The sequence below is a fragment of the Sturnira hondurensis genome, unplaced genomic scaffold (genome assembly GCF_014824575.4).
Source record: "Sturnira hondurensis isolate 20B ecotype Veracruz unplaced genomic scaffold, ASM1482457v3 Scaffold0013299, whole genome shotgun sequence".
In the NCBI taxonomy this organism is placed as follows: domain Eukaryota; kingdom Metazoa; phylum Chordata; class Mammalia; order Chiroptera; family Phyllostomidae; genus Sturnira; species Sturnira hondurensis.
In genome coordinates, this window is record NW_028085930.1 from 8,517,557 (window position 1) to 8,661,735 (window position 144,179).

Here is a 144,179-nt window from a genome sequence, read left to right on the forward strand (position 1 = left end):
GTTGTAGGGACCAGAAGTCCAAAATCAAGATGTTGGGCGGGCTGGTTTGTGAGTTTGTGTTTCAAAGGCTCTGAGAAAGAATCTGTTCCATGTGTCTCTCCTGGCCTCTGGTTGTCAGCAGTCTCGGGCATTCCTTTTCTGTGGATGCCGCCCTCTAGTCTCTTCCTCTGTCTTCATGTGCCCTGCTTTCTTTTGCTTGTGTCTGTTTTTAAATAGCCTTCTTGTAAGGCTATCAGTCATTGGGCTCATGACCTATTACAATTAAGTGTGACCTCATTTTAACTAATTACATCTCTAAAGGGTTATTACATAGGGTTATTTCCAATTAAGGTCACGTTCTGACGGTCCAGGTGAACATCAGTACTTTGGGGGGTGGGCGGGGCACTACTCAGCCGAGTACAAACTATCAACCAAGTATGAGGACAGAATAAAGGCATTTGGCGATGTGTAAGGACTCAAAAACGGTATCTGTAATGCACTGGTTCTTAGGAAAGTTACTGGAAGAAGGGCTTTTTCAAGTAAATAAGTAAACTTAGAAAGAGGAAGACATGGAACAAGGTCAAAAGAAATCCAACAAGGAAAGCAGAATGAAGAGTCTGCACAGAGGCCCTGGCCTGGTAGCTCCCTTGATCAGCATTCTTGTGATACACCAAATATATCAAGGTTGCCAGTTCGATTCCTGGTCAGGGCACACGAAGGAAGCAATTAATGAATGCATAAATAAGTGGGAAAACAAATCAATATTTCTCTGTCTCAAACATATACCCCATCTTTCTCTAAAATGAAAATTTTTTAAAAGTCTGCACAGAGCAGAAGAATAGGGGTAATCTGGGAATAGTCTACCAGGTGAAGGAAAGAAAAGGCTAAGTATTTGAGTATTTGAAAAAAATTGACAATTGTTCAATAGAGCTGAAATTCCAAAATAAAACAGAAGCTGAAAAAGAAAGATTTATAGTCCTTTCTTGGCTCAATAATAAACAATCTTTATATAGTCATAAAATAGCAACTCCCTTGACTTAACAAAAACTTAAGAGACTATATATCAAGGAGGTAAGAATGGATAATTATGTTAGCTAAATTGCTATACATTTATCATTCATTGTAGGAAGTCGATAGATAATGTCTAAAATTAATGACATAAAATTGAGTTATTAGCATATTATTTACAAATAGAGAAGTACAAACTAGAAGAAAAAAGTTTATATGCTAACCTCTGGGAAATGGGTCTAGGGAGGGGAAAAGAAGTGATGGTTATCTTTTATTATGAGCCTTTCAGTGGTATGTGATTTTTTTTTTAATTTGAGCCAGTAATACTTTTATAGCAGTTCAAATTTTAGAAGTGTGATACAATATGCATAAAAATCACCTAACAGGTATGTGAAAATGCATCTTCTGTGTTTACACCCAGAGATTTTTAACTTAGTAGGATTGGGGGCCTGGAACTCTGCATTTTACAAGGCCTTTAAATTCTGATGGGAGTGGTCCCCGGACCCTAGTGTGAGAAACACTCATCTGAGAAACAGTCTCAATAGTGCTGGTACATCACTTCCAACTTGTTTCTGGTAAAAACTAAGCAAATGTGGTCCTAGGTGAGGCATGCCCATTCCCTGTTAATGTTGGGGTAAAACTAAGCTGCATGTTAAATCCTACTTAATAGAAAATTATTCTAACTCAGAGTACTCTGTGAGAAAATGACAGACCTAGATGCTGAGGTCAGGGAATGTTTTCAGGCAGTTGGTACAAGTCTTCCAACCAGGCAGGTTGCAGACATTGGCAGAAGCCCCGAGGCCAGTCCGGCCCATATTTAGAGGAGGCTGACTCAGCCTGCTGGGTACTGGAAGGGGAATACAAAAAGGAACGCCTTCGATTCTAATACCCACCATGCACTCGGCCCATTGCTGTGGAAGAGCTGTGAGTGCAAAGGTATCGAAGGACACATCCCAGCCAGTGTCAAGAAGAATCTTACAAAGGTATCCAGTGGAAATGCTGAAGTGAGAGCTGTTGTGAAATTTGCTACTTAAACAGTGACAACAGTGTCCCAGTGACAGCAAATCCACTATCAAAGGCTTATAGAACCATGACTAGGCCTCTTGAAAGTTCCATACAACCCCATGGCTTGATTTACCTTGAGAATTACTATCAGCATCCCAAGTACAGTCATTAGGGATGGTCCCTCACTTTTATTGAGTAGCTGCCGCAAACCAGACACTGTGTAATGCACATTACACGGGCCAAGTCTCACCAAACTAGTTTCACAGCTGAGAAAAATGGAGTTTCCGGAACTTGAGCCACAAGCCCAGCATCACATAACCAGCAGTGGTAGAATGAGTCTTATTCTCTCCATGATTCCCAATTGCATCCTGGACCATCAAATGGCCTGCGGTATATCAGTTAACAGGATAAGGTCATTGCACTGAAGCTCTGGAGGGTGATCCACTTATCACTGCAAAGGTGTTCACTGGTCAGAAAACCCGCTGCTCTGGTCTGAGGACTCACACAGGTGCTGCAGAGGGAGGTGGACACAGCTATACAACATGCAAGACACGATGGGGGATCCTGCAAGAGTCACCAAACTAGGGACACAGCCCTCTGTCACAGCTATGAGTGAAAGCCACTGCAGGCTGGATATCCCAGGGACCAGGAATAGCAAGAGGGTTATGGGAAGGGAGTGGCTGATTTTAAGCAAAGGTCAGTTCTTAAGACAGAGTCACTGGTTGAAGAATTTCAGAAAAAAAGGTCCCGATATCAAAGAAATTGATAGCATATCCTTTATCAAAGATCTTATAAAATACTGAGATTACTTTTAGGGAAGATTATCTCAGTTCCCCCATTTTGATGGAGAGGAAGAAGATAATAAGAATTAAAATTATTTATCTTCCACATGCCAGGCATTGTGCTGAGTATTGGTATTTTATTTAATGACCTAGATACAAATTTTTATGCCCATTTTACTGATAGAAAACCAAGGCCAGATGTGTGGGAACTGGCTTAAAGCAGTGCAACTAGTTAGGGATAGAATTAGGACTAGAATTCAAGCACCTGATTACTAATTCTGGCTGATTTTCTCTGTGCCTTATAGCCAATTTCTCTTCCCATGGAATGCATGTGAAGAATATGGTCTTTGGAAGAACTGGACAAATCCAGGTCTAAATCCCTCTGTACCCGGGACTGTGTGACCTTCTCTGAGTTTTGGATCCCTCACTTATTGAATGGAGATATGATATCTTACTCTTCCTTTTGCTGCCAGACTAAATGAAATGATGTATATCTAGTACTCATCACAGCATCTGGTACACAGTAAGGACTCAACAAATGGTATTTCCTCCCTCTTCCTCCTACCTTAGGTGTGAAAATATTGTTTATTTGGTCTTTTCAGTATCTGCCTTTTAAATTTTTAAAGAATCCTCACCTGAGGATATGTTTATTGATTTTAGAGAGGGAGAGGGAAGGGGTGGGGGAGAGAGAGAGAAAGAAAGAGAGAGAAACGTCAGAAACATCTATCAGGTTCTGCCCATTGTGCCCCGACAGGGAATCAAACCCGCAACCTAGGTATGTGCCCTGACCAAGAAATGAACCTGCAACCTTTTGGTGCACAGCACATGCCACTCCAACCAATGGAGCCACCCAGCTAGGACAGTGTCTGCCCTTGTCGATAGTAATCACCAAATATAATGATCTTCCTAATGGATCCACTGTATGTTTGCACACAGTTGAGGACACACGAAATGAAGTATTTGAATGGAACAAGAATATAAGACTATGAAGATATAACTTGTATAAATTTAAGAAACACCAAAATGGCAGCTTCTCCTGTGTTTCTGATATAATTAGTGGTGTTTAGCTGATACTCAGCTGATGCACAGTAAAATCACCTGGAGCTTTAAAAATGTCCAGTGTCCAGGCTGCACCTCGTACCAATTCAATCAGCAATTCTGGGCATAGAGGGCCAGGCATCAGGAGTTTAGAGACTCCTCAGGTGCTCCCAAGAGCCGTCAAAAATGAGAACCACTGAGCTACACTGGACCAGTGATTCTCCAAGTATGCTCCCAGGACCAGCAGCATCGGCATCAACAGGAAACCTGTTAGAGATGCACATTCTCGGGCTTCACACCAGACCTGCTAGACTAGAAACTTGGGGGTTTGGGTCCCCTAGGAAGTTCTTGAGCACACACAGATCTGAGAACCACTCTTATAGGTATCCAGTCCTCTCCCTTATTCTGTCTGAAATAATCAACTATGTCCTGTTCATTTTACCTTTTGTTTAAAGATTTTATTTATTTATCTTTAGAAGGGAAGGGAAGGAGAGAAATATCAATGCATGGTTGCCTCTCGTGAGTCCCCTGCTGGGAACTGGCCTGCATCCCAGGCATGTGCCCTGACTGGGAATCAAACCACGATCGTGTGGTTCGCAGGCCCACGCTCAATCCACTGAGCTACACCAGCCAGGGCTCGTTTTACCTTTTTCATAGGACCTCTTTGTGTCCGCTCATCTCCAATCTGAGCACTACTATCCATGCTTGCCTAGGTAACGACACTGTTAGACTAGTTTCCCCAGCCCCGCTGCCCTGCAATTCACTTTTCCCTCAGCAGCCATAGTGAAATTTTAACCACATGGCCTTCTCATGGTACAAGGTCCTGTGTGGCTGACCTGTGCTAACCTCTCTTATCTCATCACTCCTAGACTCAATTTACAACACAAATCGTTCAGTTAACCCCCACTCATCATGAATGTAATGGGTTTATGGTACAAACAAAAGCTCATGTTAAGGACAAAGAACCTGGCAAGAAAACTACTTTGTGCTGGATTACTTACCCAATTTTTAGCCTGGTCAAATTGGATCCAATGATTTTCATTTAGATCAGAAGACCTCTTTTTGAAGACATCTTCTCTGGGACCTCAGTCTCAGGGAAGAAGACCCCTTCCGTATTCCCACATTGCTCTCTGCATGCCTTCACCTTCTCACAGCTACAGTAAATTGGAGTGATCTCTTTCTGAGTCAGTCTTCCCAGCTGGACCATGAGCTCAAGGCATATGCTACTTTTTTGTGTCTTTATATTCCCCCTGTCTGGCATAATACACGCTACATGGTAGATGCTCAATGTACAGTGCCAAGCTGAACTGAAAACCTGCAAAATGCATCTATTCGATTGCAGAGTTTCAAGCAAGTGAATCCTAGGCCAGCACTTCTGAAACCAACGTGTGCCCAGGAGTCACCTGGAGATAATTAAAATGTAGATTCTGATCCAATTGACCAGGGGGTGGGGGAGGGGAGGCGAGATTTCTGCATTTCTAACAGGCGCTCAGGTGATGCTGGTACTGCTAGTACCCGGTCCATCAGCGACACCTCAAGCAGCTGGGCTTGTTGCCTCCCAAAGCCAGGAAACACAGGGCACCTGCAGATCAATTTTATTTTACTAGAAAAGAACGTATTTTTGCTTTGCAAAAGTGCTAGCAACTGGATAAGAGATGGTTTATGCAGCTAACTAGACTGGTCTCATAAAGTCCATCATTCTGGAGTCTAATACAGTCTTTTGTAAGAGATTTGCAAACAGTTGTCTAATGAACCAGGTCTCCTCCGCCCAGCTGTTGTCCTCACTGCAGGAGGTGAAAATTTCCTCAGCAGCAGCATTTGTGTAGGGGACAACTTCCAGCTGTCACAGGGCTTTTTCTTTCTTTTTTTTTTCAAAGATTTTATTTATTTATATTTAGAGGGGAAGGGAAGGAGAGAGAGCGAGAAATATCAATGTATGGTTGACTCTTATGCATCCCCTGCTGGGAACTGGCCTGCAACCCAGGCATGTGCCCTGACTGGGAATCGAACCATGATCCTTTTGTTCATAGGCCTGTCATAGGGCTTTTTCTCAACACAGAATCCAAATTCACTTTTGGAGAGAAGAGAGGAAAGCCAATAGGATAGCAGCCAGGCTCAGCAAGATGGGGCTTACTCATTCATTCCTTTGTGCACAAAGGAAAATAGCTAATAAGCACCTATTAAGTTCCCAGCATACTATCGGTAAGAGGCACTGGGGTCGGCAAGGTGGATAATGAGAAACTGAAGAAGAATTTTAGTCAAAAGAAAATTCCAGAGTTCTGGGTTAGAGATTAAAAAAAGTTTCCAATTTTGTAAGTTCAACAGGGGCCGTTCAAATGTTCAACTGTGACTATTCAAATTCTCAACCCCTCTGCTCACACTCAGATTGAAGATGGGGGAATCTGATTTAAAACGTCAGATGACGTTTTCCAGAGAAACCGCGGGGTTCTTAGTCAACTATAATTCTGCACAGCTGTTCTGCAGTGCACTGTCCAAGTCCTGTGAGATGCCGGTGGCTCAGCTACGGGCCGTTTCTTCACAGAGCCCTGGGAACAATGAGCGCTTACTGCCTGTGCCCCGGCTCCCTTTGGGAGATGTGCAATTTTGCTTACAGATCCCTTCACAGTCATAGATTGGCTGTTGTGGAATGGTTGGAGATTATTTTTCAAGTGGCTGGGTTTTTTTTTTTTTTTTAAGGATGGGTTTTCAGCAACTCACCACACTTGCCCTGGCCTCAGCTTCCACTAAGCCCTCGATTTCCAATCCAGCCCCACTAGCCTTACAAGCCCATCACACACTCTGGGTCTCTCTACTCCCCTCAGTGCACAAATATACACACAGGTCTAGCTTGCTTTTGTTTCCTTGTCACTGCTCATGCCAGCTCCTCTCCTCTCCATCATACCGAAGCACATCTATCTTTCAAGGTGAGTTTGTGCATTAATTCATCAAATCTTTGGTGACTGCTCTGTAAGTGCCAGACACCATCTTGGGCACCAGGGATACAGTGATGAACAAATAGGGATGCTTATTTCAGTGCCTTTTGGGGACATAGATAAGCACATGTGCCAAATCATTCTAAGCCTGCCTAGTGAGGACCCAGAGGGAAAGATACAGTACTAGGAAACTATATAGAGGGGGGTGAGGATTACCTTGCCCAGTTTGGGGAAGTTTGGGGAAGAAGTTCCCAAGCAGATGAGAGCCAGCCTAAAAGAATGAATAAGAGGCAGAGAGGAGAAGAGGATTTTTGCAATGGGAAGAGATTAGGCTGGAAAGGTGAGCAAATATCAGATTTTGCAGTGTCTTGTAAGGCATGGAAGGAATAATCTCAAAGGAAGTGGCAGGAGAGTGTTAAGGATCTGTAAGGAAGGACCTGGCATGAGTCTCATTTATTCTTTGAAGTCTTCTCCAATTATTTAAACATGATGTGCTTCCCTGCCCTCCTCCTTTGATTTCCAAAGCAATTACTGGCTCTACTTAGCAGCCTTACTCTGAATTCCTGTGCAGTATTTTTATCATCCTATGCTCCATCCCTGCAGTTGGTTCTCAACTTTTTTACACCCACAGCAAACATTCAAGCATTGTATTTTGAGCTTGAATGTTCAAAATACGTAATACATTTATTTAAAAGTTCCCTATGTTTACAGTGTCATTATTTCTTCAGTGAAACAATGTCACTTAATATCACCCCCCCCTTACCTCTTATGCATGAAACTACTGTATGACCTCAAGTGACCACTGAGACAGAAAATTTACATTCAAAGTAAACGTACAGTCAGTGGTAACATACACTAATTTTATACACTGATCAAAATCATGTGTATAAAACTCTGACATACCAGAGTGGGGGACAAGTTTCCCTGGTGCCCGGGGTTCAAGAAGAACCATTGTTCTAGAATGTTACCTAATTCTAGAGACCTTGACTTAATGATAACTCAAGGGCAAGAATAGTTTATATAAGTATTTTTTAATTCCTCACAATTCTTAACACGGTTCTTGATGTAGCATTAGGATTTACTTGAATTTTACTTTCATTTTCATGACTTGGTTTATTTTTTTTATTTTTGTATTATTGTTGAGCTGCAGGTAAATGATGAAATATGTCAGCACCCAGAAATGTATTTAAAAATTAAATAAAAAATAAGAAACACCCATTTTTCATCACCCACATATGAAAGGCAACACTGTAGTGACACGTTTTACCCCTCCCCACTGACAGATGATCACGGGCATGAATTTGGTGTTTATCATCCCATTTATGCTTTTACTGCCATTGCGGGTATTCATAAACAATCCGTGGTATTGCTTCTCAGGGTTGAAAAATGTGTAAATGATGGCATGAAGTATCTTTCTGCAACTCTTTAAGTTCAAGGTTATTTTTGAGATTTGTCCATATTTATGGACGTAGCTCTCCTTCATCAATTTAACTGCTGTATCATCTTCCATTGTATAAATACACCCCATGTAGAACACTTAGGTTGGTTTCGAGTTTTCACTGAAACCCAGGATGCTGTGGTGAACGTGTTTGCCCTTGCTTCCCGTGCACACGTGAGACAGCCTCTGTAGGCGGAGGTCTCTGGGGGAATCGCCGGGCCGGGGGTGTGTGCGTTCTCAAGTTCACTAGATCTCGCTCAGTTCACAGTGGAACGGTTTACACTTCCATCCACAGAGTGCGAGTTCTTCTGGCTTTACAGTCTTGATAACCCATGTTACTTTCAAATTTAGAGATCTGATATATTCCTCTTGCATATATTAACACACACACGAACACCAGGATTCTTAGGGTAAAACTGAACTTTAATTTATTCATTGAACTTCCCAGAGAGCAATAAAATGGCCACTTTAAAATTTTTTACAGCCTAGAAATAATTGATTAGATTAGTTTTAAATTGTTCAAACAGCGAGAGTAATGTTAAGGAAAATTACATGGAAAAAGTACAAAACCCCTTATAGCATTACCTCATTAACACAGTCGCTTTTAAAATATGAAATATATATCCTCATTAACTTGGTCATTACTTGCTGCCTTAGCCAAATTGAATGATTTTTGAAATGAATTCACTAAAGATTTATTTATTTTACATTCATGTATTATTTTCCAAATATGTTTAATTCTGCAGTGGTGTTCCCATGGGTCTCAGTTAGCCTACAGTGAAATAAAAGTGAACAGAATAAACTCTGGTCTTATAGACCATTCATGCTTTTCCATAATGTTTCGTTTTGTTGCAGCAAAGTCAAGTACACACAAAGCATGCTAAAACGCAAAGCGAACTCTTTTGATTAGAGTGCAAAATAGCAGTTCACCAAATTAGCCTCATTTCACCTTTTGCTTTCTCACACATTCCATTCTTTTGCAAATGCCTAGGAAAGAGCAAGCATTGACTAAGGGGGTGGATTTCACAGGGCAACCAGTAAGAGAGGCAACGGTAGGGTCGTAGCAGAACCAAAGACATGGACGTGGGTTTCCAGTTCTGTGAATAAATATTAGATATTCCTATTCAATAGGAAATTCTAATTCTAACTGCTTTTTACTCAAGAGCCCAATGTGAGATATAGATGTGATGAAAATTATGACAAAAATCTTCTTTAGGCCGATATATCATCGGAATTGAGTCCTGAATGCTAGAGTTGTCAAAGGAAAGATTCAGTTAGCTATCTCTTCAAGGTCAGTTGTCTCAGTTCTCGAGAGAAATTAAATCATTCCTAGTTTCCCAATTCTGCTCACTGATGTCTCCACTCAAAAAAGTCTTTCCCGCAGATTTGAAACAGCGAATTTAGCATGTGGTTAGCCAGCTGTAAAAACTGAAAAAAATTCCTGCCACTTGCCCCTCCACACCTTCAATAGATAATTTATTTATACTTTCTGGTCAGAACCACAGGGAATCATACATGTCAATGGAGCTCTTCTTTTCTGCTACGATCACCTTGTGTCCTCACCATCTGCAACACATCAAAATACAATCACTCTTAATGTTGCTAGACTTGTTTAGAACATTATCTTTACAGCCTATCCCTTCATATGCTACATATGAAACAAACACACATGATTTTTGCCATTTTCAATAATCAAAATACAAGTCCAGTGCAGGGTGATGACATAATAGATATAAATGAGCAACACATAAATACAACTAGTATAGATATAATTCTTTCTGGAAGAACATTGGTACAATATGTTCATGATCTGAAATTCCATGCTTAGCACATTTAGTAACTGGTCTCACTGAAGTGAAGCTGGAAGAAATGTGCAGTGGACAAAGGCAGGGCTTTGCTCAGAATCCCTCTGATCTTTTATCAGCATTAACTTCTAGACAACATTCCTTCTGCTCTTGCCCCTCTCTCCTCCCTGCCACCCCCCACCCCCAAAGCCCCAACTCCCACTCTCCTGTGAGATTTTGCTTCTGACATCAACACCTACTGTTCTTCACAGGGCCGCTGTCCAGCCGCTGGAGCAGCTTGAATCACTGAACGTGAGTGCCTGGGAGGGTGCAGCCTGCCCGGTGACCAATCAGAGATCTATGAGTAAGAAAGCCCAACTTCCTTGCCTTGGGGCAGGATGATTCTTTGGCAAAACTCAGATGCCTGAGTGCTGAAAGGAGCAACCTAAAGCTGCCCTCTATGGCACGTTGCCCCAGATAACACCTGTCCGGCTTCCCATCCTTCCCTGTCTTTCTTCCTACATTCCCTTCCTGGTTTCCCATGAACGGCTCTTCCAATAAGTTATGGGCACACAAATCCTCACCTCAGGGTTGGTGGGTAGGGAACCTGGTCCAGGACAGAGCCTTAGAGATGCTCCTACCTATCTACTCCTCAAATACTTTTCCTTACATATCCACCTCAAAGAAAAAAAATACTCTTGCCTTGCGTATTTTAAAGTTAACATCTAAAGTTTTAAAAAAATATGTGTTGAAGTGGTTGAAAAGGATGTAGTTTGTGATATATTGTAAAAAGTGACATGTAAAAATAAAACTTCCACATTTCTCTTTTGATTTACCCAATGGAATCCAAATATCCTGGTGGTTTGAGATTGTCATTATCTATCTAAAGTCTGTGTAAACATGCTCACAGTTAAAAGCCAGACATTTTGTAGTTTTCTTTCTTTCCTTAAACATCTATTTCCACTGTACTTCCCTCATGGAATTTCACTGTAACTGTAATGTTTTTATATGCTTTAAAATTTTTTATTGTTTACCCAATTAATTCTAGAGTAAGGTAAAGCTTAACATCAATTCTATTAATAGATATTGTCACAGATTTAAGCACTGACAAATATTGTTTACTATGGATAGTTTTTGAAGAAATTTTATTATAGCAATATCAAATAATTCTTTGAATCCTTTTTGAGTAATGTGTGAAAAACTAGCCAGTAGCCTTTCAAAAAGTTTTATAAAAGATACTGTTACCCAGTAATTAGATGACATTTTCCCCTTTTGGAAAAATGTACCCCCAAATGCTTTACCATCCTTACCAAGTGGCTATTAATCATAGCACTCTTTCACTCACAGATATGGTGTTCAACTGGAGAAAATAAAATACGATTAGAAAAATTTAATCGTTGCTAAATTAAGCATACTTGACATGTGAATCATCACTATCTTTTTGGATCAAATAATATTTCTTATAGTCTGTGTTATATACTTTTTCTTCAGAATTTTGAAGCTGCAACTTAGCTTGTTTGCTTTCTGGGACGTGCCCCTCATATAGCCTAATTGGCAGAACTAGTCCTTACTGTAAAACTAATCAACACCTCTGCCTTGGAGTCTGATTTCATCTTCCTACTGAAATTAGCATGTTGCTGAGGGTCTCTGTGACGACTTATGATTCTATTCCAAGATAGGGAAGTGATTAAGGCTCTTGCTATGATTTCTGGGGGCCTCATGAAACAATGCTTGCTCTCCATCAGTATTTCTCCTATACGCTTTTTGCTTTGTTCCCACGGAATTCTCACTCAGGAGAGATGCATCCTTTGACAAGAGTTGAGAAATAGAAAATAGAACAGGCCAGATCACTACGTGAAATTCATCATCACTCCTATTATCCTTACTCTATAAATATATCTGAATTTATGACATTCAAACATGAATTCAAACACCCCATTTCTAGCAACAGACTTCTTCCTTAACAGAAACAAGGGACAGGAAAGACTTAAAGTCTTACCTGGCTTAAGGGAGGACTAAGATCCACTGTCTAATCCGACTCCTTGTTTGACAATCGGCCCCACCCCCACCCTGCACCTCCCTAGGAGGGATTTACACCTGAGGGAAGAACCATAAATGGATTCAGAGTCATTGAAACATGGGCCAGCATTTGTGTGAAGTGGGGTGGGGGGCATCTGGACAAGGGGATACAAGAAAGGAGACCCTCCATGATTCCTCAGACACAAACATCCTCAGGTAGATAGACTCCTTTAAGGTTCATTTTTAGAAATCCGTACACTGGAAAGTCTTTGTGTGACACCCCCCCACCCCCCCCATCTTCCCCGCAGTGTGCCTCAGTATGAATATCACCGGCTTTGCCCAAGCTCTCATTACACAAATAAGAAAGTTGAGGACCAGGGCAATCTGATGACTTTTGGACATCACAGGGTTAGTGACAGAACCAAAACCAGCATCTGGATTTCCTCATTCCCAGTCTGGCATTCTTTCCACCATGGCCATAGGTTCTAATATATCATTTGTCCTCATCACTGTCAGCATCAACATCTCCTCTTCCTCACCATCGTCATTTTAAATAATAGCTAACATGTATTAAACTATTATTCTATTCCAAGTGCTGTTGGAAGCACTTTACATTGGTTTACTGTTCACACTACCCTATGATGTAGACTCTGTTATTATCCCCATTTTACAGATGAGGAAATGGAAGCTCAAAGAAGCCAAGTGATGTGTCCAAGATCACATGATCAGTAACTGCAGAAATAGGATTCAAATCCATGCCCGACCCCTGGATTCACTCTTTCAACTACTGTTTCTCACAGTGGTTTCTGTACAACACTAACTCGGTAAGATGCTCCCAGTAGTACAAGAATCTGCACATTGTTTTGACCAGAGTCCCTGTCTCAGAATCACAATGCATATTAGCCTATCAAAGGAACTGAGATGTCCTGTAAAAAGGACATACACTTATTAGTGCTTTACTGGAAAATTGTATTTTCCCAAATACTTATCAAGATAACAACCCCCATTAAAGAAAACTAATTTAGCTCTCTTGGCCAGTAGTTCTAAAACTCTAGCCTGCATCAGAATCACCTGGAGGGCTGAAATCCCAGAGCTTCTGATTCTAACTCAGTAGGTCTTTGGTGGCATCCAGGAATCTGTATTTCTTTTATTTCTATTGAATATCTGTGGTTTTAATTAAGTTAGTGGAGCTAGAGAGAAAATCAGGACTAGTTTTTTTTATTTGATAGCCTAGTGAGAGTTGTCTTACATTTATACCATCTTTCCTTTAAAACACACATACAGAGAAAAGCCTTTCTGAGTGCCCGTAAGACTATCAGCTGATTTCTCAAAAGAAACCTTACAGGCAAGAAGGGGCTAGAAAGATGTATTCAAAATCACGAAAGACAAGGACCTACATTCAAGATTGCTCTATCCAGCAAAGCTCTCATTTAGAATGGAAGAGCAGATGAAGTGCTTCCCAGATAAGGTCAAGTTCAAGGAGTTCATCATCACCAAGCCCTTATTACATGAAATGTTAAAGGGACATATCTAAGAAATTGAAGATCAAAAACTATGAACAGTAAAATAACAACAAACTCACAACTATCAACAACTGAACCTAAGAAAAAAAGAAAACAATGAAAACATAAACTAAGCCAACATCTAAAACAAGAACAGAATCAGAGAAACGGACATTACATGGAGGGTTTTCAGGAAGGAAGGGGAGGGGAGGAATGCAGGGGAAGGTACAGGGAATAAGAAGCATAATTGGTAGGCATAAAATAGATTTATGAGATTAAGAGAGAGATTAAGAATGGTACAGGAAACAGAGAATTCAAAGAATTTACACGTACAATCCATGGACATGAACTAAGCAGGGATAATGCTGGAGGGTTGGGGGGGCACAACAGAGGGTGATAAAGGGGTGAAATTTCAGAAAACTGTAATCAAATAATCAATAAAACATACTTTAGAAAAATCTGAAAGACATGCCAAGAAAAAAAGATATGAGACAAAGGAAGGTGGGTGTTATAACCTGTAAGATTTTTAGAAAAGTTAAAATATCCATCACAAAACACTTGAGCCTCTAAATTTATACAGTTACTGACACTGTGATAGATTGACTCACTGTATCATATAGAAATAAAAGCAGATTCATTCCTAAAAACTGTATGGTGAGTTGGGCACCAGATAGATTAAAGATCTAAATGGGAAAAGTAAAACCATAAAGTCAATGCAAAATGAGAGGGTTCTTTTTAAGCAAACCCAAAAACATACCACAAAACTTTTTCTTTATTGATCTGACTACACCAAAATTAAAGATTTCTGCTCAATAAATTGTACCACACATTTCTTTCCAAAGTAAATGGGCAGACGACAACACCCAGTTAAAAAAGAAAAACCCTCTCTAAAGGATGTCTACAATGGACATGTTCATACATGTTTGACAGGTACGCATTATTCCAAACACAGTGCTTTCCAGCTTCTAATACTTACCTGCAAAAGCTCTTGGTATTTGGAGGCAATATCTGTTTGTTTACATAGTAGAATTTTACAAACATCCTTTAAATTTAATGCCTTTTAGATTAAGTGAGTAAGAATCTACATTTCCAAAGAATCCCTCGCTAATGCTGGTTTTGCTGGCCCCAGGACCATGCTTAGAGAGACAATGCACTTGATGTTGGAGAAATAAAGACTAGGAAACAAGCCCTGGGTAGGCATAACGGGGAAATAAATACAGCTGCGCTTTTAAAAATCCTCAGTGAAACCTTACAAATGCACATTATAATAACCAAACAAAATCTGCATGTTAAGTAGATGGATAAAGGCAAAATATTAGAAAAATGATCAGATGACAAGAACAGCGCTCTCTCTTTTGGAAAATAAAAGATAAGCAGAGTAATATAAAGGCTTATAATTCTTCACAATGTATTTTTATTTTAAGTGTCAAATAAATTACCAGCCTTAGTTAATTTATATAGAAATAAGACTGGTTAATTATATGCCAGGCACAGTGTGTATTCCGAGTTTCCCATGCATCATCTCCAACCTTTCAACATCCCACAGATGGGTTTTATTATCACCTTTCTGTGGCCTCACTTTGAGGCGAACTTGTGTTCGACAAACATAATTACAGAGAAAGAATCGTTGTGACAAATGAGCCATGGACCTGGTGATGTGGGTATTCTTTGCTATGACAGTTCAGATGTCTTTAGCTCTAATTTCTTTATCTGTAAAAAGATACAGTAAAACTCACTGATTTCTAAAGGCATTCCAGTTTTCAGATTCTAATCTTCCACGATTCCAAGAAAAAAGCCACCCTGCTATTTTCTGAAGAGACTCAGACTGCCTTCACGGAGCGGGGCCAGCCTTATGTCACCAAATGCCACTCTCTCCAGGAATGACTACAGACAGGGCTCACTTCAAGATGTATGATATATCAGTAGGAAAATGGAGAAAGTGTTTGAAGGAAAGAAATTATGGGGAATGATATGAAACAAGAAAAGTATTGGTAGTGCTCACTTGATAATAATCCTTTTGATTCTACCAATCTTATTTCAGTAGCAAACCACCTTAACACAGCTCAGAGGACCAATTCAGTTGGGATTTATAGCAGTTTTCCAAACCTACTTGCACATTGGAATCACTTGTAGAGTTTAAAAAAGAATATGAGTGCCTGTGTCTCACCCTTTAGAGAATGTGATTTAATTGATGTGAAGTGTGGACAATGGAAATGTCAACAAATATCTAGGTGATTATAATGTATAAACAAGTTTGGGAAATGCTGATTAATGGGGCTCTTTCCTGTGATTACACCAAACACACAATTCCTATCTTGAAGCCCTAACCCCCTTGTGAGTGTATTGGATGGAGGGCCTTTAAGGAGGTGACTAAGGTTAAATCAGGTCGTAAGGATGGAGCCCTGACCTAATTAAGGTGGTGTCATTATAAAAAAAAAAGGAAGAAACACCAAGACTCTTCACCATGAAGGACACAGCAAGAAGGTGGCCTTCTGCAAGCCAGGAAGAGAGCCCTCGCCAGGAACCCAATTGACTGGTACCCTGATCTTGGATGTCCCATCCTCCAGAACTGTGAGAAAATAAATTACTACTGTTTAGACCACTCTGTCTATAACATTTGTTACAGCAGCCTGAGCTCACTAAGACATCCGCTCTTATACTCACCCACTCTGTCTCTGATCTACCCCGATGCCTTCCTACACTATTGGGAGAGCACACTGAATTAGGAGTGGCCAGACTGGGTCAAGTCCCAATAAGGCACTAAATCTCTTTGAGCTTCAGTTTCTCCATCTGTACATGAAGGTTATCAGTTCCTGCCCCCGACACAGGGTTTTGGTGGGAACCCAATGAGCTCATGTGTGTGAAATTACTTACAAACAGTACCACTCTATACACAGGTAAGCTGTATCCGGTACCTGACGCTTTTTCTTACTCCATCAGCCTCCCTTCCAATCCCCTACTTCATGTCTCATTTGAGTCCCTTCGTCAGTGTTCTTACCCTTCCAGTCCCCAGGCATTTGACCCTCCTCAATCCAATTCCCTGATTGTCCATTATAATACTTTAGAACATGTCTGCTGGCAACACATTCTCTTAATATTCCTTTAGCTGAGAATTTCTTCATTTGCCTTTATTCCAGAGGGCTATTTTCACTGGATATAAAATCCTGTGTCCATCATTCTTTTCTTTCAGCACTAAAATATCTATCTATAGCTATCATTTCACTGTCTTCTAGACTCCATGGTTTCAAATACTAAATCAATGGTCACTTGAGCATTTGTTCTCTTCTTTTGTACATGCAGTCTTTCTCTAATGCGTTAATACTTTTCTTTTACTTTTGTTTTCAGCAGTTTAGGATGTGTTAAGTTTTAAAATCTGGGAAGTTGTTACATCTTTTTCCAATTTGGTGTTTGGTATTTCCTTAAATATTTTTTTCTGAATGAATTTAACTTTCTACTTTCCTTCCAGAATGCCAATGAAACATATGTTAGACCTTTTGGTATTGTGCCACAAGTTCCTGAGGCTCTGTTTATTTTTTAAAAAACTCTTCTTGCCTCAGATTATATAATTAGTCTATTTTTAAGTTCATGACTTTCCTCTGCCATCTTCACTCTGCTACTGAACCTATCCAGCAAATTTTTTAATTTCAGAGATTGTATTTTCTTACTTCTAAAATTTTCTTTTAATTCTTTACTGTTATCTCTATTTCTCTTCTGAGGATGTCTATCTCTCGTTCAAGTCAAGTTGTTTATTTTTATCTCACAGAGGACAGTTAAATAGCTGCTTTAATATCTGGGATAATGGCAACTTCTGAGTCAGCCTGAGGTTGGCATCTGTTGATTGTCTTTTCCTTTGAAAATAGTTCACATCTCCTGCTTCCCTGTAAGCTGCACACTTTTTGGATTTTATCCTGAACATTTTGAATATTATGTTGTATAGATTGTAAGTCAGGGGGGTCAAACTCATCTTCACAGGGGGGGTCACATCAGCCTCGCTGTTGCCTTCAAAGGGCCGAATGTAATTTTGGGACTGTATAAATGTAACTACTCCTTAACTAGGGGCAAGGAGTTCTGCATTCGGCCCTTTGAAGGCAACTGTGAGGCTGATGTAGCCCCTGGTGAAAATGAGTTTGATTCCCCTGCTCTAAGTCCTATTATAATTCTCTATAGAATATAAAAAAATTTTAAGCAGGCAATCAACCAGGTAGGTTCAGAATTCAGATACTGTCTCACTTCTGGGGCCAGTGTTTCAATCTCAATTTACCATCTCAAGCCTTTGCTTATCCTGTTTTGGGTCTTTCCCAACCATGTACAACGGAGGGGAGAGCACAGGACTCCCAGAGTTCCCTTAATTAGAATTAGAGGATCCCCTTCTCATGTTCTCTTCTCTCTGAGGTCCCTCCCACATGCTGACCAACAGGGCCTCTCTTCCTGGTTCCTCTGGCCAGAAAGACAGTTTCTCTTCCATTTTAGCTGCCTGGCCTTTCACCCGGCTCCAAACTGTGCCCACCTTCAGAGCAACACCATGAGAGAAAAGGGGGAAAATTGGGAATTTCTTCCACTATCTTAGACAAACAGGGGCCTCTGATTCTAGTTCTTTTGCCCAGAGATACAGGGTCAGTTCTGAGTTTGGCTGGGGCCTGCCATCTGCACAAAACTCCAAAAGGAAAAAGAAAAAGTGGGAAACTCAAGCCCCTTCATAGTGTACCTGCTTTGGTGTACTTTGCAGAGGTCTCAGGTATAATAGTTGCATTTTGTGTTTTGTCCAGAGTTTTTCTTTGTAATTAACCCAGGGGAAACATAGGCAGTGTGGGCTTACTCTATTTTAAGACTAAGGGGGCTACCCTAGAGCCTACTGGAGCTTCTTGTTCTCCATTTCCTAATTTCTGTTTAGCTGTAGGTCCATAACCATTTCCTCATGCAGCCTAAGAAGCCACCCTCAGCCACCACAGAGATCTCAGAATCATAGCAGCCTTGTTCTCTCCAGATGCCACTGAGGTTGGGGGTCAGCTAGGGCCCTGCATGCCTGACCAGGGAAGCCTTGGTTGCTAAGGTAGAAGGCAGACCCTGAGTGTTCAAACGCTGGAGGCTCATTGCGCAGTTTCTCTCTGCCTCCATCTTGCAGAAGGCCTCCTCCTCCTCCTCCTTATTCAGCACCTGTGGTCCTTGCTCTTGCTCTGTTTATGTCTCCATTCCCTGACCCCCCACCAAACATTTATGCCTCTTCGAGTTCTAATTTTGTCAGCACCCTGACCCCCTTTTTGCCTTTCTGAAGTTTTACTTCCTTTGCCCCCTTATTTCAGGGGACCCCTTGTAGCCCTGGGTAATCAGCCCCTCTATCCCATCATCTCTACCTGTCCGTGAGTTCTCACTGCCCATCTTCACCAGGGAAAGATCCAAACACACAAAAAAGATACTTCAGCATCTTCAGTTCTATTGTATTCAAGGTTACCTTTTTAAAATCTCACTATTTACCATTTTCTGGAGCTGTAGTTTCTTTGGAATGTGCCTCTTCCTCATCTTTCACCATCAGTTCCCCCGTTGACAAGAGCAGGTACAGCTTCTGAATCAAATCAGCAGCCACTCCAGAACCATTACTATGATCGCTCCCCAGCACAAAGAGGTGCTGCTCCTGGGACCCAAATTCACCAAACAGCTCACCGCTCTCTGACTCTATCTCATACACCTCGGGAATAAGGCTGACGTGACAGGGAAAAGAAATGAAAAAATACGTTAGCCAGGCCCCTTGCAAGATTTAATGTCAATACAGCCAGATAATACAACAGGAACCAATTTTATGCATGTGATTGGGATGATCCAAATGCAGTTTGTGGATGAAATTTGACAGAGGACTAATTTTTTAATATTCTGAAGGAAAATTAGACATTTGTGTCGGTGATTGAGGACTTCAAATCAATATTATGCTATCACTGGATTTCCATTGAGTGATTAGGGTTTAACTTTGCAAAATCAAACTTAAAAGACTCCTGCCAGTCTTCACAGAGGTTCTGTTTATTAAATGGCAAATGTTTTTGTAGCTTTTGTGACTTTGCCTTTTTCATGTTCTCCTGCTGCTCTAAGGCTGTTACATCAAACCTTGGATATGATCGTTTTTGTTTGGTAATACCCAACCCTAGGAACCTACATTGGTAATATACAGTTACTACTAGCAAGATATTTTAAGGGCGTCTTCTTTTTTGTAAAAGCATAAGAGATGGAAACACGGTTCTTGCTGACATGGGTCAGATGTGATTTCCATTAACACCAGATCTGTGCTGTCATCGCGAAGCAGGAGCACTAACCGAACACGCATGTACACGAGTGCACAACCCACAACCAGACTTCTTGCATCCTGAAAACCAAATGCCCTTCATTTCAAATTACTTTCTGTAGGGCTGTTTTCAGCTGCAGTGTTACCCAAACTGCAAATCTGTCAACTCACAAGACAGTGTTTCCTGTGCCTGCAGCCTCTGGGTTGGGAGAGGTGAGGTTCACACACTTGGGTCTCAGATCCGCAGGAGGGTAGTTATTCATGGCACCTGGAGAGAGAGTGGGCTGGTCAATCTAAATCTTACTCTTTCATGTTCTGGGTATTACCCAAGGTCAGTTCATCTCTCTCTCTGACTGGGCGTGTTTTCAAGAGCAAATTCATTTTATAAAGGACTCAGCAAAGTGGGCACTCTCTGACATGGCAATACCTCATTGGCAAAGTCAATGAGATACAGCGGTGATTGAGTCAAAAATTCTCAGGCTCTGTGCATCACAGGCTTGCAGTACAATTCAAGCACAGCTCCTAATCTCTTCGATCATCTGTTTCTCTCCCTACAAAAGGAGGATCTTTCTAGAAAACACCATTAGCTATTGAAATTGCCTGGCCTATTTATCTTAAGGTTGGAAGGAGGCACCATATTTTGCAAATGATAAGCCTGCTGGTAAATATAAATCACGAATGCCAAGAGTCCTAGGACTTTCTGAGTGCCAGAAAATCTGCAGTCCTGAGAGTCCCTCATAAACTTGCAGGAGCTACAGACAACCGTACAATGCCTCCGACCCACTCCTAATCCCCAGCACCAGCCAGTACTTGCTTGCTGCTGCAAGCTCTTAGGTACACTACTGTCCTATGCACGAGTCTAAAATGATAACACATGGACAGAGGCTGGAGCAGCCATTCTTGAAGCCTTACTGTGAAGACACCCTTGACTCTCCCGCCTGGCTGTGCCCAAGCCTGTTGTGTGGGGCAAAGGGCCTAGAAGAGATTTGTGCCCACGGCTTATAAGAATTCAAGTCAGAACCAAAAGTAATTCATAAGGACAAGGTAAGATTAAAGTCCTTGGAGCAGGTGGAAGGTGGTGCTAGTGGAATATTATTTATTACAGCAGCAGCTCTTGCTAAGGGTTTAGAAACTGAAGTATAGTTTAGTGAACAAGAGCACAAATCTTGGGTCAGAATGCATGGGGTTCAGTCTAGAATTTGCCAACTATTAACTGTGAGCTTTTGAGCAATTTATTTAATGTCTCTGGACCTTAGTTTTCAAACTTGGAAAACACTACTGTGCTTTGAGGGCCGTACTAAGGATAAAATCCATTGAAAGAACATTGTATACAGTAAACACTCACAGGTTAGGGTTAAAAGACACTTCTTACCCAAACAGAGCTTTTCTGACAAGTATCTTGATAGTGTAGCAGTAAAGTTCAAGGTCAATAAGGCCTGAGATTTTTCTCTGTGGTTTTCTTACTGCCTCTTACTCAGATCTCAGACTCCACCACACTTGATGGAAGTGAGGATCATGTTACTATGTCATACGGTAGAGTGTACGTAGAGATATTAAATGTATTACAAAAGCAATAGAAGGAAGCAGCCCAAGTGCCTGTCAGTGGATGAGTGGATAAAAAAACCTGGGGTACATTGACACAATGGGATACTACTTAGTCATAAAAGAGAAAGACATCTTATCTTTTGCGACAGCATGGAGCAAGGATGGACCTGGAGAGTATTATGCTAAGTGAAATAAACCAGTCAGAGAAAGAGAAATACCACGTGAAATCACTATGTGAAATCTAATGAACAAAATAAGTAACAACAAAATATAAATAGACTCATAGATATAGAAAACAAACTGACAGCTGTCTGAGGAGAGGGAGTTGGAGGCTAGGTGAAAAAAGGTGAAGAGATAAAGCAAAAGAAGAAACAAACCTCACAGGCAGACAACAGTAGAGGGAAGGAGGAGGGGTAAACTGGGGATCAGTGGTGATGCAAGGAGACCTGACGTGGGGTGGTGAACATACAATACAATACACTGATAATGTATAGAATTGTGCACCTGAAACCTAGATAATTTTGTGAAATAATAACACCCTAATAAATTCAATAAAAACAAACAGATAGATAAATAACATGTTTTAAAAAATCAGCAGAAGAAGCCCTGGCTGGTGTAGCTCAGTGGATTGAGCGCGGGCCTGCGAACCAGAGGATCGTGGTTCGATTCCCAGGGCACATGCCTGGGCACATGCCTGGGTTGCAGGTGGGTTCCCTGCAGGCCAACTCCCAGCAGGGTACGCACAAAAGGCAACCATACATTGATGTTTCTCTCCCTCTCTCCATCCCCTCTAAAGATAAATAAATAAATAAAATCTTTAAAAAAATCAGCAGAAGAGAAAAAGTTTAATGACTTACGTCTGATTGAATAGACAAATGGCTTGACAAACTTGATGATATAGTTCAAGTCTGGCTTGTGGGCTCGCCCAAGCTGCACTAAGTGATGATCCAGGGGGTGGCTGGCTAATTCTTCTAATTCCTTGTCATTGTGTACAGGACCAAATGAAAACACAAATAGGGAGTAGCCCTGACACTTGGCTCTCAGAGATACATTCCTTAATACTTCCTTATCTAGGGGGTCAGTTTCTCCAGCAGATACAACAAAGATAACTTTGTTTTTCCGCAAATTGGGGGTTCCTGTAAAGACGTTGTCAATTGTCCACTGCAGGGCATGGCCAATAAAAACATTTCCATTGAGATGCTGAAGAGAGTCTTGGAGATGATGTTTCATTTGGTATATAGTGTTATAAGTAAGCAAATCAAATTCCAGGTAGACAGGGCATTCTTCAGTGTTGGGCCTATAGCCTGGGGGAGAGTAGGTCAGGACCGCCACTCTGTCTCCTAAGGTGGAAGTCAGTGGATCTGGGGCAATGTGAAAGTAATCAAGCACTGAGGTTATGAAAGCTTTCACTTCCTTAAACTCATCATTTCCTACTCTTTGGGAAGAGTCAATGAGGAAAGCTACATCCATGTAATACTCTTGAAGAGAGGCATCTCCAGGTTGCTTGGCAGGACCTAGTTCTTCTTTTCTGCCATGGTTTTCATGTCCTGCAACAGAATAACTCAAATCACTGTTCTTTTAGTAGAAGAATAAACTCAGAACTCCTAGCCAAGGAAGATAAATACACAGCATGGGATTTCCATGCTTCACTCCCACACCTGTGGCAGACATCACCAATCAATTTCAGTACATGTTCCCAGATTCACTCTCCAATTACATCTTCACACAGTGCATGGAGAGCCATTACCATTTGACAGGCGTTGTTAAATGAAAAAAAAAATCTTATTTGCTACCCCACCCCAGATCTTTGTCAAAGGTTGATCCACACACTCTGTTAAAATGCAAGAAAGGCTATTTCATAAGTGTTCTAATAGAAAGGGTTACTTACCATGTTAGTGACATACTACTTCATGCACGCCCATACCAGAAATATTGCTGTTTCCCCCCAGTTTTCTCTTTATATATGAGAAACATCTTAATTCTTTTCCAAAGTACCCAACAGAACTATTTTCTAAAGAGGTGTATTTCACCTACAAAATCAACCTCTAAATGTAGGTTCTCTACTTACTTATAGGATTAGCATGAGAATCCAAGAAGCTACATGTAGGTGTTTATTTCTTGAAAACTAAAATTTACTGAAACATAAGGTGTGATTATTTTACTTTGAGTCTAAATTCATCTTATTTGAGGAGACTGGGCCTTCAAAAATATTTTCCTTCAAAAAAACCTGGCAGAAGTGTGGATAACATGTACACAGCCAGGCTGTGTATTTTCTGGAAATGTCACCAAGCCAAATTCCTGTCTTCAAGTTTATGGGAAAATTTCCTCAGAATGGCAGAGGAGAAAGGGCTGGCTCCCTTTGTTATTGACAAGGCTTGGAAGAAATGAGGAATTTCCAGATGAATTTCCAGGGAAGCACCCCAAGAGATCAGCGTAACTTTGGCCCAGATTGAAGCCACAATGCCAAGTGTACTCTACTATCTTTAGGGAGAAATGGGGTAGAAAGGGAATTTAGGGAGAAGAGAGAATCTATAGGACCTAAACCATTTGGATTGGGATTAAGTACGCTGTTAAGTAGCTATGCTGCCTTTCAGGGCATTTGTGGGAAATCTCGGGACATGCAAATTCCAATCTGCCTTGGAGTTTGTCCATGGGCCAAGATTATCCATGCGGTCTCCCTAGGTAAGCCACATGTACAGCTGAGGCTAAATTACATGCATGTTTCTTTCCACATGAGTAGATATTTTTTAAGTTAATTTTTATAATAAGACATTTCATGAGGTTGCTGATGCTTTCTTTCTCACTTTTACATGTTCTGGGTATTTAATTGGGTATTCAGTTCACTTCAGTTTTTATGCTCAGCTCTACGCATGTCTTCTGTCATTTAATCTTCCACGCAGCACTATGAGGATGGAATTATTATTCCCATTTTACAGATGAATAAGCTGAGGCTTGGAGAGGGTAAATGACTTGGCTAAGAAATGACAGCTTGGTAGAAAAGGTAGTATATGAACACCTTCAGAAGAATTTGTCATCAGATATGAGGGTAGAACAGATACAAAAAGGGGCACATTAGCCACCTCACCAAAGGCCCTGTAACCTTGTTTGGAGAATGAGTATCTTGGTCAGTTGCTGTTACTTCTAACTGAAACCACTAGAGGAAGTTTTCTTCCAAAAGTAGACAGTTTATATGAATTAAATAGAATTTGTAATTTTTCTTCTCTAGGCATTGTAGAGCATTGGTTATTTGCAGAACCTACAGAGTTTGTTTGAGTCCTGTCTGCTATTTGTTGGCTCTGTCACCCAAAGTCTGCTCCTTACCTGTTTTGTTACCTAAAAAATAGTAGTCACATACCACAACCATAGAATGCCTTTTAGGGAATTAAATAAAGTTTGCACAGTACCTAGAGCATCCCAAAAACCTCAAATAAGTCTCAGACATCTGAAAATCCTGCCTGGGATACTATATTTTGCAAATCAGAATTTCCATAAGAGAAAATACAAAGTCAGCTGGTATTAGTGGAACAGAACTTACATGCACAGGTACAAGTGCACACAGGCCCTAAGAAACGAGGAAGCCCGTTCTGTTGTGTCCATGCATGCATAACTGCGGGGGTGGGCAATAACTTTCACAGCTCTCCACTTAACACCGCCATCCCAGGCCTGTTCTCCCCACCTGGTGAGGTCGCCGGCCAAGCTCTAGGGCTGGCCAGCAAGGTAGGCAGGCACGAGAGTGCGCATCTGACAACATGGCATTGATTTTAGGCCAAAGGGAAATAAAGACACACTTAGACTCTTGTTTTATTGTATGAGGTCCTCTTTCCCCCATTTGCCAGAAAAAGTAGGAGTAACTATTTTAAAATAGATTTTATTCTTGTCCCTCAAAACTTAAAATAAATGTCTTTCTTGATCTAGACTTTTCTACATGGCACTTAAGTCTGTACGACTCACCTCGCCATCTACTTCACTCTCTGAAACAACAGGGTGCAGGAGGTACCAGGGCACAGAGAAAGCGTGGTACATGCCAGGAGTTATTTATACCCAACACCTGGATTTGAACTTTGGTTTTATGGTGTTATTCTGTGCTTTGGCCTTTGAATGAGTTTATAGGCAAGGATTTTTTTTTAAAATGAAATGAAAAAATAAATTGTACCACCAGAATTATTTTAAAGTGTTGCAGACCCCGACCCACAGAGTCTGCCTGTTGTGGAATGCACAGGCGACAACAATCCTGTGTGGAAAAAGGGAACAGACACAACTACTCTCCCAAGGGGAGAGTGCCTATGGGTGCCTCAGCCACTCCCTCAAGAGGGGAGCGCCCCGACCCTTGCCTAGACAGGCTTTTATTGTTTTCCTGGGGTCTTACATCATAGAAAGACTTATTATCTATCACATAGAATATTATTGTCTACATTCTAGGTACAATCAAGGAAATGAAAATAACATGCAGAGGGGAATGGCGATGAGCTCATTAGCTCTATCCTTGGGAGAACTCATATAGGCTTTGGAAATTACCTTGAAGATAGACAATACACATTTGTTGTTTTAGACCAGGGTGATGGAGTTTTAGCAAGAGCAAGCCATAACAATCTGTATACATTTTATAGGCCTGATTCCCATGGGAAAACTCGGTTTGAAGATATGGCTTTATTAATTGCAACAAATGATTGCATGAGACATACAGAGGCAACTGCCGTGTGTATTTGAATTCAAATAGTCCAGATACCTTGAACTCTCTGTTCACATTAGTTTTGTCCACATGTAAAACCTTCAAGGAAGACAATCAAAACTACAATAACAGTATAATAAAATCCTCAAAAAGTTAAAAATAGAAATACATATGATGCAGCAATTCCACTTCTAGGTATTTATCCAGAGAAGATAGAAACACTAACTCAAAAAAATATTTGCATCCCCACATTTGTTGTAACATTATTCACAATAGCCGATATGGAAACAGTAAACATCCATGTTCAGCCATAAAAAATGCAATCTTGCCATTTGCAACAACATGGATGGATCTTGTGGGCATTATGCTAAGGGAAATAAGTCAGACAGAGAACAAATACTGTATGGTCTTCCTTGTATGTGGAATCTAAATTTTAAAAAAATCAAACAAGCTCATAGATACAGAGAATAGAGTGGTGGTCGCCAGAGGTGGGGAGCGGGAGTGGAGGAAATGGGAGAATAGGGTCAGAAGGTAAAATACATAAATATATACATAAATATAAGGTCTGTCCTGAAGGTATCCAGCCATGTAATATGAAAAATAGAGCCCTGGCTGGCGTAGCTCAGTGGATTGAGCGCGGGCCTGCGAACCAGACGATCGCGGTTCGATTCCCAGTCAGGGCACATGCCTGGGTTGCAAACCGGTTCCTTGCAGGCTAACTACCAGCAGGGGATGCACAAAAGGCAACCATACATTGATGTTTCTCTCCCTCTCTCCTTCCCCTCTAAAAATAAATAAATAAATAAATAAAATCTTTAAAAAATAAAAAAAATAATAAAAATACAAGTTTTAAAATAAAAAAAAAGAAAAATAGAGACGTTTATTGAAGAAGATACACAATACAACAAACATTGTACGTAGGACAATGACACTTCAGTTCTCTTCAAAGTAGGCACCTTGGGACCTTACGCAGTTCTTCCGATTGCCATCAGCTGTCCCATCGTATTTTCCTGAATCTGACTTACGGTCAGAAATGTCTTTCCTTTCAAAGGTGATTTTAGTTTTGCGAAAAGCCAGAAGTTGAAGATGCTAAATCTGGGCTACGGGGGTCTGAGTCACCTGGGTGATTTGATGTTTCACCAAAAAACTCTATAGGAGACAGGATGCATGAGGGGGCACATTGTTGTGCTGAAGCTGCCAATCACCAGTTGTCAATAGCTGCAGCCTTCTGAGTCATCCAAATAGTTTCTGTGGAGGAATGTTCAGGCCTAATGCAAAATCTGATGCAGATTTGTTGCTCTTCTCACTCGGTCATTTTGAATGTGATGGCCACAGAGCACACGTGCTCACTCAATGGCGTCTACCGCCCCCACTGACTAGTACAGTGAAGTCATCATTGTTCACACATGTGCATTCCAGTCCACTCTCCTTGGTTATCAGGTTATATTGATGTTGTGCAAATCGTTCTCGTTATATTAACAATGGTTGGACTTTTTCTAGACAGGCTCATCCATAAATAAGGTGCATTAATGAGCAACAACAAACCAAAAAGAATCTAACCCAAACAATAAAGGACTATCAAGATGATAAAACTTAGCTATGCGTTTTGATTTAATAATAAAACATGTAATTCATATTTTCATTCATCATATTTTCAGAATTTTCTGTCAGATGTGCAATAAAATCTGAGTGGCCTGGCAAGAGCACAGCGGTTGGGGGGAAAGAAAGGGAGGCCCAGTGGTGTTTGGGAGGGGGAGGAAACTGAGTGATTTTGCCTTTTTGGAGTCTGAATTGAACTATATCTCTGTAACAGTTTTGGGGGGCATTCCACACTTTTTGTAGTTTCTAAATACGGAGTCCAGCAATAAAAAATAATCTGGCATTTATCTTGCCACAAGGTAATTCAGGCAGAAGCAGACAGAAGCCCAGATAAATCTGATCTTCCTGATCCTTCTGATTTTAACAGCCATTTGCGGAGTGAAAACAGTGTTTGCTATTAAATTAGAGCTGCACCATGTAACCTGTACACGATAACTATGTAACAATTCTGGAATGACCACGTGACCCCCAACTGTTACGAGTAAAGCCAGGGTGGCCAATGCTCACTGTACTGAGGAGTCAACACTTCCAGAGGCCCAAGGTCAAACACAGCAAAGGCACCGATTTCTCGGCACACTTCTCCCAGAGCTAATGCCATGCTTTCTGAAGTAAGGTGGAAAAATATAAGCATGAGATGACAAAATGGCTCTTTCATGAAAAACTTTAGGTTACATTCCTATCAATGTCTTATTTTTAAATTAGCAAACAGAGAAGCGTCCCTGAAGTGGAAACACAGAGCAAAAATCTTAAGGCCCACCCCTCTTTCCCCCAAATCCCCAATATAATGAATTCCCAACAAAAGTAAATGAGACAACCTCAGGCCACAGTTTACAATGAACAGGAGACTCAGTTTATTCCCAAAGATCATCAAGAGGGTTGAGACTTCTTAGACAGTTCCCGACACATGTCATTAAAGCTTAGACATGACTGCACTTCCATTGCTGACCTCTTCTGAACGCACTGGTGAAGTGAAAGCAGGACATTCAGCTGGTGTTCCAGGGATGAGGCCAATCTGAGGCCTCTGTGTGTTCAGAGGCCAATCTGCTGCATTTAATTCCAGTACAGGTTTGAATTTAGCAGAAGTAAGACTATAGATTCCGGTTCACCGCATGACAGCAAAATTAGAAGTAAGCTACAGGTTCAACAAGAGGCAAATAGCTAAATACACACATTTATTAAAAGCAACATTATAAGGACACCGAAAAATCAGTATGAAGCTTGAAACAATATGTAAAATATATCACAATATTATATATGAAAAGCATGATATGCAGTTGAATAAAACTAGGTAAACCTATAAAACAAAGTTCCATACCACACAAATAGCTCAGCTGGCTAAGTTGTTTGAATGTGGGACTCTGCATACCAAAATTTTATATGGTGTAATGGTACTTTCATAACTTTTTAAAAATTAGCAAATCCTAAGGGTATAATGGAGAGACAGTCCACAGGGTGTAGGACCCACCACTCCCGCCCTTGAAATTCTAGTTCCATTATTGTGGGGGCATGGAATTTCTTCTAAAAAAAAAAACAGGGTTTCCCTCACTATTGACAGTTGGACTGGGTAATTCTTTGTTGCAAGGGCTGTCCTGTGCACTGCAAAATGCTTATCAGCATCATGGCCTCTGCCCACTAGAAGCCAGTGGTACCCTCCAATCGTGACAACAAAACTGTCTCCAGACATTGCAAAGTGTCTCCTAGGGCAGGTGCCCCTCGATGGATTTGCAAGAGGTGACCATTAAATACCATTCCAACTCTAATACCGGATGATTTATTCAAAGTCAAAAGACATATCGGCTTTTCAAAAAGAGCTAATTTGTAGATGAGAATCAGATCAAAGGTAGACAAAAATGTAAAACAAAGCCTGTGCAAATTGTCTTGAGTTCAATCCCAGCCTCACTCGAAGAGGGAAGTGTTGTTGCTTCTAATTTAAAATTGGTTCTCAAGAAAATTCATTGGAAAGAATATCAGCTGAAGTTATCCTAAGGCCTTGGACAGCTTGAAACTCTGACTGAGACATTTGGATGGATGGATGGATGGATGGATGAAATGTTCAGCGGTCTTTGATGAGCAAAATAATATTGTAACGCAGTGCATCTGGAACCCTTGGGCAACAAATTCTCCCTTCTGTTCTGTGATGCTAGATGCCCAATTGCTTCCAGCTCCATTGAGAACACAGAGCAAGTCTGGCACGCCAAAGTGGTGGAATGCGTAGTGGCTCCCAAACTTCAGCCTGTGTCGCAATCACATGTGCCGCCTGCTAAATCAGATTGTTGAGCCTCAGCCCGAGTTTCTGGTTCAGTAGGTCTGGGATGAGAACCTGCAGTTCTAATGAGTTCCCAGAAGATGTTGATGTTGATGGCTTAGGGACCACACTTTGTGAATCACTGGGGTAGTGGACCTCGAACTTGAGGACATACAGAAATTACCCATGAAGGTTTTAAGGCTTGTAGCTTTTCCTGCCCCCTCACACTTCTTTTTTTTAAAATAATTTTTTAATTTAATTCTTGTTCAAGTACAGCTTTCTGTCTTATATTCCCAACCCTGCCCGCCCCCCCCCATGCTCCCCGCCTCCCTCCCATTTCCATCCTCCACCCTTAGTTATTGTCCATGTGTCCTTTATCCTTGTTCATGTGAGTCCATCCCCTTTTCCCCTATGATTCTCTCTGAAGCAGTGGTTCTTTGGAAGGCTTAGAAATCTGTGCTAATGAAGAACTTCCATTCCAAGTGATTTGGACAGAGATTGTCCTTGAGATCCTGTTAAGAGTGGGAATAGGTAGAAAAGGTGATGGCATTGAAGATGAACTTGGGAATCGGAGCAGAGAAGAAGCTGAGATGGGGCAATGGCATAAAGACAGTGGTTGTGTTTCTTGTGAAAGAAGGTGATACCCAACTCATTCCCAGCCCACAGGACTCTGGGTTTCCTAAATGGTTGTGATTCTTGATTTTCCCTCTAGATTTTCAGTTCAAGGGCAGAAAGAGCAGCCATCGGCCAAAAGAATCACATTATAAATGAGTAATAAGCAGAACATATGGAGGCACTTATGCAGATTATCAACCTTTTATTTGTGCAGTACATCTGGAACTTATCGATGCTCAACTGCTAGCAACTGAGTAAAATATTAGAGCCATAATTTACCCTCCATGAGGATGGCACATTATACAGAAAGTCCTCGGTAGATTTTGGCAGTTGGCTAAAGGTGAATTTAGGGGGGGGGGAAGGAATGACACAAAGTCCCTAGATAATACTTATGATCTGAGACTAAGGTTTATTTTAAAGGATAAAACATATATATTATCCTCAGGTCTGAGACTCACTGTTTCCAGGCTGCCACAACCTGACATAATCCTCACGGAACTCCCAGCACACTTCAACCCAGGAGGAACTGGGCGGGGTGGGGATAACTGACAATGTACATTTTTTTCTTACTAGAGCCACGTACAATTACTTCTTCAGCCAAATTGGATCTTATGATAGCTACGGGTATCTTGATTCCCAGACATCTGAAAAACCAAATAAAAAGTCTTTCTATTATTACTGAACAATGGTCATTAAAGATGGTTGCAAAGATGAGGGTTTTTTTTTTTTGTCCTTTCTTAAACATCCAGTCATAGGACTGTGCTTTCAAAAATCATTTCTACAGTTCGTGAAATACCTAGTCATATCTGTGTTTTCTAAAAAAGTTCACATTTTTGAATGATTAGACTTTAGAATGCTTACCTCTAACAATACTATCACAAATGACTGTTATTGTAACACAGACAAAAGCAACTTCTCTCTTCCTTTTTCTTCCTTTTAAACAGAACCATAACAAATTCCTATCCCCTCAGGGTTGTCATTATTCCCATATCATTAAAATAAACACCCTGCATTAACTACACCCATTAAAAAGAACAAATATTTTATTTTCTTCTTTAAACCTTATATGACAATAAGAGCTGTTTTAACTAAAAATATACACACTGGAGTACCTTAATGCCATGGGACTGCATATATTCAGTTTTACTGCATTACCTCTTTTTTAAGATTTATTTTTTAACTAATGATTGATTGACTTTTTAATTCTTAATTCTTGCTTCTTTTATAGAAATGTATTTCTTTACGGAAAGTTTGACTGTTTTAAAGATAAAGTTCAAATATTTATACTTCAAAAATAGGGGGACAAGGTAGGGATATTTCCTGCTGTTGAACCGAAGGAAAAGAAAATTTATCTCAGGAGCTACTAAGAATAAACATTATTCATTCTAATGACTAATTGGCAAGGAATTGGCCCTTCTTTCTTTTTAACTTGAATATTCTAACAGTACGCATGATATTTATGACACAGTACTTGAAATGCTGGCATTCTGGTCTAAGAAGCGTTTTTGGGAGATTCTACTTGCACGGATGGAATGGCTGAATAGTCTGTTAATACGTCATTCTTTTTCATAGAAATACTAACACCCTACGTATCTGACTTGTTTTAAACTATTGAATCCTGACAAAAGCTGCTACTGCTTTGCCATTCGGGTGGGCAGAGGGGGCAGTGGGGGAGTTGGTGCTTTGTCATTTCCAGGTCCCTCAAAAATAACTCAGATGAAATCAAGCAATCATGAATTCTGGGGCGCTGGCCAGGCCAAGTTTTAAAGTCATTTTAGTCCCTTCTGTGCTTCGATGTTCTCTCTATTACTTTCTTTTGTATCACATTAACCTCCTAATGTTCTTATCAACACTTATGGGATCCACATAAACCTTAAACTTGATAAGAATATCAGGGACATTTCTTAGAGCTTATATTAGTGATCTCCTTAGTAATACCTATCACCATGTACATCCTCGCTTTCATTAAATGAGCGGTTGCAGCTACCACTTTGAACTTGAAAACCATTGCTTTAGATACCAGCCTTAATGCATTTGATTCTCTACTAGTGTTAAAAGACAAGGACCCGGTTACCTAGAAATTTCCATGGTAACTTTTCATTTCCTTACCCGAAGTGAGGCTTCCAATGTCTTCGGAATCCTGACCTTTTCCATATTTAACCATTGCTTTGGGAGGCATTAACATCTGGCTTGGAACGTGAACCATGTGGTCATCTCCATTGCCATCCAACATGAAACCTGAGTATGCCTCAGCATTTAATTCCTGGTCCGTGTAGCTGTTCTCTTCTAGAAAAATCCCGAGTGGCTCCGGAGTAGCTCTAGGAGATAAGAAGGAAAGCTTAGGTAAATGCAGATAACTTCGGGGAATGCAAATACAATATCACAGCAAAATTAATGCAGCTATTTAGTTATGTTTTAGAAAATGATTGGTAAAAGTCTAAATTCATTTCCATCAAGTAGTTCATGAATATTGATTATACTTATTTAAAAAGTATAGTCCTGGCTGGTGTAGCTCAGTGGATTGAGTGCGGGCCTGGGAACCACACGATCACGGTTCGATTCCCAGTTAGGGAACATGCCTGGGTTGTGGGCCAGTTCCCAGCAGGGGACTCATGAGAGGCAACCACACATTGATGTTTCTCTCCTTCTCTCCTTCCTTTCCTCTCTAAAGATAAATAAATAAAATCTTTAAAAAATTTAAAAAAATAAAATAAAAAGTATAAACTGGTAAATTTAAAAGTTCCCATTTATCCTTCCTTTTCTATCCTATAGCCTATTCTTCATAGGCTATAAGCAGCTTATAGCCTATGAAGTGCTTCTTTGGAATAAACCAAGTTTGATTTGCCACAGAGTTTTAGATACACTACAAGAAAATCAATGATAGGTTATTTGTAACAACCAAATAATGTCTCACATTGACAATAATCACCATGTAAAAAATAGTCATGTAATTTACCAAGTACTGATCTGAGAGGAATAAGACTGTGTAAAATGTATTTCACTGACATCACACCTCTTAAAATACTCATAGTCCCTACATTTATATTCTTAGGCATTTCAGTGGTCACTATGATAATTTAGGAATACTTTTTATTTAGATGATGATAGAAACCACGTTCAATATAAGTTTATTGTTATTTAATTCATGTAAATAAGTTATACATTCAATGTCCAAGCTTACATTTGTATTTGATACTGGTGTTTGGCACCCACTGGTGCTACTTTAACTCTTCAGAGTTAACAAAGAAAGGGAAAAAGTCAGGTATAATACATGTATATGAATAATGCATTCACACCAAGTAAAAGCCAAGTGATACCAAGACGCCTGGGCTGAACGGTCACTGCACAGCAGTGCAGGTGAAGACGGGTGGTGAGGAGTTGAGTGCTCCCCAACAGAGGCGGGTGAGCTGAAAGCTCGGGTACCTCCACAGCATGCATCATTGTACCCATACTATACTTTTTTAGTTTTCAGGAATTCTATTTTGGCAAAGTAGAATCATCCATTACGTTCAACTAGGGTTTTAAATTTGCAGAGACATGGAAATAAAGAACAAACTAACAGTAACCAGGGGGGGGGGGAAGATAATGGGGGAAAGAAGGGGAAGGGACTAGTCAAGGAACATGTGTATAACGGATCCATGGAGTAGGCGAGATCAATGGGAGAAAAGGTGGGACAACTGTAATGGAACAACAATTAAAAAAATTAAAAATAAAAATACTAAAAACTTCCTAAATAAAGGACCCCTAGACAACGAATGGGGTGGGGGAGGATTGAATGTGGGAGATGGAGGGTGAGTAGGACAGGGGAGATCAATGGAGGAAAATGAGAACAACTATCATTGAACAACAACAAAACAATTTTTAAAAAAAGACAAAGACAAAAAAATTGTGTCTTCTTGCATTGGCTTGGATTTGATGCACAAATTCATTTTGGTCCAATAGTTGCATAAGAACTATAAGCATAGGGCAGTTTATTTGTACACGTTTAAATAACATAAATATTTTGTTGGGAGTTCTGCAGGACTTGATGTTTTCCTTTAAATGGTTTACAACTTATCCAATGCTGGGAAATGTGACCTCATGCTTCACATGACACCAGTGTTACATTTACCTTCAGAAGGTGTCAGCTATTAGACACTTCCTTGCTAAACCACCAAGTAAATGGAATATTACAGGAGTGCATTACCGGAAATATTACAGGGAAGCATTACAGGAACATGGACTCCAGGAATTCGGAGGCACCTTCATCCTGCCATTTTGCTTCTGGTTGTTAGAGGCCTCTTCTGTTCTGAGAAGCTCTTAGCTGGCCTGCCATCTGAGGCTGGAGGAGTCAGGGCCGTAACCTGGGGCTTTCACAGGCCTCCAGTCTGGGATCCAGGCTCAGCGAAGTACAGAGAGAAACAGAGAGCAGCCCAATGGGCCACTCTCATTCTGTTTGAGGTTCAAGATTCATTCAGATGAATTATTTCTATTTTTATTTAGGATCTAGTTTTAAGGGAAATTATGTACATGTACAACTCTATTGTGGGTTTTGTTTTGTTTTTTTTTTGCTATGTGTTGGGGATGAAACTGTGAATCATGTAACCCCACACTTCAGTGAGATAAGACATTAGGATAAACTGTAATAATAACCTTAATACATGTATGAAAAGGTGTAAACAGCCCTGGCTGGGTGGCTCAGTTGGTTGGAGTACGTCCTGTACACCGAAAGGCTGGGGTCCAATCTCCGGTAGGGGTGTCTACAGGATCGCACGTTGTAGTTTCTCTCTCACTCACTCTCTCTCTTCCTCCCTCTCCCTGTCTCTCCCTCCCTCCCTCTCTCTCTAAAATCAATAAACATATCCTTAGGTGAGGACTTTTTTTAAAAAGGTACAAACAAGGAGGAATTGTGGATTTGGTTTGAAAGTAAAGACAGGCCTCAAGGTGGAGACAGCTTCAGTCAGGGCCATACAAGAGGGTGGCGTTCCACTGGAAGGGACAGGGTCCTAGGGAGCAGGACCAGAGCCCCAGGAGGTGAGTTGACAGTTCGCTCAAGGCAAACAAGAGTCCAGTGTGGCTGAGACTCGGTGCTCATGGTGGGAGAGATGGGAAGCGAGGTCGAGGTGGGTTGAGGCTAAATTGGGCTTTCTAGATTCCGGGATACATTTCAATGTGGGAATTTCTGAAGAAACCATGAATTTAGAGGCAACGTTGTAATAAGGCTCACGCGGCTGTTTTAAAAACATCAATCCAGAAAGCATGCTTGATACAGAACTTCTGCTACAGAAAATGAAACGCACGCAGAGCCTTGACTTCAGAGACTCTATCAGCTTCCTTAGCCTAATAACCTGCCAACTGCCAGTCACAAGCCCAGCAGGCCATTAACACTCATTTGTAAATGTAAGAGCTTCCTAACTCACAGGAAATGCAGATCTTGACCCTCCTCTTCTTGGGAATTGATGAGTCTGCAGGCATTCTCAAGCATCGGTGGCGGGTACTGATTGAATCCTCCTACCGAGAAAGCAAAGTTATAGTTAGATTTTTAAACTAGAAATTGTGTAAGCTAGGTAAAGAGAACCCCAGCAGGAATCCTCTTCAATCAATAAATGCCACTAAAACATTTCAGCAAAATCTGGCTGGGGCGAAAACAGAAAATAGTAGTAACCAGAAACAGCCTTTAGAATTTGATGTTAGAGTGTTCTGCAAGCCAAAGACTGACCAGGATCAGGGGAAGAGACCTCCTCAAATTGTGCATTCAAAGGTTGACTGTGATGCGGAGATCTAATCTGACTCTGACTCTGCAAAGCTTTTCCACTGAGACATATGCTAATGAATCAAATATAGAAAAGGTATTTTTTATTACATGATTCTACTTCTGTGCCAAGTAACTCTGATTTCAAGGAAGAAAAGCATCACAGACAGGGTTTTGGTTTACTGACCTAAATGAATCCCTTTACCCCCTGCCATTGTTGTTCTACAATCTGTGAACTACTGAGGAGTGTACTGTGTCACCCCACGTTCAGGGAAACAAACACTTTTTAAAGTTAAAGGAAGCCTTGGACCATTGAACGATCAGAGGCTCCATGAAAGTATCTCATGGAGCCTTTTATGGAATCTTTTCTGGAGAATATTTATGGTTTTATAATAATCATATTTTTCTGGTTCTAAGACCAACAGTTTTTTTTCTATTTCCTTAAAATGAGACTACGCCTTTTAGTCAGTTGCACCTGTCAGTTGCCGATAGTGAGTTAGGAGTTGCGAGGCCGTTGTCTGCGTGCAGAACGGCAGATGTGCCAGCACCAACTCTTGCGGCCCTGGTGTCAGTCAGTGGTTTAAAAAATTCCCAGAAGTATTAGGAGAGGCGTCTTCTAACCCCTGCAAACCACATGGTTACGGGAGGGCAGTGAACTGGATGTTTTAGCAACACCATTCAGGTGGAAATCAAGAGTCAGCAAGCGCTACATAATTGCAAAGCCACTTAAGAGGCCAGCAAGCCCAGCTTTGAGTTATTTTATAGCCTTTGAAAGTGCTGCATCAACATCAATCTTAATGGCACAAAGAACAATAATGAACAGGAAAGGGTGAGTATCAATGACTCTGAGTCAAGAAACAGCTCACAAGACTCAAATTCTGAATAAGAAGTTCCAGGGATGCCTAGTTCACGGCACGAGTGATTTATGTTGGTCTGTCTAAACGAATTCTTCTAATTACTATAAAATAAAGTGCTCTAAAAGGAAAGTCACTGTCAACATTTAATCGGAAGCATTTTGCTTTCTTTTTACATAATGTAATGATGCATCATACAGTTGAAGGCATTAAGATTTAAAGAAATACCATGATACTCCCAAGTGGGCAATTATTTGCTTCTTCAATGGAATATGAGCTAAAGGGGCAAGGTAGAGCTCTCTCCACTATGAAGAATGAAGTCTCAAGACACGGGCCACTACGGTGGTGTAGGAGATTTCTTAAGCACCAGGGTTAACTTTGGAATTCTAGGGGTGGGACTGGCTTCAGCAGGACCCAACTCTAAACCTGGTGGGTCTCCAGAAAGAGCAGGTTTGGCTCAGACTCTTTGGGATCCTCTAGATCAAGGTTTCTCAACCTCACTGCTACTGCAATTTTGAGCTGGATCCTTCTTTGCTGTGGGGGGCTGGGAGGGTGTACTGTGCTCTGCAGGATGTTTAGCAAATCCCTGGCCTGTACCCACTAGGTACCGGTGGCATCCTCTCCCACAATTGTGACGATCAAACATGTCTCCAGACCTTTACAAATGTGCTCTGAGGGGCAAAACTCTCCCCAGGTAAAAATCACGGCTGTAGAAAGAGTGTTTCTCAAGCCACTTGTGGTGAAGGACAAAGTATTTTTATTTCTAATCCTTGGCAGACTGATACACTTTGTTATCTGACTCAGTAAGACAAATCCCGCTGCTTTAAAAGTTTCTAAATGCTTACTCTCCATTTCTGTATTTCTCTCTTCATAGCTCAGTTTGTGAACTAGCACCTGTTCAGTGGTGACACTGGAGTGCCTTGCTACTCGAAGTGTCCTCCTTGGACAGGAGTATTGACATCCCTCCGGAAACTGTTAGGTGCAGAATCTCAGCCTCCACCCTGGACATGGTGCATCAGAACCTGCCTGCCAACAGCTACATGTCGTATGCTCACACTCTTTGGGAGCAGCATAGGACCGGGCTGTCCTTACACCCTCACATATCTCCAGGGTGGGCCAAGGCTGGAAAAAATCCTATTGTAGCAGAGAAAACTTTTACTTAAGTGCTCATCCTGAAGACCACCTAAAAGTAGCTAAAATTCCTTTAGTTGAGCACGTGTGGCTCAGGAGACCTCCAGTGATCCTGTGCTTTCTAAAGTGCCAAGCTTTTGGCTAAGAGACATCCTGTCATGAAAAAGGAAGGCCCAACCACATGTTGACCAAGGTATAAATAAGGTATAATCAGCTAAGCCCCACCCCTTTCTCCAACTCGCCGGCAGGCTAATTCATATATTGGGGCTAGCTACAGACACAAAAACAAGTTAGATTATCAATATCATTGACAAACTAATTTGTTCAAACCGATGGGAAAAACAAAATAGGGACTCACGTCTGACTGTGTATACAAATGGCTTTAAAAACTTCACAATATAACCCAGATCTGGCTTATGAATTCTCCCAAGCTGTATCAGATGGTGATCCAGTGGGTAGCTGGCCAGCTCCTCCAAGATGTCCTTATGTGGAGAGCGCAGGGAAATCACAAACATGACATAGCCTCTACACTTGGCCCTCAGGGCCACCTTCTGTAATAACTTCCTCCCCTCTCGGTTTTCTCCCGCTGAGACCACAAAGATGACCTTATGTTTTCTCGGGCTGGGTGCTTCTGGGAAGAGATTCTCTAGGGTCCACAGCAGGGCCTGGCCAATGGTGGCCTCTCCACTTCGCTGCTGGAGGGAATTCTGGATGTGGCTCTTCATGAGGGCTGGGTTGTTGTACGTGGTCCATTCAAACTCTGTGTTCACTGCAGCCTTCTTTCTCCTAGAGCCATCCCAAGGAGAATAGCTCACCAAGGCAATCCTGTCCCCAGAGTCTGGGATTGAAGGGTCCGACGCAACGTTGAAGTTGTCAAGCATTGAGCTCACCAGGTCTTTCATGGCCTTGAACTCATCTTTTGCCATAGTCTGAGAATTGTCTAAGAGGAAAGCTACATCCATGTGTGAACTTTCAGGTAAAAGAACCTCTTTGATGCAAGCATTTGGAGAACATTTATCTGAAAATACATAGAGAGAGAGTTATCACTGGTTTAATGTTGGCACAAGACGGTTATGGGAAACCTTCAAGTGATTCGGTGACCGGTTACCAAGAATTAGTGATCTGACCAACACTTCTTTAACCTCAGTGAATGTAATGAGGAAGTTTCCGCATCCCAACATTTCTGTAGCAATTGGCGGACAATTTGAGAAGGTCTTTGTGAAAAGCAGATGTGGGCAGCACGGGTACTTAAAATCTGAGTCATGTCCCCACTCAGGAAATATTTTCAATTGTTAGAGGCTTTTGATACAAACTACCAAACTATCTCTAAGAAAACCCACATCGATTGAAATAAGCTTCTAAACCAATGTTCACATTCTGTGGAAACTGCGAACATTACAGAGATTGAAACCCTGATACACGGCACTGGAAGGCAGGAAAACTTAGGACAAAATTTGCAATCCAGAGGAGAAATCTCTGACAAAGCCAGCTTCAATAACTCACCCAGAGGACATGTAAGTGTGTCAGCACAGTAAACACCTCCACTGGACTCACCGTAGCAAAGGGTGCAGCGCCAAAGTCTCTCTGATGATTCACGTTGCCCATCTGAAGGAGGTGGAATCACCTGAAATGTCCCAGTGTGGTCAAACTGTATTGAAAAAAACAAAACGCATGTAATGCTTTGTTCATTTTCTTTAGTCATTATCCGGAAGCCATGGTGCACCCACTTTAAGGGCTAATTTGGAAAACACCCCACTAGTTACCATTATCTTGTATTACAGCCTTTGCTCCATTCAGTGCGTGTTTATATGGATATACACAATCCCCCTTCTATCCTGAACATAACGCAAATAATATAGAACAGGTGTCAGCATCCCTATTTTATGAGGAGAAAATTGCCACAGGATAACCACCAGGTCCATCCAATAGGGCAGGTATTAAAACGCAGTCTTATTTCCAGGCCTGCAACTCTGCACTGAATTTCTGCATGCTTCTGATTATGCACCAGCTGACTGAGTACCACATACCAGCTTCTGAAGTTGGGTCCTACAGAAATTTTACACTCATAAGTTTTCTTTGGCCTTTTTAAGTAGTGATTCCAACTATCACCACCCTAATCACACTGTATATGGCCAGTGGACTTCCCATTCACAAATTCCAGTTAAAAGTCTGTTTCAAAAGGCAGTTGACAGCAGATACTACTAAGTCTATGCAAAATTCTTGTTAGTACACTGCCTGATTTTGTGTTTCTTGATTACATTTTGTGCTTTAATACTCACTGGAATGGACAATAGGTAACATTAATTGATTAATTAATTAATTAATTCACTCATTCCTTGAGTCAAGAACTATTTATTGGGCATTTACTGCGTGAGGCACGGTGCAAGGCAGAAGCTTTCACTGCAATGAAATAATTCTATTATTCCCAGACAGTGAGGAAGGTATCTCTCAACCCACAAACATGCTCCTGCTCTTTCTCCATCTCCATTGGGAAAGTAAAGGGTTAGGAAAGGCAGAGCCTCCAGTTTTCTGTAAAGTGTGAAATGATCATTCGGAAATATTGTAATCATTTCACCCTTATGGTTAGACAGTATTTACTATGTTTCATAAAAGTAATTTTATGAAGTTGGATGCTTTGGGTGTTGCTTTGTATTTGACCTTCTTGGTCCCCCATGTAAAGACTGAATGCTACCTTGATAAATCAGGAAGTTTATCCATAGGAGTGAACCACAGTTCATTTATGCACAAGTGCTTATTGAATGTCTATAATGTTATAGGTACTGTTCTAGGTGCCAGGGGCACAGAGATGAACAAAGCAGATAAAATCTCTACCTTACATGGTTGTTGGGGGTCAAGTACAATAACATAATAAATCAATGATCTATTATGTTGGAAGATAATTATATTCAGGGAAAAAACTGACTTTCTACAGTCCTTTCTGTCAGGATCTATTGTGACTCTCCCAGCGGCTCCTATTTCTAAAAAATCTTGGATGTGATATGAGCAGATTGATGATCACCATGATTTTTTACAGTAGAAATATGAGTATTTGTATGAAAAGAGAGCTTTATAATCTCTTGCATGACATGATGGCTTCATGCAGGTCCAGAAACATGTATTCCATGGATAATTCGCATACATTTAAAAACAGTAGAACGGTACATGGAGAAGTTCTTAAGTGCGGTGGGTAGGGAGAGGGAAGCATCGATTTCATAGGAATCTGTGGTTCCAAAAGGGAAGGAGCCTCTCCTGGGAATCATGTTCACACCCTGGGGGCTCCAAGATTCCCTAAACTCCATCTGCCACAGGTTAAGACCAGCTGTTCAATGAGATACAGGGAGCGGATGACAGGTTGGAGACACAGGTCAGCAGAGGGCTGGTAGAACACCACATTCTCAGCTCTTTCAATCAGACAGACCTGAGGTCGAACCTTGTGCAGCCGTTCAGTAGCTGTCCAAAATTGGAGAAGTCACTCAAACTGTCTGGGCCTCCGTCTCCTCATTTTAAAATGGAGAAAACAACGGCATTGACTTCAGAGTTGCGGCAATGTATGAGCATGATGTCCATCTCTAGGGACAGTGCCTGGCACATAACAAGAGCTGAGCAAATGTGGCTGCAATTCCTGTTGACTCCGTTGCTATTTGATACTAGATTTCATAGGCTAACAATGCAGCCATGTAAACTGCAGAGGGACCGAAGAGGCCACACATCTCCCCCTACTCCCCACCGTTCCCTTCCCGCTGGTAGTACTCCTGCCTTAAAAATGAAGAAGTTGCCAAGAGAAGTTCTTACCCCAAAAGCCTCATCAAGAAAATCCCTTCCATCGAAAGCAAAGACTGTTGGACTGATATCCAGGGCGCTAAGCTCCATGGTGGCCGTGATGATGGATGACCGACTGGATGCTTGCCCATTGCTAAAAAACACAGCAACTCTCCTCACGTTGGCTCCCACAGATGTCCGCTTGAAAACATTCCGGGCCACAAATCTCATCACATTACCAATGTCTTGAGCTGCTGTGGGGCTTTTATATTTTATTTGGGAAAGAAGCTGGAGGAGTTGCTTCTTGCTATGGTAGTCGGACCGACGGATGAGATAGCTGGTGTCTGAATCATAGGAAACCACAGCAACTCTTGCTCCCACAGGGCAGTTATTTTCCCTGATGTTAAGGTCATTGACAATTGAAGTGATGATATTCCTCATTTCATTAAATCTCGGTTCTGTGATACCATAGGACTGGTCCAGGGCAAATACCAGCTCTGTTGGATATAGTGGACACTCTTCTACAAAAATGAGAAACAGAAGTATTAAGTGATATCGCTGGATCATAAGTCTTTCCCAGTCCTCTTTACTCCAGTAAGGCTGGTCCACGCCAAGGTCTGGGAAAAGGCAGGTGCTACATACAACTCTAGAACTGAAGGTGCTGACATTTTAGCTTGAAGGTGTCGCATAAAAATAGAGCGTTAAAATTTGGTTACATGAAGTGCAGACTTCTCAGCCTTTCCTTCCTAGTACCCATCAGGGTACCTGGTAGACTTCATTCTAATTCACAGAGTTTTATAAGGCACTTATGTGTCCAAAGTTTTTGTTTTGTTTCAGAATTAAAGGGAATGGTGCCATACTTGGTAATAAGGTCCAAGACCCTGCGGGTCTACTTCAGCAGGCCTCTAGGAGACCAGGAGCCCTTGGAGTTGACATAACTGGCCTTATTAGCAATGTCACCCAGGGGATGTAAGGCACCCTGCAACACTGATTGTGGGGTAGGCCCTGGGCAAACCACTCGCGGCAGAGTCAAGTTGGCAAGTGGTACGTGGTGAGAAGACAGGTGAGTGAGATGAAAGGTGTGGGTCTGAGGGAATAAAGGACACATTGCCTATCCACGAAGGTGGTGTCCACGGGGTCAAGCATCAAACAGGGCAATGGAATATGACCAATCAGAGAGCCCTGTCACTGAGTCCCTCAGCAACACAGGGGGAACTCCATGAACAAACTGAGCTGTGAATTGGGGTGGGGCCTGGAGAGAATAGAAGAGTAAAGGGCCCATTTTACAATCAGGTCCAACACGACGTGGTCAGTCACAGTCCAAAACAAGACAGAAGTGTCTACATAGAAGGAAAACGTCCTTATTCCCACAGGGTGAGAGTTGCTTTCAAGTTGGTCTTTTCAGAACATCGTAATAATTTCAGCAAAAAATATACTATCGTAGGAATACTCACCTTTCCAACATGCTATAAAAATGAGAAGAGAGGGAGAGAGAGAGAGAAGATTTGATTATACTTTTGGAACACAGACTAAAAATAATCCAAAACAATAAACATTTCAACAAAGTTTTATATATTTTTTGACTGTAAGTGCACATGAAGCTAACACCCAAGTTACGGGAAGCCAAGGCTGAAGACTGGAGGCTGGAGAAAGACATGCACAGAATTTCATTCATTTGTGAAACTTCTGACCCTTTCTCCGTGTGAGTCATGGCCAGCAGACTTTAGCAGAATTTTGGTTGAAACCTGAAACATTGATCACTTGTCTTAGAAGCAGAACAGATGAGCCTCTGTTGAAATGGTGAGATAGCTAATGTTTAATTTGTTTTATATATTTTCTTATAGGCTTCTGAGCATCATTCAGCAAGGCAAGGCTAAAATATGGGGTTTTATTTTCTTCCCTGATAAACACCCTGGGAACCTCTATTTCCCTGCAATAAATACTGTGAAGATTGCCAAATGGCATTGTCTCTGCTAAATATGCAGTTCCCGAGAGTTATCTTTATATCTAGAGAGATAAGGGAACCCCGCCCCCTGCCTCCTAAGGATTTCTCCTGAGCAGAATGGCATTGGTTTCTCTAAGTGATTTCTTCTGTCAGATGAAATGGGGAAATCTTTAAGTAAGCACAGGCCTGACAATTTTTGTGTTTATTTTACTCAGTTCCTAGGAAACAAATGAGTCACTCCAATATGATGAAAGTCAATATCAGCACTGACAGCAAACTGGCCTTCCATCCTGCTGCCCCGTAGCTGGGCTCCCCTCCCAACAACCCTATGGACATCTTTTGTCCTTAGCCTTCGCCAGCAGACAGCACATAGCACCCACAGCCTCCTCTGCATCACAAGGCTGAAACAGATGCCTTTTCTTTGGACAGAGAACTTTCTTATTTGTTAACCTCCAACCCCACTACAAGGCTAGAAGCTGGAAATAGACACACCTGTCTGGGTTTGAATCTGGGTGACTTGGGAGAAACTAGTTGACCCCTTTGAATGTGTTTCTCTTTACGTTTATTTTTTCTAGAAATCCTCTTCAATTATGCCTCTTACCCCAAAACTCTAATCATTTGGGTCCTCCTGTTTAATTCTCAGCCACGCTCATCTCTCCTCACCCCCACCCCCCATCCCCCCTCCCCCCCCCCCCCCCCCCGCCAGCTTCCTAGATCTCTTATTTTATTCTGGGGTTAGGGTCCGAGCCACCAGTTCAGGACCCAGCCCTCCTTCCTGTGGGACAAAGAGCTGCTGCAGGATTTGAAGAGCAAACGTGTCAGCAAGAGTCTGAACAGGCAGAGCCTCAGTGATGTTGTCCATAAAGTGAGTTCATCTGAATTAGCTCTAAAGACCTGCCACCCAAATCCCCATCTAGGATCCAAACTCTGGAATTTCACCCTCACTGACCAGCACCTGCCTGGTCATAGAGCCCACCACTCTGCCCTGGCCCCCTAATTTCCCGGCTAACTCCTTTCATTCAGTGTTGGAAAACTACCTTCAAATCCTAAACCCTCCAAGGGCAGGTGTTCACCGACCCAGTTCCTTTTGCCTCCTTTGTTCTTTCTTGGGAAGGCATCCCTTCATTTCACTGAGAACCAGCAACACCTTGAAGGCAGTCTGACCACACACTCATCTCCCCTACTATGGCTCTGTCTTTGTCCTCTCCCTGTGCCCCCAGGCCTGGTTCTCCCCTCTTCCCTCTGCTGGAGAGCCTTGCTACTTCTCAAGCTATGCCTTTCATGGGTCCCTTCCCTGTGAACCCTTTCTGCATTGGCTTCTTCTTGTTCCTTTTCAAGTTGCCTGCATTTGGCAGGACTCCCTCATCTCTGCAATGCCATTCTCTGTCCTTCAGTCTCCCCGAGTTTATCCCTTGGGGTTCTGTTTCCGTCCCTCTAGATTCCTACTCTTTGGAACCTCATCCATCCATGTGGCTCTAAGGACAACAGACACTTGAGTGACTTCAACACCTGAATCTCCTTCCCTGACGCTCACCTTTTTACAGCCCATTTCATGGGCTGCCTGCACTTTGGTTCACTTTAGGGCCCACACAACATTACTCTGCCTCTAAGATGTTCCAAGCCATCATGTTTTCCTACCAGCCGATGACCGTTTACAGACCCCTCCTCTGCCTCCTGATCCACAGGGATACTTAGCTCTCCCCGTCTGGACTTAAAGGGATTTTAAACTCGGTTTAGTTGTTGTTCTGTCTTTGCCACATGCTTGCAATGCTGCATTTTCATCCAGTGTTCCTCAGTCAAGTCTCTGATTTTCCCATCTTACATTTTTATGGTTCTGATTGTATAAGCATGATTATAAACGCCAATGCAAACATGAAGACTAATCACCTAAAATTCTACCACCCTAACATAAGTTGTTACACATTTATACTTTTGCCTCTACTATTTATTTGTATGTATTATATTTGCCTATATGGAAAAACAAAGATCTGACTTAATTTTATGTTTGTTCATGGCAATATTTTTCATATTCTGATTGCCTTCATAAAAACCATATCTGTACAGTTATTTTGCTCTAATGAATATTCCAACATTCATCTATATCTATAATTTTTTCCTTGCTTTGCTTTATTTCCTTTGAATAAATTTCCAGAAATGAGATTACTGGGTGTTTTCTACCTTATTTCCTTCTTTCATAACCACAGACAACCCCTCTATTTGTTGACTTCTGCTTTTTCCCTTTGCTGAAACTATTGTCTTGTCACTTCTCATCATGTCCTCATAGTGGGGATTCAATGACTCCCATCCAAGGAGCTTTCGTTAACTAAGTAACAAACCAAGGAACCCCAAGCTCCCATGTTCATCCCTTTAATACCATGTTTTCTCAGTTCCAACTTTGTACATAACTGTTATACAAATATGTGAGCTCATTCACACACCATTCGAATTGGTCTCTAATTGCTTCCTATAAGGCGTGTTTTCTCTCCTGTATGAATTGCATCTCATGAGCTAAGTTAAAGTACACATCACTACTTATATCCCTTTGTCTCCCACCTTTGAAGGGAGCTGTTCACACGGCAGGCTCTCACAGTAAGCCTGAGGCAAAGGATGTTTGCCTTCTCCACCAGTGAATTCAGCTGACTGGTACTACCCACTCGCATCGTCTTCACCCTAAGTGCCCTCACCAATCACCGATGCTCTCCCTCTCCGACCCACAGATACTCACGACTATGGTTCCGCACAAACTGGATCAGCTCACATTGCTAGAAATAAAAAAATAGAGAATAGAAACATGAGCACAGTGGCTTCCTAGTGGCCATATTTATTTTCCAGTGGACCGGTTGGGTTTTCTTTAATGAATAAGGAGATACATACAGAATATATAGGTGTCCCTGCCATGCCTTTGGGGCCCTAGGAAAACAAAACCAGAGAAGGTTATTGGCATATGAACTGGAGTCTTTAATATCAAAACAAAAGCAGAGGAAAAAAGTCTTCATTCTTTTTTTAAGTTAAAAGTGATGTTTTGCATCTGTTTATTTTATTTCAGGAACACAGAAATATCCGAATTTGAATGATTCTAAGTTGGTTATTTTAGGGAAATTTCCAAAATAGCGGAGTACAAATGTTTGCAACATGCATATTCACAGTGGCCAAGATACAGAAACAACCCAAGTCTTTTGATAGATGATTGGATAAAGAGTCTACGGCCATACCACCCTGAATGCACCCAATCTCATCTGATTTCGGAAGCTAAGCAGGGTCGGGCCTGGTTAGTACTTGGATGGGAGATGATTGGATAAAGAAGATGTGGTACACATATATACAATGGAATACTCCTCAGCCATAGAAAAGATGAAATACTGCCATTTGCAACAAGGATAGATCTTGAAAATACCATGCCAAGTAAAATAAGTCAGACAAAAAATGGTCAAGAACCATATGCTTTCACTAATAGATGGGATATAAAACTGAAAGCAACAAATGAACAGACCAGACAAACAAACAAAAACTCACAGACACAGCCAATGGTTACCAGAGGGAAAGTGGGGTTGGGGGTAGAAAAGGGTAAATGGGGTCAGATCCGTGGTGGTGGAAAGCACCGCTGGAGAGAGTGATGAAGATTCCTGATCCGGTGGATTACAATGCTCTTTCCCCACGTGAGAGTTTTTTGTGTCAGTGTTAGATCAATAAAGCTAAAGTCTGCCCAGAGTAAACTGAATTATTTTATTTCTTAAAGATATTTGTACTAAAGACATAAAACTTAGAAGGCACTTCTCACTAGACAACTTAAAATTGTAAATGACAGACTTCCCAAAGCACGGCAGGCAGGAGAGGAATTTATTGAGAACTCAGAGGTACAAGTTCATGACAAATCAAGGAGTTTCAAATGCAAGCAGCAGCCCACAGCCTCTACAGATGTGAAAGAACCAAAGACAATTACACAGGAAAAGGAGCATCACACAAAAGAAGAGCAGACACGCTATGCTCATAAATGCTGAGAGGTTGTAAGAAAAAGGAGTACGGGTACCGTATTTTGCCGTGTATAATGTGCTCCTGTGTACACTGCACACCCACATTTTTGGCCCAAACTTTCAGGAAAAAAAACCTTTTTGTTTTCAGTTTTTAACTTAAATATTTATTTTTATTTAGAGACTTGTTTTTTGTATTATAAAAGAATGTTAGCATTTGTTTTTAAACATATTATGGTACAAGAAATTTTATGTAACAAATAATTATAAAACACAAGAACAGATACAAAGTATTTCAGGTACCATCCATGTGTAATGTGCATCCTTATTTTTCCCTCAAAAATTTGGGCAAAAAAGTGCACATAATACATGGCAAAATATGGTAATTAGTGAGATGATTCGAGAAGGTTCCTGAGATGAGGCCAGCCTTTCTTGACAGTTCCAGCTTTCCTCTGTTCCCCTTCTTCCTTCTTTTTATTAGGATCAGGCTTTGCCTTGGCAGCTGGTTCTTAACATATTTGCTCACATGGTTCCCTTTGGGCAGCTAGGATGCTGGCTTCAGAAAATTCTATTATTACAAGCTCATACTCATGCAATTCCACCAGCTCCCCAGCTGCTCAACCATGAATGTCAGAGCAAGAATCCTTTGTTCTGAACGTCAGCTCGGTCATCTGTCCATCCATTCAGCCGATAATCAGCGAAGTGCCTGCTGAATGCCGAAGCACCCCATTCTATGCTGCTGGTGTCAACCAGAACAGTTGTGGCATCCACAGTTCTACCCATGGGAGAATATTCTCTTCCTGACCCAAATCAGGGAATTGTGTCTCTCACTAAAGGATGCTGACTCATGTCCTTCCCTTTACAACTTAGGGCAGAAAACAGAGGAGAATACAGAGCCCCATAAACAGAGAGAGGAACAGCTTCTGGCCAATAAAGAGGATAGGCGGCCGAGAACTTGCAGAGGATTGGAACTGCAGAGCCTGTGTTATAAAGTACTTAACTGTAACTTTGAGCAAGTTTTCCAGCAGAAGCTGAGGCTCAAGGGCCTGAGACAAAGAAGGCACATTCTGTCAGATCAGCAGGGTCAAGTTTAAGACCAGCAAAATATGGGAGCTCCAGAATCTGGACAAGAGATAAGTCCAGACTGGCAACTAGCTCACAGACTAGATTCTCACCCACATGACTAAGAATATTTACCAGGCAATACAAAAGAAATAAAAGACTGTATCAGAATATCTATTAGAGCTAATTGATTCTCATTCTACTATGAATTCAGTCTTCCACAAACTCCCATGGTTTTTGTTTCCCTTATAAAGTCCCAAGTAGGAGGACTCCCCCAGGCAGTCAGAACATACCCACAAAGCACAAACCAAGGTAAGCAGTTTTCCACTCCCTGCACAATGCTGCCTGCGCCTGCTACCTGCAACACAGGTGCTGGCAACATTAAGTTCTTACCTGACTGTACTCATTAGGGGAAAGAGAGCATGTAGATAAATCAGTACAATAACATGAGAGAGACTAATACAGAGAGATGGGTATTTCATCAGAGGGAGATGGGCCTGACTGCCCAAGTATGCTTCCAGAGGTGGCATTTCTCTTACGATGAAATCATAGTGGGAAGTTGCAGTTATATTTCCAAATATCTCTTGGGTTCACATTTTGAGGACAGGAAGGGAATACCAATGGTTTTGGGAAATTCTATCAACTTGCCTAGCATGATGGAATGTTGCCAGGATACTTTATGCAATTTCACCCCTATTTTTTAAACTTCAGGAAAAAAAGTAACAGTAATAACTAGTATTTGCATTGAACTTGAAAGTTGACAAAGACTGGTCACTTGTGAGCATGTGATCCTCTCAGCTACCTTTTGAGGTTGTTGTCACAGGATACGTCATCTCCATTTTAGGGGTAAACTGAGAGACTCAGTGACTGGCCCAAGGACACACAGCCAACAGGAAGCAGAATCTGGACTTGAATCTAGTGCTTCTGACGTTAAATTCTGGGCCCGTTCCATTGAACACCCTACAAACCAGTGTAATAGATGGGACTTAGATCACATGCGTACACTTACTCTCTGCCCTGGAGGTCCGTGAGGCCCTCGAGATCCCTTCACGCCTCTCAAACCCGCAGTGAGCTGCAGACAGAAATACGGGTTACTTTCCACATCATCAGCCAAGAGATTACAACTGTTTCAATGAGACCTTACAATTAAAAATATTTTTGTTAAAGAAAGCAACAATTAATTCAAGTCAGTTCCGTACATGAAATATAAACAGCTATCTTAATCATCAGGAAACATCATTTCCCTTGGAGCCTCTTCATTTAGCAACACACTTAGCTCTGGCACTGGCTGTGCATTTCAATCTAAAATAGTTATAAGCTAGGACTGATGCTAAAAAAGAAAGAAGGAGAGAAAACCAGTACACTAGGGCACACAGAAGTCTAATAAAAAGCCCTCCCAACTGCAAAGGGTTGAATATAAAATACCATCGCCCACGTACATAAGGGGGCCGGGAGGCCTGTGTCATTCCCATATCTGAAGGTGGTGGATATGGGTGCTAATGAAATATATCCACCAGACAGAAAGTATCTGTTGAATTGCAACTCTTTCATGCCGATAATGACACAGCTATTACACTCAAATTTTAAAATAAAAGGATGCTTGTCTCAGCATCTTGTTTTTAAATACATATAACATTCTGCTCTGCACTTTCCTAATTAGCAGATCTCAACAGCTTTCCTTTTAAGGCATCTCAATGTCTACCCCAGATGACCTTGGTTGTCTGGGTAGTGGAACTGTCAGAAAACCCGCCGGGACACAGCAGAAAGTTGACAGCTTCGTTTCCACTCACAGGATCGATATTCTGGGCTGTCACGAGTGCCGTAGAAAAAGACTGGAAGGCACTGACCAGCCTCGGAATGGCCAGTTACCCTTCCGTAAATCTCTATAATGGTTCAGAGTCAGGGAACCACAGGCTTTCAGGGCTGAAAATGACCTTTCATGCCATTAAGTTCAACTCTCAAGTTGTAGAAATAGAGACCCTGAAAAGGTGTGTTGAAGATCACAGAGCCAGGAAGTGACATTTGAGGTGTCCTTGGGATGGAGTGATAACCCACATTTATTATCGCAACAGAAAAGAAAGGGTCTTTCAAAGAAACATGTTTTGTGCCTGGAATTACATGTCACTTACTCTCAGTCCCCGAAATCCTTTGGGTCCACGTGCCCCAGGAATTCCAGGATTGCCAATTTCACCCTGAGGATTCAGATGTAAGAAATCAATCTTTAATCAAATGTTAAAATATTTGCTGTGAAAGAATAAAAATCTCTCTCCCTAATCCAAAACCTAATTGATTCTATAACTATACCAGATATTAAACACTAAAAGTTATCTCCTATCATTTGGAACCAAGTCATTGATATACTTAGATATTCTATAAACTATTTTAAATTTTCTAAATTTATTTATAAGTATGTATAATTGCTGTCTAATACAAATATCTAAGAAAAATGCTTGAAAATCAGGGAAAACATGTAGAACACTGACTACATAAAATATTAAATAGTGAATTACTTCCTAAATTTATGTATCATTTCTGAAAAAGTGGAAGGTTAAATAAATTTACTCTGACGTTGGTAGGACTAATTTTGGCGTGTATTTATGCCAAAAATATGCTGATTTCACATTTAACCCTACATTGAAACCCGCTGTTTTTCTCCCCTTATTATAAATTAGAAAACTGGTCCTCTGTGATAAGAACCCTGTCCTAACAGTTACTTACACAGTCTCTTCTTTACCCTTCTCCACTGAAGGAAAGAATCTCTTTTGTTAATTTATCAATTTAAAGCACTTTTAGCCATGCCTGGTGTGGCTCAGTGGGTTGAGTACGGGCTTGTGAAGCAAAGGATCGCTTGTTTGATTCCCAGTCAGGGCACATGCCTGGGTTGCAGGCCTGGTCCCCATTGTGGGACACACAAGAGGCAACCACACATTGATGTTTCTCTCCCACTTTCTCCTTCCCTTCCCCTCTCTCTAAAAATAAATAAATAAATAATAAAATCGTTTTTTTAAAAGCACTTTTAAAAGGATTTAAACATTGTCTCTTCTCCTAGGGTTGATTCGATTTCCTTAATTAGACCCCTTTTAAATCCATATTTTCAGCTTCAATTTGAGTATCACTTTAAAAATGTGGAAGATACTCTTCTAGACAGGACACTTAAAAAAAAGAAAGAAAGCCTGACTGCATCATTTCAGTGTACAAAACAGATACAACGTGATCTCCTCTGGGTGAAATGGCAGGTGCACCTGGTTCTACAGCAGGGAGATGAGCTTCAGGCTGCTGGGTGGGGAGGAATTCTGGAAGGTGGTTGATCAGAAGGGTAATGAAATTGAGGCTATGCTTTGAGGAGGGAAAATCAAGTGACAGTCGTGCTGGGATTAACTGAGGAGGAAGAAGTGAGAAGCAGGAGACCAATAAGAAGAACACCGTGATCTTTCTGATGAGAAGAAATAAAGGCCACAAAAATGAAGGACAAATGACAAGAGCTGAAGCCAAAAGCCTTGAGTGCGAGCCCCGAGGCAGAGCAGTCCAGAAGAGGACAAAGGACTGCACTGGAGAGGACACGTAGAGTTCAGGTTTCAAGACAAGTGACATCAGGCAGTGAAGAACGCGACAGTCTTTTCCAGTGTCAAGATTCAGAGTTGAGTGTGGGCCTTTTTTCATGAAACTCAGGTAAAACGAATGCCCTGCTTTTTGTTCTCTTCACTGAGGTCTACAAGCTTATCTAAATTCTCAAATAAAAGGTTAAGATCGTGGTAATTTCAAAAGAAGGTCATGCATATGATACCTTTTGCCCCATATCTCCAGGTAATCCTCTTGGGCCCTATAATTTGCAGCAGAAAACATAAATGAATCAACGTAAACACTTCTGTAGTATGATCATTTTTTTCTCAAATTATTTAGGTTTGATTCACCAATTAAAGAACTGTTTTCAATATTTACCTTTACTCCTTTCCGTCCCATAGGACCATAGCCTGGGGTGCCATAATCTCCCTGTGAACACATCAGTTCATTTCAATTTCTCAAAACAGAAGATTAATTATAATGTATACTGGGGGGGTCATAAGGTTAGGAGAAAAGCACTGGGGACTTCTGGGTAGAGGGGACCTAATCAGTGACCTTGAACTCTGGCAACATGCTTGTTGCCAGGTTTTCCGCACTTGTTGTCCAGCTCCACTTTGCAAACATTGCAGGAGACAAAGGGGTGGCCATTTAGGACTTAGGGAGTCAGTGGCTGTTTCTTGCCTGGAGAATTCGGAGCTGGTCTAAAGGATGGAGGTGAGGAATTCCCACAAAAAGAATTATAAATGGCCCATAGACATATGGAAAAATGACAAACTCACTAGTAACCAAAAAAAATGCAATTTGAAACAGTAATGAGGTACCACTTTTTGTCCATGAAACTGATAAAGATAAAAATAAGAAAGTGACAATAGCCATTGTTGGTACAAATGGCCCGAGGCAAGCATGCTGCTGTGTGACACATGGGTGCATATATCACTGGAATTTTCTGAAGGGCACTCTGCAATAGAGGCCGAGCCTTATTTAGATGTGCACCTAACCTTTGACCCTGCTGTGCTACGACTCAAAATTTCTATGTAGAAATGAATTACAGTTTTGTTCAAAAACAATTTAGTTAGGTACAAGAACGTTCATTTCTGTTGCTGTTTATGGCAGTGAAAAACTAAAAACAAATGAAAGATCCAATAAGAGATTGGCCAAATGAACTAAGGTACATACATTCAGTAGAATATTTTGCAGTTATTAAAAGTGATGTTGAGGGGGTAATGTAATGACATGGAAATATGCTCCTAATATGTTGTTAACAGAAAAAAAAGGATTTGGGGGACATATCTCTATAGGATATTAATAATAGCTATCTCAAAATGGTGGGATTAGAAGTATTTTTTTTGTTCCCCATTTCCCATCTTTTATGCTTGGGAAGTTTTTTTATATCTTGCCTAACAATTGTAATAAACATTACTTTTAAAAAGGTATAAAAAATGTTGTTCCTATGTTAGATGCTCCATGGACTGAGACCCTTATACAGGGAACTCTTCCGCGTGGTAGTGGTGAATGTAGCCCAGCCCCTGATTTGGAAAACTTGAGGGAAGCCAGTCGGCACAAAGGAACCAAGCCCACGGATCAGTTCTCCTGTGGAGAATCAGGCCTGCATTAGGCTGCTATGAGGCTTGCTTTTGCTAAAACTCCTTCACCCTGAATTGAGGTAGCAAATATTTACTGCGCATCTTTAAAGTAACTTCCTAAAGTCTGTGCTAAACCTCTCAAGTATGGAGTGTAACCAGTGTAACCACTTTCCCCCTAGCATCTGCAACATTCTTTCCTTTGAAGTAATTAGCAACATTCTTTCCTTTGTTATCTGTAAAAGGTAATCACCTGCAGCGAACCTGTGCATAGTAAATGAGGACCATTCTTGATGTAATATACCCAGAAAAGCAATAAAAGCTTGTCCAGGTAGAGGCCAGGGCCCCCTCTCTTACTTAGAAAGCAGCCGCTCCATCCCTTTTCCTCCACAGGACTTCTGTAGTCCATGTGAGTTTGTTTGTCGCAGCCACAACACATGGACATCGCTGGCCAGAGTCCACATCACCCTTGTATAGCCAGAGCCACTAGAACAGGTGCCCAATTCTTGGCCTCATTGCCTTCTTCTTGTTGTCGCCTTGGAGTATTGCAATAGCAGAGAGAAACGGGTGGTGCTGTTTTTCAACTGACATGTGTCTATATATCCACGTTGGTTGTTAAAATATTGAAATGGCCAGTCCTAACCCATCCATGATCCCCTCTGCATGCCCCCTTTCCCTCTGGCGTTCGCCCTCACTTGAACAGACTAGCTAGAGAATGACCGCTGCAGGGGATGGGAGAAATGCCCGCACATCTTCCTAGGAGGTGCTGAGATGCCTTCACTATCCCAAACCGTATAAATCTCCTTTTCTCTGCCTCAAACTGAGCACTTGGAGCTGGGAAAGGGTAAGGGTCCTAAAACCTCATACCTGTTTTCCTCGCTGTCCAGGTGGCCCCACTGGCCCAGGATCCCCAGGAAGTCCGGGTTCTCCCTAGCAAATGGGACAAGAAGAGTGTCAGACTGGTAAAATCAAACCTAGCTCCCACCATAGGAAGCTCTGTCTACTAGAAGGGAAGACAGGGTTCTCAGTGAGGATTCAACATGTATTAGGAGATGGTGTGCGGAAACCAAATCATGGTCTTCCCCCAAACAGGCAGAAAACATCAGCAGCACTGGAATCAGGCAGAAAATATCAGCTGGACTCAAGGACTGCTTCCCAGTGTTGTAGAAGCAGTGAAGGAGAAGGCAGAGCAGAATATTTACTCTAGGGAAAACTGTTCCCAACCAACGACTATTTATTGTTGTAGAAAATAAACCACTGAACAAGATAGGTGTGGTCCTGGTTGGAAAGAGAGGCAGCAGACAATTCTAAACCTGTGTGATAAAGAGAAGGGGAATCTGAATTAGATCCGGTGGGGCTGGGAGGCTGGGAGGCTGGCTGCCTGGAGGAAAGGGGCGTGGATGCTGAGGCTTGAAGGGTGAACTATAGGAGCTGGAAGAAGGACCACAGGATGAGTGAGAACATCCAGGTAGAGGGAAGGCATTGGTGAGAAGCCTGGGCCAGGCATGCAGGAAGGAGAGGAGCTACAAAGCCCTAGAATTAGATAGAGTCCATCAGCAAAGGGTCTTCTCAGCTACTTCATAGTCTGGAGATTTTCCTAAGCATCCTGGGGATGTTAGGATTGGCTACATAATTTGTGGGGCTCCGTGCAAAGGGAAAGCACAAGCCTCTTGTAAGACTTTCAAGACGGTGACAGCACAGCATTCAACCAAGCACAGGGCCCTTCCAAGCTAGGCCTGCTGTGTGACCACACAGTTTCTGGTCCTTCAGCTGGCCCGGGGGAGGGAACTTCTGAGAGGTTGCAAGCAGATTGGTGAGATTCCGAATAGGCCAATAGTGTGCTCTCGGACAATCTCAGACAGAGCCACCTCGGAGGGGGTGGGCTGAACTGAACAGAGAGCTATTGGCCCAAGTAGATTTGAGTTCTGACCCTCCCCCCACCCTTGGCCCGAGTCTGCCGCCATGTGCATTCATGCATTCAGGAACTCGGGATGCTGAAAAGACTTTTCAAAGTCGTGTTATGATGAGTGAGATTGCTGTGTCTCTCCTAGTGAAATGGGGCAGCTTCGTGGAGAGGTAAGCAGCTGCCTCTCAATGGGAGGAGAAGAAAGTATTAGCAGCACACTGTTATCCGTGTCAATGAGTTATTTCACTTGCTTGTTTGTTAGCAGAGGAGAAGAGGGGTAAGGGGTCAAATACATGGTGATGGAAAGAGACTAAACTTTGGTGAACACACAAAGCAATATACAGATGATGTATTATAAAACTGTAAACTTGACACTTACATGATCTTCTTAACCAGTATCACCCCAATAAAGTTAGAAATAAATAAGTTAATAAATAAGTGTTTAAAGTCCCGTCAATCTATGAGCAGAAAACTCATGGGTGGTTAATGGTGCCTGGATTCAAACACGTGAAGAATTAACATGAAAATCAAGCCAAGAATGGAGATAATTTCCCTCTCAGTACTTGAAATCGATGAAAACAACACATACCGGTTTCCCTGAAGGCCCGGGTCTGCCAACACTCCCCTTAGCTCCCATGGGCCCAGGAGCGCCCTGAAAGACAATGGAAAATGGAAATGTTGGCGCTGCAGCAATTCTTAGAAAGCCCATGAGATCACTTCTGCTTTTCTTCATGTCATTTCCAACAACTCCTGGATGCTTTCTTAACAAGAAACCCAGCCACCCAGGGAAGAGAGAGATCGAGGCTCAAACCAGATGACTCAGGCCACAGTCCTGGTGGAGGACCACAGGCCCTCATCTGCAAGGACACACTGACCATTTGGAAAACAAAAAAGGCACCTTGGACTCAACACACATTGTTTATGAATGTGACACGTTTGTTGTGATGTACCGATTTTGTTAGAACAACATATTGTGCTGTCATTGGCACACATGGGCATTGCACTGTGCACACACACGAAACAGTGTGTTGGATGTGTTTCAGTTTCCCAGTCCGAAAATGGGCAAAAATGCCTTTCGAAAACGTGCTCGGGAGAGAACTGAGCAAGCGCTGGCATCCCTAGCCTTCTGAACTCTCACCAGCGGCGCAGAAGAGTTGAACAGATTCAGAACATTTTTCATATGAATCCCTCGCCAGCCAAACTCTCATTACTCATTGTCAGAAACTCAGGAACCAAACAGATACAGAGGATGAATTCAAAGCTGAACTTGGGAATTAAATACATTTGAGTGATAAGGGATGTTTTTAGAGGCAATTTCATATATCTACAGTCAGTGGAAATATGCATGGCCCAGAGAATTTTTAAAAGTTAGAAAGACCAGAATACTGCATTAGGTTTTGAAATGTCCACGAGTCAGCAAGATTTGTACTCTTCCAGATGTTCTCTGCAGGCTGATATGCTGGGCCTGTGCTTTGAGGGAGACTCCAGTGAAGGAGAAGGAGGAGTGCTTAAACTCCTTATTACGCACAAGGATTCTGAGCTGTGCTAAACATTTGTCCCAAATTTGCCCCAAGTTAATTCAGAAATGAAATACTCCCTATGTAGATAATACAGAATAAACTACATATGAAGGTGATTCCGAACTGAGGAGAAAATGAAGATTGCTGTTTCCAGGTCACTGCTGTTTCCGGGTCACTCACCTGAGGTCCTTTGTGCCCCTGGCCTCCCCTCTCGCCTCTCCCGCCGGGAACTCCTTGCAGCCCCTGCGTGGTAACAAAAGAAACACAGCGCAAGGCCATCAATGAGAACTTACTTTCTTCAAGTGCGCTTTTGAAACATGCCACGTTAAGGTGTGGAAAAGCAATGGTCTAACCCTCCGAGCAGCCTGTTACCTCTCAGGGGAAGCATTATTACAAAAAAAATGGAGGGGACACCCAGCCTCAAAAGTATGGATTTTACTGAGGGCCTCCCAGCTCAGGTACAAAACCTTCCTCCCTCTCTGAGGGGCAGAAATGGGAAAGACACTAAAGAGAGGAACCAAACCCATGGAGGAAGGAAGTGAGATGCAAATGATGGTCAAATGACTCCTTTTGTGGGGCAAGTTCCCTGGGCCAAAGCACTTTCAATGTGTCAAATGGAAAGCCAAGTTGTTTCAAGTTAACACAAAAGGACATTTTAGTAGTGACCCCATTAGAGGAATGGAACCCCATTTTCTGCCATATTTACCATCAAACACATGGTTCTCATATGGGTCTGTCAGAAGGAAAACCAGGGGTGCAGGTAATGTTTCTCACTATGAAAGCACCAGCTATAAAACTTTGGCCCTGGCTGGCCCGGGTGAACGGTGGTTGGAGCCAGTGGGCTGGCCGTGGTCCTGGCCTAAGTATCAGAGGACCCTGGAGCAGCCAAGGGAGTATCATCGCCCCCTCACAAGGCCTGGGGAGGGGTCTACATTGGTCCCATGGTTATTTAGAGGATATGCTCCCTGGTGGCTTGGTTCAGGGACCCCAGAACCACTAAAGAGAATCCCAAATTCCAGGTTGGCATTAATCATCTGGAACTTTCTAGAAGAAAAATGAACTCTTGGGAAGGTCTTAGAATGGACCCATCCACACAGGCCCTTCCAGACAAGTTCTGGCTCAAAGTGGACTCCATACGGTGACTAAATGCCTCCGTGCTACAAAGCCACTCTCTCAGAATGACCCTGGCACCTTCTGACACGGAGGAGACACAGACATGCCCTGACTGGGATGCCATTTCACTAATGACGTGACTCAGAAAAATACAAATGGCTCCCATAAAGCACGGTCATCCCCTGTGGAGTTAGCTTTAGGGGAGCTGAATAACAGCTTCCGATTCCCAGCGTGCTTTCATGAGAGTCAGACTGCAGGACCTCAGTTAAGGAAAACCAATATGTTGATCCTGATACTGGTTACTAATAGAATACTAAAGTCTTAATGATTCATTATTACTAACGCACAGACAGAACACCAGGGGGGCACAAGAGGGCCCTGCCTTTGTCAGCGAACTGCAAATGTAGGAGTCGGTTAGATGGAGCAAACCGCCCCCCACCACGATGGGAATCGGAGAACTTCAGGGACATGTACCATGGGGGCAGAATACAGATTTCTTCATTATTTCTTTTTATACAGAATGACTTGCCATCTTTCCCTCAGAACAGCTCAGCATTATTTAGCAACATTTATGAAATGTTCCAACACACCTGTGGGCCTCGTAATCCTTCAGTTCCCTGTGCACCTTCAAGCCCAGGGTCTCCCGGCTGCCCCTGATGAAAGAGAGTTTTCAGTGTAAAGGTTTTCACCACACAGTGCCCATGTAGAACTTCTCTTTATAGTACCTAGTACTGTGGTACACAAAGGCTGTTTCTTATTCTAGGAAAGAATTTTGCTCGACTGCAGTGCACTCCCAGTGCACGTAAAAAGCACTCTCACGCACTGCATTTGGGATTGCATGGGTCCTCTTTGCTATGAAGTGTCTGTGAAGTCAGAGCCTTACATCACACCCATCCTGTTCCTGGCAGTTGAACTCATCCCCCTCCCTGTTCCCTGCCAGTGGGGATCATGTCCAATGCTCGCACTTCCTACAACATCTTTGTCAAACGCTTGCTCATTTACAGTGCATGTAAGAATCTCTTTGGCCTCAACTACCAGACAGAAGAGGAAACAGAAGATACTCACTGGTGGACCATAGTGCCCGCTTTGACCTTCTTGTCCCTGGAAGGGAAAAACCAAAATGTTAGTGTATAGGTGTCTGGGTGGAGGTTCCTTAGAGGCAAATCAGCCTGTCGCATTCTCTGATAGACACATAAGTAACAAGCAGCTCAAAGTCGTGGCTTCCTTCGGGCACTTTCCAAAGACAAGATTTCATGCAAGGCACTTAATTATGAATTTTCATTTGGGAGATTGATTGCAAACCAATCTAACAGTCATTATTGACCCAGCTTTAGTCCGAGAACCTCTGACAATCAGCCGAGAGGCTGTTTGGAGAATCAAACCATCCCGAAGAATCTGTCTTCTCCATTTCCTCTCCGGCAAATCCCACAAAGCACTGTCTGCTAATCAGAGGCTTCCTGTGTGAGAACAATCCATGCCAAGCCCATCTCTCCATCCTGTGCCCCTGACGGTCTCGTGGGGGGAGACTAAAAAAGTTATTAGATACAGTGCTTCCTGTGGAATTCTACAAGGAGGAAACGGCTGATGGGGTCTGTTCAATCATCTTGTCATCCAAATGGCACCTCCAGGTTCATCTGAGAAAAGCCAGGCTGATCTCTGAAGCTGAAAAATCAGTCTGCATGCACCCAGAAGTGATTTCACGTTGGCAGCTCAGGCTCTCCACCTAGTGGCTGTCCTTGCCACACCCTCTCCTTCCCAGAAGGTAGCCAAGCTGGGAGGTGGTGATTCAGGCCCTGGTTCCTAACTTCTTTTTTCCTGAACAGCAATAATAAGGTCCATGCCCTCACCTCCCCACTGACCATCCCTGCCTCTTTGAGAGAACCATGGAACATCTCAACCATCAATGTACTTCCTGTTGTGATAAACAACTATGATTACGTTAGGTAAAAAACAGTATTTAAAAAAATGTCATTCATTCATTCATAAAGGTAGCCATGGAAATTGTCATTTCAGAGGACTGACCACCCTCTGAAGTTCCTTAGAATAAACTACCTGACCAAATATCACCTCCAACAGGTTGGCTGATGATTAGAATTCCTCCCACAATTCAGGTGCCCCTTGTTTTGTTTTTTGTACTCATTCAAGTTCCATTTTTTATTGTTATTCTGTTACAGTTGTCCCAACTTTTCTTCCTTTGTCCTCTTCTGCCCAGTCTCCCCCGCCCCCCCCACCTCTCACAGTCAATCTCCACACCACTGCCCAGTTCCATGGGTCAGTCATACCTGCTCTTTGTCTAGTCCCTTCCCCTTCTTTCCACCATTATCCCCTGCCCCCTCCCCTCCAGGCCCTCACTTGTTTCCGTGCCTTTGATTCTATTTTGGTACTCTGCTTTTAACGTGCAAATACACTTTGGGAGAAGTTCCCCATTGTTAAGTTGTCAGCTATTTGTACCTGGATGTGACTGACTAATAGAGCTCATGGATGTCTGAAAGCAGAGAAGAAACAGTAAAGAAAGGTTGAGACCACTGTTTGCATGAGGTCATAATTCTGTTTCCATTGAAAAGGAAGAATAAAACAGCATTTGCTCTGTGCTCAGAGAGTGTTTCCCATTGGTTAGGGCCATGTCTCTAGGAGTCAGGCAGTCTTGATTGAGCTCAAACCTGCTTTTTATAGCCTGCGTGGCACAGAGCATTTGCACAATCAACTTTTGTTAGGGTGGCTAGGAGCCCAGACTCTGGAGAAAAGAGGTCACAAGGAGGAGATAGATGGGTGGGGGAGTAGGTGATGATGGGGGAGGGAGGCAGAGAACTTTCTGTCCTTGGAGCTACTGAGAGCAGAGATTCTCAGCCTTTCTTGTCTCCTGGCACGCATAAACTGATTACTAAAGTTCCTCAGAACACCAAAAATACAGGGTCTGGCACAAGTAATGCCCCTCTTTTATTACAAACATAAGCATGTCATTCTGTAACATAACAATATCACACTCAAGCACACCAGAAGACATTTCAGGTGAAATGTTCAAATTAAAACTATAAATTATTATACCCATATTATTACCCTACCAACCACATTCAAGCAGGACTTACTTCTGCCAGACCCTGTATATTATATTTTTTTGCCCATCTGATAAAATATAGGTATAATTTTGACTGATTTATAAAAAATAATAATAGCAATTACCTACCTTTTGTTCTCCAAAGTGACTTTTTAAAACATCAGAAGCCTATACCTTTCTGTATATAAGGATTTCTGGTACTAAGAATTAACCAATCAGATGAAACCTTATTATGCAACATGACCAATAAGATGTGACTCTATTATACAAATATATTTATGGTTCAAGACAGGGCACTTGCACCAGATGGCTATTGTTGTGTTGGCTGTTGTCATTCTTGAACTTGACAATGTATGGGAAAATAGGTCAGTGCCCCTGACTAAATAAATAGTCAGGGATTGCATGTTTTAAAAGTTCTTGCAGCACACTGGATGAAAATTGCTGACTTAGAATAATTGGCTGGTGCATTCAAGTTATAATCCCCTGTCCCAGCCCTGGCATCTTTTTTTTTAAAAAGTAATCCATAACAGTGTCAACAATAAAAATAAAGTTAAATTTAAAAATAAAAATAAACAAATATAGCCTTGAAAACGATGCCTGCTAGTGATAATTATAAGTTTATTTCAAATTAAAAGTATTTTCTCTTAAACCAACAACAAATACATATTTAGCTCTATAATCTATAGCATTTAGCTCATCTCACTGTTCTCTTGCTTCTTCTGAGTAAGTTTAATTCTCTTGTGTAGAAAAGAGGGCAAAGTCCCAAAGAATTTTACTAGAAGCACTGGGAAGGCTGAGCCATTCTACTGTAGCTCATTTCCCTTAAGAACTATGATTCAAGATAAACAAAGGCAAGAGAAAATTAAAACACATTTATCTACTATCTACCCCAGAGAGAAAGACAATCAGCCACAGCCTTCTAAGTGATGAGAAGATTCCAAGGTTGTTATAGAAAAGAAAGCCAAGTATTTTCTGTTCCCTCTTGAACAAAATTCAGGGCTACATCTAGGACATTGTACATTTTTCTCTTTTTATGATCTCCACGCTGAGCATGTGATAAAGGGGTATAAATATCGCCTCTAACTTTGGTAGACCACAAAGAGAAAAGTGATTTCTTTGTTGTTCTTTTGAAAGAAAGGAAAATCTGCTATCCTTGTTTTGGGCTTGGTATCACATGAGGAGATGCTATCCATTACACTAGGATCTTGAGGTTGCCACTGATGGCCAGTGGTCAGGTTCATTCGGGAAGACTTTATCTTCGTTTCTTCTTCCCCTGGTCACATATGAAGAGCACCTACCCAGTGTACACTATTCTTATACAAGCTCAAAATGCTAAGCTACTAGAGGAAGGCTTTTGTGTTAAACTTATGGACTCTTTTCAAAGACATTCGAAAGCTTTTGCAAAGTAGAAAGGGACAAGCAAATTGTATCACAGTGGTTCTCAAACAGGGGTGATTTTGACCTCCCCCACCCTCCCTCATCTACTGACATTTGGCAATATCTGCAGACATTCTTGGATGTCATATCTGTGGGGAGGAGGTGCTATTGGTATCTAGTGCGTGAAGACCAGGGATGCTGTGAAATATTCTCTCATGTACGGGATAGCCCCTCATAACAGATTATCTGGGCCCAAACATCAGTAGTGCCAATGCAGCAGCCCTGGATCACCTGATTCTGCAGCAGCAAATATTCTGAAAGTCTCTGCGGCATCTTCAGGTGGTAAGGAGGGAAAATAAACGTCCACAAAAATACTCACCCTGCTTCCTCTGGGACTAGGGATGCCCTGTGTCCCTTTCTGTCCGGTTCTGCCCTAGAAACACAACAGTTTCCCAAGATCATAAAACAAAAGATTCTAAATAAATCACAAAGGCATCAGCATCAAAACCTCAAGCACTATTAAAACAGCGGCACTAAAGGATCATACTAGAATCTCTCTGCCCATTAACACTATTGGGTATATATCCATTCAAGAGGAAAATGGCAGCCCTGGCTAGTGTAGTGGATTGAGCTCAGGCCTGCGAACCACATGATCGCGGTTCGATTCCCAGTTAGGGCACATGCCTGGGTTGCAGGCTAGTTCCCAGCAGGGGATGCACGAGAAGCAACCATACATTGATGTTTCTCTTCCTCTATCCTTCCCTTCCCCTCTAAAGATAAATAAATAAAATATTTTTTTAAAAAAGAGGAAAATGGCAAAGCAGCATGCATTGCCACTCTCAGTTTACCTATATATCACCTGCCAGAATCATAAAAATTTTGCACATAGAGGTGTAACCTCCTACAGACATAAAGCCCTTTTCGATGTGAACTTAAGGGTGTTTGCTCAATTTAGGTGGTTTACGTATTTTACTAAATAATTAATTTAGGCTTTAATGAAAGCCTCAGCTCACTAAAGGAATTAAACAACTCATATGTAAAACAGATCCAATTACTTGTCTTCCTTGTTCTCCTTTGGAGCCCTTCGGTCCTTTGATGTTATTGTCTTGTCCGGGATTACCCTAGAGGGAGATTTAAAAAGTATTTCAGAATAAAAAATATCAGATTTCTTTTGTTGTAAATTGGTACAATTTTCAAGTACTAAGGCAACTTGGATTAAGCAATGAGGGGTGTGAGAAAATCCTTCATATTTGAAACTCATCGATTTTTGAAAACCTGAAAGTAACAGTTCCCCAAGTTTGAAGGGTCTTGGTGATAAATGATGAATCATGGCGTGCCTGCCAAAGCCATGTTGAATTTCCTATCTCTGGGTTGGCAGCTCCACTGATGCCCTTGTCCAAACCTGCTTGTGCCACTTCCTCAATCATGCAGTAAGATTCCCCTGTCATCCTGTCCACAAGAAGGGAATTTGCAGGATTGGAAGCTCAACAAGCAAAACTATCGGAATTTGCCCTCCAAATGAACTTGAAAGTCTCAACACACCATAAGGATGAATAAAATGGAACTTCAGTTCTCAGTTCTGAATTTTGTATGTAATCAGCCCAAATCAGATGCAGATTTTTTCCAAACAAATAAGCCTCGGTCAACCTACCTTCCCGCCCTCAGTCTCAAGACAAGCCTCTGCCTGCAAATTAGCAGGAGACACAAGGGAAAGAAAAAAAGAACAGCAAGAAATTCAGAGCCAGCTGGGCTCTAGTAACTTACAGGATCCCCTGGGAAGCCCTTCGCCCCATATGCCCCAGGGGGGCCTCTGGAACCTGGGCTGCCCTGAGGAAATAAAACGAGATTCTGAGTAAGCCTGTAGGAGAGTTGTATAATGATATTAAAATGTCAAGTGTTGTGTGTGTCCAGAGGGGAGGAAAACCATCAGATAAAAGAATCCACGTTCTTTTACCCCAGCCAGATTCCCTGAGATTTTGCAAGCAGATCTAAGTCTAGTTCTAGGCCAAAGGTTGGAATGATCCGCAGCGAGGCTGGGAAATGGGAAACATTCTCATAGTCCAGCATCGTGGTGTCCAACAGAACTTTGGGCAGTGACAGAAAGGTTCTAGATCTGCGCTGTCCAGTACGGTGGCTGCTAGCCATACGTGGCTACTGAGCCCAGGAAATGTGGCTAGTGCAACCAAAGAGCAGAATGTATCACTTTAGTTAATTTGAATTTAATACTCACGTATTGCTACTGGATACTGCGTTAGATCTGACTGGGGACTGTATCCCAGACAGTCCAGCAACTTCTGGCATCTATAATTAAATTACCAGCTGGAAACCTCTTTAGAGATGTTCCATTCTTACCTCAAACTCATTTTTTTCCCAAATGAACTTGCCCTTGCCAGAATCTTCAGAGGCATTTGGACTGACTCCTAATTTCCTTCTCCTCTCGTCACCTAGACCTGGGGCTCCTATGACCCAAAGCCAGAACTACGATGAAGTAAGCAAGTCACCTGCGGTGCAAAATCTAGCGAAGCACTCACTCTGTGCATGATGAGGGCTTCCCCAAATTTTGCACCCAAGGCACTCACTCCAGTCCAGGTTCTGCCATGTCCTTAATGTGTTCTGTTTCTGTTCTTACTGTCATTGCTTTCCTTGAAGGCTTCCCCTATTCTCACCTCGATTCTTACAGCTCTGCCTCTCATCTTTGCCTTGCTTCTATATCATCTCCAACACATTTTCCACACTACTGCTGAGTAATATTTCTAACATGCAAATCAATTGTGATCCTTTGATTAAAATCTTTCAAAGGCTCCCTATTCCCTAATGGTTAAAAGCTCATGCCCTGGCTGGCGTAGCTCAGTGGATTGAGTGCAGGCCTGTGAACCACACGATCGGGGTTTGATTCCCAGTCAGGGCACATGCCTGGGTTGCAGGCCAGTTCCCAGCAGGGCACTCACCAGAGGCAACCATACATTGATATTTTTCTCCTTCTCTCCTTCCCTTCCCCTCTAAAGATAAATAAATAAAAAATTTTTTAAAAAGCTCAGCTCATCCACATGGCTCACCAATGCCTTCCCGGTCTCTTCCCACCACTTCTTAAACCTGACCTCCCCCTACCTCTACTCCAATACTCCCACCAGGCAGAACAACTGCGGTGTCTCCAAGCCCCTTTGTCTTTGTTTATGCGGTTCCCTCTATCTGCAATGCTCTTCCTCCATGTCTTGCTAAGTCCTGTTCATCTTCAGCTCAGGGACCATTTCCTTCAGGGAGATTTCCTGAACTCCTTCCCTGCCTGCTGAGTTAGGACCGTTCTCTGGACTCCCATGTAGATGCCTGCAATATGGTCCCACTCCCATTCTGTGTAGCTATTAGCTGTTGATGTGTTTGTCTCCTCAACTATACCGGTAGAATCCTTGAGGACAAGGACAGTGTGGTTCATTTCTGGTTCTTTGGTGTATAACTCAATGCCTGGCACACCCCAGGTATTCAAAAATATTTGATAAACAATATTCATCAAACATAAAAGCAAAGCTGCTTGGAACCAAGTAAGCATGTATTAATTAATGAGTATTACTGAAACGAGTTTAAAATTAAAATATGTTTCACTAGATTTGCTATACCAAGGCCACCAAAATAATTTTGTTTCTTTCCCTCACCTTTTTTCCCTGATGCAATAAAGACAACATGAAAGCTGCTCGCAGGTGAAAGCATGCCTTTTCAGACTTCTGAAAAACCTGCGTGTAGAGGATTCTTGCATGCCTTGACATTTTTAGCTGGAAATTCTTGAAAATTACAGTCACCCACTTGCTCCAAACTGGGTGCAGCACCTATTCAGTGTTAGTAGGCCCTCATTATGTAGTTAAGTCAGCTGTCAGTTTTATCCCTAATAACCACCGACACACAGCAATTAAGACTGTCTCCTCCACCAAGTTCTCCTGCTCTGATATACTGAAAAGTGTTACCTGAGATCCTGGATCACCTTTTTCGCCCTTTTTTCCAGGAAATCCATGAAAGCCCTAAAAGAAGAGAAGGAAAACAAAATTCCCATTAAAAAATATCAGCCTCATGCTGATTTTTCTGTCCTTGAAGAAAAATGGCTTACCTCTTCTCCTTCGAGTCCATCAATACCATCTTCTCCCTCTTCTCCCTGAGAGACAACCATGGGCAGAAATCAGGGGGAGAGACCTCTGCCTCATGCTTATTGGAAACTCATCCCACAAGGACATGCAATTGAAGAAGAAACTACAGTACCTTCTCTCCAGGAAGTCCCCTGACGCCCTGCAAAAGAGTAAACATCTCTCAATGACCTGTCAGAGGCAGCCTGTGCATCCTAGTCTGTTGGAGCAGCAAGGGGCCGCCTCCCTCAAGACAGTGATTGTGTATTTCTTTAGTGGCTCTAGGCTCTACAACCACAAAGAGGCTATAGAGAGAATTTAATTAATGCTCAAAACTCTTTGAGGTTACTAATCAAAATAATCTGCAGATGATCAAACTAACGTGTACTTGGAGAAAGGAAAAGAGGGAGAGGAGATGAAGACAGAAAACGGGGGAGGGAAGGAATGAAGGACAGAGAGCCAGGGCCTTGTGGAGAATTTAAGATAACATTGTAACAGTCTTACCTTTTGACCCGACTGCCCTGGACATCCTGTAATCCCTTTATCTCCTGGGAGTCCAGTTTCTCCTCGAGTTCCCTGAAAGGAGGTACCCAAACAAGTATCCAAGGTGATTCTTTTGCCAGAAGCTGCCAGTAGTTCACGTCTTGAGAGTGAAGCCCGAGTGCATGGGCACGCCGAGCTTTAGACAAACAAATCCTCCCACAATTCATTCATGTAGCTCTGTTTTGTCCCTCTATTCAAACATTCTCCCTGTCAACCTTGGAGCTTCCTTCCAGATCCGAGATCACACCAAGGTGTAGGGTGAGCTCAGCCACTTCACGGCCCATCACACAGCTCAGCCAAGGGTTCGGACGTCGCCTCACTTGCCAGCCACGTTCCAAACACTCTGGTAAGACATGTGGCCCTGACCTCTTGTCAAGGGCCTTAACGCTGCCCTGGAGGTCAGCATGGCTATGGTACAGAAGCCAGCCCATGCCAGAGGGACTGGGGCTGATAGAAGCAGTTGATGGGAAGTGACACTACCCTAATCCAGTGCTCATGGGAAGGTGCACCAGATGAAAGATCTCCCAAGTCTGACCAGCCACGTAGGAAGAACACTCAGGGCCTGACGTATGCATCTCCCATCAATCCTGCTTCTCCCAGGAAATACTTACATACAGGTAAAGGCTAGAGTACAAGAAACTCAGGAAGAACCCTGTCGTTCTCCTTGGGGGCAGAACCCCTGACTGTCTGTTTACCCACTGAGTCCCTTAAGCCTGGCTCAACCCGGGGTGCAGAGCAGGTGCTAAATGTTTACTGTACGGATACATAACTTTTTTAGCAATGAACTTCATTCTCTCCTTCCTGGCAGGTAAAAAGAAAAATGATTTTCCTTTCCCCTGTTTGCTTTCTGTATTCTGAGGATTACTCCCAATAAAGTGGGAGGCCTGGCCTGTGGCCCCAGGCTGCTGAGAAGTGCTTACACCCTCCGGCTTCCCATTGACCGGACTCTCAGCCAGCTACGGGCTCACAGACAGGCAGCAGCAGGACTCGAGTCCCCACACCCAAGTCCCTCCATGCTACCGGGGGGGCTCCAAGACCTCTCTGCAGGTACAGGGTTGGGGGCTCACAGCACTTCTCTAGGTGCTCATTTTGTAAATTACAGTCTTAGAGGACTTTCTAAATGTTTACAGATGAGGAGACTGAAGGTCAAGAAGTTCAGTTTCTTGCTGTGGTTTCACATCTAGGTCAGCCCTGGACTGTCTGATCTGGAGACTGTGCTTTTAATCCTAACTTGCTTCCCAGATGAGGAGCTGGCCTTGACTCTGAGGGGACAGAGATGCAGGCTGGATGCTTTCTGAACGTTCTCCGCCCTCATTGGAGCAACCCACGTGGTTTTGGTTCCTCCGAACCCATTTCCAACATTTAACTGATGAGCCAAACGAGAATTCTTGTTTTAGGGTCAAAGACTGAGATGTGAAAACCTCTGTGAACCATGTCACCATGGTCCTGCACCTTGGGGTGCTCTGCCTGCTTCCCTTTCTATGTACCGAGCACTGCGTTAGGGTAGAGAAAAGCATGCCCGGCTCCCCACCACTGATAAAAGCCTGCCGGGAAACAGGTAGATAAGCTTGCTCCCTCCCCTCCCTGCCAAATAGGTTTAGCAAGTGCTCTGTGAATCAGACAAGAAAAAAGGAAAAGAAAAGCAATAACTCATTCCTCCCCCCAAAATATATAAACAAAACACAACCATATCTCCTATAGGAAAATAAAGCTCTCTATAAAAAACACAATCAGTAAGTGTGTGTATGTGTGTGTGGGTGGGGGTAAGTCACAAAAACTTACAGGGTCTCCATCCTCTCCCCTGTGTCCTCTGGTGCCTTTCATACCCCGGGACCCCTGGGAGGAAAGAAAAATAAATAAATTTTAGCCATCTTCCATCCAAACTTGCGAGATCATTGGGCATTTTAGGTTAAGTCCTTCCCTCCACCTCGGTTGTAGATTTTGCAGGTGTGGCTGTGAGTTCGGGGAGAGCCTGACAACCTCTGCAGCTGGCTTTGGTCCTCGCACCCGGCCCTGCAGGCCTCTGCGGAACTGGCCTTGGGAATCCTCCTTGCATCTCAGAGTGTGGGGCCAGTCCTGCGACTCGGAGATTTGCTCCAAGGACAACAGTGGCCACCATGACTCTTTTAGCAGGCCACTCAATAACACGTCCACACAGACCATTTTATCTTCTGCTCCTTTTTTAAGAGCTCAAGGGAGAATAAGCACTTCTCCCAACAACGAGGTTGCCTGTGTTTAAATGGCAACCACCTCTCCCTCTGCTACGTGTGGTTTAACTGCCTCACGGCTTATTTGTGGCAAGGATTTCAGATGAAGTTTTCCTTGCTCCTCTAACACAGGCCCTAGCTGTCGGCTCAGCATATGGGAGGAGCTGTGCTCTTGGAATATAACTCTAATCCTGACCTGAGCAGAGTAATGAGAGAGGAAATTGTGCTAAATAAAATATCGTAACTCAGTGAAATGTCCCAGATAAATCACCCTTGCACAAGTATGGACAGTGCTGGGCTCACCAGCAAGCATTGTAATTGATCTCTTAAAATAAAGCAAACCAGACTTTTTAAATGGTGACCCTGAAAACCCATTTGAAAAAGTACATAGAAGTAAATAAAATATGAAGGTACAGCTTAATATTATAAAGTAAACATCTGTGTAGCCACCGCCAAGCCAAGAAAGAGGGCAGGGTTGGCCCCCAGATGCAGTGCCCATCCCAGCCACAGGCCACTCCCACCCCAGGGGGGCCACTCCTGACTTTCATGAGACCACTTCTTTGCCTTTTGAAGTATTATGTTACTTAAATATTCATCCCTAGACACTACAGGTTCATTTTGCCTGTTTTCAAAAATTTTATAAATGAAATCATGCTATATAAATTCTTCTGTGTTTTGCTTTTTTTAATTTTTTTTGGTCATTACTGTCTTTGTAAAATTTATTCATGTGTGAGTAGCTGCTGTCCATTCATTTTCAACCCTTTAGAGCATTCTATTGAATTAAAATACCACAATATACGTATCTATGCTATTGTTGTGCGTTTGATCTTCTATCATTCTTTTTCTCAGGGGCTATTAATCTGCAATGCTATGCTCTTTTCCCAGTTCAGTCACATTCCATTACTGACGAAGCACAACTTTCCTCTCTTATTTCTAACACCTCTTGCCACCTTTAAAAATTTTATTAAATTTATTGGGGTGACACTGGTTAGTAAGATTATATAAGTTTCAAATGTACAATTCTATGATACATCATCTGTATATCGCATTGTGTGTTCATCATTCAAGTCAAGTCTCCTTCATTTTACATTTGACTCCCTTTGCCTGCCTCCCCCTCCCCCATCTCCTTTCCCCTCTGGTAACCACCATACTGTGTTGCCTGTGTTTATGAGCTTTTCTTGCTTGGTCACTTGTTGCTTTCTCTTTTCTATCCCACATATAAGTCATATCATATGGTTCTTGTAATTGCATGGGAAAAGATAGTTGCAAATAATACCTCTGCTAAGTGGTTAATATTCAAAACACAGAAAGAATTCATATAACTCAACAATAACAAAAATCAAACAACCTGATTGAAAAACTAGGCAGAGAACTGAACAGACACTTCTCTCAAGAAGACGTACAAATGGCCACCTTTCAAACTATCTACACTGGGTAGCAAGTACAAATTGCAAAATCGAGAAGCAATATCACCAAGGAGACAGAAGAGAAAAGGGAGGCAGTGTTAACAGCACCATCAAAAGCAAGCCCCCCCGCACTGCTCCTCCCCCACACGTCACACAAAATGCCCCAGACAAGTGTGTCAGCATCAAACGAAGGTAGCAAATTTAACTACAGCCCCACCCACACCAACCCAAGGTCAATTAAGTAAAATAGTTTCAACCAAATGACACCTTCGGGCCTTGTAGTCCTCGGGTCCCATGAGCTCCTGGAGTCCCTGGACACTTGCAAAGTGTGCAGCAGCACGTCCTCTCTGCAATGTTTCCCTGGAAAAAGCAGACTCGAGTGAGCAGGAGTTGCCAGGAACTTCATACGTATAGCTGGATTCCCACTAATCATAGTCTACCGCCCACAAGCTCATACTTTCTCTGCGGGTGAGGGGCTATTTAGCGCAGGGGGTGCTTTTGGCCAAACACCTTAGAGAGGATGCCAGGTTAGCAACAGTGCTGGCAACAAATCTTCTCCAAGGAAATGATCTCTAGTTATAGGAAGGATGCCTGCCACGCACATGACCACACACCAAGTTTGCACAAGACTGGTTGGTTTCCTGGTTGGTTCCTAGTTGACAGTTTCCTGTTTCCTAGGATTTCAGTGGCATTAACTATCGGTGGCTTTTCTTATTTGATTAGGATTGGTTGGTTTTGCATTCATTTGGTGCAACGCACTGGTTCCCTATGCATTCATTCTGTGAAATAACAAATGAAAGGGCATGCAAAAACAAAAATTTGGTGCCCTGGTCTTTCCCACTTTTTTATATAATGAAGTCCATGTACTGAATTTAGGGCAAACACGGAAGTCTTTGGATATAGTTAGCAAGATTCCAATTTCGACCCCATGGCATTTCAAATAACTGGATTTTTCTGTTCAAAAACTCACCAGATACTGTGATAGTGTTTTGCCCAGGTCTCTCTTTCCAATGTTTAGGTGAGTCCTGTAATCAAATCCTTTTCCAAATTCAAAGCTGGAGAACTCATCTTGAGCAGTTGGGTTTAGGGACACGACCAGCAGGGCATCAAGTCCTGTGCAGTAAAAATGACAGATACAAACAGAGGAGTTGTTCGCAAAAAAAGGAAAGAAAAGAAAAGAAAAGCCACTCAGTGAACATTATTCAAAGAATCAGAAAGAAGGAAGAAAATGTAAGTGGAAGCAGTCTCCTGACACATGAAGAACCCAACTGCAGGCTTGCCTGCCTTGTCAATATGCACACTAGTTACTCATTGATCCCCGACTGTAGCATGAAATCACCCCAGAAAAAGTATTTACAAATCCTCTAATAAAAATTGTTGAATACCTCACCACAAATTGTAATGCAATTCTTAGGCATTTGAAAGCAATTTTTAAGAAATGGCATTGTTCTTGCTTATCTTCTGAGTTTTTCTGGATTTGACTGAATGTGAGTTAATGATAGTTCTCAAGTCTTCTCTAATGCCAAAGAGCCCTAGGAGCCCAGGCCCTAAGAGCTTGTGGAAAGCCCCGGGTAATTTCAGTCTCGGCTGAACTCTTGGCCATACCTAGGAGTTCATTTATTCATTTATTCACTCATTTACTAGTTCATTTACTCTGTCCATCCTTTCGTTAAACAAATCCTTGCTTATTAGGAATCTATTATGTACTCATCATTGTACCAGAGATATAAGATACATAGGATAGGCATGCTCCTTCCCTTTGCAGAGGTATGGCCTACTGGAAGAAGTGGACAGGAATTACATAGTTGCTCTGAGAAGTGGTAAGTGCTTTGGGAAGAAACATCAGGGTACTATGAAGTCTAAACAAGAAGCTCCTGTCTCAGTTTTGGAAGGTCATGGAAGTTTCTGCCAAGAACTGATGTCTAATCTTTGCCTAAAAAATGAATGGAAGTTGGTCAAGAAAATGAACCAAGGATTCAAGATAGAGAGAAGACGAGTAGGGGGCTGGGGAGGTTGGGGGTGAGCTGAGAGTGGGAAGAGTTCTAGGCAAAGGAGAAGAATGTATGCCAGGACTGGGAGGGTGGAGCTGTGGGGTACATTGGAGGAAAGATGGAAAAAGTTCTGTACTCCTGGAACAGTGTGAGGAATAAAGTAAAGCTGGAGTGGGGAGCAGGGCCCGATCCTGCCGAGCATCATGGGCATACTAAGGAATTTGATATCCTTATTTCAGTGGGAAAGTGTTGAAGCAACCTGAGAAGGGAGGGTGACATAACCCAGAAATAAAGCAGGACATTTTGTGGCCTCTAGGAAGGTTGCCCATGGAAGCTGAACCCCAGAAGCCAGTATGGGCCTACACCCAGGAAGTCTCCAACAGTGTACCCCCATCTGACAGTCAGTGGAGCCTCTTGTCACTGTACATGACTCTCAACTTCTGCATTTATCTTCTGGCTCAGCTTAAAACTATGACATGAACAGGGAGTATACAGTGAGATGTGCTTCCCAAAATCCATACAGCCATCCTTCACATGAAAAATAAAAAATAATAGAAAACGTCTTTGGCCACATTCTCAAGAAGCAGAACTTGAGAGAGGAATTTACTGAGGGAGGGAGAGAGCATGAAGAGAGGGAAGGGGAAGTGGTCAACAGATATGTGTCTCAAGTGAAGTCCTCACCTTAGCCTGATTCATGAGGGAATAAATTGTATCAGAGTTGACCCTGGGCTTTTGTATCCCTATATCAATGATTGCCTCCCTTCCACCCCTAGGCGGGATGTGGTACAACCTCACCCTCACCCCCTTCAAAGCAGCAGGCCAGTCAAGGGCGCATGTCTGTGGAAGGTCACTGTTGTAAGCACTTGGCCACAGCATCTGCAGGACTTGGGAGGTAAGCGTGCAGGCTGGTCAAGGGGGTTTGGGCAAGGCACCAGCACAACAGCATCTACTACCAGTGGCCAGACAGATCCCAAGATCCAGGGCACACAAATAGGGTAGAGATGTGTTCAGCACATTCTATGCTTCATCATTTAAATGTTCAACTTGGTACGTACCTGCCTCTCTGAGCCTGTCTGATTGATTCTCAAGCATTGTAAGGCTTTCACTCCCAAGACCATCTGAAAAGATGAGTACCACCTAGAGAAAGAAGAAAGCAGAGAAGAGGCGAATGTGAAAGTGAACTATATAATTGGGAGGGAGAAACAAACACATTTTCGAAAGCATGTGAAGATGGGAGAAAGAATGTGACGTGCACACCTGTCCTTGGGATGCAGATTTATTCTCAAACGCACCCCACAGCTGCTGCAAGAACTCTGCATTCAGGTGAGTTGGCCCATTGACGGTGACTTGCAGCAGGCTGTCGAATACTGTTTCCTGGTAGATTTGGAACTTGGCAGGGAATTCTTGGTCATTGTTCACCTTGAAGGCCACATTCACGTGTGTGTCTGCACCTGCTCCACAGCTCACTCCCCTGATGGAGGTGATGTCCTCTAAGATGCCTGGGAGGTATGATTCCAGCCGGGGGTGGCCATGGAACAACGGCTGCCGCGGCAGGTGAGTGGAAATGTCGAACCCGACCACTACATTCACAAAGCAACCTGGGGACCAAGGGAAGTGAGGCCAGATTAATGAGTAGATAGAAGCAAGGAGGGCAGAGAGGGCAGAAAAAGGAGAGTGGTCATGGCCCAGGGCTGAGGGATCTCTAGTATCCAAAAAGTATCCAAAAAGGAAGACATTGGCTGCTCAGTCAACCCGTGACACCGGTGTTTCCTCTAACACAAGGTCCAATAGCTACTCCACCTTCCAGTCATGGTTTAGCCTCATTCTCAGTGTCTGGCTTTCTGTGTGTGTGTATGTGTGTGTGTGTGTTTGTGTTTTTTTCTTCTTTTAATGATGACATATTATGATTCATATAATCATAAAATTAATATTTGAATTGTCCTTAGGGATTACTTATAACAGATGTCACAAACTCGAAGGCCAAGTAGGTAATGTAACATAAATGAGCTGAGCGGGCAGAGAGGGAAGAAAATGAACGGAGACCAACGACCCATCTGTCCACGGTACAGCTCCAGCTGCAAGTAGCCACATGGAAAAAAAAGGCTCAGTGTTGTCAGATGAACTGATTTTTCAAAGAAAAGCCCCAAATCTACATTTTTAATGTGAAATCTCCAGCTTTTAAGAGCTACAAACTAATTAACAAGTTGTCGACACTGGAAGGACAGACAGGATTCAGATGCAAGTTGCCATTTGGCCACCTCTGACCCATTTGTTCCTTGTACATGTGAGGAGAGAGCAATTTGTGGAGGTTGCTGCAAATGACAGGAGTTAGAACTCTGGCTTTCCCATTCTGGGGCCAAGGCTCTGGCTACCCCTGCAACCAGCTGAGCACCTAAAAGGGAAGTAAAAGATCTAGAGACCTTGGGAAGATAGCACAGTATGTGAAAGAAGCAGCGTCAGGCATAACAACTCTGCAAATAGAAGCACTCTGAGGACTACCTGCATGTTGTGCAAATTCCACAAAATGTCATCTGCTGCTGCTTCCTGGTGTGCTGTTCTGAGTACAGAACACGGCCCTGGGTACAGAACCTAAGTCCCACATGGCTACTCCCAGGTAGCACTGAATAGTGACATTCCCACCACCTGGGTCATTGCTCTCCATTCATTTTTTTCACTCCCTTGACTCATTCACATTACCCACCTGGCCTCTGCCGCCATTTGTGTTTGTGACCTCTGGAAATGAAATTATGACTAAAGACAATGCAAATCTTTACTCTGTTAGGATTATATGAATGCTATCATTAAAAGAAGAAAGTGTGTGTCATGCTCACACACACACATGTACGTAGAATCCCTTCTAAGATAGTTTAACCAGGTTAAAACAGTAAAATTTCTCATCAGCAAGTATTTATCTTACTTAGTTCCCAGTGGATGCAAGGCATTGCTCTAGGACTTCCAGAAGTGGAGAGACAGAAATAGGAGACTGAATTCCAAGTGCTAAGAAGGACCATACATACTGCATTGCAGTGAGTGGACAGGGCTGACCAGAGGACAACCCAGGCCCTCCTGCAGCCTCTGCACCCTGTTCCTTGTCTCTCAGGGAGGCTGACTGATCCCAAATTCCCTGGAAACAGAGGAGAGGTCTATTCTCACTGCACACTCATCTAAAAATATGTTCTGCCTAAAGGTGGCCCACAAGACACCCTGGGATAGATATGGAGAACTGGGAAGATGCAACTAAATGAAAACAAGTAAAGAGCAAGGGGACACTTACTGGTTTTCCCGCAGCTCTGGCAGATTTCCCGGACAATTCTTTTTTTCACCTCCACATTCTTTAATTTATTAAAGTCTTGAAAGGTGATTATTTTTTCAGGGTTGCCTGTTATCGGCAGGAGCTGCGCCTTATGAACATGCCCTACGCCCAAAACCAGGACACAAATTCCACTTTTTTTCAGGATTTCTACCGCATCTGCCACATTTTCTTGGGGATCCCCAGATGTGATCACAACCAAAGTCTGAGGGACACCAGCATTTCCTCTCCCACCAGCGAGGGGATGAAACATTAAGTTCACTTTCCTGAGGGCAAAGTTGATTTGCGGGTCTCCGCTGCTCTTGGTGATATTTTGAATCTGAGTCTTCCACTGGGTTTTGGTCAGAGAGTTTCCCAAATCAACAATTTCTTTGTAGAGTCTCCCAAACTGAGCCATCCCGATTTTCATTCTTTGCGCCTCAATGTCAAAGTTATCAATTAAGTCTGACAAAAAATGTGTCAGGGTAACAAAGTCTGAATCAGATATCATGTCAGAGCCATCACAAAGGAAAATCACATCGGCTTCTCGGATGTCACAGGCTGCAATTGGAAAAAAATATGTCAATTATTTCCCTCATGAATCATTCTAAATTTTCCCTTTACTCAAACACTCAAATTGTTTGACTAAACACCCACATCAGTAGCAAACTGAGATAAGTTAACAGAAGAGGGAATCACTGGCCCCCAAAGAGAAGGAAAAATCGCAGGAAGGAGAAAGGTAATAGCCTTTGTTTCAAAGTTTACTTATATGACTCTTTAACAATAAGAACTACTCAGGGAAAGAAAGACAAATGTTTTGGCATACAATAACAGTTAATATTTGTGACCGCCTTATGAAGAACTATTCTAATCTGATAGATACAGAAACAGAATTCAGGGAATCAGTAATTTGCCTAAGAATACACAATTACTAGGCAGTGTAGCTGGAACCTGGATCTCTCAGTCCTTTTTATCCTTAAATCCAGCACTTCTTCCTCTTGTACATTTTAAAAAATAGTATCATCACCCAAATATTAAAACTTCATGGAACAAGTGCTAATGGCTTGTCAACAGGGCAGGGGTTCACGTTCCCGAAACTCACTGTGAAATGTCCCATAATCAAGGAATAATCTTCTGTACTCAGTTGCAACCAAACGCAATGGCTGGGGTAGGGGCAGCTCCAAAGGGATTAGTAAAGGTAATTGAGACAATGAAATGCCTACTGTCACACAATTCCTTGTGAGGACAGTATAGTAGACACAGTGACAGTGATCTATCTAGCCCAGATAGATCTTCAAGGAAGGACCTGCTGCCCAGATAGCCTCTAGCTGTCAGCTTCTTCAGGGTCAGCCTCACTGCAGAGTGAAGACTTGCCAAAGGCCACGCCCTTACCGGAGCATCTCACATCTCACATCTGGGGACTAAGTGAGGAGGGCATATAAAGACCTCATTGTTTTAGTCTGATGGAACTCTGATGGACAATACTCACTCCAGGGCTTCCTGCCAGATTTGAAGCTTTGTGAAGCACGTGTCACTGTTTGACTCTGTCCATCCTGCTCGCCCCTTTTCTTTTACAGGTGTGGATCCCTAATAAGCTTCCTGCATCCTGATCTTGACCTCAGGACCTACCTCCTAATGGTAGGCATGGGAGATGAGAATAAACAGCCTCCACATTGCTAGGAAAAGGCTGTAGTCTTTGCAGTGTACTAGCTTTGGTGGGGACCCAATGATAAGCAAGAGACCAAGCCTGTCCAAGGAACTCATAGTCTTCTGACAGGTACAGATAAGGAAATAGTAAATATGTGTTACGTGCTACCATCAGGAGAAATAGAAGGTACAGGAGTTGGGGGACACAGTGGGGACACTGTCAAGTGTTGGATCAGGAAACTAGCAAAGATTGGAATGTATCAGACAAGCTAAATGTAGCCAGAAGAAGTGGTGGGTTGCATGTTCGTGGTGAGTAGAATGGTACGTGCAAAGATGCAGGGGAATTTCAAAATGACAGGAGAGATTCTGAAGAGGAGAAGGACAATAGATGGATTAGAGGTGTGGGCAGGTGCCAGATGGAACTCAGGAGTTTAGAAATTATAAATGGTAAGCAGAGCAGTGATGGTCCAGGGTCCATTACAAAGATCATTTGGTGATGAGTGGTCAGACACGGTTTCACTCCACACAACAAACGCTGATCTGACATGGGATGGGGAGAAAAGTTTTGTTTGGGGTTGGACTGCTTACAGAGAGGGGATGTGGGTTTGTGTCAGTCTTAGAAATATGATTTGTGTAGGATTCAAAAGTAGATTTCAAACTGGTAGAGAGTAAAGAAGAAAGGAGATGAGGAAGAAGAGAAGGGTGTCTACGGGAAGGGAGTGAAGAAGGGAAGAAGAAAAAAAGTCAGTTGATTGATTCATTTGCCAGGTTTGAAGGACCGGGTCAGTACTCAGTCAGGAGGCTCATCTTCCAAGGAGGCCTCCCTAGATGACTTCTCCATCTCTACTGCTTCGAGCTCAAGTGGCAAACCTCACCCTCTCTTCACTTGGCGGTGATGCTCGCAGCCTACGCTAACTCAGTGGTCTCTCATGGAATCAGCTCAGGCCCCTTCCTTCCTTGTTCCTGGCAGCCAGTCTTCATGATCTGACATTGAATTCCCATATTCTTCTCTCTGCACTGGTGACCCTCCTCCAAAAAAGGGCATTTGACCCCTTGAACTTCCTGTGGCCCCATAGAATGCCTATAATCTCATTTAGATTGCGCCAGATCTTTGAAGACAAAAGTTTACCTGTTTAAACCATGAAACTCTCTACTCGAGTTTGGCCTGAGGCTGATGCCCAGGGGCTGCATTGAGACCATTAAGCAAACAGAGCAGCATGCAAAAGCCAGGAAATGGAGCAAGGTGAATACGCTCTAAAGGAGAGCTCCTTTTCTCCAAGTAAAAGGTGGCAACGTGGCAAGGCAGCAAGGCAGCTCTGAAACCTCCTAGCATCTCCTCAATACATACTGAGGTGGGCCCTTGCTGGTATAGCTCAGTGGATTGAGTGCAGGCCTGCAAACCACACGATCGAGGTTCGATTCCCAGTCAACGGCACATGCCTGAGTTGCAGGCCAGTTCCCGGTTCTGAGCAGGGGCCGCACGAGAGGCAACCACACATTGATATTTCTCTCCCTCTCTCCTTCCCTTTCCCTCTAAAGATAAATAAATAAAATCTTTAAAAAAAAATACATACTGAGGTGGGAAGGGATCTTTAGGATCTTGCTCAGTCAGCACATTTCTTTTAGAGATGAAAAAAACACGTAGCCTCAGCCGAGAAAGTAATTGGAAGCCAAGACATAAATTATGTTTTGCTTAAACTCGTATTGCTACCCCCATCGAAAGTTGAAAAATCACAACTTACGCTCTCGTGCGTTGGTACACATACTTTCTTGTAGAGGCAGGTAAATATCTTTCAGTTTGTCAAAATCGCTTACGTGGATAGTGTTGTTTTTATTCCCTGCCATAGCCTCAAGCTCCTCTTGTTCGGCCTTATCCACACCCACTGCAAAGATGACGATGCCCTTCTCTCTTAACTTCAGTGCTGTGTCGTTGAGCACAGCGCGGTCATGGGACTTCCCATCAGTGATGACGATCAGCATCTGCTTCACGCCTTGCCTGATGCGGCTGCCGTATTCCTCTGTGAACAGGGTGTCTGTGTGCTCGAGGGCCCTGGCAGTGTAGGTGCTCCCTCCAGTGTCCCTGCGCCTCCTCAGAGTCTCAATGACCGCCGATCGGTTCGGGTACGTATTGAGGTAGAAGAGGACCTCCGGCTGGTCCGAGTATCTGACGGCTCCAAACTGAACTCGGTCCCTGCCCACATCCGCTTTATTCACCAGGTGGACAGTCAGGTTAATCATGCTTTCTTGCTGGTGGGCACTTATGCTGCCAGAATGATCCAGCACGAAGACAACGTCTAACTGTCTGGTGCTTTTACAATCTGAAAGAAGACGGAAGTGGGCATCACAAACTTTGCACAGAGCACTCTACACAGATAGCCGGGAGGGGAGGCACACTAACATTTGTTATGAGCCTACTAGGTGCCAAACACTGCATCTCAGTTCTTCGAGGTGGCCATTGCCATCTTACAGGGGAAGAAGCTGTGACTCGGAGATCTACAACTTGCCCAGCTTATGATGCCAAGGACATTTGTATCCTTACCTGTGCTACTCTACTAGCGGGGGTGCTTACGCCACACCGCTCTGCTCTGCCAAATCTCATAGGGACCCGAAATGCCTTTTGCTCAGTAGACTGTCAGTTGGAAGGAAATGTCAGAAGGTAGTTAGTTTAAAGTCAATATAATGGTGAGATGACTGACGGTGGCCAAACTGGCCCTACCATTTTACACAGCTCAGGGGTTCACTGCAAAGTCTGGGGTTTCAGCCTACTCCTCTGGCTCCGGCTACCTTTTCAGCTTCTGATAGGCAAACCTTCCCATGTGCACCATACCACTCCACATTTATTTGGGCTCCTTTCCCTCACAACCTGAATTACGATTCAGAAAAGGAGTGGACCTGAGTTGGGTTATATCTAAGGCTCCTATCACCTCATCCCTAGCCCCAAGCCCCCCTTCCTGCACATTAAAAGCCAAATGGCTCTGACTGATATGACTCAGTTCATTGAGCATCTTCCCACACAGCAAAAGGTCACTGGTTCGATTCCTGGTCAGAGCACATGCTTGGGTTGTGGTTTTGGTCACTGATTGGGGCTCATAGGAGAGGCGACCAATCAATGTTTCTCTCTCACATTGATGTTTCTTCCCCTCTCTTTTTCTCTTCCTATGCTTCTGTCTAAAAAAGTAAATAAAGTCTATTTTAAAAAGCCAAGTGACCATTCAGGCTGGGTCTCCAAAGTGTGGACTTCCTCACCTCTCTTTCCCCTCCCTCAGTAATGTAAGCACATGCCTTCCCAAGGTTGGCTTTCTCCACTTCCCACCCGCCCATCGGACCTCCAGTCCTTATTTCTGGCAATGAGGTCTCGCATTTTCAGGTCTAAGACACTGTGGATGAGCGCAGCCTACCTATGTAGGAACCCGGGGCAATGATCCAGCTTCCTACAGATATACAAACTGAACGTAAATATTTATTAAGTCATGCCTAGTCAACAGTGATATTGGTAATCTCATGATTTGATATTATTTTATGAGTCTATATAATGTGTGAGTTAGCTGAAATTTCTTCTTATGGTATCGACAGGGCCTCCACAAACATTATATTTATCAAAATGAAGAAATGCCAGGAAGATCCCTGTGGATATCAAAGGTGGGGCTGCGGTGTTAAGGTAAGCCTTTCCCAGAATGTCTCAAACCAGAGTTTTAAAATCACTGCCATTCTTAGAAGAAGAAAAAACTCCAGTTAGGTTATGGAAGAAATCTGAGGACCATTGTCTAGAACTCAGAGTCTATACTGAGACATTTTACCTGTTGTCTTCCTAAAAATTTCACACACATAATTACGAAGAATGAAGCCCAAAGGAGGTCTCTGTGTTGTCAAGGGAACAATATAAAGCAACGTTACAAATACTTTGGTTTGTTCTCTTGTATCAAAAAGCACATAACAGATTTAAAAGCACAGGCGATTTTAGTCTTAGATGTGGATTTATGTTAAGTTCTCATTCAAGAGTCATTAAAGTTAACAAGCTGACACTGAACATTGCTGAATAAAATTTGAAAAGGACTACAATTTGTAAAATGAAAATGATGACTTCCCCAAGCAATCATAAAAAAGGTAACACATTAAAATTTCCAAAGGGATAGATACATGAGTAGGCAAATAAAAAATACCTAGCTGGTAGAGGTTAAGAATAATAATGTGAGGTATCAAAAATACATATTATACTTTTAAAATACAGAGGGGTTTTGCAGGGAGGAGGGTGTTTAGGGTACTGAATTTAACAACTAAGAGGAAGATAAATCTGTATTTCTAATTACTTCCTGCTTTAAAATGGTTATAGAAATAATTCTGGGGAATCACTTGGTATTAAACATTGGCAGTGGGAAATCTAGCCATGCAGGTACCAAGAAGTTGGAAGTATAGCGTAAAATTCTGCCACCTTCTTGGAATGTATTTGAAGTCACCAAAGCCAGATGATTTTTTCACCAAACGAGCTGACAAAATTGTTCATCTGGAATATCTTTAGAGGTCATGGGTGTTTCAGCATATAACATAGATAAGACTAAAACTTAACACCAAAGTCCAGTTAGAGGCCAAGCCCAGAGTACAACCCACTCTTCCCCACATTATAAAGCCAACAGCTCACATCCTTGAGTCCTGAAGGATAGCCGGGTCACTTACCATAAAGAGCACACACATGAAAGATCAGTTTACTTTCTATTGCCTTTAGATGATCAAACTTCTCGACATGGAAGACCAGGCTGCCATCCCCACTGATCTCCTCGAGCTGAGTCCGGTTGGAGCCATACACCCCCACAGCGATGATGATCACACCCCTGTCCCGAAGAGCTTTGGCAGGGTCTCTCACATCATCCTGTGCTTCTCCGTCCGTGATGAGAATAAGAAACTGCCGGACCCGAGGACGGGCTCCCTTGGGATCAGTGAAATACTCATCTACAAAGGTCAGGGCACTTCCAGTTAAAGTGTTTTGACCAATAGCTGACATTCTGTCTATCGCCTCAGAAATTTCTTTTTGAGTAAAGTATTGATTAAGCGGGAACTCTTCCTCAGCATGACCACTGAACTGAACGACACCAATGTGAGTTTTGTCTGGGCCAATTTGAATCTTAGCTAACACATTTTTCATGAAGGTTTTCATTTTGCGAAAATTGTCCTCTCCTATACTGCCAGAACTGTCCACCAGAAACATGATGTCAGTCTTCATGTCTTCGCATCCTGCATGTTATCAAAAAGATCAGAAACAAATCAGGTTGGCAAGGTCCTCAGAATATGTAGAAATAAATGCATCAATTAGAAAACATGGAAAATTAACTCAAGTAACTGCTATTGCATTTGAAAAATTTATTCACTTCTTAAGTAAAAGTTTACTAATTGGAACACTAAATCGGAAATCTACTGAAGATTATCCAAGAATTTTTGAAGAAGAGATGTAACTTCCGAAGTGTGTATTCATTTATCCACGTATGCATGCTTCATTCATTTATTCATTTATAATTGTCCATGTACTGGACATGAAATGCCAATGGTCAAGCTATTGTTAAACATACAACAGTGATCAAAAAAATAAAAGAAAAAAAAAGAATAAGTAATCAATTCCCAGCACTCACATGACAAATATTCCAATGTTTTATGCACATTCCTTAAAATAAAACTTTAAGTAATCTTAACATAGAATTATTTTTTGGAATAATTTAAACTAACTTGAGAAACACTATAAATTAATATTAGAAATTGTGGTAAGCCCAGCTGGGGTGGCTCAGTGGAATGAATGCCGGCCTGTGAGCCAAAGGGTCGCTGGTTTGATTCCCAGTCAGGGCACATGTCTGGGCTGCAGGCCAGGTTGTAGGGGGCACATGAGAGGCAACCACACATTGAAATTTCTCTCCCTTTCTTTCTCCCTCCCTTCCCTTTCTCTAAAAGTAAATAAATAAAATATTTTTTAAAAAGAAAGAAATTTGGGTGAAAAGCTTTTTACTTAAGGTAAGTGCATTAGTAAGCACATACCCATTCAACATGTTTTTTTTTAAGTTTATACAAAAATTTGTAGATACCCTAGTGGGAACTGGCATATATATGTATATGTACACATATATACCCGTGGAAGACCAATTTCTATGAAGCCATAGAAAAAAAGAGTGTTATTAATTCATGGTACAAAAACTGTGTGTGTGTATATTATATATTGTGTGTTATATATTATATAGCACATATATCATATATAATCTATACATATATATACAATATATTATCTTTAGCATGTATTTATTTAGTCTCATCCCTTTTGTTTATCTTGTATCACTGCCATTCTCTTACCAGCCCCCCTCTTAACACTCAGAGTCTATGCCACACTATTTGAAAATGAACAATTACCACCAGCCATAGAAGAATGAAAAGATGCTAATAATTTTTCCATCACTTGTGTTGTTGTGTAAGGCCCACCACAAGAAATTATAACTATTATTTGAGACCCAAACATCCCTGGGGCCAACTTGAAAGTCACAAACAGGGAGGTAGATGAAGATGTCTGTGGCCTTGGCAAAGCCCCACTGCTGTGAAGTATGGAAGGCTCTCTCACTACTTTCTAAGAAGTAAATTTTTACACGTGGTTTAGTATTCACAGGCTGTAACTCCTTGTATCTATTTGTAACAGAGACTATTCTTTTCCTCATATCTGTTCTGCTCATCTATGACAATAAAGTTTCAGCTAGGTAGATGGTTGCCCTGGTAATGACCATATTTCCCAGCCTTCTTTGAAGCTAGAGTGATCCTATAACTAAGTCTTGGCCAATAGACAAAGAAAGATCCTTGACACTAAAACAATTAAGCATGGTGGGCTCCCCTGGCCCTTAATCCCTTTTCACAAATGGAAAGTCATGAGAAATTGGACTTCACTTTGACTTAAAGATGGAAGCTATGTACTGACTATGGAACAGCCTTTCTACTAGGCCTGGACTGCTATGCAAGAAAGAAATAATATTCTGTGTCGTGCAGTTTGGGGTCTTTTTGTTACAGCTGCTTCACCAGCTCCCTAAGCGATACACTGTGTCTCACTCCATCCACATCTGCTCTGAGACTAGTCAGTGTTTTTCTAGGCCCTCAGGCTTTGAACTCTTAGCTTCTCTGCTTCTCTGTCTGACATCCTATGGCTCATTTCCTTGTCTCCTCCTTCAGGTGTGCCAGTGTTCAGGCACCTGAACTGCAACTACCTGACCTGCACAAGATGCACTGCAGCTCCTCAGATTGGCCTAGAACCTTCTCCCTTAGAAGGACACAATTTACTTTACATTACCTAAAACCCTTTTACTTCTCTTGGCATCAACCCCCCAAAACACCGGGGGCCTTTTACTCTTATACTCTAAGACCAAACTCTGTCTATAACATTACTACCCATAACAGAAAAAATAATGACAAAATTTTGATTTAGGATATTTTTATGAATGCTATTCATTTGTTTATCATTTCCTTTTGATTTGAGTGACTCAGAGTAGAGTAGATTGCAACACAGTTTTCACTTTTGTAAGTTCAACTCAATGAGAATTCTTTTCCTCATTTGTGAACACCTTAATCAACTTCTGTAACAGCTAACTTTTATGCGGCACTGCTATGTGCCAGGTACTCCTGGGAGTGCTCCAAACGCACAATTACCTTTAAGCTTCACAGTAAGGCTACACGCAAGAGACCAAGGCAAGTAGACTGTAAGTAACCTATTCCGGGCCCATGACTAAGTAATAAAGCTGGGATCTGAACTTGAACTCTTTTGCCCCTGCATCCCTTCTCCTATGCTTCTCAGTAGACAGTATTTTCATGTGCTACTACTAGCAATCAACACATACCATCTTCAGTGAGTAAGTGACTATTAGGAAGACAAACAATAATCAGGCACAGGAATTCAAAGACTTCTTCTTCCTAACTTTTGTTACTTAATTTTTAGTCTGAACAAAAATGTAAATATATGTTATATATAACAATAAATAACAATGGTTCCACACATATGAGGATACATATTCATAATAGAGAAATAATGGTTGGTGTGTATTATGGTAAACCTATAGGAATTCCCTGGTGTAGGTGGTATCTTCATAGAGGAGGAAGTTTGAAGCTCTAGTAGAAAAGTGAGTAGAGCCCTAATCTGCCTAAAGCCAGAGCCCTTTTTCTTTCCAGTACTATTTATCTACCTCAGTTAGCGCATGTGCACACACACACACACACACAGAACAGAGTCTCTTACACTCCATAGCAGTGGGCTTTGTCGTGGCCACAGCATTCCTAGCAACCTCCTTACTCCTGACCTTCAAGAGGCAGCTGTCTATTATAGAGATCCTCCAACCTTGTCCACTGGTTTAAAGTAAGGGGCCGAGCCTTACTTTAGGGGTGACAAGGGGTGACAAGGGAAGTTAGTGCAGTGTTAACCAGACAGCTGGTTGCATCATCCCGTCTTCATCCTGACCATCAGTCTGCCTAAAGCGACTAATGAAGGGCAGAAAATAAAGCCTTTTTTGTTTTGCTTACCTTTTTCAGTACAGATGCTCTGAACGACTTCCTTTTTGATGCTTTCTAAAGAATCAAAGTTTTGCCCAAACTTAACCCTTTCTTCTTTCCCAGCAATCTGTAGCAGTTGTGTTTTGTTAGCCGCCCCAATGCCAATGGCATGGACGGTGATTTGTTCAGCCCTTATTCTCTCAGCAGGCTCCAGGACTCCATCCTCAGACATCCCATCAGTCAGGACAATGAGGTGACAGGGAACCTCGCTTGGCCTATGCTTCCTTCCCTTCCTTATTATCGGCAGAATGAAATCCAGGGCTTCCCCAGTAGTAGTTCCACCTGCGAGCTGATTGATGTTTAAAATAGCCTGTCTTAAGTCCACACCATTGGTGTAAACATGAATATCAAATTCCACTTTCTTCTTATCTGAATACTGCACAGCCCCGACTCGGACTCTGTCTGGGCCAATGCTAAACATGTCTATTACCCCCAGCATGAATGTCTTGATTTGACCAAAATCCTCTGCCCTGATGCTGCCTGAGCCATCAATGAGGAAATAGAAATCGGCCTCTTTTGTATCCACACAGCCTGCAAAACAAAGGGAAGGTAAGAAAAGGAAAATGAATCCGTCATTAATCATAAAGAATTTGGAGAGAAATTTGCAAGCAGGTCTGTAGAAGAACATGACGCTGTGAAGGTTCTAAAGAAAGAGGACACCCTGGGTGGTCCAGAGCCTGCACGCTTCATTGAGCCCATTTATGCATATTTTCTTCTTTGAAATTTGAAGTGACCTTGTGAGAAAACTGAAACAGAATGAGGCCCAGTGGTTTGTCTAAGGTCAAGGACACACAGCCTGTAAATTACAGAGTAGGAACCAAACTCCCAAGTCTCCAGGCCGTATGTCAAATAGTTTTTCTAGTATTGACACCTGCCTTTTTAGACAATTATGCATAATCATTTCTTGAGAAAGAGGGTAGGACAGATGACCTCCTATTCTTACTTCCCCAATAACCAACCTCCTCTTCCCCAGAGCAACAAGGACGATATATTTAAAACTAGAACCAGATCATATTACATTTCTACTTAAATGATTTATCATTGCATTTAAAATTTAAAAATAAAAAACTGGCCTGATCTTTTTCCCTGCTTTCCTCTCTGACTCTATTTCCAGCAACTCCTCATCTTACTCACTGTGCTCCAACCACACTGGGCTTCTTTCTAAGCTTTGAATGTGCCACAGGGCTTCTGTGTTTGCCCTCCTCTCTTCCTGGAACTTTCTTCCCTCCAAGGGTTCACATGGCTGATTCCTTCTCATCCCATCATGAATGTGCCAACTCAGATGCCTGTTCCTCAAAAAGACCTCCTCTTTCTCTCCAGCTAAAGTACATCAATCATTGTCTCTCCTATTACCCTATTTTCTTTATGATACCCATTACTTTCTACAATTTTGTTATTCATTTGTTCACAAACACAGCCTGTTTTCTGCCACAGAAAATTAGCTCCATCAAGGCAGAGACTTGCCTAGCTCTCTGCTTCTTCCCAGTAGGCCTGACATCACAAGATTTCAATAACAATTTTTAAATGGAAGTTCTCTCAATGTTCCTTCCTTTGTCGAGAGCAGATTCTATGAAAAAGAGTGCTTCAACTTTTCTAATAGTCTATTTACAACCCTATCTAGCCATGCACTGCAATCGAGTGTGAAAAAGAGCATACTTTTAAAATTTAAGTTATTGTCCTGGCTGGTGTAGCTCAGTGGATTGAGTGTGGGCTGCAAACCAAAGGGTCACTGGTTCAATTCCCAGTCAGGGCACATGAGAGGCAACCACACATTGATGTTTCTTTCCCTCCCTTTCTCTTTCCCTTACCCCTCTGTCTAAAAATAAATAAATAAAATCTTTAAAAAATAAAATAAAATTTAAGTTATTTATGCAATTATCAGGTTGAGTATGTAAAAAGATCTTTAAAACACAGACAATTTAGTCAATTCAGAAATATTTTTTTTCTTGACAGCTTTTTGGGAATTTATAAGCTATTGGCAGTACTTCAAGCTATGAGAAATCAAAATACTGGTAATATTTTAAGTTTGACCTTGAGAATTAAACTATGAGATCAACACATAAAGCATCAGGGCAAAGATAAGCAATTACTTGCAAAAGACAGATTTGATCTCAGGCCAGCAAAACTTGACGGCAACTAGAATTAGCTGTTTTATATTCATGATAAAGAAGAATTCGGGGTTTTCAGAAACACAACAGGCGTGCTGACCAATGGAGGAGAGTAAACTGTGAGTCACCATGGGTAACTCTGGCAATGCCCATCCCGCCAGCCTAGAGGGCTGGCCAACACATTAGCCAATAGTCATGTATCGCTATGAAAATGTAACCTTGAATTGAAACTATTTTTAAAATCAATGAAATTTAAAAATCGGCTCTTTGGTCATATTTCAGGTGCCAATGAGCCTCAAATAACCTCATGTGGCTAGTGCCTGTCACATTGGACAGTACAATTATAGAACGTTTCCATCCTTAGAAAATGTTCCATTGGACAGTGTTGAAGAGGAATGTGTCCGCTGACCCCAGAGGTTATATACAGTTATATAAAGAGATAGGGATATACAGCTGTGTAGAGAAATGAATATATTGATCTATATATTTGATTTTAAAATAGAGTCATCCACTCAATTGGACGCCACTAGACATTCTGGTGATAAATCTAAATCCCTTGTTGCAATGCTACAACCCCTGACAGTCTTGATTACAAGTCAGCTTCTCACTTGGCAGGAAGAGAATGTACTTCTCAGAGGATAGGAATGTCCAGGCCCCTGGGCATTGATCCTTTTCACTGTAAAGATGTTTATTATTCTTTTCCTATACAGTAGTCCCTTGGTTTTGCTAATGTAAGTCTCCCCTCGATTTAATGGAGTTCTCTTTAATAAGTTGAACATAACTGTGTGCCAGAAATAGCAGATATGTCAATGACTAAGTCAACAGAGATTGCTTCTCCAGGCTTGGCGATTCTGAAATGATAAAGTTAGCCACCACCCTCCTCGTCCGTGGCAAATTCACTAGAGCAGTGGTTCTCGGACATGCAATCATGAGCTTGTTGGGGAGCTTACTAAAATGCAGGGTGCCCAGAACCTACCCTCGGGGGCTGAGACATTAGTTTAGGGTAGGGGTTGGGCCACTAAATTATTTACAATCTCACTGGGAAACTCTGGTAAGTTTACAGCAGATACCGTTGGTATCTGCCTGTAACCCCTCAAATTCTTTACCATTTTCATGCACACTGGTTTCCAGTGTTTTTGTTCCAACAGATAGCACCGATGTCTGTTTGTGGGTAGGCTGCTCGTGGTACTTGAACTGAAAGTGTTTGAAATTTACATCCCCTCATGTGTGCTGGCATATAAATTCTCTAAGGTACATTGACCCTGACCAGGACAACCCTAAAGTTGAACCCACATGGTCTCTATCTAGCATCATGGAATTGACCCCCTATGGAGCTTTGCTTATTATCCCTCCTTCCTGCTCCCACTTCCTCCCTTCCCTACCAATCTCCAGTTTTTCCTAGATATATTTTCTAATACACCAGTTTCACAAAAAATTTTGTTTGGTTTCTGAGGAACCCAATCTAAATTAGGCATTGATATTCAGAGCTACTGAATTAATAAGAAGTCACCTAGTGAGATTTTATACAAGATAGCCACCCCCTTGGGTGGCCCTTGACCTAGGCTTGGTCCCATATTTTCCCATTCAGAAATTCTATAACGACAATAATAGTTTTTTGTCACATCATTGCAAACTCCCTGAGGCCACACTACACCTTCCTCCTATGCCCCAATGGTTGGTACTAGACCAAGGTGGCTGTCACTCCGAGGGTGTCCTCTATGTACCACTCGGGAGGTAATAGCAGCCCTGTTTCTTGCCGCTGCCTTACAGTGTGTATGCGCCAGAGGAAATCCAGGGCTGGCCCAGGATGCGCTCTTTAAATCTTCAACGGAATCGACTAAGTTTAAAATTAGCCTTTAATATCATTGGAGGATCATTATTTTCCACTTGAGTGCTGCCAAATTCCAGTTCCAATTGTTTGAAAGCATTTTATCTGCAGAGTAAATGTGTGAAGACAGTAGATATCTCAGAATTACATAAACTCAAAGTCACATTGAGTGTCTGTTGGCATGTACCTTTGAAAAGTGCTCGGTAAAACTATAGCAGATTCACAAAGTATCTTGACTAGAATATCCTTCACTAGAATGATGGAAGGAAAAAAGTTAACAAAATTAAAAAGCCAAAAAAAAATGATCATGGTTGTGCATAAAGATGACCCCTACAAGATTTTTATAAGAGCAAAATATTGCCAATGACATATATATAATCTAACAGTTTAGGATATGTTAAATAAATTATGATATATCCTTATGATGGAATAGTATTCCCAATGTTAAAGAAGTATTGCAAAAGAGTATTTAAGGAACAGGACAAAAGTATGTGACACAGGTGGATAGGAAAGTGGGTAAGGCAGATAATAGTCATTATTTCCAATATCCATGCTCTCCATCTTCTAAACTAATTGGACCCCCAATTTTTACCTAGTAAAAATTTTACCTTGGTGGTCCCAAATGAAGACTGCATTTTTAGGCTTCCACTTTTACCTCCGAGGGAGACATGTGAGAAAGTTCTGGCCAATGGAATGCAGACAGAAATGGTATGTATAATTTCTGAGACTACTCTTGAAGAAAAGGGGGTAGAGGGCTACCTCCTCCTTACTTGCTTGCTGAGTGTGAATGGGATGCTTGGCACAGTTAACCTGGACTATGATCCTGGGAATAAAGGCCACAAATAGAAGAAAAAAAGAGACAGGATCCCTGACATTGCGGTATAGTACACCAACTCAGTCTGCTTAACTTGGGACTTATTTATAACACAGAAAGCCAGTTTTATTTTGCTTAAATCCTTGTTGATTTTGGCCCTGGCTGGGTAGCTCAGTTAGGGCATCGTTCCAATATGTCAAGGGTGCAGGTTTGATCCTCAGTCAGGCCACATGTAAGAGGCACCCAATAAATGCATAAGTAAGTGGAACAATAACTTTTTCTCCCTTCCTCTTTCCCTCTCCCTAAAATAAATAAATAATTTTTTTAAAAAAAATCATCGTTATTTTTTCTTTTGTTAGGCACACCTGAATGTAATTATAATTGATATAATGACTAACCTAAAAGACAAGAGAAATAAATGTTAGGAATGAAGAGAGGGGAGGGAATTTCAGGGGGAAAACGGGAAGGGTTTACAGGAACAAGTATAAAGGACACATGGACAAAAACTAACAGGGGTGGAAATGGGAGGGAGGTGGGGAGCACTGGGGGGCAGTGGGCTGGGATGGGAGTAAAAGACAGAACACTATACCTGAACAAGAATTAAAATAAAATTTTTTAAAATGTTAATAATGGTTTTATCTGAAAGATTGGACTCCAGCCTATGTTATTTTCTCCTTCATGTTCATCGATACTATGAAACTATTTTATAATTGACACATTTTACGATGTTTTACATCTTATTGAGTTGCAATTTATTTACATGCTAAAAACTTCACCCATTGTAATCACTGAATGACTTTTAGTAAATTTATAAAGTTTTGCGGTCATTATTAAAATCGAGTTTCAGAACACTTTTGTACCTTCTACAGTTCTCTATCTGATCCAGGTCAGTCCTTGCTCCTGTCCCAACCCTAGGCAATTACTCATGTTACTTTTGGAATAAGAAAAGTATATTTTAAAACATACCAGTTTTGTCAAGATCCATTTGTTCAGCACGGGTATAAATTTGGGACCATATTTCATTCTGGACCTTTTTCAGGAAGTTCTTACTGTAAGTTTCCAAGTCTGCATAGGACTTCAGTATGGAAGCCGTCTGTCCTGGAGGGTAAGATACTGCTTCTTCTAACTGGGTATGGTTAGCCCCTTCGATGCCGACAGCAAATACCGTTACGCCCTCCAGACGAAGTTTCATCGCGGCCTCTCGCACCTCGTCGTCTGAGGGTCTCTGAGTGACCAGGACCGCGATCTGAGGCACTCCCTGGGCCCTTCTGCTGCCGCTTGACTCTAAGAAGCCTTCTCTCCTCAGCTGCTCAAGGGCAGCCCCAGCATTGGATTTCCCAGCCCGGAGAGAAAGCTTCTGGATTTGCTCCTGAAATGCAGATTGACTGGTACTTGATTTCAGAAGAGAGAGAGTCTCAGCTTCATTGCTGTAAGCCGTAAGTCCAAGCCGCACACAGTTGTCCTTCACATCCAGGGAGGAGGTGATGTTCTCCAGGAAGCTCTGCAGGTCCCTTAGATTTTGTCCCGTCCCAACCGCCTCATCCACCAGGAACACAAGGTCAGCCAGTGAATCTTTCTCACAGGGCAAGGGAACTACAGAGAGAGAAAAAGCATAAGAATCAGCACAAACCACCAGCCCCGAGAGAGAAAGGCACTTTACAGATTGCCAAAAGGCTTTAGTGAAAATAGAGGTACAGGGAAAGATGAGATTAGTATTGTTTTCTTTTAATAAACAAAAGATATTTCATTGCTGGTAGGGATGGGCAGGGCAGGGGAGAGGAACAGGGGAAAATGGGGACAACTGTAACAGAACAATTAAAAAATCTTTTAAATAAAATAAGCAAAAGATAAACATTATGAACAAGACATACAAGGTCATTGACTTCAGATGCTTCGCATTGCTGCTTCCTCTATCTGAAGAATGCTTCTTACCAATTTTCTTACTGTAACGGGTGCAGCCAAGAGGGGGGCCCCAAAAAGGGATTTGAGGGCCAGAACTCAAGGTGTCCAGGAAATATTAAGGTGTCCTCACCCCTTCCCCCCACACAGGTGTGAGTTGGGGAAGGGACAGATGGAGCAGGGCCATTGAGAGCTGTTTTGTACAGCAAAGGCTTTGCAGATAACCTCTGGCATGGTCATTTAACATACCTATAACCTTTAACTGGTTTCATAGATATGTTAAATAGCTGTGGCCATGCTCTGAGCCAGGGGGATGCAAGTGACTTCCACCCAAGATAACTGAGGAGCAGATCCCCTGAGTTACAGCACCTGCGTAGGAGCTTGGAGATGATTGGCTCCATGACATGGGGCTACACCTGCCCAGACTCACAATGGCAGCCCAGTAAACTTGGAATAATACAGGAATGCTGGCAGGTGTAGCCAATTGTAGGAGTTGAAACTGGGGCTTCAAAGGAGGACTGGCACAGGGATTTAAACCCAAACACAGCAGCCATTTAAGGAGAATGAACCACTAGGCTGTGGCAGTGCAAGGAGAGAAAGCCACGTGTTTCTGGCAGAGTGGGGACCCCTGCAGCCATGTGAAGGAGAGAGAGCCAGGAGGCTTTGCCAGAGTGGCGACCTGGCAAAGGTCTCCGAAGCTTTGGTGGAGGAAAGAACCATGCAGTTTTGGCCAGAGTGCAGACCTGTTGGGCACTGCTCTGCCTGGTTTCAGGAATTGTAACTACCCCCCATGCTAAGGATGAGCGAGCAACCTCTGGAATGCGAGCCACAGGAGACAAGGCTTGTCTCTGGTAGTGAATGCTGCCTCAGTTTCCTCTCCTTGTCCCAAAGCACAGTTGGAAGTCAATGACAGGTAAGACTCCTCACAGAGAGAGGGGCAATCTAAGCCAGACTTGATCACTTGGGAGGCCATCATGGAAGGACTTGGGGGGCTGCAACAAAGAGGGAGCAATGAACCCTTGCCCCCCGGCTATGTGACATAGCCCAAGTCCCCATGTCCTCTGGGAGAAGCACTTCCTAGCTCTAATCCACTTAAGCATGAAAACCTGTGTGGGGAGGTGGTACAGCTCCTTGCCTTGCTAGAGCAGGATCCGGGGTGATTGGGAATAAGAAAGAATTTCAAAAAATCCTGTGAAACCTGCTTTGCTAAGAGTGCTTTCATTCATATGTTAAGGGCCTGAGCAGGAAATGAGTATTTCTCCCAAAGTTTCTGCAAACCCCCTTCCTGACAGACTCTGACTCAGACTAAGCCCTCAGATTTCTTTGAAATGTTTTCTACTGTTTGATCCTTTTGGCCTGTATTCCTGTGTATTACAACCCAATAAAAGCCATTGAGGAAGGGGCTCCTGGCCTTTTTCCTCTGAGAAACTGGCCACCTCTCTTCCCCAAGCAGATCATGTCTTGGTAGAGTTTACTTTCATCGGGGGGACTTGAAGGCAAAGTCGCCCCCACACAAACCCCTGAGGCTCTGGTAGAAGAGGACCACCCATCTTTGTGGTGCTCCCTTTGGCTGAGTGGCCTGGGAAGCAGGAGAGACTTTGCCTGGAAGAAGGTGAAAGAACTCTTGCCAGTAGGCCATGAGAAGGTGCCACATGGCTTTGGATTAATTAGAGATCCTGCCTGGATGGCAACACAGCTGACAGTACTAGCGGCCTGAAACACAGACATGTGCTTCTTTTCCTGAGATATGGTACCCCGAATTTGGGCAGGGGGAGAAGGAAGCACTGTGGACATCTGTGGTTATCCTAAAGGGCTTTGATATTTTACTGGGGACATTGGGTCACTACTTTAAGTCTGTATAGCCTTAAATAAACATTTCCTTTCCTTTTCACAAATCTCTGGCATTGAGAGACGTCTTTCCAAGGGGGCGGCAGACATAACGAACCTTGGCCCCCTACTTGTTCTGTAACACTACTACACCCACCACCACCATAATCTTCATGACGGCCACCACCACCTCCACCTCTGCTACCACCAACAACCAACAGCCACCAGCAACCACCATGGACAATAACAACCAACCATCACCACCACCTCTACCCTTACCACCACCTCTTTCACCACCATTCTACACCCACCACCACCATTCCCAAGTACTGGGATACAGGGATGAATGAGAAATATTTCTGACCTCGGGGAGCTCACATTCTAGGGGGAGGACAGATAAGTAGATTATATTATTTCAGACAGTAGTAAGTGCTAGCCAGGAAAGAAAAGTGACTCAAATGAGTTACTATGCAGGGGACGTAGGATGGGAACTAACTTCTTTGAGGGAGAAAGCAGCGGAGGAAGGCCTCCCTGAGAGGATCCCATTTGGGTGGAGATATGAATGGAGAGAAGGATTCAGCCACATCTTGTTTGGGGAGAAGAGGAACTCTGGCAACAGTAGGAGGTGAGAACAAGTCAGAAGCCCAGAGTGGCTGGAGCCAGTGCGTGAGGGGAACAGTGGTGAATGAGGTCAGGGGGAGGTGGGGAACAAATTGTAAGGATGTCATATGATCTTAATTAAGTCTTTTAAATGTCATCCCAGTCACTGAGGGGAATTAATGAATTCAGAAATCTCAATTAAGAAGTAGCTCTCCTAGTTCAGACAAGAGATAATGGTTCTTGGACAAGAATAAGAGTACATAAGATGAAACAAGGTAGTTTTTGTGGGAGACCATGATGGTGTCTTTTTTCAAGATAGGGAGGAAGGATGGTGGGAAGAACAAGTTGCAAGGAGAATTCAAGAATTCCATTTCAGACACCCTAAGAATGGAATGCTATTGCAGATGCTGGGTAAACAGTTGGTTGTATGAATCTGGAACCGAGGGCAGAGTACACCACATGTACATAAAACTCCTATTCCAAGCACAGGTGGAGACACCACAACTGAGGAAAGTGTAGCCAAGAGATAAGCTCAGTGTTGCCAAGAACTACCCAGTAGGACTATGAGCTCCAGAAGCCAAATGGCACATCTTACTTATCTCAGTGCCTACCTACTGGTGCCTTGTGGGAGTCCAAAAATATCTGTGGAATTAAAAATAATTCTCGCCCTGGCTGCTGCAGCTCAGTGGATTGAGTGCAGGCCTGCGAACCAAAGGGTCGTGGTTCCATTCCCAGTCAGGGCACATCCCTGGGTTGCAGGCCAGGTCCCAGCGTGGGACGCATGAGAGGTAACCATACATTGATATTCCTCTCCCTCTCTCCTTCCCTTTCCCTCTAAAGATAAATAAATAAAAAATAAAATCTTAAAAAAATAGTTCTCAATAATCTGCCAGTGTACTCTGGCAGATTATTGGCCAAAACATACCCTCGGCATGATCGTCCAGGTTAGTGTTTATTTGTAAATTATTAATAGTAGTAACCTCCGTGCCAAATGCCATACAAACCACCTTCCCCATATCATAAGGTAATCACTTTTATCCTCACTTTATAGGTAAGGAAACTGAAGCTCAGAGATTAAATAACCCACTCAAGGCCCTGAAGGGTCAAGCCAGGGTTTGACCCAGACTTTCCTGACTCCAAAGCAAAGCCCGCATTCCTAACCTCTGAAGGGAAGGATAACCTTGCTGTACCATACCGCTGTGAAGTGAATTAGGAGGAGAGAAGCACATTCAGCACACAGAACCCTCTAAGAAAGTAGAAAAGCCCTATTGTCCCAGAGAACTCATGCTAAGCATCCACCTACAGGGTTGAAGCAACTCCAAGGTCCCCAAAGTGGAGGGTAACAGGAAGCTTTTTGCTCTGGGAGAAAATACACACATGCCATAAGAACTTTCTATTTTCCCCAGGACAGGAAGAGTGGGGGACGAGGAGAGTGAAAGGAAGGAACTCTCTGGCACCTCAGGGATCATACTAACTGTGGCAGAGCTTTCTAGATACTCACTAAAGTCCACTTCCTCTTCTTGGGCTTAGAGCTAGACCTGATTTCCTAGCCTCACTTGGAGTTAGGTAGGACCATGGGACTAAGATCTGGCTAATGAAACATGAGTCACTTCAAAGCTTAGCCCATAAAACCATCTTCCATCTTCCTTCCCTTCAACAAGCTCTATACCAATCCCCATGGCACCTTGGAAGTCTTATTTTAATACAGAAGAGCCACCACCAACCTAAGTTTCTGAATAGAAGAAACACAACTGGTCACCTGGAGCACTGGCCCTACGGTATTACAAGGGAAATAAATAAGCTTATTATTATTCAGGAAGCCTATTTGCTATCAAGACCTAGCTTGGCCTGACTACAAAATTGGCCCATAACTATAGCCATGGAATTGATGAATGGTAGAGCAGGAAGGGAGTTTCAAGGTCACCCCCACTCCCATACTTCACATACGAGGATCTGGTGCAAGGCTCAGGGAGATGACATCACTTCTCTCAGTTCACATAGCCAGCAAGTGGCATTGTGTGAGTCTTCTGACCTTGTGTTCAGGGCATTTTGTACCATACTAGGTGACTTCTTTGGGTCTTAGAGCTAGATAGCACCTACTCAGAATAGCCCACCATGGCAAACTGAGTAGAGAAGCAGCCAGGAAAATCCACAATGCTGGGGACTCTTTCTACCTCACTCTGGAGAAAGTAACTGGAGGCTCTCGCCAGTACAGTGCACTCACTGAGGACCTCCTTTCAGCTGTACTGGCCTGTTCTACCTGCTCATCAATATCACACGCAGACTTTCTTGTCTCATTTTGCCTCTTCCTCACTAAGGCTTCCTGAGATCACTTCCCAAGTGAACTATTTGTACTCAAGAGTCTTCTGTTTCGGAGCCTTTGCAGAAAAGTTGCTGAAGACACACATAAAGCATTTCTCAAGTGAGAAGGTGTGCGTCGTGGGGGCATAAGTAGTTCTGTCAGCCTCAGGAATCAAGAATGAAAGTGGGTGAGGGGGTCATCTATTTTTCTGCATGAAATACAGCAGTTGCCCAGAAGCAGAAAGGAAGGCAGTTGTGGCAACTGGCAGTTCCGATGGGTGGAGCCGCAGAGATAATAGATGGCTGTCTGGCCTGGGAATCAGCGTTCCCCTAAAGGACACCAGCTACAATGACTGGGAGGAGGTGCTGCTCTCAAGCAGCTTTGCACACAAAGACATCAACATGCATAATGGCGCCTGAGAGGACAGGTCTCCGCTGTCACTGGAGACATTCTTGATGGTGCTCAGAAAAGAAGCCAGGGAGAATTTTACATCAGGGAATATGATAGCTGAAGGCTTGACTTATATAAGTGAGGGCACTGAGTCAGTTCCATTTGAGCTGCTTTCAATTGATCTCATTCATCCATAGGCTTGTTAGGAATATTTCCAACAATTCTTCAATTCCAAGATCTTGTCTACTGTAAGATGCACTCTTATTAAATGGCAGTGCTTCAGGATTTTTTAAAAACACAACTGAAAGACATATCCTAATATAAAAAATGTTAAAATGTTTTCACCCTGGCTGGTGTAGCTCAGTGGATTGAGCGCCAGCCTGTGAACCAGATGATTGCGGTTTGATTCCCAGTCAGGGCACATGCCTGGGTTGCAAGCCAGTTCCCAGCAGGGGACACATGAGAGGCAACCATGCACTGATATCTCTCTCCCTCTCTCCTTCCCTTCCCCTCTCAAGATAAATAAGTAAAATCTTTTAAAAAAGTGTTTTCTCTAATGTGAAAAATACAAGCAAAAAATGACTCCAGCCCTGGATCGTATGGCTCAGTGGATTGAGCATTGGCCTACAACCAAGTGTCGCTGGTTTGATTCCCAGTCTAGAGCACATGCCTGGATTACAGAACAGATCCCCAACTGGGGGCATGTGAAAGGCAACCGCACATTAATGTTTCCCTCCCTCTCTTTTTCCTTCCCTTCCCCTCTGTCTAAAAACAAATAAATAAAATCTTTTAAAAAAAATGACTCCAGGGCTGGGAGGGAGAACAAACAAAACATCTGGCTTTAGCAGATCCGGATTCTCATGAAGGAAGAGATAACAGTGAAGGAGGAGATGAGCCAACACAACATATGTCACCTCAGGACGGCAGCTTCCTGCCTGGCATTCCTGCGTAACTGAAGGTATCCCCTTCTCCCCCCGCCTCATTCTAAGGCTACTGTTCCCAGTTAGTGTAACTACCTATTCACCGACAGTCATTTATTGCATATTTACTAGGCGGCTCATACAGTGCCAGAACCATGAGAAAAAGAGGACAGACGAGGACCTTACCTCCTTACCTGTAAGACTTGCACACACTCTCTCGTTAAGAAATAGAACACCAACTGAAGGCACTCCTCATGAGGCACTGTGTGGGCCCAAAGAACTCAGAAATAAGTAAATTTAAGTTGCCAATTCATCCTTCAAGGTGCTATGAGCTCATTGGTGGGGGCGGGGGGCGGACAAACCCAGAAATGGGTATTTACGCAGCATGGGAAGTGCACAAGTCATCATGTGCTCAAGAAATTTGAATGGAAAGCCTTTCAAGAGGATGTGACAGTGTGGTTGAGACTTAAATGATGACAGAAGTGATTCAGGCTCTAAGAAAGCTAAGGGGTGGAAGAGGATTCCTGCCAGAGAAAATGGCGCAGGCAAAAGGCAGACACAAGAAAGAGTAGCCTGTGCCATGTAGAAATTTCTAGTACTTCACTCTGGAAACCCAGAAGAGGAGCCGGAAGAGATGGGGGTGGTGAGATGCAAATCTGATCACATGGGGATTGGGCGCCACTCAACCAAAGGGCTTTCTTACCTTTTACCTCAGTGTCAGTGGTCTTTTCCTTGTACTGAACCACGTCCTTGATGATCTGCGTCATGTTCCGGGAGAACGCGCTGAGGTCCCTGACCGTCCGGAGTTTGAAATGAAACTGAGCCGTGGCCATGGCCTTCAGGTTCTCCTCAGAGGCTGTCTGCAGCCCCACGGAGATGATTCTCACCCCGTCTTGCCGCAGAGCCTTGGAAGCCTCTTCCACGTCATCCTCGGATTCGGCCGAAGCCAGCACCACCAGAATCGGGGGAAACAGTTTCTTATCTCTCCCATTGGCCAGACCTGAGAAGTAGGTCCTGTGCGCCTCCTGGAGAGCATTTCCTACCCGCAGGGAGCCGCCCATGAACGCGAAGTTCTTCTTGAGGTGGTTCAGCATGGGGTTCTTGCTCTTGAAGGTGTCCAGCTGGAACTCACTGTGGAGCCTGTCGCTGTACTGGGCCAGGGCCACGCGGTACTTGTTGGCCTCTATGGGGAGACTGTTGACCATCTTGTTGATGAATGTCCTCACAAAAGGGAAGGACTTAGTTCCCAGGTGATCAGAGCTGTCCACCAGGAACACGACATCTGCATACTGAGGTCCTGGGCCTAGCAAACCCAAACGCAGCAGTCACTCAGCTGTACATTTCAGACCACAGTGCTCATCTGAGACTATGTCCTCCTAGTTCATGCCCCTAGTTCAGGGCAACTTAGAGCCCCAACAACAGTGTCTTCTGGATGTCAAACAGAAGAAACTGTACTTGTTTTTACGGAATTGCCAAATAAAAGGACTTTAGTAAATTAGCCAATAAATTTTTCTTTCTGAATTCTATGCCAGAAGGAATCAACATTTTTTTTTTCTCTTTTTGGTTGTGGACCCTCCAAACTCTGATATTGTACTAAAGAATAAACATGATACCAGAAAGTTTCCAAGTGCTCTGTGGAGAAACAGTTACTTTTAAAAACAGTATCAAGTAATCAGCTGTCTTGGGTTGGAAGATTAGAAGCCGGTGAGAGACAGGGATTTGATGGGGGGCCTGAATGGGGGAAAGCAGGGTAAAGGAAGCAGGAGATGGGCCAAGGAAGATGTCTTCCCTGGCCTGATTGAAAGGGGCTCGGGGTATCACTTATACTAGAGTATCAATTATACTTTGAGACAAGAGAGACAGTTTTTTTTGTATTCTCTTATCAGTCACATTGGCTGTAAAGCATCACAGGGAACTGGAGGGAAGGAGCAGGGGGTTAGCAACATAACCTCCCGAGTAAAGCAGCTCTGAGAAAGCTGAGAGCCATCCTCCTGAAACAGTGGGGAAGAGCTCTGAGCTACCGCAGGCAACATGGCAATATTCACGGTGGCTGGTGGTGTGGGGGTGAGGGTGGGGTGGGGACTGAAGAGCCGACCTGAACAAAAAGAGTCTGGACCAGGGGAGGCACCAGCAGCGTCTACTTTAACACTCATGGTCAACGAACTGTATTCTCGAAATTAGGGAGGTCCTGGTAAATGTCTAACAACCTCCTTTCAAAGTAACTCAAAAATTCGCCAGGAGATTCTAGGGTATCAGGAGAGGAGAAAAACCTAGCTTTTATTTTCTTTCTCTTTCTTTCCTTTCTTCCTTCCTTCTTCCTGTCCTATCTACCTATTCAACTAATTTACTTATTTACTTATTTAGGCCAAGATGGAAACTGACCTATAAAACGAATGAGTAGACTCTATTCATGGGGACAGGAAACACTAACATGTAAGAAAATCAATGAGTAATTAAAGCTTTTCTAGCCCAAGTGGAGCACAATTCATGACTTTCGCCCATGGCTTTCCGTCATCTCTTCAGAGATTAAGTTAGCTTGGAATTACATACCTTCAACTACAACTAAGTGCTATGCACTTCGGTTTTTTAGTAAATAAATAAACTCCTTGTTTCTCTACTTGCTAAAGTTTTGTTGAGAGATAAAATTCATTACTTTCCTAAATAATAATAATAAGCATAAAATATACTGGTACCTGGGCTCTGATCAGCCAGTGTTTCAGTCCAAAGGATTAGAACAAATAGAATTAGCAGGTTCTTCATTTTGTTAGTGAAGGTCTCTTACTTTTCTTCTGTAAAAAAATGTTATTTACAATATGAAAAAATCTCAATGTATAAAAAGAAATAACTACTGGGGAAGTTGGATTAGAACACAACGTACTATACACAGAACAAGTATTTATCAAGCAATAGCAAGTGTATTTAAAACATTCCCCAAGCATTTGGAGTATTAGTTGAAAATTGATAATGCTAATGTTTGCTGAACCCTTACCACAGCTCAGAGACTTTCTCAGTGCGTCACAGCTCTCATCTGATTTAATCCTCACAGCAGCCTTCCAGGGAGGTTATAATTACTGTAGCTATGTGACAGATAGGGAAATGGGTGAGGAGTGTCTTGCTAAGAGGTAGAGCCAGGGTCCTAACCCTGGCAAGGTGATTGCAGAGTCCAAGTTCTTGACCACCGTGCAACAAACCTTCTGCAAAATCTGTGTCCTCACCAAATGTACGTGGTCACTATTCTTTGCCCTCTATTTTTATGCCAACACTGACTATTGTATATGTTCACAACTTGGCCCAAAGAAAGTCAACAGCTATCCATGTGTTTTCTTTATTGAACCCATGTGAAAACCATTCTCTCATTTATGGTGATAATCCGTTTTACAAACTACTTTGTCTTTAGCATTTCTCTCCACACAGTTTACAGTCAATCAGAAATCTCCATGGGAAATTATAGTCTTACAGAAACCCTACCAAATCTGAGTTGTTCTTTATAAAAAGGAAGATCGATCAAATGACCAATACTAAGAAATACAGCTGCTTTAAATGAGATACCAAAGGTACAAGGGCAGGTTTTCACTCTAGAATTAAATTTTCTGGCAGTGCCTTTCTTTAAAGCTGCTGATCAGCCAGGAAACTGAGAGAAATCACTGGAAGTTAGACTTGGAAGAGAACCTATAGATCATTTAGGCTAAACTTGAATTGGATAAGGAGGAGCCACTAACTGGGGGGCCCAGTAGCTGGTGCCTGAATCACGTCAACAATAATCTATACTCATCATACTGTAATATACCATGTATTTTAGTCATTAATTTTATTGAGATATAATTCACATACTCTAAATCTTAACCCCTTTTTTTGTTAAAGGTACCATATTTCACCCTAGAATTTATTTCTTTTTGGGGGGGGGGCTGACTGTTGTTCTATTACAGTTGTCCCAATATTCCCCCATTGCTCTCCTCTGCCCCACCCACCCCCCTGCTCCCATACAGTATATAATTCGATGTGTTTTATTATAGCCACAGGAATTTTCTCCATTATCACTAATTCCAGAACATTTTCACGACCCCCCAAAACAAAACCCATACCACTTAGCAGTAACTTCTCATTCTCCCCTTACCACAGGCCCATCAACCACTGATCTACTTTCTTTTCTATGAATTTGCCTATTTTGGACATGAATGTAAATGAAATCACATAATACATGGCCTTTGTGTTTGGGACTTTTCAGTTAACACACTGTTTTTAGCATTTATTCATGTTGGAACATAAACCAGTATTTCAGTCCTCTTGATCACTGAGTAACATTTTATTGTATGGATATATATTTTAAAAATCGGTCAATCAGTTGATAAACATTGAGTTTGTTGCTATATTTTGGCTGTTATGAATAATGCTGCTATGAATATCCATGTGCAAATATTTTGTAGATACATGTTTTTATTTCTCTTGAGTAAATACCTGAGAGTGGAATTTTTCATTTTATTTAAACTTTTTGTTTAAAGTATTGAGACACTACCAAATTGTCTGCAGCATTTTATATTTCTACCAGCAATGTATAAAGGTTCTAACTTGTTGATATCCTCACCAACACTCATTACTATCTTTTTTTTATTATACTAATTCTAGTAAGTATAAATGAGTATCTTACTGTGGTTTTGAGTTGCATTTCCCTAGTGACGAATGATGTTGAGTATCTTTTCATGTACTTGTTGGTCATTTGTATATCTTCTTTAGAGAAATATATATTAAATAATTTGACCATTTATTTGCCTCTGTATCGATGTGTTGTAAGAGATCTTTATATACTTTGGATACTGCATTGTCTTGGCACCCAAATGACGTGCTGTTGAATTTAGTTTGCTAGTATTTTGGTGAGAATTTTGCATATATATTATTTAGGCCTATTGGCTGACAGTTTTCTTTTCTTGCAGTGTTCTTATCTGGCTTTGGTATCAAGGTAATACCAGCCTTGTAAATGAGTTTGGGGGTGTTCCCTCATCTTGAATTCTTTAGAAGAACTTGAGGATTTATTGTTAACCCATCTCTAAATGTTTGGTAGAATTCACCAGCGAAGATATCTCTTCCTGGGCTTTGCTGTATTTGATTACTGATTTGATACTTTCCCCATCATTGGTTTGTTCAGACTTTCTATTTCTTGCAGGAAATCGATCAAGGTTTGGTAGATTATTTGTTTCTAGGAAATTATCCATTTCTTCCAAGTTATCCAAGTTGTTGGCATAATCTTTCACAGTAATCTCACGATCCTTTGTATTTCTGTGGTATTAGTAATGATGTCTCCTCTTCCATTTATAATTTCATTTATTTGAGTCTTTTTTATTGTGAGACTACCTAAAAGTTTGCCAATTTTGTTTATCTTTCAAAGAACTAGCTCTTATTTTGGTAATCATTTATCTTGTTTTCCTATTCTGTTTCATGTACTTCTGCTCTAGCCCTTATTATTTCCTTCCCACTAACTTTGGGCTAAATTTGTTCTTCTTCTTCTAGTTCCTTGACATACTAAGTTAGGCTGGTTATTTGAGATACTTTTTTTCTTAATGCATGCATTTCTATTAATACACAACTTTCCTCTTAGAACTATTTTTGCTATATCTAAGAAGTTTGGGTATGTTGTTTCCTCTTTTCTGGAGCCACTAGCTGGGCTCTGTTATGACCTCCATTCTGGCAAGGTCATGGGCTACGTTCCCTGTCAGGGCAATGCCAATGGTTGGACTGCACAGCTGGGCAGGTCTATGGTCTGGGCTCTGCAACTGCCCTTGGTCTGGTGGAATCGCAGGCTGTGTTCTCCAAATGAATGATTCCACTGCCTAGATTCCATGTTTAGGCATGGCCACAGTCTGGGCTTCACAGTATCACAGGGCTATGCTCTGCAGTCAAGCCAGGACATGGGCTGTACCTCAAAGCTGTAAGGTTGCAGGCTTCACAACCAGGTAGTCTGCTAACTGTGCTCCACTGCTGAGTGATATTGCTGCTCAGGCCCTCTAGTTGGGCAAGCCCTCCACTGTATCCTGCAATTGGGGTGGTGGGGGATGTAATGGAGACTGTGCTCTGAGGTTGTTCAGTGTCACTGTCCAGGCTCCCTGGTCTATTGGATCTGCAGACTCTACCCTGTGATAGAGCAGGGTCCCTGGCTGGTCTTCCTGCCTGGCCAGGCTGCATTCCACAATCAGACAAGGCTGTAGGCAAGGCTTCCCTGCTGGGTGGTACCATGGGCCATGCTCTAAGGCTACCTGGGGCCACTGTTCGGGTTCCCTGAGGGTTATGTGAGGCCAGAGACTATGCTCACCACCTGGCCAGGGATGCTGCCTTAGTTCCCTGCCTGAGCAGAGCTATAAGATGGTTCCACAGCTACCTAGGTTCTCTGGCCAGGTTTTTTGTATGCAGGGCTAGAGGCTTTGCTCAGTAGTTAGATGGAGCTGCAATTTGCTTCCTTGCTGGGGTGGGATCATAGAATGGTCTCCATAGCCAGTGTAGCCTATTGGCTGGGGACTCAAATCAGGCAGAATGGCCCACCAAGTGCCCTGGCCATACAGGCCGTGGAGTTGGCTCTGTAGATGGGCAGAGCCCCTGGCTGGGATCTCTGCCCAGATACTGCTGCAAGCAGGAATGTGGTGCATCAAGATCTGAGCACTTGGCCCTGGCTGGTGTAGGTCAGCGGATTGAGCATGGGCCTGTGAAGCAGAGGGTCACCACCAGTTCAATTCCCAGTCAGGGAACATGCCTGGGTTGCAGGCCAGGTTCCCAGTAGAGGACACATGAGAGGCAACCACACATTGATGTTTCTCTCCCACTCTTTCTCCTTCCCTTCCCCTCTCTCTAAAAATAAACAAATAAACTGTTAAAAAAAAGATCAGAGCACTGGTTGCTATAAGCTCCATCCCCCTTCTCCATCTCTATCTGATCCCCAATGGTCAAGCCCTGCAGATTCCCCAGGGATCCCCATGAAGTGAGTCTTGAATGGGCCTCCTGGGAGGTGCCCCACGATGCTGGGAGAGCTGGGTGTCCCCTTAGGCTCTTTTCCCACTGGAGGAAGCAAAGGCCCAAGGGGGCCCTCTCTGCTGGGGTACTGCTCCTCTTACCCCTCTTACCCCTTTGAATATGGTCCTCCTGGTCTCCGTGGTCTGGGGGTCGTTTCTACCTCACCCCCAGGTTCTGGGATTTTCACAGTGCTGTCTTGCATATGACTATTTGCCACCATAGTTGATCTTCTTGTGAGGGGGACTGAGATCAGGAACAACCTATGTTGCCACCTTAATGAGGTCACCTCCAGGGATTCCTGGACTGTGTCCAAAAGGGGCTGGAGCTGGTTCACAGGCCATTTCAGGGTCTACATGTGGGACTCACTCCTCCCAGGTCCCTTGGCATATGGTGCTGCTGACAGAACCAAAGCCAAAAGGGGATGTACCTGAGTCCTCAGGGGTCCAGACCACAGTCCGCGAGTCAACCACCTGGGTGGGAGCCCTGCTTCTTCAAAATGGGTCTCCTCAGCCTTGAACTGCATCTGATTTCATAGACTCCTTCTGGAGTCTCAAAGCACCCACAAAGACTTTCCTTCAGAGAAAGATGCCAAGTTATTGTTGTTGAAGAGGATGATGAGTGAGAGATGTTTTATTCGGCCATCGTACCGAGGTCTCTCACTTTACCTTTTTATTTGCCTTTTCCATTACTTTCGCTACCTTTACTAGAAGTGGTTCTGATTGGTTTATTCTTCCTATCACTTGTGCCTTCAAGAGAAATCTAAATTTTGAGTGTGTGCAGGGTCATCTTCTGTTCCCTTGGCTAGTAATGTATCCCTGAAGACAGGGTGAATGCTTGTATTCCTCCAGATAAAATGGGGATAAAAGAGGGCAGGCTTCTTCTTTTGCTGTAATCTAGGCTCACCATTCCCAACGCCCTTCCAGCCTACCTCTTATCCAAGTACTTCTACTCCAAGCCCTGTGGTTATTCTTGGTCAGCCACCCTTGGTTAATTATCTATGGCTCTTGGTTCTTGATGGTTCGTTCAACTTCCTATTCTCTCCTGTGGCATCTTGACATTTGATACAGGAAGCTAGCAGCCAGTACCAAATTGCCAACTTTTCAAAAATAAACAAAGAAAAAGTGAAGGAAAAATTGGGGCGCAGTGGTCCCATGACATCAGAGTGGGAGGGGCTAGCACTTATGAGAGGGTTGAAACACATCTGTAAGGTTCCTCCTAGCCCCAAAGTCTCTTATCGCTTGATGCAATGATGGAAGGTCCTGAAGCAGACAGTGGCATGAACAAGTGACATGTTGGGGAAGTTAATTGGCCATTTCGGAGGATATATACCCCAAACCAGACTTAGGGCACAGAGAAGCTCCGAGATCAAGCAGCTGCCACGTGAACTAATCTGCCCATTCTTACATTTTCGAATGCTCAAAATCTCAGAGGCTGATTGGAATTCAAAGCCAGCATCATCCCTGCGGGAAGGGTACCCCAAACCCATTTCAGGGGGAATCAACAGCCAAAGCACACATCTGGAGAGAAGGCTCTGCACGCTGAATACTGGGCAGCAACCAGCTGGCCTTGCTGTTTCCTGTGGGATGTTCAGCACATGCAGGCCAGCCATGCAGAGACAGGGAACAAAACTCCACAGCCATTGCCAGGAGACAAAACCAGAGAGTAACAATGGGATAATGACTGATTATCTCTTTTCTTTTGATTATATTCCTCTGAGCATAAGTGTCTGTGAAGACAAATTGAGCTCATTTCGAATGGTAAACTGTATTTGGTATGGGGCACTCTGTTTTATATAATACAAGGCATGAGTTCTAAAAGTGACTTGGTAAAGCAAGAAAACAAAAAAAGCTTGATTTAGTGAAACGCAAAGCTTGCAACCTTCTGACAGTTTCAAACATCAAAAGAAAACGGTGATTTTTTAGTAAGTTATAATAACACACCAAAGGCATTGGTGTTAAGTCTTGAGTCTGCTGGACTGGAAATAAGTATGTAAACATTTTACTGGAGGTTTACACTGCTAAATCCTAAATCAAACACGGCATGAATAGCACACTAAAAGCATGAAGTTTAATTTCTCTTTCTCCCCTTTTACAGCCAAAGGAGCAAGAGGTCTGAAAGAATAAGAACTAAAGGGCCAGTCATCTCCCCATCTGGGCTCCATAGAAACATACAGTTTCTGGAGTCATCTTGCCATCATGAAGGAGAACCTTAAGGTCAAGAGAGATATGTTTGGGATGGCACCAAAATCTTGATCAGTCTGAACAACCCCTGGACTTTTTTAGGTATCTCAGCTAATAATTCCGATCTGTGTTGACCTAGTTTGGTCATTTCCATGCGAAAGAGTCCTGTCCAGTACACACTTGGTCACCTTTGATGGGGCTTCGATACCAGACCTGCTGGGCAATGCAAAAGTGGGGCCTCTATGATGGTTCCTTCCTGTTGCAATTTTCCAGAACTTGCTGGAAAGCTCTCAAAGTCTCTATCGCTCTGGAGCTGACCAAACACCATGGTATCTACACTGTTTTTCCCTCTGCACGAACAGTCCTCTTATGCACAAATTCAAATCCAACTGCACTTTAAGACCCGCCCAGCCTAGTCCCTGACTACTGTAGCCACATCCACCTTCCTTGTTCCTGTCTGCTCCAGGCACTCAGTCTACACCACTACTTTTTTTAACGCTGAGTTATATATTCTATTCAGCTGTATTCTTTTATGTCTGTGTACGTGCTTTGTCATCCATCTTTAGAGTAAGTTTTAAGAGAATGGACCATATTTTCGTCTATTTTGGATTCTCCTAAATAAAATCCCAAGCAAGTGAATGCTCACTAAATCTAGTTAAATGCATACAGTAACTCAGGGGGGTAAATATACAGTTGAGTATACAGAGCATGATTCCAATTTTTTAAAAATGTCAACTGTGTTTATTTCTAGGATGCAGCATTAAGAATATTTTTAGTTCATTCTTAAATTAAAAGTTACATTTTTCCTGAGTAAAGCAAAATAAAATTGAGGGGGAAAAATCTCAAATACAGGATGCGGTTTCCCAGGACAATGCCACTATGTGTCTTTTGTGCCAGTATAATGCTTAACGGTACCTTTTTTCTCTCTTAAAACTGTCCTAGGACTTCCAGTTTCTGATCTGGCATGTAAGGAGCTTGGAAGTCAACACGCTGTCCTCCTAACAGCATGTAAAAAGTGGAAGAAACTTAAAGTTATCAACTCTTTTTATAGCCATCAGGAGTGAGGCCACAGGGTAAACTACTGTCTCAGAATTGGAGCCAGACAGGCAAATATAGAAAATCACAATTTAAAGGAGCAAAACCCTCTGTGGGAACCAGGGCTGAGCAGAAAAATCTGACCTGTAACTGAAAACTGCAGGAGGTTCAGTGTGGACAGATCACAGAGCTAAAAACTCTAGGCCGTGGCTCCGTGATAGGGTGGCACCTACACTTCTGTAAGTTTTATCTTCCCAGTTCTCACAGCAGAGATCTGAGAAAAGCTCCTAGCGTTTCCAGCAGCGGGAGGAGAAAAGAACCCTCCTGACGTTCAAAGAGACTTTCTGTTCTTAACAAGACCTGCCCTGAGGTGAAACTCTTTAACCAAAGCCTAACCGAGCTGGGGGACAGGAAAGACTCAACAGTGTCAAAACGTCAGTTCTTCCAACTTCATAGATAGATCCAACGCAACCCAATTAAAATTCCAACAAGTTATTTGTGGGTATTGAAACACTGATTATAAAATGTGTACCATGAGGCAAAAGACCTGGAATAGATAACACAACATCAAAGGCGAGGAACGAAGTCAGAGCCCTGACATTCCCAACTTCAAGACTTCCTATAAAACAATAACAATCACAACAGTGCAGGACTGGTGAAAAGTAAGCAAATAGATCAATGCAACAGAGTAGGAAAGTATGCCCACACGAGTAGTCAACTGATCTTTGACAAGGGAGCAAGGGCAATATAACAGAGAAATAACAGTCCTTTCAACAAATTGTGCTGGAACAGTTGGACATCCACATACAAAAAAAAAATTAATCTAGACACAGATCTTACACCTTTTTGCTAAAATTAAATCAAAATGGATCACAACCCTAAATGTGAAATGTAAAACTATGAAACTCCTAGAAGGTAACAGAAGAAAAGCTATATAACCTTGGGTTATATAACCTTGGGTTTCATGATGACTTTTCAGATATAACACCAAAGGCAAGGTACATAAAAGGAATAATGACAATCACAGTTTGATTCCCAGTCAGGGCACATGCCTGGGTTACAGGCCAGTTCCCAGCAGGGGACCCATGAGAAGCAACCATGCATTGATATTTCCCTCCCTCTCTCCTTCCCTTCTCCTCTAAAGATAAATAAATAAAAATCTTTTAAAAAAAGGAATAATGGATAAACTGTACTTTATTAAATTTAAACTTCTCTTCTGCTAAAGACACTGTCAAGAGAATGAAAGGACAAGCCACAGGCTGGAAAAATATTTGCAAAAGATATGCCTGATAGAGAACTGTTATCCAAAATACCCCCAAAATTCTTAAAGCTCTACAATAAGAAAATGAATAACCCAATTTAAAAATGGGCGAAAACTCTAAACAGATACCTTATTAAAGAAGATATATGAGAAGGAAAATAAACATATGAAAAAATACTCCACATCATGTATCCTCAAGGAATTGCAGATTAAAACAACGAGCTACCACTACACATCTATTGAAATGGTAAAAATCCAAAACACTAACAATCAAAATGCTGGCAAAGATAGGAAGCAATAGGAGCTCTCATGCATTGCTGGTGGGAATGGAGAACAGTATAGCCATTGGGGAAGACAGTTTGGCAGCTTCTTACAAAACAATACATTCTCTTACCATACAATCCAGCAATCACGTACCTTAGTATTTACCTAAATGAGTTGAAAACTTATGTCCACACACACAAACAACAATAAAAAAACAACTGCACGGGGATATTTATGGCAGTTTTATTCATAATTACAAAACTTTGAAGCAACCAAGACATCCTCTAGTAGGTGAATGGATAAACTGTCATACATCTAGACCATGGGATATTATTCAGAACTAAAAAGAAATGAGCTATCAAGCCATGAAACATCATGAAGGAAACTTAAATGCCTATTAATAAGTGAAAGAAACCCATTTGAAAAGGCTACATACTGTGTGATTACAATGATATGAAATTCTGGCAAAGGAAATTGTATAAACAATAAAGAGAACAGTGAGCACCCAAGTTTTGGGGAAAGAGGAATGAATTGGTGGGGCACAGAGGGTTTTAGGGCAGTGAAACTGTTCTGCATGACACATTTGTCAAACCCACAGAAAGTATACCATCGGGAGTGAACCCTATGTGCCCAATGGCCTTAGCATAATAATTATGTGTCCGGGCAGGTTGACCAACTATGACCAACGTATCACGTTGGTGGGGGATGCAGAGAGGGCGGAGGCTATATGTGCGCATGTGTGGGGGCAGGAGGCCTATGGGAATGACCTCCTGCTCAATTTTGCTGTCAACCTAGAAACAGGCCCTTAGTTTGGGCATTAGGGACCTTTTTAGGATGATGGAAATACTCTATAGATTGATTAGGTTTACATGGAAGTACACATTTGCCAACACAGCTCTAATAGTACACTTCACATGGATGTATTATATTGCATAGAAATTATACCCCAATAAATGTATAATTTTTAAGTACCCAGTTCAAAGGACATATTACACAGTCATAGAGTGGTGTACCAGGGAAGGCGGCAGGAGCAGATGGATAAGAGACAGGGGTGAAGAGGTGTATGGGGACTTTAAACACAGTGATAAAACCAGCTTGACCTGTTTTGTACTACCCCAATAAACTAGCAATTCTAATCAATGTCGTTAACAGTCTATTCCTTCCCAGTTGCATGAATTCCTTCCACCATACCTCCACGTTGGTACATCAACTGATACACAGTGCCCGGCAGAAGTAAGGCTTGCTTGGGTGTGGTCGGTAGGGTATGGGAATGTCTCATGTGAGATGGACATTCCCCTAAAATGTCACATGGTGTGCTTGAGTACGATATTCTCGTGTTACAGAATTACATGCTTATGGCTTTGTAATTAAAACAGACGTTGTTTGTGGCAGACCCTGTATGAGACCCATTCCCTAGAGGTGAAACTCATACCAGTTTATTTATATATATTCTTCTAGAAGTTTTCCTATGTATCCATGAATCATTGTATTAGCCAACTGTCTGAATATTAAAATTAAAATACATTAAAACTGAGGACAAAGCTCAAACAGTCCCATCACAGTACAAATTTGAGGGAATCCAAGAATAAATCCAAAACTGTATGCCAAACTTGTTAAGCTGCTATTCTTTTCTCAGCAGAATTATGGACAACTGGTATCGGGGTTCAGGAACAATGTTCTCAGCACTGTCACCTGCTGGCTCATCCCAGAGGCCACTTATGTTCCTGCCACACTGAGCAGATGCTGGTTCACAACTGATGTCTGGGGAAGAGTATATCATTTGGAGATACTTTTTTTATGGATAACATAGAGTTCTTTATTTATATGTTAGGTCATTAGTATTTATTTTTACCTATCAGATCTCTCCAGGACTAATCTAAGTGCATTCCACTACACTGTATTCTTATCAACTCTCCCTTATTTCCTATAGTTTCTGCTTTATATATTTTATACCATGCCAGCTATTTTATAAGGTTTATTTATGACAGTTGCATCTTCATCATGGACTATACTCATCATTTGTTTACCATTATTATGTGACCTTTGACTGCAGTTTGGGCCACCTCTGGGTCATAAGCTTCATCAGAGAAAGCCACCTGCCTTGGCTTACTGTTGTCTCCCCAGCCTTTACTGGTGCCTGGTCAATAGCTAATGCAATATATTGGTTAAAAAAATAAGGGAGGAAGAGAAGGAGGCAATAAAAGCATGCACGATGTTCCATTTAATAAATTTTATTGATCACAACATTATCTAATGTGACATTGTGATCTCTGCTTTCTCTTGGATAGCAAATCATTAAGGTCAACTATTAAATTTCTTTATTTTAGGTGTATCTCTGGTGTAGAACATTTGGCTGGATTCAGCCTTTTGAGCCAGCTGTAACTTTTTTCTGTAAGAGGAGAGTTAAAACTCTATTTTGTATTATATATGTTTGGGCTTCTTGTGTCATCTTTATTTTATATTATTCACTTTTACTTTTCCCTACTGTGTTTTTGTTTGTTTAACTTTTTTGGTTTGTCATCTACTTTCTTTTATTTTTATTTCCCCTTCAGTAATCATTGACTTGGAATAATATATACCAGATTTTTACTTAGAGCAAACTAAGTAAAATTATTTGTAAATAAAACATCTTAAGTTAAATTTCTAAATTCATCAGCTGTAGAAATAAAACAATGGTATTTATGACCCCCACTTATGAAAGATAAGAAAATTAGTCTGCTTACATTTCACTCCTTTTCTTTAACTTTTTGTTTGCAATTTATAGGGACAAGGGAAGCCCAATCTATTCTGATAAAAAATTTTTAAACTTTACATGTTTTATACTGTAGGTTTTTTCCTCAAGAATTACACTTTTCTTGCTTTGTGACTACAATACCACAGCTATTTATATTTTATTTCTAACTTTAAAGAACTGTAGAATTCTTTAAGTTTATGGAATTAATGTGCCCTATAAGTCCATATACATTCTTGAGTTCTTTATTTTCATTCTTCCTTTTGCCATCTAAAGCAACCAGATCAGCACTGTCCAATAAAAATAGAATGCAAAACATATACATAATTTGAAAAGTTTTAGTGGCCACATTAGCAAAGAAATAGATGAAATTAAGTAATACATTTTACTTAACCTAATATATGCAAAATCTTATAATTGCAATGTATAACCAAGTTAAAAATTGAGACATTTTGCATTCTTCTTTCTTACTAAGTCTTAAAAGCTTTTGTGTGTTTTACCCCTATAGCACATCTCGACTCAGACTCATCACATTTTAGTTGCTCAGTAGCTGCAGGGGGTAAGTGGCTAGCACATGGCACAGCAAAACTATAGATCAGTGTACGCACAGAAAGTGGCAATGTTCTCTAGGTCCTCGGCCCCAGGTCTGCCACCCTACAGCTCAGGCTAAGGAGGTCAGTGTCTCAGCACATCTATAGTCCATGAAATATACACCAGTTAGAAAGCCCTGGGCTGGATGACTTTTAGGAAGTGGCGAATTAACAGCATTTCTCAAGCTTTAATGTGCATAAAAATTACCTGGGCATCTTGTTAAAATGCAGGCTCTGATACATTGCTCTGCAATGGGCCCTGAGTTTCTGCACTTTGACAAGCTCCTAGAAGATGTTGGTCCTCTAAAAATACTCAGGTGGCAATAGATTAGGCTATATTTACCATGCTCTGGCACAACTCAGAATGTCTTTCTGCTACTTTTCAACTTGACATCTAGAGCAATGTAAATCAATGCTGCCTAATAGAAATGTAACACAAGCCACGTATAGAATGTGGCTATAGAATAGTTGGGTCTTGTTCCTTTCATTTTCTTTTTAATTTTTTAGAAGATATTATTTACTTATTTTTATAGAGAGGGAAAAGGAGAGAGATAGGGAGAGAAACATCAATGTGTGGTTGCCTCTCATATGCCCCAAACCATGAGGATCTGGTCCCCACCCAGGCATGTGCCCTGACTGAGAAGGGACCCTTTGGCTCATAGGCCAGCACTCAGTCCACTGAACCACGCCAGCTGGGCTCGTTTATTTCATTTTCCCTCTAAGTTCTTTTTTTAAAAATATTTTATTTATTTATCTTTAAGGGGAAGGGAAGGAGAGGAAGAGAAACATCAATGTATGGTTGCTTCTCATGCATCCCCTACTGGGGGAACTGGCTCCTGCTGGGAACTGGCCTGCAACCCAGGCATGTGCCCTGACTGGGGATTGAACCACGATCCTCTGGTTCACAGGCCCGAGCCCTCTAAGTTCTTTATCACTGAGATAATGTGCATGGCTGGCCTAATTAATTTTTTATTCTTCTGTCTCAATAGTTCATCTTTCACTCTTAAATAACACTGTGTTACTCTTCATTTATTTTGGGCTTTGGTTTTGTTTCTGAAACACAATGAGACATTTGACCTGCCAATTCTGATGTTTTCTTACTTGGGGAAGGTTTTCATTTATTTCCACATTTCTTCCACTAAAATACTTCTTTTTCATATTCTAGTCCTTCTCAAACTGAGAAATGTCTTATAAGTGACACATTCATTTATTATCATTTATTACGATAATAAATAATATTTGTTATCATGCCTTTTTATTTCTGAAGAGATAGTTTTATATCAATGGTGCGATCTTGAAATTAATAATAATTTGAGGTCAAAGAAACACCATGTTATTCGTTCCTTGTGTTCTTTTCTTTTCCCAGAGAGTCTACCTAGTCCTACGCCTTGTCTGTGTTCCATCACTGTTACTCTTCCTAATCATTTTTGTCTCTTTGTCCTCGTCATCTGCCTTCTAGGAACTTTTCCCAAAGCTGTCCTCTAAGTCAAAACTCAATTTTCTATAAGACTGACTTGTATGCAGCTGCTTTTAATTGAGATTTTCATTTTGTAAAGGCTTTATTTTCCTTTTGTGTTTTCATTGGCTTTGCCTTTCATTATCCCTTGCATTTCTTTGAGCCTTGCTTTATAAAACCTTTGTTCTCTAATGCTTTAGAATTTAGTGTAATTTTTTGTTTCTTGGAATAATTCTTAATCTTTGGTATACAACAAATGCTTCCCTTTTTATTGAAAGTATATTTGCATAAGAGCTATACCGGTGCTTTGGGTTTCCTGTGCAGCTGTTGAACAAGCATTTGGGGCGGCGAGGAGAATAAAGTTCAGGCACAGCGATGCAACTGAAGTTGGTTCAACACATTTCACATTTATAGTTCTCAGCTATTTTGAACTTTATTGGTATCGAGAATGACATTTTCCTTTCATTATACTTTTAGCTGCTTGTTACTACTTCATAGAAAAGCTATTGATTTTTTTTCTGAACTTATTTTGCAGTCAGCTATTTCAACTCAATTTTCAATTGTTTCTCTTAGCTATAGTCTATCTAAAACAGCAAGCACTTACATAATTCTTATTATATGCCTATCACTATTCTTTGTTCTTTATCTTTAAAAAGTCTCTATGAGGTGAGTACTACTAGCCCATGACATAGAAGAAAAAAATAATGTCGAGTATCTTACCCAAGTTCACACAAGCTAGTAAGCAATAACATGCTGATGTGAACCCAGGTAGGTGGCTCTTAAATCATTAAACAATTTACAAAATTTGATTATCTGCTTCTTTCCAAATTATGTTTCTTACATTATTGCAATGGTTAAGATAAAGTATGCAAACTTATCTTTATCCTTTCATTTCTTCTTCAACCTTCCCCTGATCCATTAAGCCATCAGCTGGGTGTCAGGAAAGCTAAGGTCTAGGGTAGCTCAGTACTAACTGGGCATGTACTCTTGGGCAAGGGTGCAATAATTCTGAGCCTCAACTTTCTCATCAATGAAGTGGCAAAAAACACATCTTTTTTTACCTCTCAGAATTACTGTCAAATTTAAATATAACCATGCATACAAAGTGCTTCAAGACCTAAATAGAGATACAGTTATTACTACAATTTTACAGCCAGGTACCTATTTCAGGAGTCTATCTGCTCGACTAGAACATCCTTAAGCCATCCAGTTGCCCAGAAACTTGTGGTTGTCACATTTTCTCTACCATTTTCTATTACCCAATGCACACACACGTACATACCATTACCCACCACAATCATTGTCACCTGCCATTCTCCAAAGAACCATTTTTGTTCTGCATCCATGTTGCAGAGACTTCCAGTCACTCATCTATTACCCAATATTCCCTCTTTTTTTCAAATTAATAGAACCTTTATATTGATGGCTGGGGCAATGTGCTCAGGTATGAAAACATATTTTCAAACCTTCTTCGTAGCTAAAGTTGGCTAATGAAATATACTCAGAAGGTGTATGACCCAGCAAAAAAAGTAAGTCTTTTTATGTCCATACGAATGAAGTAACTGAGGCTCAGAGAGGTAGCACAGCTCACCCAAGAGCTTGTAGTTTCTTCGCTGCAAAATTGATGTTCTTTCCACTATCCTACTGCCTTATAAATCTCTCATCCCATTATTCTGCTTTCTTTGTGTGTCTGATTGTCTCCCAAGACAATTATTAGTTAACCATGCTAAGGGAGAAGTCTCGAAGTGTCACCTGGGCCCATCAAATAATGTGGAGTTTTACAGTGGCCTCTCAGAGACCAAGTATTGAATGACAATTCTCCCAAAAAGTGGCTTGAAGGATCAGAATTGAAACAGGTCAGAGGAACCTAAGGTAGTAAGTAGTACCACAGGATACTGAGGATTGACAAAGGTGACAAAAATGCAGGCAAATGCCAATGCCCCATCAGCTAACCCTTCCTTATAAGGTAGGCATGCACTTCATCGTATCTTAGGTCCCAGCTTTGGCCAGTGCCCACCTCCTCCTATTCTGTACCTGCTTGGAGAGGACCTGGGTCTGAGATCTAACAAGATTGACAGGGGCATCCTCAAAGCAAACTGCAAGCCAAGAAAGGGTCATGTCTCCAGTGAATTCCATCCTCCACTGTCAGAGCAAGTGAGTTCTGGGTAAACGTTACAGTCAAAAATAATTTCATTTGGAAAGTGATTTGAACTTGAAGGAGGCATAACACAATACAAAATAACCATAACAACAAGACATATTTGTAAACCTATATTTCACTATAGAAGAACGCTGAGTATATGAGCTTTCATTGCTCACGAAGAAGATCTGTGTGCAGCCCTGAGTCAGGATGGGGACTATTTACAGTGGCAAACTTTATTTTCAAAGGCGCATGACATTCCTGGCAATTTTACCAACATTTCCAAAGTTGTTTCCAAACAGAAGTTAGCCTTCAAAATCTGCGAACAAAACCTTTTAGATGTTTTAACTTAACACATGATACATAACTAAATAGATGATCACTTTATTAAGTATTTTCTCTCCTTTCACATGCTAATAAAGACTCACCACTGTGGCCATACAGCAGGTAGGGAATTCTGGGGAGAAACTTTGGAATAATGCTAGCAGGTGTCACATCAAAATCGTGCATCCTGCCTCCACTCACTGAAGAGAGGAGAAAACGGAGAAATAACTGCAAAGATTTGCTCCAGAGACTGAGAATGAGTCAACAGTGGATTTACATTTAATCTTTAAGATAAGCTACCCAAGGAGAATAACCAAAAAAACAAAACAAAACAAAACAAACCACAACTGGCAGCAATCCATTCATAGAACCTTCATCCTTGCATATTTCATGAGTGAGTTACTCCCAGCAGTGAAGAGCCTGCCTCAGCTGCAGGAGTTGTTCAGAACCTTGGAGAACAGGGAACAGAGAGCATAATTTGGGTCTATAGCACCTGATTTCTTCTCAGAGTTTGTATGAGGTTCAACTCTGGCAATGAACTCTTCAGGGAAGGTGACAAATTGTCTCTGTCACTATGATTAATAAGAAATCTCAATATCCCCTTTATTATACTTGTAAAATGCATCATGTAAAAACATCAATACCAAGATAAAAAATGCATATCTTGCCAATGTGAATTTTTGTTAAGGAATTTTGTTCAGAGCTCACAGTAAATAAATACATCTCTTCCAAACTATCAAACCTGACATTCTGAGTTAACTGTACCAAATTACAAAGATCCTAATTAAAGAAAAAATATGCCAGTAGTTTGGAGATTTAAGAGAACATAACTCCCTCCTTTACTTTGAAAGAACCTTACTTGGAACCTTCCACATTAGTAGAAACTCAGAAATGCTTGTTGAAGCCATGAGTGCTGTTTTTGAGGAAATTTCAAACTAGCAGTTCATAGTTAGAAACAGAATAGCAATTCCCACAAACCATGAGCGTCTCTAAGCTTTTACTATCTCTGAGCAGACCCCAATGTCAAATGCCTTTTGCTGTCTGTGTGCCCATTGCTGTTTATTTGAGGTTTCCTGCAGGGGCTGAGGGAAGGGCCCAAGCGTTAGCCTAAATAGCCTCTAATTAAGTCAGCGGTTACCAAACTTTAGCGGCAGGAGAATCTTCCGGAGACACATTCCTGGGGTCCATACCCAGAGATTCTGTTTCAGCGTGTCTAGGATGAGGCATAGGAATCTGCAGGTCTCACGAGGTTCCAGGGGATAGAGATGGCGCTAGTCCGTGGATCACACTTTGAAAAGCACTGCTCCACGGTACTTTCCAACTTTAAGTCTATCCTTTAAAAACCTACTCTCACAACTGGCAAAACTCTTCTACAGTCTGGGATTGTACGCAGGTGCAAAATCACGGGAATGGTTACGACAGAAGCACACCTGCGTACCTGTCCTCAGCGCCCTTCTCCGCTCACCTGAGGGCCCCAGCCCCACCCCTCCCCACACTCACCGAACTCTCCCCAGTGTCCGGGGATACTCAGAACCCCAGAGGCGGCCCCAGCTCTCCCGAGGGCTGCACCGCTGGAGTGGGCGCTGTAACGTCTCCACGCCCAGGGCGCAGCAGGCAGCAGGGAGCGCGCGGGAAGCGAGAGTTCCCGCTGCGCAGCGGCAGGTGAGTACTGAGCACAGGCTGCCTTCACAGGGCGGCTGTTTTAAGCCGGCGCTAACCCCTGATCTTGCCCTGGCTCTCCCCTGAGGGCTGGGGCTTTTTAACCCTTTGCAGGTTTTCCGGTGAGTGTCCAGAGACGCTCCAGCTGCCTGTTGGCTTTGTCCACAGAGGCTTGCGGCGGTTTGGGGGGAGGCACGGGCTGCCAAAAAAACTTGATAGAATTTTGAATTCTAGAAATTTTAGAATTTCGGAAGAATTCTAGCAGAATTCTTCAGAAACCGGAGGCAGCCTTTATCTGCCAGACACTGAGCTGAGGTCACTGCTGCTGCTTGGGCTGAGGCCTCGCTATTTACTAGGCAGTTTCCTGAGAGCCAGCCTGCAGAGAACCAGAGAAAATTCCCACAGGGGCAAGATCGGGAGACACCGAGGATGAAGGGAGAGAGAGCACCCTCGCTCAGGGCAGCAGCAGTTCTCTCGGCAGCTTCCAAGATGGGCAGGTTGGGAGATGGAGCAGGCAACAAAAATGAACGTATGATTTACCAGAGATCGCAATGAAAAACGTGGAAAGCATTGTCTATTCTTAGATGGATGGCTTGGTTTTTGTTTGGTTGTTGGCTTACTTGTTGACGTGTTTGTTTCTCATGAACATGTTTCATAGTCGAGGTTTTATGAGTAAACATTATCCCAGCTTGTGCTATTGAGATCAGTCTGTCTGCTTCATCAGACGGGCCAGGAAGAGACCAGCTGCATTACTTACACTGATGAAAGTTTATTAAAAGACCAAGAAGAAATGCGATAGGGCTCCCTGTTGCTCAGCAAGGACTTCTGAGACACCAAGCCTCTTGATTGGGGTGGGGGGGCTGCTCCCAAAGTTAATTAGAAAGTTTCCATGCTTCTTTCAGAAGGAACAGGGTTGGAAGGATGCAGAGAAGTTGAATGAAAGCTGTCAGGACTACTGCCTTTTGTTATTATTTTTTTCACAAGGAGCACACAAATGTGTATTGAAAAACTTTCTTTTGTGTCTTTTTTTTAATTAATAAGGGGGACATGGTTTTCCTCAGAGGACAGTGTATTTGCTTTAAGCCGAAGTGTCCTGGACTTCTAGAATCCACTATTCTGTGTGCTGCATAGAATAGAACGCATTTATGTTCAATTCTAGGAGGTGGTCTCAGCCTTAACCAGGGGAGTTCAGAGCCCTAAAACCTGGCTCCTCTCTCACAAGGTTTCTCTTTTGTGTGGGGAGGTGAGTATTCACTGCCCCTGGCCGCGTCCTCCAGGCCGGTTCTGACTGTCAAACATGGCCTCCCTTAACAGTCCCCAAAGAGATGGAAAGATAAATACAACCCAATGGAAGCGGCATGATAAAGGGGGTGGGGGGAGATGGGAGGCTGTGCTCTTTGTACAAGGCCACCTAGTGCTATTTCTAGAACATGATCACCATCATCTTCAACGCAAGCCTTTTATCTAGGAGAAAGCTGTTCCTCCAGCTCTTGCCCTGAAGCCAGACAATTCAGTTCCTCCCTGTAAGTGCCTGGTGCCTTTCCCCGCCTAGCGTGGGAGCGTAGAGTAGAGCCTGTGAGTCCAAAGAGCAGTCCTACTGGAGAAGAAAAGTTTCTCACACTGAGTTCTTGTTGATGTGATTCAGCTGTGAGAGACCTATTAATGGGTGTCAGTGACTTGCTGTCTTCATTCCTAGGAGTAAACAGTGGCTTCTTTGGAAGGCAATGTGATCATGTGATGCTTTATTTGTCACAGCCGAGATGACTGCTTATTGGACTGAGTAAAATGGCTAAGTGGAAAGTCCGGGTCAAAATAGTAGCTGTGGTCACACTTCCATAATATGCACTGCAGGGCATTCAGAGAAAGGCAGAGACACCTCTGTGCTCACAGACCCACACAGAGGAAATGAACCGACGTTGCTAACTGTGTTTTGTAATTGTTTTTCCTGGCCATCCATGTCTAAGCCATTGGTCCCCCATCAGAAATCACATGTAGTTGGAACCTCAACAGACAAAGGACACCTGAGCCAATGCTAATCAGAGGCAGTTTATAGAAAGGACCCTTGGCTGCAACCCTGCTGACAACGGATAGAGAGAAGTAAAAAGTGACAGTGAATGAAAGGGAGCAGTGCTATCAAGGAACATGTTGAGACAACAGCCACCACAAGTGCCCCCCACTTCCATACTTACAATGTGCTTTCTCCTCCCACAGCCGCCTCGGTCTACAGTTCCTCACAACGAACCCCCCTAGTGTCCTGCAACCTCACAGACCCTGCACAGGTGCCCAGCGGATGTGTAGACTGTGGCAGTGGCTGTGAACACAGACCTTAACTGTTCCTGGGAAGTGGCTTGCGATAGGACTCTGGAAGGGCAAGGTCTTCCCAAGCCACAGGCCAATCTTGTTCACAGGAGTGTGGGCATTTCTGTGAGTAAAATGTGCACACCTGGGTGCTACTGCATTTGCAAGTGTGCGATTTGGTTCACATCTAAACCATGGCTGCCGTGAAAATTATCCACACAATCTCAGCATTGCCTCCGTTGCTGAAGGAAGTGGATGGGGAACCTTCTGGGCCAGAGCAGCGCTTGGTACAGTCAGGCGAAGATGATAAATCTGATTTTCTTAGTTGTAACTAGACTCACGAACAGGACTTTGGCCCAAGTGCACCTCAAATTTTATTTGAGTATATTAATGAGACTGTTCATTGATTTGGGGAGCATCCTTGACTGTACCTTGACTTGTCTTAGTTTGAAAGCAGTTTCCAGTAGAGTGCATACAAACAGTTGCTCTATTATTTCTCCTAATTTCTGGCCAAAATTGTGTAGTGGTTAAGAGCATGGACTCTACAAGCAAAATACCCAGGTTCAATTCCAAGCTCTTGGGTAACCTTGGGCAAGCTAATGAACTTCCTTCTGTAACAAAAATCAGGATAGTACCCACTTTGTAAAATAGTTAAAAGAATTAATATATGTAAAGTCTTTAGAACTATTTCTGGCCTGGGTTAAGTATTCTGGAAATATTAACTATTATTGTGATTATTAATTATTATTGATCATTAACAATGCTCTTACATTGTTTATGTGATATGTTGTTCTTTTTAAAGCTTCCTTCCTTCCTACTCTCGTTTATAAAACACAGTTGAGAAATAGCATCTAAAGGAAAGGGATTTGTGCTTTTCCCATATCCACTCTTGCTTTCTTTGTTTGCTCTTTGACAATGCCGATCTATTCACCATTGTCCTAATTTTTTTAATGTCTCCCATGGTTCTTAAGTGAAATTCAAAATGCTAGCCATGGCCCCAAGTCTCTGCATGATCTGCCCTTGCCACTGCTCTTTCGTCCTGTGCCATCCACCCCTTAGCTCTCCTCATTTCAAACTCATCGGCCATATCGTAGATTGTCAGAACCTGTGAGTTTGCCCTCCCCTTGGCCGGGAGCATTCTGTTCCTCCTACCTCAGTGCCCATAGCTCCCTCCTTCTCAATCCTTTCTATGGGCAGGCCTTTCCTGCTGCTCCAGGCGAGTGAAAGCGCTCTGCAGTCCTCCTTTAACACTGCACTACTTAAACGTACTTGCCAAATATATCTTTTGCTCCCCACAGTGCTTTCTTCACTATTCAATCCCCAGGGCCTACCAGGGGCCTAGAATTCAGTAGGTAGTTAAAAGAAGAACATGGAAGAAAATAACACACTTGATGGTTAATATTAGAAATTTGTATATAGTAAAATGTATTAATCTTTCTCTGGTTTGTGTTCTTTGTAACTTATTTAAGAGCTTCCTTTCTTACCTGTAGGGTAATAAAGATATTCTCCTCTCGTTTCTTCTAATAAGTTTAAGAATTTGTATTTTGATTTTTGATATGGTATGACATAGGGATCTATTTTTCACTTCCTTCTATATGCATATATTTCCTAGGACCATTTTTGAATATTTTCATTATTTTCCATTGATTTGCAATACCACCCTGGTCAAAAATAGGATTTCCACATTTGTGAGTGTGTGATTCTAGGTTCTGCAAGTCATTCATCTAATTCTGTTCAAATGTCCCATTGTCTTAGTTTCTGTACCTTCATAATAAGTCTTGACATCTGGTGAAGTGAGTTCTTCTACGGAGTTCTTCTCCATAAGAATTATCTTGGCTATTATCTTTTTCATATAAATTCTAAAATCAGCTGTGTTGGAATTGTTATTAGAATTTCATTGTAAAAATTGAAACAATTCATATATTTGTGATATATGCCCATAAACATAGCATCATATATTTATACATTGAAAAAAAATTCAAGGTGCCAAAGAATGGCTTCCCTGGTTGAGATGCCCTCCCACCCACTCAAGACTCGTCTTGTACTATCAGTGAGTCTCAGATCCTGTCCAGGCCTCTCACGGAGAATGTGCCATTGGCCATCGGATGAGACACTGAGTGATGCCCACGGCCAGAAGTTCAGGAAACTGGAGTCTTGGGCACAGACCATAACTTCAGTTCACTTCTGTGCCTGGCCTCAGGGGAAAGTTTGTTCATACTGTGTCCAAATACCCACTGTGCAAAGATTTACTAATTGAAACATTCTTCCCCAACCAAGAGTAAAATTCCAAGAGAAGAAAAGACACATAAAGAACTTCAGGAGAAGGGTGGGGCTCTTTCCCCACAATTTAGTGAAGTAGCAGTCAGCATTGGAGTCAAATGGAAGTTGGCTGTCTTGAGTAACTTTTCTGGAAAACATTATGGTAGAAACAATTTTACTTGCAACATAATTACAATTCAGATTTCACAATCATAATATGATAAAAGAGTGGCTTTGGAAATTTATGATCTTTTCCACAGAATTCAATATTTCTTTTTCCTGTCTTCTGCTTATAAATTTGAAACAGGTTTTTTCCTCTTAAGATATTATAATATAAAATCTGTCCTTTATTGAAAAGTACATTTATTCTACTAAGGACCCATTAATCTAATTTAATATGTTCCAAAAAGTAGCAGTTTTAAGCTCAACATTTGAAGGAATTCAAGCACTAAAATTACCAAGTTTTCAATTTCCTAACACACAGAATAGCCCCATTGGACTCATGACACTTATCTGACTTTGGCTTCACTTGCCATTTTTTTCTAGTAAAGGAAAAGGTATTGAATAAAAGAAAAAAATCCAGAATTTTAAAATCATGGCTCTTGTTCTCCCAGAATTCACTACTAGTTATATTTGCTTTTCTCTAGCCCAGCTCCTACAGCCTGGGTCTTCCACAACTGTTTTAAATTAGGAGATAACATTAGAGCAGCAATTTGTAATTGGTATGCTGCGAGAGTTTTTAGAACCTGCAATACCTGACTATTTAGTCAAGGGCACCAACCTCTTTTCCCTTAGACTGTCAAAATATAAATAAACGACTATAACCAACACAACAATAGGTATCCAGTGTGAATGAATCAAAATTGTACCTATCTTTTGCCAGGTTGGCAAAAATATATATATTTTTGGTGTGCTGCAGAATTTTAGTAATTAGTTTACGCGTGCCATGGGACGACAAAAGTTGACTATCCTTACATTAGAGTGAGTGACATTAAATTGTGCTCCACTCTGCGCTCCTTAGTTCCCCCTGAGAAAAAATGATGGTATTTCCAAAAAGGTAAAACACATACTAGCAGAAATATGCAGTATGATTTTGGACGGGAGATGATTTGAATGACCATGATTGACTTTCTCCTTGATGCAATCAGAATTATCAAAAGAGGTCGGGGGAAGGAAACACTTCTCTCACCAAGTAACTCAATTATGCACGGCATGCTTATATAGAAGTAGGCCAAAAAATTAATAAGTAAAACGAATATTGTTAACTAAAGCCAACATACTTTCCTGTCCCTGTATTAAACAATATTGGAATCTGCTATACTTTCCTTTCTTAATGTTAGCCATACAGAGAACAAGCAAAAATGACTTAGCTACTTGCTCCAGGTAATAGTTGCTCCCAAAAGACCAAACTGTGACCAACCAAAACATCCTACTTATCAGTACCAACCGACTTGCTCAACAAGACTGACTTCAACTCCTTCATCTCCCGCCGTTCAGCAATCCAAAGCTATTACACCATAAATCCTACCAAGCCAAACAAGTTCTCTGGCTGGCAAATCCACCTACAATTCATCCAGCCTGAGACCTAACAACTATTCACATTCCACACTGACTTCCCTTCTGAGACACTACGAAGACCGTCAGTATGGTATTTATCTTCACTGTAGTAAATCTGATTAAGTAGCTGTGATTGGTGAACAGGTTTTTCTGGTGGTCTTTGGGGTGGGGGACTCAACAGTTGACAAGCACACTGTAATCAAGGTTTGTCTCATGTTACTGCATCCCAGTGGAAAGCAAAGCCAGCAGTCGGGGGTGGGAGGGTTGAAGGCAGTAGAATCAATAAAAGTTTAAGAAGAGTGTGAGAACTGGGTCTCCAAGTGCCCTGAGTCTACCTCTGGGACACCGGGGAGCCATGTCTCATTAGGAGAGACACTCTGCCTCCAAGAATAACAGAAGGGGAAATCCCAGGAGTTCCTGGTGAAAATAAATGGCAACTCACCTCCCCACCCACCACCTCCCTAAGTGGTTAAGAAAAGCTAAGATATGCAAAAAATATGAGAAAAAACGTCATGTATCCTGGATGGGAAGGTGAGTCTGAAGATAACAAGAGGGTCCCCAGGGTGGGCTGAAGCCTAAAGCCTCAGACAGGAGTTCCCTTGATTTATCCTGAAAGGATAATAGCTCTGAGCCTTTATAACAGGCCAATGCTAATTTCAGTTTTATTTCTCTGCCTTGACTGTAAAGGTATTAAAAACATGGTAAAATATCTTTTTAAAGCCCATCTGAAACCTGAATAACAATTACATATTTTGAAGCCATTAAGGGGAAAGTACTACCTCTGTTAATGCAACGTCATCTAAACTGTAATGTGAATTTTGATGACTTAAAAGAGTGGAGAAAAATTGTATTTGCCACACAACAATGTCATAAGAATTAAATAAGCCCTGGCTGGTGTGGCAGGTTTGATTCCCAGTCAGGGCACATACGGGAAGGCAACCAACTTGATGTTTCTCTCTCACATCAATGTTTCTTCATCCCTCTCTTTCTCTCCCTTCCTCTCTCTCTAAAAGCAATTTAAAAACATCCTCAGGTGAGGATTAGAAAAAAAAGAAATAAAATATTTCTGTGCTTTAACATTGTGGCTGAGGACGTAATCTTTGGAACATAATCAACCTAGGTTTGAAACCCAGCTCTGTTTTTTATGGGCTGTGTGATTTGGGCAAGTTACTTAATCTCTAAATTTCAGATTCCCTATCTACTAATCATTGGTGATATTTATGCTATAGGTCGTCCTGAAGACTAGATATGTCACCTATGTCTAATACAGCAGTATGCAGCATTTGGTAGATGCCAAACAAATACTTTCTTCCCCTTTGCTCATCTGAATGAAATCTTGTCCTAAACATCTTTCAGTACACTATTTTGTTTCCTACTTGGCGGAAATGGCTCATTTCACAAAAGACATGGAATGCAGTAACTAATTATTCCACACTAAATCATCCATAAGATCTTTTTAGCAAAGCATTTCTGTATAAGAGAGAACACGGCTCTTTAGACATGGCAAAATTCTAGGCTGCAGTTTTCTCTGCCTTTGCCAAGAGTGTTCAGAACAGGAAGTTATGGACAGAGACACTGCAAGGATTGAGGACAGCATCCTGCAGGAAGTGACAGCACATGCCCCCCAGCCCCAGCAGGATGCGGAGGAGCCCAGATAGAAAACACACACCACAGGAGACCCTTTCTCCTCACTTGTAATGCAAACACTGGGAGGCAGGGGAGCTCTGTCACTCACTGGAGCCTGTGACCCAGCATCTTCAGCTACAGCTACTACCGGGAGAAAGCAGTGTGTATGATATATATGTTGTTTCACATGTAGTGTTCTTTTTCTGCAATGGAATAATAGTGGGAGCAAGGGGGAGGGTTGAAACAGAAAGTACGGCTTTACCCTTATGAATTTCTGTGCCTGATTCGACATGGACAAGAAGGAGGGTTTTTGCCCCAACAGTTTCACAGTCTGTCAGGTTTCCAAAAGCCAATGAAAGAAATATAAGCCCAGGTACTTGGTATAAAAGTCAAGGAGAGTACTAAGGCAAACCCAGACCAACTACTGATGTGGTTGCAGTTTTGTCTAAGATGTTCCATAACCAGCATTTTGTGTCCCAGACCTGCCTTCCTACCCCATCCCCAGTATTCGCCCTCGTGCTGTGGAAGGTCAAAGCCGTTGACCTCTGGCAGAGTCAAACGGAGGAATCTTCAGGAGGAGAAAGTGTCCCTCTCCTTTATTACAAACTATGTGCCTTTACAAGTGTCCCTGGCATCAAGGAGGACGATTAGAGCAGCAGGCCAACTTCAAGTTTATAGAGCGAAGTGTCAACTTCAGGGCTGCTTACCAATCTTCCTGTAATAGAAATCTGATTATAAATTCACCTAGAGAAAGAACTCTGTGGCTCCCTGTGATAGGGTGGTTCATTATAAGAATACTTATTTGGTCTATGTCCCCCTATCCCAGGCTCAGAAGTGCCAAAACCCTTGAATTTCCTGTGATAAGAATGACAAGGGTGTCTTGTTATGCTAATAAGATGACTTTGGAGAGTCCTTCGGTAACCTAGGCCTGAGGCCTGGCTTGCTGGGGCATCAACCTGGAGATTAGAGGGTTGAAACTTTCAGTATCCCCTCACACCAACCTCTTCCAGTGGAGAGGCTGAAGGCCAAATTGATCACCAATGAATGATTCATCAGTCATGCATATGCAATGAAGCCTCCAAAAAAACTTATGAGGAGAGAGTTCAAAGAGCTTCCAGGTTGGTGAACACCTGGAAATCTGAGGGTAATAGTGTGCCTAGAGAGGGCGTGGAACCTCTGGGTCCCTTTTCCCATAACTTGCCCTATACATCTCTTCAATTTACCTGTCCCTTTTGTATCTTTTTATAATTTATTTTAAAGATTCTATTTATTTATTTTTTAGACAGAGGGGAAGGGAGGGAGAACGAGAAGGAGAGAAGCATCAATGTGTGGTTGCCTCTCATGCACCTCCTACTGGGGACCTGGCCCACAGCCCAGACGTGTACTTTGACTGGGAATCAAACCATCAACCCTTTGGTTCACAGGCTGCACTCAATCCACTGAGCCAGACCAGCCAGGGTATATCTTTTTATAGTAAACCCTTAATCTAGTAAGTAAAATGCTTCTCTTGAGTTCTGTGAATCACTCTAGTAAATTAATCAAACCTGAGGAGGGGGTTGTGGGAACCTCGGATTTATAGTCGGTCAGTCCAGTCAGAAGTACCCGTAATAGCATGAATTTGTGATTGGAATCCTCAGTTGGAGAGAGTCGTGGGAACCTCCAGTCTGCAGTCACCTGGGCTTGCAGCTGGTGCCTGAAGTTGGGTAGGGGAAGTATCTTGTGGGACTGAGCTCTCAGTTTGCAGAATCTGATGCTATCTCTGGACAGTGTCAGAATTGAGTCGAATTCTCAGACACCCTGCTGGTGACTGAGAATTGCCTGGTGTCGTGTGGGAATCACCCCTGACACCCAGGTTGAAATTGGACCCAGGAACCCATAAAACTTCTTAAAACCTACAGGATGGAATTAAACCTACAGCAAGGCATAAAAGTTCTTTTGTGATCTAAATGCAGTGTGCTTTTGTAACTTACACCAAAGTCTAAGCAGTCTTGCTGTTGCCCACACATACCATACCTTTATATATTTGCAAATGCTGTTCCCATCTGCCTATCAAGTAAAATTCTAGAGATCCTTAAAGACTTACTCAGATGTGACCTCCTCTGTAAAGCCTCTTCCTCATCATCACCTCCACTCAGTGTTAGCTGTTCCAGTCTCTGTAGCACTATGTACAGATAGATAGAATCGATATATGTATAGCTATAGATAAATCACAACATAATCATTGTAACCATTAACTTTCATGTCTCTACCGGACATCTATTGTTTCAAACTCTTAGAGGAACCCTCCCTTCTCCTGGGAAATACTGATCCTACTTAAATGATTCCAAAGAGATCTGTCATTTCTTCAGGGCCCCACCTCCCAAATTTGGCCACTCATCCCCAGATCTTGTATTCAGAGAGGCTGGGTTTTCACTCCTCAGAAGATAAATGTGAGAAGATAAGGCTTATGGAAGCCACACTACACTCATGGTGAAAGACTTGAAAGGTTGAAGTTGACCTACAGAGAAGAGAGATGGAGAACTTTGTGGGAGTGTTTGAGTTCCAGTGCCAGTCATCTTTAAGACCGTCTTTCCCACAAGCTTTACACATTGGCCAGGAAATAACCCTTCTTGGCCTAAACTAGTTAGTTGTATTTCACTTCGTAAAAGAAGCCTGGCTAATATAATGACTATTTCATCCATTGAAATCTTGGTTGCTTTGATTACTGAAGTCATCTGTTATTCCTTTTAGTATCTCAGAAATGTCCTGACATAACTTAAAAATGTCATAAAGCACCACAGTAGGATAAATAAATGGTTATGTTCTCTATCTCCATTTGAAATAAAGACCTAACCCCCAGAAACTTCAGAGTATCTCAAATCCCACTCGATGGGATTGACACAGGTGGTGGAGCCACGTGTCAGGTGTAACAGCCACTGCTCAGGTGGGCAAGTGCTTGGGTCAAGGTCTGTGTTTATCTCGTTCATTGCTGTGTTCCCAGGAACCCAGAGAATGCCCAGGTCAGGCAGTACTTGATAAACCCCTTTAAAACTAAAATTTAAACAAATTTACAGATTCCTTCTGTTTACAAAAGCTGCTACATAATTAGCCATTCACATTTTTACTTCATCCACCAATCTTTCATATCCAGGTTATTCCTCTCAGGGAGTTTGATTTGAAACTTCTATCCAGTTTACAGGCTCATTTCTACTTCTATGGCTCATCATTTATTCTTCTATCACTGCAATAATTATGTATAACAAACCACTCTAAAACCCAGAGGCTTATAACAAAAGCCTTTAATTTTCTTGTGCACGGCTCCCCGGATCATCTCAGATATCTCTTGAGTAAGGTGGACTTTATTCCAGGCTTTGGGCAGGTTTTAGGTCTCTTTTACATGTCTCCATATTCTCTTTGGATCAATGTCACCTAGTCACATGGACCGACCTATTAATGAAGTGGAGAAATATATTCTTCCCACTCTAGTGAAAGGGCTTAGTGAGTCTCATGGCAAAGGGTATGAATACAGAGAGAGAAAAGAACAGTCCAAATCTACCATTCCTCTACAGATGACTAAACTACAGATTCCCTTTTAATGTAAAAGCCATAGGTCATGAATTGCCTGGAGTCTGGTGCACAAATAGATGGTTCAGTAACTTCCTGTTTACATAAAACAAAAGCCAATTTCACATTTTCCTTTGGTTAAGCACATTCAGAACATTTGCCAAGGTAGATCCTATTGTGGGCCATTAAACAAATCTCAATACATTTCAAGTGGTTCAAGTCATCCAAAGTTTTTCTTCTGAACCCACTAAAGTTAAGTTAAAAGTCACTAACAATACTCTTTTATTCCTTTAGTCAATAAAGTACCCTTATTTTCTAATGTTGAACTATCCTTGCATTCCTGGGTAAACATTATTTGGTCAGATTACATTATTCTTTTATATTTGTATATGCTTTTATTGTTCTACTCCTATATTTGGCATCAGTGTTATCTTACCTGAATAAAATATGTTAAATAGTTTATAATCTTTTTCTATGTTCTGAAATATATGATATCAAATGGTAATAACTGATTCCCTAAATGTTTGGTAGAACATTCTTGTAAAACTAGGCAGACATGGGGAGATTTTAGTTAGGAGTGGTGATTAGATCTTTGACTTCTACTTAAGTTTTCTTACTTTTCAGGTAATTTTTGATGTTTTATATTTTTCTAGAAACTTTTAACTTTAGTCTCATTTTTAGAATAGTTGACATAAGGTTTTAAAGACATTCTCATTAATGTCCTCTATATCTACACAGCAATAATCGTAGTTAATATTTATATGCTCATTGTTAGAAGCAGCTTTGCACATATCAGTCATGTATTTGTGCCTTCTCATGCTTCTGTACTTTTCAAAATATTATGTATTCATTAGTATTTTTAAAGAAATAGATATGATATAGTGATCAAATGTCATTTTTATTCGTTCAGTTTCTGCCTTGGCTTTATCATTTTTATTTCACTGTTTTCAGTTTCTTAACACATATTGTTCCCATCTTTTAAAAATGACTCTATCTCAGGCTACAAACATTTCCTCTGACTCCTGCTCCAGTTGCAACAACAAAGCTTTTTGTGCAGTCTTATTTTCATTAATTTAAACAAAAAATTATTATTGTTCAAGTACAGTTGTCTGCATTCCGCCCCCCCCCAATCCCAGGCATCTCCCCCTCCCTACCCTGATTCCACCCCACCCCTTGGTTATGTCCGTGTATCCTTTGCAGCTGTTTCTGAAATCTCTTCTCCCCTTTGCCCCCATCATCCCCTCCTTCTCAATACTTTTTAACTTCCATGTAAATTTCCTTTGGACCCTGCATTACACAAGTGTTTTCCCCTTTTTGATGTCTACTTCATATTTTTATAAAATGGAATCATCCAGCATGTCCTGTTTGATATGAGCATTTTAGAATTCATCAAGATTGCCTTTGTCATTGCAGTGACATTTTTGTTGTCTCCCCAACATCTGTTCCTCACTGTGTAGCAGTTATAAGACTTGGGTGAAACTGACCTCACCTCTAAGTCCAGGAAGGAGCCTCAATTGGTTTAGAGTGTAATCTCTCCTTTGTCACCATATTGATTCAGGTAATCCTGGGTTAATTCAGTCAGTGTCTGATATTCCTCTGAACACTTGAATTGGTTCACAGGTGGTCCAGGCAGTTTGCCTCTCTATGGTGTTTGCTGGAAATTTGGGGGTACAGATATTCTCTTGCTCTATATGGTGTGGTATGTAGACATGAGGCCTGAAATTTCTGCTGTCATTTTGCTTCTGTGATAAAAATTAGTCGGAAGACAAAAAAGGGATTGCTGGGGGAATTGCACAGAAGCAGAGTCCGAAGAAAGCCTCCATGACTCCTTATTTCTCTAATGACTTCATTTCCATAGAAGTAAATTCTTCCTTTTGCTGAGTTTGAGTTCTCCTAAAATATATTGGATTTATTTAAATGTTTGGTTACTTTTTATTGTATGGTCATCTTTGCAGTTGCAATGTCCTGCTTTGTGGTCCACTTACAGGGGAAGAATAAGCAGGAGCCACTCACTGTCTTTGCTGGTCCACCACATCAGAGCATTCCTCTGTGTCATGCTTCGGGGGCTGATCTTCTACGAGCTTTCGTAGAGCAATCACCCACGACTCAGGACCCTGTTTCTGAAATATAAGCTTCCATACTCCACTTCTACCCAGGGCTGTGGTTCCCCTTTGTGGTTGCCCACTCCAAGCCAGAAGAATCACAGGTGTCTTTCTCCCTATGTTTACCCCTATCACCCACCTCATCACCCTGTTATTTATTCCTGAGCCTTTTTCCGCTTATAGCTTCTACTCTCTGACTCCCTAAGAATGGATTGATCTTTCACAATATATTGTAATATTTTCCCACAAATCAACAGGGATGTGGCTTTCCTCCTTAGCAATATGTCATTTCTATCTTTAGGAAAACTTTCACAGCCTCTGGCCCTTCAGTAGTTCCCATTTCTATTCGCAAATGTATACATTTATCTATTGTTTTATTTAGTATTCTATTATTATATAAAGGCTTTTATGTAAAACAGATTGTAGCACAAGCTCCTTCCACCATCTTAAAATGGCTTCCATTAGTGAGTCCTATAACTGACATGTCTACCTTTGAAAATGTGCCAAGTTTTTATTGTTATTGCCACCTCTCAAATAAATACTGGTCTGGATGGCAAGAATCTCAGGAAACCAAACCAGACCTAAGGGAAATCAAGGATAACACTTACAAGACATGGCAAATGTTCTGGGTTCTTTTCTGTTCATTTTACTTTATTCTCCTGGTAAACTTGGTATCTGATTCACTAACTCAAATTTGTGTTTACATATTTGAATTCTTAATTATTCATTACTGAACCACCAAACATCTGGCAAGCATAAGCCTGATAATTCTATAAACATGTCTCTGAAGAATGTTTCAAATCCTCAATGTTAGTAAATATTCAAGTACCAAGTCATACATTGGCAGGATATCCTGAGCTGGTGCTCACTGTGATTATTCCAGCTGCATACACTTGGAATTTCTACCCTTTGCTGCATGAATTCTCTAAAAAATAATAATAATAATGGAATTGATTGAGGGAAGGAACAGTTAAAAGGGGATGTGTGTACAAGTAAATGAATCTTGGTGTTCTGGCCATCACATAAGTCTGCAAGATGTTTTCAGTCCAATGATTAGGGCCTTTTTGTTGTTGCTGTTGCGATTAAAAGGGACTTTACAGAAGGATTCCAGATGCTTCCCAAAGCTTTGTGTAATAAATATAACACAAATGAAATTTATACCCTTACCATCTGAAATGTACCATCTTACATTCCTAAGACTGTAACCCATATTCCTACACAAGAAACATGGGAGAGAATTTATAAATAGGAAGAAAGTGTATTTTCTTCAAGATCAAGGTTTAGATTTTACATTTCCAAATAGGTGATGTCCTCTTGAATTTAATTTAATTTGCAACAGCCCAGGAAGACAATTCTGGAACACTGTTTTGCACTACTGACCAGAGAATAGAATTCTCTGTGGGGCAGGTACACCCAGACCCCCACTCCCACAAAATAAGAAGGTTTACTTAAAGAAAGGGACAACTGATTCTACTTACACAGTGGCCATGCAGTGAGAAACTCAAGGTCATTTTAGCTGTGTCAATAACATCTCTGCAGAGGAAAGCTACATGTTAGAAAATGCTCACTCATCATGATTATGTGATGTTCAATAATCAGGTCACTGATTTGCTTTCTTGCTACATGGTGCTTGCAGTTTCAGGAATCTTCTGGTTTCTGCTCAGTAAGATAACAGACTAAGTTAAATCATGAATCAAGACAAATAGAGTTGTTGTCTAAACCCTCCTTACCAAACAAACAAAATATAATTTTATGGACAGTAGGGAAAACTCCATTGCCCCAGAATTTTCCCCACACCAGTTTCAGAAACCTCAATGATTGTGATTCCTATGTGTACGATTCGCTCAACTATCACTCCATATCTTAAAATGTTGCTGATCCGGTCTTCCAAGCAATGCTGCCTTAACTCCCATAGGCCTTCACTGCCATGTGACAAGCATTGTATTTATTTCATTTTGATTCTACTGAATTCACCACGAATATATTTCAAACTCCTCCATGCCAGTCTCTTAATCACCACATGATCTTTGGCTATCAATTTCCACCGAACATTGTAGCAGATAATCGTAGATGATATCGTTTCCTACTTGAAATCCATTATACCATTCTTCTTCATCAACAGTGTCCAAGTTTTGTTCAGGTGTTGATCCTCTCTGTGTGACATTAGGGAAATTTACCCTATTCCCAATTTAGTTGAATGCAATCATGTCCTATTCTTCTTGCCAGCAGGTATGTGACCGTCTTGCCAATCGCACACAGAGAAATCTAAATGTTTTCTCTCCTTCCTTCTTTTGACATTATCATATTCAAATAAGATGTCTCGTGCTACAGCAGCCATCTTGTGATTAGCTTGAGGATGACACAGCGGAGTATGGAAAGAACCTGGGAATTTAATGCTGTCATTGAGCAGCTGTGGCTGCCCTTTCCAGCACTTTCTGTTATCTGAGAAAATAAATGTTATTGAATCATCCAGCTAGGTCAGAGTTTTCTATAGCTTCCTGCTGAGGACATCCTAACTAAAACAATGACTTTGCTACTTACTTTACTTAAACTGCTAAATCTCAGACCTCATTCTCCTGAATGTTTATATTGTCTTACATTCCGTTGACCTCAACAGTGAAAGTTTCCTCCTTTCTTTTTGGGGAGACCAGACACTCCAGGTGTTCTTACAGTTCATAACATTTCTTTTCTGGTTCTGTATCCTCCTCCAGCCTTCTACCTGTAACTGCATCAGAGTTTATTCCTTCACCTTCTGCTCTGCGTCTGCTGTGTGCTCATTCATTCTCATGGCTTGATCTTCCACATGTGAACAAGAAAACCTTAACACCACAACCCAGGACTCTTCTGCCCAGACCATTCTCACTGCCTGCTGGACAGTTCTGTCTGGATATTCCATGACCATCTCGATATCGACATTTCCACAAGCAAGCTTAGAATCTTTCTCCCAAGCTCAGCAATGCCACAAAACGCTATCCCTCTCAGTGCTACCAGTTTTCTCCCAGACTCAAAACATAACGTCATTTTCCATTAAGCTGTCCTCCGTTCCCTAAAAAGATAAGCATAGAGCCCATTCACACTGTCTGTCTGTCATCCCCTTTTGACTGCCCTCTGGCCTCCACCCACATGGCTGCTATTGGAGTTGCAATATTTATTCAGGAAGATCTGCCTCCCGTCCCCTGTTCATTGATTGGCCCAGAGGCGGAAACCTGACCTGAGCTATGGTCTCAGTCACCATTCAGCCATGGGAAATAGGAACTTGGAACACTCTTTTTCTCAGTGCCTAGACCGAAACTCAGGAGCTCTCACTGATGAGGTTTTCTGTTGTATGGGTGGTAGAAATTGAGGAATCCTGACTGAAAAGAGAAAGGAAAAATGAGATTTCACAAACACTGACAGAGGAGAAGAAATAAGAAATGGAGAAAATATGTGATAGAGTTTAGAACTTGGTCACAGGTGTTTCTAAGACCTAGCTCCTGTCCTTGGAGTCTGTAAGATATCTCCAAATCCTTATAAGGAAATCCCTTTTCTCATAAGTCAGTCTAAAATAGGTTTCAGTTACTGTAACACAAAAGACATACTTTATAAAAGATCATATCAATCTCTTCTTTGAAATATTGGGAATTTTATTTCCATTTGCTAAACGTCTGCTCCAGGCTCTCATCCCCTAAATCTTTACAACAGTTGGTTCTTTCTGGGCTCACTGCCTTCAGTATCTTACCTGATCATTATGTCCTGTGGTCCAACTCAAGGTTAACCCTCTGAAATACTGCTTCGCCTATGCTATTCTCTTTCTCAAAAACCTCCCATGGATTCTCATTGCCTACGAAATTAAACACCACTCAGTGTTTACTAGCGCTTTGGGTAACCAGCTATGCAATGTAGTCCATACTATTTTCAGACTTCTACTTTTTATAAATGTGAATATTCTGGTTCAGCTAACATTGTCTCCTAATTATTTCCAGAATGTGCTGTGAAGAATTCAATAACTGTACCTTCACTTACATTGTTTTCCCTGCCTGAAAGGCATAGTCCCTCCATTCTGATATTCTATGAGCGTTTTTCCTTTAACATAGAATTCAGATAATGTCTCTTTTGGGAGACCTTCTTTGGATGGCAGAGTGCAATATTTGTTCACGATTTTTCCTTCTTTTCTTCCATACCTTCCAGGTTCACTGTAAGAAAAGTATTTTTTCCCACTCAATTTATGTTGGGCATATATTGGCCAATAGAATATAACCAAATGTGGCAATGCTTGTCCTTAGTCAAACTTTTAAGCCAGGCACAGTGCTGCACACCTATAGTCCCAGCCACTTGGGAGGCTGAGGCAAAAGAATGGTCTGCTTGAGCCCAGGGGTTCTGGGCTGCAGTGCGCTATGCCAGTCATGTGTCCACACTAAGTTCAGCATCAATATGGTGACCTCCCAGGAGTGGTAGGGAATCAACAGGTGCCAATTTAAAAAAGAACTGTCTACATTTCACTGCATTTAATGATTATACTTTATTGATTGTGGCTTGGGATTTTTTTACCTTCTAATCTCTTTCCTGGCTTTCTTTTGCTCCAGAGAAAATATATATGGTTTGTTTATCTCAATTCTGCTAATCTTAACTGGAAGTCTCCTACCAACTCCTTTTGCATAAATCTACTTGGTTCATAAATTATAATCAATTTGTAGTGAAACATTCCTTTCTGTCTTTCTACTTGGGCTTCATTCCGTATATATCAATGGTGAAGAAATCCTTAAAAACCAATACTTTTTTGTTATCCTGAACCCAACTGCAGTCCAAAAACCAAATTGTGAGTCATATAACACTTGCCAGTCAGTCCCCTTGAGCCTTAGTTAATTTATGGCAAATGGTTTGAGGTCTGTTTTGTGCTTTTCTTAGAAAAGTACATTCTCACATGATATGGAGCAGGAGTATTGGGGAGGGGGCTATGGAAAAACAACATGCTTTTCTCCTTTCCTCCTGTTTGTTATATATGCAGTTATAGGGATGCTTATATTTTATTAAACTATGCTGATAATGTTTCAGAATAAAAGCTACTCTCTTATATATGTCAACTAGAGGGAAAAAGTCTTTCTGACAGGAAATCCAGACTGAGAAGGGACTACCAAAGTACTGTAGCATGCCGGAGACTCTGATTTTGATTACTTAGAGACAGAGTATCAAAGAGGAGGTTTCCTAGTGGTAGTGGTAGACTGTGGAGGGCACTCACCAAATGAAGGAGACCTGAGAGTGAGGAAGTCCCCAGAACTCTGTGGCAAGTGTGCCAATGTCACAAAACAGAAAGACGATCTTTACTTTCCGGTAGCTCAGCAGGTGAGATGTGACCAAGGAATTCTTGGGATGATGGTTTGAGGCTCCTAGGAAGAACTGGCCTGAAAAACTGGCCTGAAAAACTGATCCACAAAAGGAAATAGTCTTAAAGTTAGAAATAGGGAGCTCCGTTGTGTTTGAATCCCTGGTTCCAGAAACCCAGTTGTATGGATTCCTTCAAAGGGATACATGAGCCAATTAATTCTTCTTATTGTCTTTACTAGTTGTTTTGAGTTTACTTCTGACACTTATATCCAAGAGTCTTGACTAAAGTATAAGAGATGAGGGACTTGTTTACACTTGAGCTAGAGATTTAAAGGAAGAGTTTTGAATACCTATGTATCAGTTAGTCTTGTTTGGTTGTTGGTTCCAGAAAGTTTGGTGAACAATAGCTCCAACAAACAAGGAATTTGTCTCACATGACAATAAGTCCAGGATAGGCAGTCCAAGGTAGTTAGGGCTAAGGTCTATACCATGAAGAATCCAGACTTTTTCCAATTTTACAACTTTTTTATCCTTGGCCAAGGCTTCTGCATCATATCCACATTCTAAGTGAAAAAATAGGGAAGCTGAAAGAGGCAGTACCAGCAGGCTCCCACACACTTTTCATCAGCCGTAACTGAGGTGTGTGGTCTCCCTGGCTACATGCGAGTCTGGGAAAATGAGCTTTCAGCTTCTCAGGCTACACAGTAGAGTAGGGTTGACAAAGTGGAAACCCAAAGAGACAGTGTGGTAGTGGCAGTGAGGAAAAGAGGCAGGAAAAAGGGAAGTCAAAACTTAAGGGACATAGGTTCTTTTGGACTGGTGTTTCAGGGTTCTTAGGATATAATCCTAGCAGCGGAGTTGCTGGATCAAAAGGCAGTTCCATTTTTAGTTTTCTGAGGAAATTCCAGACTGTTTTCCATAGTGGTTGCACCAGTCTGCAATCCCACCAACAGTGAGCTAGGGTCCCCTTTTCTCCACATCCTCTCCAACACTTGTTGATTATTGTTTTGTTTATGATGGCCATTCTGACTGGTGTGAAATGGTATCTCATTGTGGTTTTAATTTGCATCGCTCTGATGACTAGCTATACTGAGCATCTTTTCATGCGTCTCTGGATGTTCTGTATGTCCTCCTTGGAGAAGTGTCTGTTCGAGTCCTTTGCCCATTTTTTTAATTGGGTTGCTTATCTTTTAAGAGTGGAGTCATGTGAGTTCTTCATATATTTTGGAGATCAAATCTTTGTCTGAGGTATCATTGGCAAATATGTTTTCCCATATAGTTGGTTCTCTTTTCATTTTAATGTTGTTTTCTTTAGCCATGCAGAAGCTTTTTACTTTGATGAGATCCCATTTGTTTATTCTTTCCTTTATGTCCTATGCACCCCAATGTTAATAGTAGCACAATTTACAATATCCAAGTGCTGGAAGCAACCTAGGTACCCATCAGTAAATGAATGGATCAAAAATCCATGGTACATTTACACAATGGAATTCTATGCAGCAGAAAGAAATGAGTTCCTACTCTTTACAACAGCATGGCTGGAACTGGAGAGCATTATGCTAAGTGAAATAAGCCAGGCAGTGAAAGACAAATACCATATGATCTCACCATTAACAGGAACCTAATCAACACAATGAACAAGCAAGCAAAGTATAGCCAAAGACATTGAAATTGAGAACAGGCTGACAGTGACTAGAGGGGAGAGGGTGAAGGGTTTACAGGAACAATTATAAAAGACATATCGACAATAACATGGGGGGGTAGAAATAGGGGAGGGAAGTGGGGGGGGAGGCAGAAAACTGTACTTGAGCAACAATAAAAAATAAAAATAGAGGGAAAAAACCTCAAGGGACAGAGTTTGATCTGCTTGTTAGTCGTGTCCTCAGCTGGAAGGATCTCTTCCTGCTGCCAATTTTGAAGACTCCTGGGGAGCTACAGATTGGGAAGGATCCCTTGCTATTAAGGGAAATAATAGTTGCATAGATCATTCATGTAAGCTTGGGGTTTTGTAACTTTTGAAATACAAGTGAAAAGACACAAAAAGTACACAGAAAAAGAGAATCCATGAAGGACATGATTGGTAAACTGACTACATAAAATCTGAAACCTCTCTTTCTCCCTCCCTCTGCCCCCTTTCTCTGTCTAAAATCAAATGGAAAACTGAAAAATTACACACATGACAAAAAATTTTCTTTTTTTGCAGTGAGATCCTAAAACTATTAAGAAAAAGATAATCAACTTAGTGGAAAATTGACTTAAAGGGTATAAACAGACAGTTTATATATTTTTAAAAAAAGAAACCAAAATAGTCCTCCCCAAAAGGTGACCCTCCTATTTATAATTAAATAACTACCAAAAATAAGTTACCATTTTTAATATATCAGATTTGTCAAAAATTTTGAAATTTGACAAAACCAATGCTGATAAATGTATGAGCAAGAGGACCCTCTCATACTACAGGAGGGAGTTTAAATTAGTGACACCATTTGAAAGGCCATTTGGCAAGGGCCATCAAATTTTAAAATGCTGCAGTAATCTCACTGATAGCAGTTAACTTATTTATCAACATTGGACAAGACACAATGGGATCAAAGCTGATATCCAGGCACTGTATACTGGCATGGCCCTCTGCTGGCATCCATCTGTTTGGTAAGTGCCCATTTAATAGCATCTTTGATATGTCTTAAACTTTTATGTGCTGATGAAAAAATGGAAATTACCAATTCACCTATCCAGAGAAGGCTAGTTAAGTAGATTAAGGTCTTCCAATCCAAGAATATGTGATATGTTTCCATTTATTTGTGTCATCCTCGATTTCTTTCATCAATGTCTTACAATTTCCAGTGCACAGGTCTTTCCCCTCCTTGGTTAAATTTATTCCTAAGTATTTTATTCTTTTTGATGCTATTATAAAGGGGGTTGCTGCCTGAATTTCTCTTTCAAAAAACTTGTTGTTGGTGAATAGAATGCAATTGATGTCTGTATGTTGACTTTGCATCCTGCAACTTCTTTACTGAATTTGTCTATTAGTTCTAATGATTTTCAGGGTTTTCTATATATGAGATCATGTCATCTGCAAACAGTGGAATTTTTACTTCTTACTTTCTGATTTGGATACCATTGATTGATTGATTGATCTAATTGCTCTGGCCAGAATTTCCAGAACTATGCTAAAAAGGAGTAGAGAGATTGGGTATTCATGTCTTCTTCTTGATCTTAGCGGAAAAGCTCTCAGCCTTTCACCATTGAGTATTATGTTAACTGTGGGCTTGTCATATAGGGCCTTAGTATCTTGAGGTACGTTCCTTCTATAACCAATTTGTTGAGAGTCTTTATCATGAAAGGATGTTAAATTTTATCAAATGCTTTTCTGCATCTATTGAGATGATCATATGATTTTTTTGGTCCTTCATTCTATTAATGTGGTGTATCACATTGATTGATTTATGTTGAATCATCCTTGCATCCTAGGGATAAATTCCACTTGATCATGGTGTATGATCCATTTCATGTGATATTAAACTTGGTTTGCTAGCATTGTGTTGAAGATTTTTACCTCTGTATTTATCAGGGGTATGGTCTGTAGTTTTCTTTTCTTTAGTGTCCTTTGGTAACATGGTAATGCTGGCCTCAGAAAATGATTTAATTGCATCTGGAATTGTTCCCTCCTCATCAAGTTTTTGGAAGAGGTTAAGATGGATTGTGTTAATCCTTTAAATGTTTAAATGAATTCTTCAAATGAATTCATCACTGAAGACATCTCTATAGTGTGGTGGTGACAATTAGCTTTTTGATTGTAATATAAGGGCCTGACTTTAAGCTTTTGACTTCTGAGGTGTTCACATCAAAGACATCAATCTACATCCACCCCAGATAAACACATTGCCAGTGGTATAACTAGATAAAAGTGAGGCTGCCTCACCCAGGAAGTGTCCTTTTTGCAAAACCCTGGGTGACCTAGATAACTGACCATTTGAGTGACCCTGCATTTTCCACCTTGTGATTCAAATTCCACTCCTATGTTTTAAATTCACCAATATAGAGTGAACCTGTGAAAGCTTAGGCACCCCACTTGCAACCCCAATAAATGAGGTATCACCTCAAGCCTATTAGGATGATTCTTGTCGAAAGAATCATCCTAATAGGAGCCTGAACCACAGGCTCCCTCCACTCTCTCCACCCCTGTAACCTCACTGTGTGGTCCCAGGCATACTGTGTGCCTCCAGGACTTGGGAGTAAAACATCTGTTTGTTTTTCCAAATTGTCTGATAGTTGTTGCTGAGGTCTGTCTTGTGATCATAAGAACCACAAAAGCTAGTCCAGCCACAACATTGATTCCACTAAGAGAAATGCCTGTGGGAGGCTCGGCACAGTAGTCCTGGCCCAGGTGGGTGCCCCCAGGCATTTCTAGATGGCTGTTGATGAGCTGAGACCAACAGAAGACCTGGGCTTTCCTTTGTTAGGAGGTTTTTGATTACTAATTCAATTTTCTTACTCCTTATTGATCTGTTCAGATTTTCTATTTCTTCATGATTCAGAGCAACTGTGGGGCCAGAGTCTAGAATGCAGGTAGGTGCACAGGGTACCAGGATCTGAAGGTCAGGCACATGTGGAGAAGCCACAGCTCTGGGATCCGGGGCACATGTGGGGCCAGGGGGGTTGGAAGTCCTATTCCCAAGGCAGCATGACAGCAACTCCTTCTGGAGGGTCTCCCTTCTGGGGATTCCTGGTGGCTGTGGCTGCTGGTACCTCTGTGGCAAAAGCCGTTGGTACCCTCTGTAGAGCCGGCTGCTAGAGTCCATGACCACAAACACGATGAGGTTCTTTTGCTGTGAAAGCTGTGAGGTCCTCAGTGGAAAAGGTCAGTAGGGAGATGGCAGCAGATGGCCCCTGCTGCATAGTTGATCCTGATAGTCCCTGCCCTTCTCGTTTGCTCCCAGTCTCCTGACATCTCAGCTAAGGCAATCACTCCCGATCTGTTCTGTGTAGTTGTTCTCCACTTTTCACTCCACTCTGTGACTGGGGGTTCCTAATTAGAGTCTCTGTTGTTTCCCAAACTGGTCCCTGTGCACAGAGGGCAGGGAGAGACTGAAGAACGAGGCATACCACTCCAGGTTGGTAGGTGATGGTTTTAATAAGCCAGGGAACTTACTTACAAAGCTTGTTGTCTTAGGTGCCCACAAGATGAGTAGATCTCCACACCTGCCTGCCCAATCTTAAAAGTTTATAGAGAGGCCTTAAATGGGTTCAGTTGTGTATCGTGTCCACATGGTCTCAACAGCACCTTGCTCTCTCAAGGCTATGTCCTTGAAAATGACTTCCACTGTGGGAACTGTGGGAAGAGCCTATATTCCAAGCACAGGGGAGAGGGGGAGGATCCAGTTCTTAAACGGTCAGAGGGTAGCCACACCTTCTCAATTACCTCCTCCAACACTCTTAAGA

At 42.0% G+C, this 144,179-nt stretch overlaps 1 protein-coding gene across 4 annotated transcripts; it reads right to left on the reverse strand.

Moving 5' to 3' along the window:
* Positions 1-9,147: 9,147 nt before the first annotated feature.
* COL6A5 (collagen type VI alpha 5 chain) lies at positions 9,148-120,246 on the reverse strand. 4 transcript variants are annotated; one of them, XM_037061311.1, is made up of 41 exons: positions 119,893-120,246; positions 102,112-102,207; positions 100,122-100,721; positions 92,447-93,073; positions 86,701-87,261; positions 82,852-83,406; positions 79,923-80,498; positions 76,519-77,094; positions 74,502-74,842; positions 74,300-74,381; positions 72,224-72,366; positions 71,521-71,613; positions 69,423-69,476; positions 67,602-67,673; positions 67,234-67,260; positions 67,085-67,129; positions 66,945-66,998; positions 64,756-64,818; positions 64,047-64,112; positions 63,371-63,424; positions 59,625-59,660; positions 59,150-59,212; positions 57,627-57,689; positions 56,516-56,578; positions 54,888-54,950; positions 52,819-52,869; positions 52,664-52,699; positions 51,009-51,071; positions 49,889-49,951; positions 46,724-46,759; positions 46,575-46,611; positions 43,359-43,370; positions 41,938-42,425; positions 39,700-39,793; positions 38,504-39,163; positions 35,829-35,919; positions 32,539-32,747; positions 22,159-22,848; positions 19,928-20,024; positions 18,961-19,184; positions 9,148-9,749 (listed from the first exon to the last, which is right to left on the reverse strand). In XM_037061311.1, the coding sequence occupies exons 2-41, from the start codon at positions 102,176-102,178 to the stop codon at positions 9,730-9,732; spliced, it is 7,815 nt and encodes a 2,604-aa protein (XP_036917206.1). In that variant the 5' UTR covers positions 102,179-102,207; positions 119,893-120,246; the 3' UTR covers positions 9,148-9,729. The 4 variants fall into 4 exon arrangements, with proteins under 4 accessions (XP_036917206.1, XP_036917209.1, XP_036917207.1 ...); XM_037061314.1 differs by lacking the exons at positions 9,148-9,749; positions 18,961-19,184; positions 19,928-20,024; positions 22,159-22,848 and adding exons at positions 30,164-30,326; positions 31,013-31,073; XM_037061312.1 differs by lacking the exons at positions 9,148-9,749; positions 18,961-19,184; positions 19,928-20,024; positions 22,159-22,848 and adding an exon at positions 30,164-30,326.
* Between the last annotated feature and the right edge of the window lie 23,933 nt (positions 120,247-144,179).

Bases quoted from the DNA above. Each gene is read 5' to 3' on its own strand.
- COL6A5 (XM_037061311.1), bottom strand. From the start codon at position 102,178: ATGAAGAACCTGCTAATTCTATTTGTTCTAATCCTTTGGACTGAAACA. The intron at 83,407-86,700 runs GTAAGCAAAACA...GATAACATGCAG, and splicing joins GAGCATCTGTACTGAAAAAG to GATGCGAAGACATGAAGACT. The intron at 74,843-76,518 runs GTAAGTGTCCCC...CTTGGTCCCCAG, and splicing joins CCAGAGCTGCGGGAAAACCA to GTTGCTTTGTGAATGTAGTG.